General features: G+C 39.9%; 3 protein-coding genes and 1 long non-coding RNA gene across 7 annotated transcripts; 1 reads left to right on the forward strand and 3 right to left on the reverse strand.

Annotated features, from left to right (window-relative positions):
* Window positions 1-2,730: 2,730 nt before the first annotated feature.
* On the reverse strand, window positions 2,731-6,498 carry LOC133452208 (kelch-like protein 10). Its single transcript, XM_061731427.1, has 5 exons — window positions 6,353-6,498; window positions 5,359-5,842; window positions 3,686-4,279; window positions 3,190-3,339; window positions 2,731-3,084 (listed from the first exon to the last, which is right to left on the reverse strand). The coding sequence occupies exons 1-5, from the start codon at window positions 6,496-6,498 to the stop codon at window positions 2,731-2,733; spliced, it is 1,728 nt and encodes a 575-aa protein (XP_061587411.1).
* A 2,818-nt stretch (window positions 6,499-9,316) lies between these two features.
* On the reverse strand, window positions 9,317-11,015 carry LOC133452209 (calsyntenin-2-like). The gene is made up of 5 exons (XM_061731428.1): window positions 10,939-11,015; window positions 10,627-10,794; window positions 10,335-10,416; window positions 9,552-9,606; window positions 9,317-9,370 (listed from the first exon to the last, which is right to left on the reverse strand). The coding sequence occupies exons 1-5, from the start codon at window positions 10,961-10,963 to the stop codon at window positions 9,317-9,319; spliced, it is 384 nt and encodes a 127-aa protein (XP_061587412.1). The 5' UTR covers window positions 10,964-11,015.
* Window positions 11,016-16,796: 5,781 nt separating this feature from the next.
* LOC133451937 (uncharacterized) lies at window positions 16,797-36,445 on the reverse strand. The gene is made up of 3 exons (XR_009783225.1): window positions 36,251-36,445; window positions 32,722-32,816; window positions 16,797-17,442 (listed from the first exon to the last, which is right to left on the reverse strand). It is a non-coding gene; the product is annotated as an uncharacterized LOC133451937 (long non-coding RNA).
* A 27,635-nt stretch (window positions 36,446-64,080) lies between these two features.
* On the forward strand, window positions 64,081-114,737 carry LOC133452645 (neurocan core protein-like). Of its 4 annotated transcripts, none has more exons than XM_061732120.1 (20): window positions 64,081-64,404; window positions 79,274-79,362; window positions 80,192-80,398; window positions 81,596-81,778; window positions 82,341-82,515; window positions 85,368-85,495; window positions 86,437-86,721; window positions 87,203-87,346; window positions 87,501-87,575; window positions 87,654-87,811; window positions 89,126-89,288; window positions 92,776-93,942; window positions 97,620-97,736; window positions 104,463-104,576; window positions 106,249-106,300; window positions 106,806-106,912; window positions 108,577-108,659; window positions 109,006-109,150; window positions 111,029-111,211; window positions 113,558-114,737. In XM_061732120.1, the coding sequence occupies exons 1-20, from the start codon at window positions 64,388-64,390 to the stop codon at window positions 113,674-113,676; spliced, it is 3,711 nt and encodes a 1,236-aa protein (XP_061588104.1). In that variant the 5' UTR covers window positions 64,081-64,387; the 3' UTR covers window positions 113,677-114,737. The 4 variants fall into 4 exon arrangements, with proteins under 4 accessions (XP_061588104.1, XP_061588106.1, XP_061588105.1 ...); XM_061732122.1 differs by having other exon boundaries at window positions 80,198-80,398; XM_061732121.1 differs by having other exon boundaries at window positions 79,277-79,362.
* Window positions 114,738-117,134: the final 2,397 nt, after the last annotated feature.

The raw sequence follows: 117,134 nt of genomic DNA on the forward strand, positions 1-117,134 counted from the left end.
GAACCGTATCGTGAACCCAGATGTGTTATACATCAAAATGTGCGTCTCCATCCTGCGACTACACGCATTACTTTTGTCTTTCAAAAGTGTTACCGTGGCGACGCTAGACGCCAACAAGCGCACCCCCCCTTCATCTGATTGGTCCATATTTGATAGTTCCCCAAAAGGCACCAAATTTGGCATGCAAGCCAGGCCTGGCGATAAATTTGATATTTCATGGTTTGCATTAATGGGCGTGGCAAAATGGCTCAACAGCGCCCCCTAGAAAACTTTGTGCCTCAAGCCCCACAATACGGTTTGACGTACATGCACGAAAATCGCTACACACCTGTATCATGGCACAACTTAAAGAAAAGTCTCTTGGAGCCATGGCCGAAACCGAACAGGATGTCGGCCCATTTGAATACATTGTGTCATTTTGGCGAAATTTATGCCATTCCTTCGGCAGTTAATTCAGCCCGAACCGTAACGTGCCCCCAGGTGTGTTATACATCAAAATGTGCGTCTACATCCTGCGACACCACGCATTACTTTTCTCTTTCAAAAGTGTTACCGTGGCGACGCTAGACGCCAAAAGGCGCGCCCCCCCCCTTCATGTGATTGGTCCATTTTTGATAGTTCTCCAAAAGTCACCAAATTTTGCATGCAAGCCAGACTTGGCGATACATTTGATATTTCATGGTTTGCATTAATGGGCGTGGCCTAACGGCTCAACAGCGCCCCCTAGAATACTTTTCTCTGCCATAACTTTTGAATGGTTTGACATAGAGAGTTGTGGGTGGTGTCATGGGACTCTGTAATGAGTCCTTAAGCTTCGTTGGCCTTAATTAGCCCCGCCCCTTCTTCTGATTGGTTGTCCCTTTTTTCTGCTATAACTTTTGAATGGTTTGACATAGGAAGTCATGGGTGGTATCATGGGACTCTGTAATGAGTTCTTAAGCTTCGTTGGGCTTAATTAGCCCCGCTCCTTCTTCTGATTGGTTGTCCCGATTTTCTGCTATAACTTTGGAATGGTTTGACATAGGAAGTCATGGGTGGTATCATGGGACTCTGTAATGAGTTCTTAAGCTTCGTTGGGCTTAATTAGCCCCGCCCCTTCTTCTGATTGGTTGTCCCGATTTTCTGCTATAACTTTGGAATGGTTTGACATAGAGAGTCCTGGGTGGTGTCATAAGATTCTGTATGGAGTCCTTGACCTTCATTGGCCTGAATTAGCCCCGCCCCTTCTTGTCATTGGTTGTCCCTTTTTTCTGCTATAACATTTTAATTGTTTAACATAGAGAGTCGTGGGTGGTGTCATGGGACTCTGTAATGAGTCCTCAAGCTTCGTTGGCCTTAATTAGCCCCGCCCCTTCTTCTGATTGGTTGTCCCTTTTTTCTGCTATAACTTTGGAATGGTTTGACATAGAGAGTCGTGGGTGGTGTCATCAGATTCTTTATGGAGCTCTTGACCTTCATTGGCTTAAATTAGCCCCGCCCCTTCTTCTGATTGGTTGTCCCTTTTTTCTGCTATAACTTTTGAATGGTTTGACATAGGAAGTCGTGGGTGGTGTCATGGGACTCTGTAATGAGTCCTTAAGCTTCGTTGGCCTTAATTAGCCCCGCCCCTTCTTCTGATTGGTTGTCCCGATTTTCTGGTATAACTTTTCAATGGTTTGACATAGGAAGTCGTGGGTGGTGTCATTTCTGATACTTATGGGGGGCGGTGGCCGTGAGTGCGAGGGCCCGTTCATTGCTGCTTGCAGCTTTAATTATTGTTGTTGTTGTTGTTGTTGTTGTTGTTGTTGTTGTTGTTATTATTATTATCATTATTATCGTTATTATTGATAATACTACTACTACAACTAATCCGAAAACTTTAAAGTCTTGTTTGCGAAACTAAAATTTGTGTTTCGATCCCTCCATGCAAATTCAAACTCACCACAATCACTGACGCTAAGCGCCTTAAATCCTGTGAGTTTCATTCAGATCAGTCAAACGGTACACGTACAGTGACCTTTTTAAATTTTGGACACTAAACATTTTATATTACAAGTTATATTTTAGTCAATGTCTCCAATGTAGAAATATAGCTGTATATCTCAGTATATCTATTCATGTTTTTTTTTCATAATTTTTGATTGAATGCTTGATTTTTGATTAATTGTTTTAACCATAACTGTTTTTTCTTTCTTTGGAGTTCAGCGTTCAGTATTAATCTGCATGGTAATAATAAATGGTAAATGTAAATGTGAAAACCGATCCATCCATCCATTATCTATACCCGCTATAACCTTTGCAGGGTCATGGGGATGTGAAAACCAAATTTTTTAAATTTAGTTACGTGTATTTGTAGACCTTAATTAAACTGTTAATTTCTATCCCTCTTTGTGATATCCAGATTCCATCACACTGCAGGTTGTGAAGTGAACTGGCACCTCCTCCAGTTGTCATGAAATGTACATAAGGCATGTACATAATCTACAGACAGAATTCATGAAAACTTGGTCTGTCAAATGATGTTCTTCATGCATAAAGCTCCACAGAATACATTTATAACCTGTTGAAATTTCAAGAAAAATGTTATTGATGCTAATGAATTGACGCTAATGATGACAATATTTTTTTCATGAATTTATTTTACAGTCAAGACTGTTGGATGATGGTGGATGTTGTTAGTAACGTTCCTAGAGCCAGGTAAAGGCAGCTCAAAGGGATGGTGGCTGTAATGGTTGGGCACATTGGTTTGTTTCAGGAGGAGTTGTCAGTGTCACTCTCAATATCCTCTAAAGGCAGGGAGTTACGAGGGGGAACATAGTCAGCCATATTGGGGAGTCCGAACACAACACAACAGCTCAGGGCGCTCCGGAAGACATCCACTTTGCAAAGAGTGTGCCACTCATCTGTTTCTTTGTTATACTTCGCCACATCATTGGTGGTGGTGAAGCCGTTGAAACCCCCCACAACAAAGAGCAGGTCTTCCATGACTTCGATACCAAAGTTGCAGCGGGGAGTTGTCATGGATGCAATGTTGTTCCAAGTGTTGGTTCCTGGGTTGTAGCTCTCAGCAGAGCAGAGACGGTTGTGACCATCAAACCCCCCAACCTGTTGGAGTAAAAAGTATTATGTTTCAAATCTGGCATATTTTATAAGAGGCAAATTACCAATGGAGAAAACTATTTTGGTGATGTCTACTGGTTTTCAACTTACTGCATAGACTTTATCTCCACACGCAACCACACCAACTCCACTGCGCTGACAAGTCATTGGTGAGATCAATGTCCACTGCATGGTCTCTGGATTGTAATATTCAGCTGTTTCCAGGCAATCTTCCCCATTGAATCCACCACAAATATAGATCTGAAAACAAAAGAAGGAACATTAAGTGATTTTAATGAGTGTTTTATTCCTGTTTTATCATTGTTTTAATGTTATGTGGTTTAATAAAATTAGATTTTTTTCTATTTTATAATTTGGCCATTCCAACAGTCAGATGTAACAAACCTTCTAAGACATAATATTAATAGTTTAGGGTTTTTAACATTTAGCGAAGAACTATGCAATTCAGGTTTTGTTTATTTTTAAATAACGACTTGATTTTTTTAACATCTAGCATTTCTTTAGAGTCTTGTGTTTCAGTGGTTGAGGACTATATTCCATTCACTTCTACTCTAATGACTCCATGTGTCTCTATCAGTTTACCCACCTTGTTGTGTAATGTTGTGCAGCTGGCGTCACTCCTCCGCTCGTGCATCGGTGCAATACAAGTCCACTGGTTGGTCTGGGGTTCGTAGTACTCTGCAGTCCTGAATCGAGTGTGCCCATCATAGCCTCCAATAGCATATATGCACCCGTTGAGTACAGTCACACTTACGTAGCAGCGGCGAAAGTACATCGGTGCCACCTCGTGCCACGTGTGTGTGGTTAGGTCCAACCTGGACACGCTGTTCAAAAAGTCTCGTCCGTCAAAACCCCCAATAAAGTATACATATCCATTGAGGAATGCAGTGCCGTGATAGGAACGAGGACGCCCAGCATAGCTCGGCACATTTCTCCATCGGTCAGTCTGGATATCATAGGCCTCAATGCAGTTGGTTGATTCTCCAGCACTCCATCCCCCAATGGCCAGCAAAATGGATCTTGGTATGCGAGGCTGGGTAAATCTGGGCAGCCCAGAACTGGTGGCCCTAGATATTAGAGCACTACTGATGATGGAGAAGCACTCAGGGTTCCTCTTTACCAGCTCACTGGTGAGCACGTTTACTCTAAAATACTCCATATCCAGCAGAGCCAGTCGGACCTAAACAGACATGAGAGGACAGAATCCATTAATATTAAACTGCATGGACTTTAGCACTTAATGTCAAATAATATATCTGGTTTAACTGATTTAACACGGTTTTCTAAATACAGTACTTCAAGGTTCATATGTCTTTGCCCCATATATCGCACAGTTCTAATTCAGAAGTGACTCAAGGACATTATTTATGTGTACAGGATCACAATCATGTCCCTGAACGAACCGATACCCTTTGTGTCTGCATGATATTGAAATTTATGCTACATAGCAGTATATTGTATATAGTATAGTATAGTATATATATAGTATATTACAAAAATTGCCTTTTGCACTGCCATCTTATCTTAGTACTAGTAAATATTTAGTAGTAAGTATTTATGCGAACTTTTAGGAAATGTCTTGTCTATCTGTTGTGCCTGCGCACTTTATATGTTTCACCGAGGGAAGTGGGAAACGTCCTCTCGATTCCTTGTATGTCTTGACATGTGAAGAATTGACCAAAGTCAAAGCTACTTTGACTTTGACTTTGACTTTGTATGACCACATTCAGATGTAAATACATTTGATCGTGGAACCAAGTTAGGAACCATTGGTCCTGTCCATGCTTCGTATTTAGTGAATACAATAACATTTCTGAATAAATGTAAACTGGAATATGTGTTTATTATTTTGATTATTTGAAAAAAAAAAATATAAATTAAAAAATATCTTGGATTTTGAATTGTACATGGATCGATACGTAATAGAGAGCCTTTGAAGCTGACCAGAAAGAGCCCCAGTCTTTTTTTGAAAATATGCAGGGCCTACCTAGCTTTTATTTTTACAGTAATGTGAAATCAGATTCACAGGACACTTAATTGTAGCTATTATGCCTTTTTTGTAAAGTTTTGTAAAGTATTTTTTGCCTGTCGCCGTGACACCAGAGAAGATCGAAGCTTCATCAAACTTGGTGGATTAGATTGTTTTCAGTTCAATTAATATGACTTTACAGTAGTAATTATACAGCTGTCAGCACAACACCATCAATTAAAGCCCAATGATGCAAAAAGTAAACTAAACATTCATAGAAGCTACTATACCTTTGGTAAGAGAGCAACAATGTGTGTCTTTCGTTCTTCAGGTAAATGGTTAATCCACTTCATGATGGCCTCAAACACAATACTCTCCTGTTTTACATTGAGGTGGTCTTTTTCAATGATATCAGTGAGCTCCTCCACGGGGATCTGCAGGAACTCTTCACAGTTTGCAACCTCCTCAAAGTGCTCAGTGATGTAGTGAAAAGCCTTGGAGCGCAGTTTGGGATAGAAGTAGGTGTTGGTTAAATGCCAAATACCAATACAGTTTCCAGGGTACATTTGCTCCTCAAGGAAATTGCAGCAAATATATATGATATTGTCTATGTTGAATTGATCGGCAGCCCGCAGAAGGTCCAACACGTTGTCCTTTGTGACAGAAACTGAGCCGTTGTAAGCATGGTCAAGGATGAGCTGCATTGTGTCAGGAGACAGGTCGGGAATGCTGAAGATCTGCTCGTCCGTGTCTGACCGGTGCCTGAAGAGAGCTCTGAGATGAAAGCACATTAGAGATATGTATGTTTAATCACTTTAATCACTCTATCAATGTCACTTTTTTTCAACTGGATACATCACACCAAAAGTTAAGTTGCATATGAGGCAAGTGTATATATGTATGTATGAGGCAGGTGTTTATATGTGCAAGTATGTGTGTGTGTGTATATATATATATATATATATATATATATATATATATATATATATATATATATATCCATATATATATCCATATATATATATATATATATATATATATATATATATATATATATATATACACACACACACATACTTGCACATATAAACACCTGCCTCATACATACATATATACACTTGCCTCATATGCAAGGTTTACAATATCACAACCCTGTTTTGGTAATTTAATAAAGTAATGTTAATTTTACTTTCTGACAGGGTTATTTCTCTGATTCTGATCCTTAACTAAATTAAAGCATAGTTACGCCTCAGTAAAAAGCTGATATCAACAATTTAAACTCACCGAAAATATGGGCTACAGTTACAGAGGATGACTTTATGGACTTGAAATTCCACATCGTCAACTTTGATGACGGCATCACAATGTTCCCCCGTCAGACGGAGCTCATTATACACAGAGTTGTGTGAAGGTTTCTCTTCTTTACTCATCTTAAAGTTTGATAACTTTTCAAAGATGTTTATGGTTCGTATCAGCTTGGTACAATGAAGGCAGAACTGTGAACGTGCTGCTACTTCTCAGCTCAGTATTCCGGAATGGCCTTTATTTCATCACAGTGACACAGTGAAGTGACAATGAAGACATTTAGTTTACATTTACTATAGGAAAAGTCAACTTTTTGGTTTTCACAGTAGTGATATCAAATCATTATACATTTTTGTTCCACGTTTTAAAGAAATGTGTTTAGGATTCAGTCATTTTACAAACAGTTCAGTTCAGTAGCAAAACATTTTTAGATGAATTACATGACAAACACAACTATAGGCACCTTGATGTACTTCTGTTTAATTTAAGTTATAAGTTAGCATTTAAACACCTGCTACTTTTATGATATGTTTAAACCGGTGTTACAAGCTCTGGCACATATTTGGCCTTGTTGATGAGATTATTATCTTTAGACCGTTAGACTTTTGGAAGGTCTGATGGTTGGGAGGCCAATGAGATTTATGTGACCCTTCTCATTTGTAATATATCTGAAAAGCAAGTATCTGCTGAGACTTAATTTGCTCCTCAAATTTCCTCAGATTTTAGGGTAAATTGTTGCTTGGTACAATGAAGGCAGAACTGTGAAGGTGCTGCTATTTATCAGCTCGGTATTGCAGAATGGACCTTTACTTCATCGCAGTTAGTGACAATGGACACTTTTAGTTTACATTTACTAGTTAACATTTGCTTTATTTGGTTTTCACAGTAGTGATATGATATCAAATCATTATGCATTTAGCACTCAGTCTTTTACAAACAGTTGAGTTGTAAACTGTTGTGAGCTGTGTGAGTGCTCAGCGCACTGCAGCTAGTTTGCCTTTGACCCGTTTGTAAGATGGGATGTTGGAAGTTAGTAAGTTAATAATTTCTCAGCGTGAGAAATGATGTGGCATGTGAGCCTGTGAAATGCATGTGTCTCAAGCTCAATGTGAAAGACTTGAGAGCCCTGGTGTAGACTGTGTTTTTTGTTGCCGGATTAGGACTTGTTTCAGATTCCAAACCCATGCAGGTTATGTAGCTAGCCAGGAAGGACGAATGATGAGTGACAGAAGGGTGCACGGTCTGGCCAACTGTGGAATCCACTCCGAGGACATTCACACATCATTTTACTACTACTTTTACTTACAGATAAGAACATAACACAAAAAAGTACCCGGGTAGTAACCATATGGACAGAACGGTACATACATAAAACACAGAACAGAGACTGAACTCTGACCTTCTAATAAAGAAGGAGGGGCAATTTCTTTAGAACTTTTTATATTTTTATTTTATTTTATTACTTGTCAACTTTTATTTGAAAGAGCTCTATTTTTTATATTTTCTTTCATTTTCACACACTGCATAATATTATCTACCTGTGATAATAAACTGTCAACTGTTAACTTAATGTTTTCGTGTTGAACTATTCCCATCTCAACAAACATAGAGGGAATGTTTAGGACTTACTTATTCACTTATTAATTACTGGTACAAAAAAGTATCATCACATCTCCTCTGTACTTGCTTCTCTTCACTGGCTTCTTGTTGAATTTAATATTGATTCCAAAATCCTACTCATCACACATTTCAGGGTCTTGCTCCAATTTAAGTCTGACATTTGTTTACCTGGTATGTTTCCTCCGGACCACTGAGCTCCACAGATTTCTAAACAGATCCTTCTGTCCCAAGATATCCCAAGATCAAATGCACAACATCTCGGATATTTTTTTATCTTTCATTTCTTGAAGGGTCTCTGGTATTGTCTGATGAGTATTACATATTCTTTGCTGCTGGTTTCTGCATCTTTGGTCCCTCTAGTTTGGGCGAACAATTTTTAACATGAAGAGACGGGTAATCTATAGACAAGATCTTCGTTGAAAGGAATTTTACCTGGACTATGTTGGCACCTAGGGGACAGTGGCCATGAGTGTGAGGGCCCAGTTTTCTCTGCGAGTGGCTATATTTTCTATATATATTTATTATAAATGTTGTGTCTCATTAAATGTGGTGTGAATAGAAATACAATTTTCCATCAGTGTGGGACTGCAGCTGACTCGGTTATGCTAGATATTGTCCAGCAGGGGGAGCTGTTTGTTTAAAAATAAAAACATGGGTGAATTCAGCAGATAAATTAATTCATGTTAGATTTTATGCTTGCCCCCATGTGTGCTGAATCTGCTCATAGGATTTAGAAATGTCTGAAATATGTGTGTGTTGACTGAGAGAAAGTGAGTATGTGTATGTGTAGATATATATTTATGTTTTGTCAGCATGTTAAAGAACAACAGTCCCACTCATATTTTCCCTTCCGGTTCCTCCATCAACCTTTCCTCTTCCTCTGTCTTCCATCTCTTCTTAATCGCTGTTATCTGACTCAGCAATTGTCACACCTCCCACCAGCTCAACATCCTTTACTTTAGAAGAAGAAGAGGATGTTGAGCTGGTGGGAGAAGAAGAAGTTCTTCCTCCTCCTCATGTGCTTCTCTTCGTGCCTCTCCGAACGCCTGGGGTTCTCTTATGTCCTGGACAACAAACATAATTCCCAAATCCAGTCGTAGATAGATGTGACCAAGACACGTGGAACACTTCTTATCACCATATTGTGGTTCTTTAAGCGTACTGATTTTCTACGGTTCTGATTTACCTCCATGGGGTTGATGGTGATGTTGAGCGAAGAGTTCTCCCAGTCCATCTCAGCATCTTTGACTTCATCTTCATCCTCTCTGGACCCTTCCTGATGGGTGGGGTGGATTTTGTAGATGTCGATCACCACAATAACCACTAGGGCAGCGATGCAAACCACAATAACTGCTGTGGCAGCAGGAGGTGCTGCTCCTGGAGAAGAAGAGAGACGCAACATTTACACATATGTACAAAATATAGAAATAGTGGCATTCCTGACTACTGGTTGGCTAAAGAAAGCTAGCAGGTGACATCTGAACCCTACTGGCATCTCACCTGGCATGTGCGAGTTGAAGGTGCGGATGAGAATATTTAGACAGAATGTAAAACTCACCTCCAAATTGAACTCGTTGCTGGTGTAACGCCCGTTAAGTTCAGAGCAGGTGAATCTAAACCAAGGTTCGGCAACCCAAAATGTTGAAAGAGCCATATTGGACCAAAAACACAAAAAACTAATATGTCTGCAGCCGCAATGAATGAAAAATGAAAAGTCTTGTATCAGCCTTAGAATGAAGACAACACATGCTGCATTTTTCTATATTAGTTATAACTTGGGGAAGATTTTTTTTTCATTATGCACTTCGAGAAAAAAGTCGAAATGTCGAGAAAAAAGGCGAAATGTCAAGATTAATTTTGAAGCAGCCTACAATCTTGAGAAAAAACTCGAAATGTCAAGAAAAAAGTCGAAATGTTGAGAAAAAAGTCAAAAATCTTGGGAAAAAACTTGAAATGTCAAGAAAAAAGTCAAAATGTTGAGAAAAAAGCTGGAATGTCGAGAGAAAAGTCGAAATGTCGAGAAAAAAGTCAAAATGTTGAGAAAAAAGTCAAAATGTTGAGAAAAAAGCTGGAATGTCAAGAAAAAAGTCAAAATGTTGAGAAAAAAGTCAAAATTTCGAGAAAAAGTCGAAATGTCGAGATTAAAAAGAAGAAAGAAAAGAAGAAAGAAAAAAAGAGAAATAAAGGAAAAAAAGAAGAAAAAAGGAAAAAAAGAAAAAAAAAGAAAAAATGAAGAAAAAAAGGGGAAAAAAAAAAGGTCAAACATTTTTGAAAAAGCTCCAGGAGCCACTAGGGCGGCGCTAAAGAGCCGCATGCGGCTCTAGAGCCGCGGGTTGCCGACCCCCGTCTCAGAGTGGCAGGTCGCCAGTTCCTGTAGCGCAACTGTCTCAGTGCCTGCTCATAGTGGGACATGGAGTCCACGCCTGGGAACAGAAAAATCAGGCTCACTCTGGCTATCGACTTTTTTGTTAGTCATAAATAATCTTAAGAGATTCTGTGAATGCATTCAGGCCTCCAAAACCCTCTCCTATTGAGAATAAATCATCTAAATTTATAGCTTAAGTATATTTAAAGGAGCTACAGTGAGGGGAGGGAGCGCCACAAATCTGTGTTCATGTTCAAGCCGTTCCTACCATAAATTGATATTCCAGAGGTAGAGTTGGTGGCATCGAGGTGTTTTCCCAACACAGCGCTGTGATGAATCCCCAGACTCTCTCTCTCAGGATTCAGTTCCTCCCCAATTACAAGCACATCACAGTAATCCAGGTTATGCATCACCTCCATCACACCAGGCCTGCGGGCTGTACACGAAGACCCATAATTGCTTGTTTAAAAAAAAAAGTTTGACTAAAATTGGAAAAGCAAAAATCACAGTCAATTCACTAAAATATGAAGAAGCTGCTACGACAGAAGTGTTTGGACAAAAGCCCATCCTGACCACCCACCTCCACCATAGCTGTCTCCCTTCATCACAGTGCTGGTGATGCGGAGCTCTTTGAACGGTGCCACTGGCAGGCCGGATGATTTGGTTAGATCCTATATGAATGAATGAATTAATTGTTTTTTATTTATGTGTCATACACCTGCCCAGCCTATAAGGGCTTACAAGACACAGATACCCTACGCCAGCAAACAAACATCAAGTGCGTACAAACAAAAACACAAAATTATAATATCCACTTATCCATTACAGATCAGATCCTTTTTCAATTTTTTATATAATTTGTCCTTTCTCTGTTTCCAGGCTCTCTTTATAAAAGTAGCTATAGAGAAAACCTCCTCTTTAAAAAACCATTCCAATTTAACATCATCCTCAGTCCGAAACAACTCAGGTTTACAATCTTGCATTTTCTGAAATAAAAACTTCCTGGCTTCATCATACAATGAACAATAAAACAAAAAATGAAGTTCATCCTCAACAACATTCAGGTCACAAACACTACATAATCTTTCCTCTTCAGGAACAGAGCCATACCTACCTGTTTCTATGGCCAGAGGGAGAATCCCAGTTCGCAACTGAGCACATAATGATCTTTTTGATCTATCCAGGGGTAAGGTCGCATAAGGTTCAGGACAATAAATACTATTCATCAACCGGTAAGTTCTAAGTTTCGGCTTATGCCAGATGTCATTGGCCCATTTTTCTTTATACTCAGAGAATAACATACGCTTAACATACTGAATATTACACCGCTGACCATTTATAAAAATATGTTGTAGATCAGTTTCACTAAAGATAGCATTTATCCCCTGACACCAAGGATAGTTATGTGCTTTGTCCCAATTAAAAACTTTTTTGGCTATTCTAGCCTCTGGCATAGAAGACAGCCAATTCCAAAGTCTAAGCATTTCCCCCTTCTGCTTAATCAAACATGGCTCCCAACCCATATCACCTTGGAAAGCCAGCACAGGAGTAAATTTGTGCACGCCTAAAAAACATTGAATAGCCCGATTTTGAATAGCATTCACTCTGGACAACTCCTTACCCCCCCATACCCTCGCTGCATAAAAAAGAATTGGAGAAACACAGGCCTCATAAAGCTTTGAAAAGCTAGTATAACTAAGATGTTTACAATTCTTAATTTTACTTACAATAGAACCTAACGCTCTGCCTGCCGTATCAGCTAGGATATTAATACCTTTTTTGAACTGTAAGTGTTCATCCAGGGTGAAGCCAAGATATTTGTAAATATTTGTATAACATAAAGGTTCAACTCCAACATTAAAATTAAAAGTGCTTCTACTTACTCCAAGTTTTTTCTAAAATGTATAACTTGGGTTTTTCCTTGATTGATTAACAATCTCCATTTCCGACACCAGTTATCCACAATGTCTAACATGGACTGTAACTCATCCCAATCCTATAATGGTGATTCTGGGTTCACTGGGCGGCAGCACCATCACCACTGCCTTGATGTCTGGGATGAAGAGACACGTCTCCTCTCCGAAACACCTGACACACACACAGAGGGGGCAGAAGAGACGGTGCAGGATGAGACCACAGCAGTAATACTGTCTAACCGTGTATTTGTCTTGATTGAGATAATTCAACTGCATAGTTTGGTCATGAAGATGAAACTCAGGAAGGATAAAACCCAACTTGTGACACCGTTTCCCCTTTCCAGCTCTCCTTGTGCTGGAAGCAAGTGCTGTCTCATACATTATCCATAACTTTAATAGATGGTGCTGAAAACCTACTGAAAACGTTCTTTTTTTTGCTGATATCCTTTCTCACTTTGCCACGTCCACAATAGCCCATAAAGTGGATTGCTTTTTCATCTCAATCCATGTGATGTGAGCATATCATGGCTTGTCAGGGAGTGCACAGTAACCAAAGTGCTGAGGCATTAAAGATACACAGGAGACATTGTGTGGAAGCCAAGGAACATGTCTTTGCTTTGATATATAATTTATGGGGGGTGAGTGGAAGGTGGGGATGAGAAAGAGATATGTTTCAGAATTTTAAAGATTAGATTTCAGTAGAGTGGATGACATCATTTGCTAAAGTGGAGAGGTGTGAGAGAGATTCTTGAAAAATTGTAGAACCTAAATTGCCATTTCTCAAAGACCACAGACTCCATCAATACTTGGCTTTGGTATGTTTGTAGTCCAAAGTGTCACGACTCGTTTAAAGTTTGAACCGTGTCTAGGTGAAAGAAGTCATGCCTCAAAGACCACAAAGTTTTTGAAGAATTCTGAACATTCTGCAACTGAAATATTTCAAAAACATTTTAAAAAGCTGAATTCAATGGTAAAAGTTTAAACGTTGACTCAGCATTCCACCAACAAGAAAAGGCTATGTTATCTTTGAAAAGGCAGGGTTCAATGCTGAGTTGCTGCATAAGAACAGAACACAACTGAAAAAAACAGCTGAACTCCTGAAAATCAAAGAAAATGCTAAAATTAGGTAAAAATTTAAAGAAAATGGTAAAACATAACTGAGACATTTGAAAACTTAAGATGATGGAAGAAGAGCTAGAGGAGTTGAAAACAGGAGGAGGCACTGAAAAGGGGAATATTTGCTGAAGAGAAGAAGATGGGCTAAAGACAGGAAGACGAGATGAAGAGAAGATGATTTCAAGAGATTGTGATAATCTTGGATTACATGGATGCAGCCAACAAATCAATATCTGTTAACGTAAATGTACATTTTTTTAACACAAAATTTTTGGTTCCCACAACCAGCACATGCGTTTATGGCATAGACTCTATATAACAATGGACGAAGCATTCAGTCACGTGATCTATCGGTTTCCAGGACCAGGTTTGAAGTCAGTTTTTCAAAGGGCCACCTGGGGTCTCGTTGATGAACCCGATCCAGCCATTTCTTCCACCTCTTGCTCAGTTTCTTGTGCAGTTGCGTTTGTTCTCCTTTTCCTAGGATTACCTATAATCATATAGCTACATATACATATTCTGTCTGTCTTTTTTCTCAATTTTCTTTTATTTGTGCATTTATTATGTACTTTATTATTATTGTTACTATTATTCTTTAAGTCCAGTCTATCCACAAGATGGTAGCAGAGCTCAACTGCCCCTAGTTCTGGTGTAATTTGAGTTTTCCCCCCAACAGTACAAAAGCTTCCAAACCACCAACCTGAAGGAAAACAAACAGACAAAAAAAAGAAAATTAAAAAACTATACATCCTATAACAAGCAGAAACTTAAAAAAGCTATTAAAGATCCAAAAAGAAGCTATAAGCAGCACAGAGTCCAGTGAGCAACTTTTCTGGTGGATCTCATGACAGTTGTCTTCCCATCACTGAACAGCTAAAGCAAATCACTCAACTACACCAGTATACTGTATGTTCTCATTTCTGCAGCAACATCGACTTCATCCTGAAAACTGTTCAGGTCACCTCATTCACCTGCATTGGTGGCTGGTTCTACATTGGACAGCCTGGACAGGTCGCCAGTCTATTGCAGAGCCATATACAGACAGATAGGCTGGGAGACAACAGTGCTAACAACTTAGCCACCGTGCTGCCCCTATATTGGGTTATCAATAACCTATATAGTGCATTTATTAGATGCCTACGTTCCTCAATATTTGTAATTTTATTTTCAGAGAAAAAAGTTATATACAATTTTATTTATAAATATATATATATAAATAATATAAATATAAATACAATTATATATATTAAATTGATTTAAATTGAAATGTTGCAAGTAACTGTAACTTTACATCTAATGTTTGACCACAGAACTGAACAAATGTACAAGTCCCTTTTGTTACCATAAGCCTAAATAACTAAACTAAACTAAAATAATAAATACAAGATATATGTACAGTTTATTTTTTTTTAAAACAACAGTGGCCATAAAACAGCTCCTGGACATTTGGGATCCATGGGGTTAGAAGTGATGCTGAGAATGACTGCAAGTAAATAAATGTTCCTTTGATGTTTATTGAAACGTCAAAAATGCACGCCATGAATATGTCTCCTTTTATATATAATTGATGTAAGCCTATCAATTGTATATCTTGCTTTGTAGTCTGATATCCTTTAAATGGATCCATAACTTACAAAACAGTAGGTTACCAGTAATTAGTAGATAGACACACACACACACACACACACACACACACACACACACACACACACACACACACACACACACACACACACACACACACACACACACACACACACACACACACACACACTAAAACAGCAAATATGGCCTAAAGTAGGGTAAAGTAAGGTAGGTAAGGTTGAGTGTTTGACACTAGAGGGGGCTACAGCTTCATGCATGTGCGAACGCGCTTGGTGGTAATGCCAGTTACTGCCGGCAGGTGGCGACACAGCACGACTCAGTTTGACTGAAGTTCCTCTGTGCCCGAGGCCGTGCTGGAGCCTGGGATGCAGCCGCGAGTTTAACGCAGCAACATATGGATTCAACCAGAAAAAAACACTCCTGATTGATTAATTGAAATAAATCATATTCGAATATCTAATGTTATAGTTCAGAGTTGAATTTGGGGAGGTTTGCAGAAGTTTATAGGAGAAAATCTTTATTTCATTCATAGTAGAAACGTAAGCCCTGTGCATGCTTGTGTACATTACATATTTAATTTCTGTATGAAGCGGCTCGACAGCTCGGGTTCGGACTCTTGGTGCAGAAGATTTTTGGGAGAGCGTGGGCACAAAAGGTCTAGAAGAAAGGAGCTATAGCAGGAAAGACAGAGGGCTAATTGGAGTGAAAAAGGGAGGGAACGAAGGAGACTGTCAGAAGATGTGGTTGCTATAGATACTTGGCATGATGCCGGATGGAGGCAGACCCAATTTGCATTTATTCAGATGATGGTTGCTCACACAGTCGAAATCTGACATAAACTGGAACAATTTCTTCCAATCTTTTCCATTCAAGGTTCTTCCCTACAAATTTTCCTAAACCATGTTTTTATTTTATTTTTGTTATTAAAAATCTAAAGAAAAAACATATCAACTATTATACTACAATATATTTATAATATCAACTTACTTCTACTTTTGAAAAAAAACCTTGCTGCATTGATCAGCTTTAAAAATAAGATATTTATATCTGATAATTTAGAAATCTGTTTTTTTTTCTCCCAAAATTACTTTTCATTTTCGATTTCTATTATTGTCATTTTATTACCAAGAAAAGTAAAGTCATATTGTTATTTATTCTTCTTATTCAACATGCTAAAAAGTAACCTCCAAAGAATAAAACCTGGACACCATCCTCAAAGCCAGTGTATAATCTGCAGGCCTAAAATTGTTGTCAAAGTCATGCTTCAAGTTTTGAAATTCTGCATTTGTTTCAGAATTTACTTGCTTTTTTTTGCTTTGCTCTTATAGCATTTTCAGTATCAAAACTTGGTTTCAGGTCAGTGGCTTTCACAGGGAACCAGGCTGCAGTGGCCCAGTTGGCTTTTATTCAACCACTAAATTGATGGTAATAATTAATGATAAATAAATAATAATAATAAAAACTAAAAAGTACCTTTTAGCATTTAAGGAATTATGACAGAAGTCAGACATAAAAATTGAGAAACTGACTGACAGGAATGTTTTTCCTCATCTAATGGTAAGAAAATGGTTACGGCTAATGTCTTTATATAAAAGAAAGTACTAGCTTTAAGGTGTCTTTTTAATAGAGAGGCCTAAATTAATTTAATCAAAGCAATTCATAAATGTTTGCTACAAAACAAATTTTAGGTCCTTGAACTACATACACGCACTGTGTCAACATCAGAAGAGCTTTAGGTATTTTCAAACAATGTGCATTTAAAATAAAAACAAATAAATAATACAAAACCATTGGAGAAAAATGATAGAAACAATATTTATTCACTGGCTTTATATTTGTACACACACTTAGCAGGTATTTTGCTGGCAGCACCTGTTAAACACTACAAGAACGCCATAAAGCTGCAGAATCATCCTGCTTCTGACGTCCTCAACCATATAACGTAGAAGCTTTGTGAAAATTGTAATTGTGGTAGAGTCGTCGTGCTTTATTGTTGAGTTCCGGTATACAGTAGAAACACGGACCTGTAATTACTTTGCATTCAATTATAAATGTTTTATCAGAAGATTTTTAAAAAACTGATTAGAGAGACTTAAAATCCTGATAATCAAAAACAGCAGTGTAAAATGGATGTGTGTATCTGACAAATAGCGTGCGCATGTAAAAGGTAAACACAATTAATTCATCCAGAAATAAAATAAAGAGTATATAGAGAATATATTATTTTTTTACATTTCTTTTTACAAATAACACATTTGGTTAAAACATCTCAAGAATATGTCAAGGCCCATGCGGGGCTAAGAATGCACATGTACTTTAAATGTTTGCTTTTGTTACAATCTCAATCTCATATGTTGGAAAAAAAAACAGCAAGAAATTATCAAAGAAATTGGATGAATCTGTTGTTCAAAAGCCGCCGATCAGGGATTTCCCAGCACGTTGTCAGTCTGCAAAACAACACAGAGACAAATTAGTGACAGAATCAAGAGACATGTATACTCATGATCAATGAGATTTCCTAAAACGTGACAGAAAACAACTGTATTTAAAATTTAAAAAGGAGGGGGGGCGTTGCTGGAGATGTGACGTATGCGCCCTCTTCATGGCGTACGGGGTCTGTCTGGGTCTAAATCTACACTCTGACCCCGACAGTCCAGACCGTCAAGAGGAAACAGACTCAGGAGGGAATCCCACAATTATGCCAGAGGGGAAACACAGACACACATGGTTCTGGTGTCTGGTTTTGCACGGTCATGACTGAACAAGATAAGGACTTGACTAGCCAAAAAGGGAGGCAGTCCTGAATTGTTAAAGCTTTATTCATCATGACTACAAATGAGACCCATTGATAAGAAGACAAGCATTTAAATAATTCATCAATACCGTTCATAGTCACTTCTTGTGGACCAGGCACATTTGAAATGACAGTCTCATTTGTTGCAGTGCTGCAACAAGGCATTGTGGGCAGTATAAATTAAGGAGTATGTGGGTTTTGAGGAGGAGGAAAAAGAGATCAGAGCTTGACTATAGTCCCAGAGTAGACGCAGGGTTTTAGATTTTGCTCAATTATGAGGGACCTTCCTGAGCCTGCAGGGCTCACAGGCTCTTAATGTATGCAGAGGAGAGCCCTCCGCCCACAGAAAGACGGTACAGACTGTAATGTTGTTAAATTGGCAAGTTTTGAGAACTTCATTAATAAAAGCTGGCAAGAATGTGGCAATTCTTATTATTTAAATCTTAAAATGCACAAACAACTTTATGCTAAAAGCAAAAAATATAATTGCAATGAAAAAATACAGAAGTTCTTTGTCTTTTTTTTTCTCCCTGTTTGCTTTCATTACACACTTATATATCCTATAAAAAAACCTCCAGAGTTTTAGTATTCTTTGTTAGGACCTAACGCTACACCACAGCGGATAATTGTAATAGTAATCCTTATTGAAAGTAAATGTGAGATGTCTTTGCGGTGTGGCTTGATTTTCAATTTTCTTCAATAAAAGGCAAATCAAACATTCATGAGACTGTGTGCATGTGTGTGTGTGTGTGCGTGTGTGTGTGTGTATGGTTGGCAGCATTGATTAAGAAAGAAGAAAAAAATTTAAGAGACATGAAAAAATAAAACTGATTTTTTGGCGATGAAGGAGTGTTTTTTCTCTTTCTGTATGAAACTCTAACACACACACACACACACACACACACACACACACACACACACACACACACACACACACACACACACACACACACACACACACACATACACACAGTCACACACCCTTATGGTGACATTGTGTCCATCCAGAAAAGGCGTCCCCACAGTCCCCTCATTATAAATACATGTCATTGGATCACAGCTCGTCTGAATCCCTGAGTCCGCTGCGCTCTAAGTGGCCGTGACTGAGCCCTGAATGGGTGGCCGAGCAACAACTCTACCAAAAGAGCCAACAGAGTTTGTGTGTGTTCGTGTTTGTGTGTGCGTGTAGTTTCAGCCTATGGGAATGAATGCTTCTCAGTAGGACAAGGTCAGAGGTCTGGATGTCTGTTATATGCAAGTACATGCATAAACACACATGCACTTCAGAGAATTTTGTGTCTGTTGCTTACAAGTAAAGAAATGATGCAGAAGAAAAGGAAATACATTTCTTCAACAGTCAACCTGCTCCGTGTGCTACGCAGGTCTACATTAAATCTGGGCCAATAAGTTTCCTGCAGCCTCAACAACAAAGCTGAAGGAATGACGTCCTAGTTCTGTTAGAAAGCGGGAACAAGGTGTGTGCGCGTATGTGTGTTCCTGTGTACTGTAGATTATGTGTGAGTGTTGAAAGAGCTCTTCCCATCTTGTTATGCAAGAGAAATGCGAAAATGTCTGCATCCCTCCGGAACCACAAACCAGGCCATGGCGTTGTACCCTCATTGCTCCACTTTTTCACCATCTAGGTTTCTATTTGTGAGTAAAAGCTTGAACTTCTGGGATTAACAAAGTTTTGCTTACTCCATGTACTCTTTGTGCTTGAACCTCCGGAGAAAAGGTTGCTTACTCAATACTTACTTGACCTCCTAAGACCTGGCACATATGTGGACACCACTTGTTTTGTTGTCTAATAACAGTGGCCCAAAGCAACAATATAAAAATAAAAAAAATTGCACAAGGTCTTAGGAGGTTAATGTTTTATTTAATGTTTTACAGAGGTAGAAATTGAAGCACTAACCTGCTTAAAGTATGTGATCCACAACAAACAAGCATCGGGTCAGTTTTTTAGTCCATTGTAAATATATGTGTTATCACTTAAGAATGAAACTGAAGAGTTGTGAGCTCAATTTCTCAATGTCTGCCTGGGTTGTTATGGTGTTTTTTATTGCATATATATATATTGCACATATATATATATATATATATATATATATATATATATATATATATATATATATATATATGGTTTGATGTTTGTGTTTATGTGTTAAAAGTTTATCCCTCAGAGAACAGTCTAAATACCATCTTATCTGAATATATAGGTGAAATTATTTACCAGATTTTGCTTTTTTGCTGTAAAACCTTTATACAACATTAGTTAAACTGAGAAAAGTTGGCACAGGAGAAGTCTCAAATATCTAATGAGGCAGTCTGATGGTTCTGAGGCAACGAGGAATAAAAAGAACTTGAAGAAAAAGAAAATCATTGTCAAATCCAGAATAATGAATGATGTGAGCATGACATCCATGTGAGGGAAAACAATAGAGTAAGGGACAAAGACGGTGTGAGAGAGATGTGAGTCTTAAAAAAAGTGTCAATGCCAGCCTTCCTTGAGGCATGAGCGAGGAACTATGAGGCCTGTTGGCGTGTCAGTGGTTTAGGAACACACTTGCACGAATACTGCAGGCTCATCACACACACTTTCACACACCCTCCCTGCTGAGCCAGAGTCTGTGCCAGAGGCAGGTCTATGGGTCTATTGAGGGGACTGTGAGGGAGCTGTTCTTTTCTGTAGAGCTAATGAAGCCTGGACCCAAAAGCATAAAGGAGCGGAGAGAGTTAGTACTGCACTCCTTCACCCATTCACTCACTTCCTTCCTTTACACAGCTCCTGATGAGGTAATGTGGTCTCCCTTAAAGTGATACCATGACAAATGCATATTTATACATATTTACACCCACATTGCTTTGCAAAAGGGTGAATATATTTAGCATAGATGTTTCTAATCAGGACCAACCGAAAAAAGGTTTCCTACTGGATAAAACATATTTTTAAACTGTACATGTTTAGGCTCAACTATTTCTTGATTAGACATTTGTGTTTTTGTACAAAGAAAATGTTATGAATTGACCAAATCCAAATTTTCTTTATTCAATAATCTTTTAAAATGATGCATTTTAGTCTTTTATGAGCAGTTCTATGCCGTCGTTGTTGCGAGCAGCTGTTGTGGACATCTTTTTTGAGATGCTGATTAATACGAGTGTGTTGCTGTAGGGAAAAAAAGTGTTTATGTAAAAAAAAAAAGAATTCTTGTTATGGACAAGAATGGCACCCTGTGGTACAGAGGAACGGCTATTTAATGGGAAACAAAAATCAGAATGATGTGATTGTAAGACATCACATGAATCAATTATCAACTGAATTAAGAGAATAAAGATAATTTTTTTGCTCAGACCAAAGGACATAAAATCAGGATCTGATGAAACAATTACTTTTCTTTGGTTAAAGCTTTAATGGTTGGCTGAACCACAGATAGAAATATTCCTTCCTTCGTGGTTTTCATCTGAAGTTCTGAAATGTTTAAATTAAATACTGCTCCTTTAACAAAAAAAAAATCCAAAACCATCCAGTGGATTCATTAATTGATAAACAAAAACATTTTTTTTTTTAAATGACTGGAACATTTTTATGGTACTGACTGTTTCATTAATTTTAATCCAGTATTGACAGCCATACGATTTGATGAAAGGGTGATAACAAAGACTGTGTTAGTCTTCAGACATGGTCTAAACTGGCGCGTTCTTGGTCGGCTCTTCCATCGTGGAAGCGTGGAGTCTTACTGCGAAGCTGCCGTCAATCAGTGAGAAACAAAGACAGGCACCACACTGGAGAGCCCGAAACCAACATGCCACTCAGAGAAGAAATGTCACAGAAAGCAGGGATGTGGGGAGAAAAGGCTTCCAGGAAACACAATCACACTTCCAGCAGGGGAGGTCTGGCTTGAGGCGGCCTGTCTATCTGCCCGTCTGCAACTCTGCTGTGAGTAGAACATGATGAAGGAGCTCTTGTCCACATCTACACCCAGACTAGTCCTCTCTGAACAAACAGACGAGCTAATAATAGACAGCAGTGCTTATCAAACAGCCTGGAGACTTCATTTGCATCCCAGACGACAGCTAACAGGCTGAAGAACCCCCCCCCCCCCACACATGAACCAGACAACCTCTTCACTGCCCTTGACCCATGAACTCTAGGGTCCTCTTTCACCTGCTGCAACACTATTCATGCTAGCGGGGCCGTCTAGCCAGTGCCTGGCTGCTCTGCATACGTCCTCGGATGATTCCCACGCTTCAAGCGCAGGGCTCCAACGTGGTGCACGACCACAGAACACGTATTCATAAGTACCATTATCAACATCACCATTGTATAAGTGTCTGGCGCTCTGACTTTGGGGCCTCATGATGACTTTTTGATGTCGTGGCTCAGAGCAGGAGAGGCTTGCATTTCCCCATTTTTCTCTTCTTTTAATCAACTGTATTCTATAATCACAAATCTGACTGCCACACACACATACACAAAAGAAAAAAATGGACGTAATACATTTTTTTTTTCTCTTTAAACCGCTAGTTTTTGCATTGTCCACACAAAAAACCAAGACAGCCGTGTTGCAACATAACGCTCTTGTTGCCTGCCCACCAGTACTCTTTGCTCCCGTCTCCTTGTTCCCATCTTGTACTTGTTTTGTTGTCTCTCCCTTCTCCAGCACATCAAGGGTAAACTCATGACTCGCCTCACCTTCCCTTCCTTTTCCTCATCCCTAACCGTTCGTCATTGGCTGAGTGCAGCCTCACAGATTTTCATTGGCCGGTGTAACGTACAGAAACAGTGATGCGGCCGACGCGAGCCTCCTGTATAGTAGGGGTGTGTGAGTGTTATTGTGAGAAATGGCTGAGAGCATCTCCTGCAGATAATGTGACCGTCAGATGGAGGGGAGCACATCGGCTGAGGTGATGCAGACCCACAGAGGTGAAGACTGGATTTGTCTGGCAGCGAAGCATATGGGCACCTTCCACGCTTGATGCGAACGCCTGAACCATAGACACATGTTCCAAAACGCTGACAAACTAACCCCCCTTCTGACACCCCCAACCCTCCAGTCCCTCATTAATAGTTCCTCCAAAAACCAGACGCCCCCCTCCTTAAATAATAACCTCTCCTCTCACGACTCCATATCCCCCCACCCCACAGTCTAGACCCACAAACCATGTCTCTCCTTAACCAGACACCCCAAAATCCCCCCATCCCCCACCTCCCACTCCCCGCTCCTCGGCTCCCACGACCAGCCGACAGAGCCCATGAGTCGCGTGGCCACCATTTTGCTGCCCACGCTACACCTAACTGAACTGCACAACAGCTGCTTTGATGGCAAATAGGAACACTACATTGTTGCTTATTGCCGACGCCCCCTCCCCTCAAAAGAAAGGAAAAAAAGACATGCTCATTCAATCGTAAAATACTAAAAATGTCACATACAAGCTATATGAGTATAGCAGAAAAAGAGCTGTCTTATTATGCAAAGAGCTTCGTCGAGGCACTTGAGTATTTTTTTCCTTTTCATCGTACACGAGGTGATATTGTCAATTCTGGACAGATGCAAAGCAGATGAATCGCCTCACGTTTACTCTCAAAACATTGGTGATGCTTCATAGCTACAATTCCGTCGTCTTCAGGGAGAAATTTTAGTGCCACCGCCTATTCATATGTTTCATGAGGTGCTCATTCCTAGCAAAATCAGTCACCCCGCAGTTTGTTCAATGCCATGGCAACCAGACACCCATGTGCATGAAAATGACACTATTATGGTCTGTGTGTCTGGACTTTGTTGGGCCTATGGATCCCTCCTTAATTAGAAAGTGTCTGAGCTTCTATGTTTGCCTAATGCCTTCTTCTGTGTATTAGGTAGTAAAAGAAAAAAAGAGATTAAACAAAGCCTGTGCTTAAGCTTCTGTACAGTCTCACATTTACATACAAGGGAATCACACGCAAACATGCACACCATATGGCGCAGTGTGTCTAGACACTTGATCTCATCCTCTGAACACCTATCAAACGTATCTTGGGGTGCAAATACGTGTACCCTAAGAGAAAAACAAACAGTGTAGGATATGCTTTGAAGAGTTCGCTCCCGTCCCGTTACCTTGCCCCCACGTCGCCCTCGCACTATCAACAATCAACACACGCTAACGGCATCACGGTTGAAGGTTGTGCAAATGCAATTAGCCCCCCGATTTGCGTTTGACGGCAGTTAACGGATGTACAGATGGCAGACGTCAGCGAGGTGCTCGCCATCTTTGGCAGAGGGGGAAGACTGGCGGCCATTTTGTCTGAAGCTGTGCCCATCTGGATGGAAACAACCACGCTGCATTACTGTGACAACGACAGCAGTTGTGGGTGTACGGCTGCTGCTGCTGCTGCTCGCGCTCAAACACACTCCAGGCCCAGCATATACAATCCATTCATGCACACTGTGAGCTCTCTGATGTAGATAACGCTGTCGACGGAGTAGCCGCCTCATAGGATACAAAATGTGAAGAAAGGATTTATAAAAGAAAAAAATGAACTTCCAAACATTTCTAGAGTTGAAAAAGCACCTTTTACAGTTGATACAGCTGCACTCAGTCACTCCCTCCCTCACACTCCCTCTCACTATCACACACACACACACACACACACACACACACACACACACACACACACACACACACACACACACACACACACACACACACACACACACACACACACACACACACACACACACACACACACGGACAGGCTATTTCAGGCAATATATGAGGTAATGAGAGCACATTCAGAGTTGTTCATAATGTGGAGCGCTACAGAGATACTTGCCAGTCTCTCTGTTGTGTGATCTTCAGCATATCAATCATCTTCTGTTTTTGGTTTCTTTATTCTCTCTCTTTCTTTTCTTTTGCACATTTTGAAATTGAATATTATATGTTAAAGAGGTAGAAAAAAAGGACTTTCATACTTTTCGTACCTCTTCCGGCATTATCTCTGGTTTTCGTAGCTCACCAAAATAACTGCAAGCCAAGAGTGAGAGGAGAAAATAAAGATCGCAGTGTCTGTTTGTCAAATGTTAAAACTAGTTGGGGAATAAAGTAGCAGATGAGTTGATGATGGAGAGTGAGTCAAAAGCAGAACTCCCATGCTGGTTTTTAAACAGCCAGAGGCAGAAGATGGGGGGGGGGGGGTGGGGGTATGCCAATCTCATGATGAAAAAAAAGAGAAAAAAAATCCCTCTCAGCAGACTTTTGACATTGTGGGTATCTTTTGGTGTGAGATCCCCTTCAGCTGAACCACACACAGCCAGTGGAGCGCTAGATTAAGGTCCAGTAAGGAGCCGGGGCTGCAGCTGAGAGAGCCACGCAGGGCCTGTCCTTTGGAGGTTTGCCGGCCCCCTAAGCCACATACTGAAAAATATAGGAGACCCCACTCAGAGCAGTGAAGACTCTGTGTTTCATATTGATTTCCCCTGCATGCCGGTAGCTCCAGAGGTAATTCTAGCCTTTAGGGACCTTCTCCATCCTTCCCAGCCCACTCACTAGCTGCCCGCCTGGGCTTCACTGGCTCTGCTGGACCCCTGGATGGAGGTACGAGCCACGGGAGGAGAGGAAAAAGACAAGAGCCCCTGGCAATGATGATGAGCTGTGCCGGGTCTCTGAGTTCAGTCATCTACCAGCCTTTATCCAGCCTTCCAACCACCCACCCTTGTTTCCATCTGAAAAAGGGAAAATAGAGAGTGTTTTTCAAAATCTCACCTTTGGCATTCAGCATCCCTCTGCTCAATGCAAATGCAAATGTAAACACTAACACTTTGATTAAAAATATGTGGGAAGAAAACACCAACTTGCTCTTTTGTAACCCGCCCTAAGGCTTTCACTGCTATACAGAAACAAATAAAAAGCTCAACATACTGAGTGCCACGAAAAAAACACTAATTCTAAATGTTGTCCAGAAATATATAACCTACAGGTTTAAATCATCACACCTAACCTCTACTGCAAGGAAATATTATCAATATTAATCATTTTTCATGCACACACATGCCTTTGTTGCAAAGCATCTTGAAATATTCTAAAAGTATTCTGAATGCTGTTATCATGCTAATACAATCAGGTCCTTTGTGCCTTTCTTTGTTCTTTTCCCCAAGAAAAAAATGAATTGCAGGGGCCTCTTTCAGCAACTGTCCACTCACCAGCCCCAAATTTCTGTCAAAATCCCAGCTACAAAGACATATTCAGCTCAGTGCGCTCACCGTTGGAAAATTAATGAGAAAGTGTCGGGTTTAATCGGCCAAAGTCAGTTATGGGGCGGGTTGTTGGTGAATTTCAGTTTACTGATGTGTGTTTTCATCATATAATAGAGGAGCAACCCGAGTAGCCCCAAACTTGCTCTGCACGGGGTGGAGGGTGACGTGGGGTGAGATTGGGTGAGCTGGAGGAAGATTCAGACACAATGCCCCTATTGAGGGGGTTCAGACATGGGTGTTAACTTGCCATTCCTTCACACACAATAGGGCCCCCCACTAGAACCAGCACGAGAGACAATGTTGGTTCAGGGCAGCCCTCCACTCAGTGAGAAAGAAAGGAGCTGCATTATCACGATGGGAGGAGAGGGAAGGTTGGGCAGGGGGCTGGGGGAGCAGGAGGAGAGAGACGAAAGCAGATAGAGGGATATGTTTGGGTAGAGGAGGACTGAGGGGGAGAGGAGCCCCATGACCCATGGCTTTGGACTTGGGGAAACAAAGCAGATATGTCACAAATGCAGCACCACTACCATCCCTCAAAACCCTAAAATTTAAGAGTCTCACTAAAATACTTAAAGCCATATTGAATTTTATTACTGTGATAAAAGAGTCATCATCATCCTGGTAGTGATTAATCTAGATATTCATTTACTCTTAGTGTAGTTTTATGTTTTATGCTTATTATCAAGGGACATAATTAAATACTAATTATTATATGCATTAATATATGTGTGTATATATATTTATACATCTCATATGATATAAAAACAAATGGTAAATCGATAATCTTTCTAAAAGTAAGCAGTGAAGCATCACATGCTATCAATGCCACATTATGTCACCTATTTGGACACAAATTTGTAAAGAATAGATATTTCATTGATATTTCATTGACATCAATGCACTAAGATAGATGATTTTCAACAAACTTCCATAATTTGAGAATAAATGATGCAAATAACAGCTTGTTTTGGCTTTGGGTTATTAAATGTGAGTAGAAGACACTATCTGTCTCTGTTAATAGGAAATCTAAAGAGCACATTGGTCGACTAATCATTTGTATACATGTATTCTTTGCATTTTTGACTTGAACTCATCCAATCATTATTTTCCAAACTTACAGTAAATGTATCATCAAGTCAATATATTACGGTTTTGTATGAAAATTGATTATCAGATTGATATTCCTTTAATGAATGACTCACATCCAGTCATTTTCACACTGGTGCAGATAAAAGATTAATAACTTTGAGAGTCAAACGAAGTCTACAATCCTGCCTTTCAGATTCTGCATGCTCACCTTTCAGCAGTTACAAGTTACATTGATGCTGCAGGATGGTTTTATGAAATGGCACAAACTGACTACCATTAAAACAGCGTATTCCTCTTACAGTATAACTTCAGTGTCCATTAGTGGCATTTTATTTTTTTTAACATGTCATTTTATCTATTCCTTATCTGTCTTTGGAAATAAATGAAGTGGGTGTCATGATAGAAACAGCTACTAAAAGCAGGAGCCTCTTCTTGTTGAAGTTGCTCTAATTGCGCACTAGTTCTTATTCTAGGAGAAACAGTGGGTGAAATACCAAGCTGCTTGTCAACTTTTGTTTGTCTCAGGGAAATATGGCGCTCAGTTGTGAATTTGACATGCAGTGGATACACAACATAAAGGATAGGGGAGTTTATCTGCTGATTTTAATGGCATCATGTTTGCAACATAGAACAGGAAGCTCATCCTTCAATGACTTCAGCATTTTTTGAAACATCTTCAGCGTTCTCCCAACGACCACTTAACAAGTATTGCTTGTCGCTGTTGCTTGTTATATCCTCTGTGTTTGCAAAGGAGCAGTGTTTTGAGGGTGTGTTTAGGAGAGAAGCTGACAGCGTTAACAAGTCACTGTAAGTGCATCTGCTTTTATCCTACATTCCTTTTCCAGACAGGTAAAGCTCCTCAGGCAAAAACAAAAGGGAGGCTTCTGTTTAAAATGTATAAAGGAAACTATCAGTTTGGCTGTTTAAGGACATGAGTCTGGGTAGATAGTATTTGGTGGGGGGGGGGGCAAGACCAGCTGGAAAATATTTATGGAGATCCTGTGTCTCTCTGGGAGCCTAATAGATCCCTGTGGCTGGAGTAAAAGCTCATTGTGCCAGTGTAAAGGATTACACTGGTAAACTGGTAAAAACAGGGGAAGGAGTCCAAACACTCTCTACCTCCTATGGAGAAGCAACGAACCATTGAACAATGATGGGGAGACTATGCTGCAAGCTGACTCGTTTCATCAAGAGAGGAAAGGAAACTATCAGAGGGACTGTGACTGAAGAAAGATAGAGAAAATAGATTACAGAGTTCATATACATGCATGCGCACGAGCAAAAGCAACAAAACAAATAAAAAAAACAAGAAAAAACAAAACAGCTGCCTATGGCGTGAAAGAAAGACCAGAAAAAAGGGGAAGAAAAGCAGGATGCATGGAAGGCGGTTTCAGTATTAGAGGGTAATATGGGCGGATGATGTCTGTCTTGCTTGTCTGTCTGCATCCTGAGTGACAGTTTACAATCTCTGAGGCAGCAGGCAGGCCCAGCAGGTTGGCTCTTTGGCTACACACAATCCCTCATTTCCTAAACCGATTTTTTCTCTCTCTCTCTCTTTAAGTCTGCCTTCCACTTTCATCTGTTTCCAGCCATCTATAATCTCCTATGTTCCTCCACCACAACCCCCACCTGTACCTATGAATTTCGGCTAAGTAAACGCTATCTTACCTGAAAATGTAACTCATTAATTTTTTCAACTTCAAACACTGCGACAACCCTGCACAATGGTTTCTAATGGAGAGCCTCGTCCAAGCAGTGAACATGGACTTCCTTAGAGCTGGTCACAGATTTTCAACCATTTGTAAGCAAATATTTCTACATAGGAAAAAAGAAAATCTGTAAAAAGTGAGCACCTCAAATATTCAATGACCTATCCATATTTTCCACCGATTTTACGGACAGGGTGCGAGTAAAGCGTTATATTCATCTCATTTGCGGTTTAACTGTAAACCATGCTGTGCATAATGCATCATCTGCATTCAGCAATCTGCCACACTGAAAGACTCCTCTCCTTTCCTTCACTCTCTTCATCTCTGTGCCTTCAAAGGATGCCGAGAGTGCATTCAAACAGCAGGATACACCCTGAGCTAACAAACCTCATTAAGGGCCCATACACACTTTCTGAATGCTAACACTAGCTGTCACACATTCTCTGTCAATGCACACACTGGTGGCCACACTGTCCCCACCAAAGCATCTTTACAGAGCTAATTAGAAGGGTTCCCCCTTTCCATTTGAAACTCATCTGAATAGACGGGAACATGATAATGAGGAGGGGAGAACGAGACAGACGAGCAGTAGAATCAGAAACAGGGAGCAAAAAGGGAGTCGCTGGCAGAGAGGGATAAAGAAGAGGATGCTTGTTAATGTATTCACAGAGAGGGTGCGATTTTCATAGTGTGGAATTAAAGCCGGGGGTTCATGTAGGCAGGGGGAACTGAATTAGTGTGACACCGCTCCGTAAAGCTCCGATGCAGCGATGGAGGCGAGCGGGGAGGGAAGTGAATGCTGCACCATTTTGTTTGGTGTGCCACACCGTATGTAGAGAGGGACAGAAGGAAGGACTGGGAGGGACCCGGCTTCACAGGGAAGGCGCTAAAAGAACAGCTGCTGTCGTAGGCAACGTTTCAGAGAAATCTTCAGATATTGAGCCAGACGTAAAAAATATAAAAAAAATTATAAAATGTAAGTGTTAATATTTTGTTGAACAAAAATCCTATCATATAAAACATATTTAATGGGTCAGATTATTACATTTGTATTTATGGGAAGACAGGAGGTCACATTGGGAGCTCATCTCCAAAGAGGCAAATGTTTCAGTTTTCAATTCATGTTACAAAAAGTAAAGATAAAAACATTTTTGTTTAATCTTGAATCAAACTGTATGTGAGTATGTGTGTGGGCTCCTGTTACAGACTTTATTGGGATGCTAATCTGTTCACACAATCACATTGTGGACAGGATGTAGTCCAAATAATATTAATCATTCAATCTTAACATGAGGATCAGCTTATGCCTGGGCTTTTACACTTGACATCCCCAGGAAATGTGAGAACATGAGTGTATTCTCCTCTGAAGTGACTACAACTACATGTTATATGTTTATTTGTTTCTGCATCTGTGTTTGTGTGATATGTGTGTTGATGTGTGCAGACAAGCCCATGTTCACAGTCAGGATTTCATATCAAGGCCAAGTTTGTCACACTTAAATTGACATAATCAGCAGAAGTAAACTTTGTTTCATGATTTTTTTAAACGGAAATTATTGTGTTTGATTTTTTTTTAAATAACTAAATATTTATTTAAAAATATTGCATTTTTCATTTTTAAATGTGAAAATAAGATAATGTGATATCCTTAATATTTTAAATGCACACACACACACACACACACACACACACACACACACACACACACACACACACACACACACACACACACACACACACACACACACACACACACACGCACAAAAACACAATTCACCCTCTTTTCAATCCTCGGCAGAAATTTAAGTTCAAGTTGAAGTTATGACCTAACTGTTGTCTCACGAAGCCCACTGGCCCCTGATGGGAGTGCAAAGCATTCTGGGAGAATGGCAGGTGTCCCCCTGTCACAGAGCTTCCCAGACAGCTTGTTAATTTGCACAACATTTACACATGGTCTCTGCATCTATGTGTGTGCATGTGTGTGTATATATTAGCGACGGGACTTGACCCTAGCGAGTTGCGGCAGTGTTCCGCGTCTTGCTGGGCGTGGGAAAAAGACGGGATCCTTTTTCACAGCTGCCTGGCTGAAGCCTGGACTGCTTGGGGGCCCCTGTACCCCCTCCACACGCACCCCTTTTCTCCCTTGTCCAACTGCCCCCCCTCCTCCTCCTTCAATCCCATTCAAACTCCAGCATACTGGCTTTCAAAAGCAGGACCCCCTTCCCAGCCCTTCATAAATACATCTCATTATTCAAGCCCTAGTTTGCATAGGGATTCCAAAGAGATCTCTTCTCGGCTCATGAGGCCTGAAACCCCTCAGCCTTTTAGACCGCACAAGTGCAAATTTCGACTTAGTAATCTCCCTGTGTTAATATTTGTTTTAAAACAATGTACACCCACACTTTCAAATCTGCTCCACCAATGGTGCTACTGCAAAACCAATTTTCAAATTTGAGGCGAGCTGCACTAAAATGGCTACATTTTCTCAGAAATGAGGCAGAAAATGTTCAGAAACCAAAAGCAGTGAAAGGAGAGTTTAGCATGACTATTAGCGAGCGCTTTGCCAGTCTGTATTCCATCTGCCACATGCTATTGTACAGTACCGCTCTCTCTCTCACACACAAACACACACACACACACACACACACACTTGAAACCCTCGACAACACCCCCTCACCCCCACCCCCAGTCACCATTCCCTGCAATGCATTACTGCAGAGATTTATCTTCTATCAGCCTGTATAATACTGAGGTTATAATTTACACCCACTTTAGAAAACAGCAGCACAGGCTGGTCCTTGCATATGCTAATATACAGCTTGGGAAAATCTGGGCGACTCAAAGAACTCTGTAGTAAATTTGAATAACGGTGCGTTCTATTGAGCTCCAAGGTTGTGGAACCATGAAGATGTGACCTTGCTAACAATACGTACATATTGTTTAAACCTTAATTCTCAGCCATGTATGGAAGATTTGGAGGGAAGATTCTGACAACCTTGAATCTGGGAATGTTTGTTTCCATCTTGGAAAAATAACCACCTCCTCAGCAACCATGAAATTTGGATTTATTTATTTTTTATATAAAGCCAAGATTAAATATATTTTGACCAGCCAATAATCTCAAACGACATAATACTACTGTTGCTGAACTCTACATGTGCAATACGCTCGTGTAGATTTGCACATGGTGATCGGGAGACTATGAATGAGTGGGAGGACGTCTCGTCAAGGTGTAAGAGTTGAAAAGGACAGAGCCACCCAAACACTATTTCCACATGAGCACGTCCAAACCTTTGGCGAGCCCTGCACCTCCCAGCTCCTAACAGGATAAAGAACCGCCGAAAAGATTACACGGTAACCTCCCCTGCACCTACCACACACTCTACCTGACAAATAGGATCATAGTGTTTAAAGGGATAAAACGCTGAATGTATCAGAATGAAAAAGAGAGATGCGTGTTTGACTGTGAGGAAGATGGGGGGGCAGGGGAGAAAATGCTAGTACTTCAAAGGAGAAAAGCAATGATGGAATTCAACATGGAGCCCTTACTTCACTCAGTCAAATCAGGCCATTTACCCTCTCTCTATGGCTGCAGGCTCCAGTCTAATGCAGTCACACACTGTATGCATATTGTGGGATGTACATGAAAGGCATAAAACTGACATTGATGCTGTGTGAAAGTAAAAATGGCAGAAAAATACCTCTCTAAATGCCCTATGTTGTTTCCTTGAGATGCTGAAGAGTTACAGCAGTATAACAACATAAAATTAACAATAATAATAATGTTCATCATCATTATTATTATAATTATAATAATAAACTATTTTTGCCTGTCATTTTGACAGCATCAGACAACACCCAGCACATAGAAGCCAGCAGATACACATATATTTTAGTATTTACCTGCAGGCTGACAGGTGCTCCTCATTATGTCTGCTGGCGGTTTGCCGTCACCACGTGTTAGTGTAAAGCTTCAGGGCTGACGTGGCAGACACTTCCTTCAAAGAGAAAAGAAAAGAAAATTAGTATATGTGAAATCATTCGAGTAACACTCTTGCACTGTTCCATTATCTTCTTTAAAAAAGAAATGAAAGACTTGTATGAATAAATAAATGTATCTGAGTCGCCCTTTGCAGCAACATCTACTTAATTTTCTTCTCCCCTGTTCTGTACCTCACATTTGTTTTGCCCAGTTGCAAGATTAAATAAATTTAGCATTGCATATACAGAAAATTTGGATTCCTCATATATATGATATGAAATTATCTATAGAGGAAAGAACTAAACCAAAAAGGAATGGCAGATCTGGAAATATACTAAAAGGAGAAGGCATGAATAATATTTAAGATAAAATTGACAAAAAAAGACAAAACATTTCTCTGATCTCTGAAACTGAACAGAGACATACATATTACACAATCTTTGAGGCCTTTACATCAGTTCAAGATGGAGGACATGAGGTTGAGTTTGGTAGCACTAGCTCAAACTGTGAACTAGCAGATATCAACAGCATAGCAGAGAAAACACCATCTGAGCTCTCTTGTTTAATGGTGCACATCAAATATTGTCAGTCATGGTCTAAATAGAGCATGCTGGGACTTCAGGGGTACTCAGTTATCTCTAAGGCTTGCTGATTCTGCTCTATGAATAGACCAAACTTTGAACTGATGTCCTATTTTATTCTTATCTCACAGGCAAACACAAAAATAACCCAGGGAACAGGGAAAAAAAGGATAATTAAACATGTCCACCATTGCTAACTTGGATTCAGCTGGAGAGCAAGTTTGAAAGAGGGTGAAGGTATCCTTCTCTTTAAGAAAAAGACAAATGGTATGTGATGCTGATGTGATGATGTAGCCTGCAGTTAGTAGCAAAGAATCAAACAAAGTGCAGTAACAACGTGACATCAAGATGATAGAGTTAAAACACAATAGTTGAGTCCAGTGCTTTCAGTCAGTGCTCCTGTGAGACTTCATCTTTCCCCAAGTGATGTTCAGGTGATGTGCAATTACAAAACACACTCCTAATGTCAAGATAAGTACAACAGGGAGACATCATTTACACAACACGCTCATAAAGGAAGTACATTGAGAGTATTGGAGGAGTCAGGGAGTCTGCACTCTCAGTGAATGGGGCTCTGGATGTAGTCATAATGTGTCATCATTACCAGTGGTGGACAGTAACGGAGTAAATTTACTTGAGTACTGTACTTAAGTACATATCCAGAGGATTTGTACTTTACTTGAGTATTAGATTTCTTTGGTACTTATTACTCTTACTTGAATACATTTCCAAGACAAATATTTTTACTTTTACTTGAGTATATTTCTAGGAAGGCTGAAAAGTACTCGTTACTTTCAGGTCTGCTCTTTTTTCTTCTTCCCTAAAATCCTATTGGACACAAGCTGTTTTTGTCAAAGGAGGAGACCTATCACAGTGCACGCTCTCCACTGGGATGTACGTAAAGCAGAAATACGTCAAGCCTCCTCAAAACGATACCGCCAAAGTAGCCTGCGTTTGTCAAGACAGAGCCGCAACAATGGCTACAACATTGAGTTATTGAAAGCAGAGATGTAGTTTTTTGTAAAGCAGTGGTCTTTGAGGGGGATCCAGACTTAGTTGGATGGTGCAGGTTCATTTGGTTTCAGTTCATGATTGTTAATAAACTCTGCATCATCTGCTGTCCTCTTATGATCCCATTCATTTGATTTGTTTTTGGTGTTTCTGCAGGTTTTATATAACATTGTGGTTCTAAAAGCAGCACATCAGTGCAGCTGGTTTCAAAGAGTCCATTCTCAGAAACAATAGTTAAAAGATCCTTAAATTAATTTAGAAAAAATATAGTAATTTACTGATGTGGAAAATCAGAAATTTACTCTTACTCTTACTCTTACTCTTACTTTTACTTAAAGTAAATTTAAAAGCATTTACTTTTGGATACTAAAGTACCTTTAAAAGCAAGTACTTTTCTACTCTTACTCGAGTAATATTTTGACTGAGCTACTTTTACTTGTAACGGAGTAAATTTTGACCAGTAGTATTTGTACTCTTACTCAAGTACTGGGGTCGAGTACTCTGTGTCCACCTCTGATCATTACAGACTTGAATCGAGGCTATACCAACTTCTAGGACCACCAGATATCGCATTAACAGCCACGAGAGATCGGAGAGAGCGATGTGATGCTGCGGATGCGGATGCATGTGACTCCTGGACGGACCAATCACATGGACGCGTTAACTATTTCTGCCGCGCCACTCCATCTATGACTGCTATTACACCCACACAGTTATGACAACTACACGATAGCTGTCAATGTGCTTTAAGAACCATTCCCCGCATGCAGCACTCCCTTCTTGTGCCCGAAAGTTGGACTGGTTTAGGGGTTTTCTCAGCAGGCCCCGGCATCACTGCGAGCCCGGAAAGTAATAGCAACATTCACGCCCTCATGCACTCGCAGGTGGCTCCTCCGTGCATGCATGTGCAGCAGGGAGCCTTTCCGGAGAGGAGGGCGGCTGTTGGCTGCGATCACGCCGGTGTCGGTGTCTCCATCCCTCCGGCTCTCCTCCTGTGCACGGCGCCGCTCAGCCTCCCTCAGCATCCGCCTCTGCTGCTCCATCCTCCGGGCTGCGCGTCCTCCGCCCGCGGGAAGCGGCCTCCGGCTCCGAAGTGCGCGGCGTCAGTTTGTACTTTCGGTTCTCTAGCTTTATGAAATTAAAACTCATACAGCTAGATAACCAAAGACACAAACTAAGCCTCTGTCTCTTAAAGGAGCCGCTCCCGCCAAGGAAAAAAACAGAGGATAGAAAGAGAGAGATAGACAGAGAGAGAGGGAGAGAGAGCCTGCCTGCGGTCACATTGCACGAAGAGCCCCTCACACACACTTGCTCTCTCACACACACACATGCACACACACTCACACACATAGGAGAAGTGGGATGCTCAGCATAATAAAAATGAATTCACGTTCATGTGTGCTTTTATAGTTGTAAATGCAGAAAAAAACCCAACTGCCTTTCATAGTTTGAAACAAACGCACACTCACACCTCTCTCACACACTTCGATTGTCATACTAGCCTACCAATATGCCAACCAATTCACATCGTTATGGTTAATTGTTCAGGGGTGGGGGGTGGGGGTTAAAAAAAACTAAGACGCACATCTCATCTCTGTGAAATCAGCATGCACGTATAGGCTCCATCAACACCCCCCGGATCCGAGCCTTTATTTTGCAGCATCAACTTGAGCAAAGTTGTCATCAAGAAGGATTCAATTGCAGCCTGTTATGTTGCAACGCTACAGCTTCAGAATTTCTGGAAAACTACAACACAGTGCAGACCGAGATAAATCAGGCAAAGAAGCGTGCTATCCCATTTCCTTGGAATACGGACGATATTTCCACCAGACACACACAGCCAGCATCCTATACTTACACGCAAGGATGAATCCACTCCACAACAGTCAACATTCTCCAACAATTTCAACTCCGACGTGGGCTTTCTCTAGGTTGAACCCGTGTTTGGTTTGATCCGTTTACACGAAAAAGTGCAAAAGAGAAGAGTATTAGTGCTACAAAGAGTCCCATATGGGCGGACTTGCAAAGTAGCGACATCCTCTCCCTCACACACTCAGGCTGCGACTGACAAGTGCGGAGAGTCCTCACGGTTTGCAGAGGGGATAAACTCCGCCTCAGAGAGAGAGAGAGAGGGAGGAAGAGAGAGGCGGGAAAGAGAGACCATCAAAGCTGGTTTGAAAATGAATGCAGGTGTGTGTCGCTCAGAGAGCTGATTTCCCAAATTATCATCATTAGTCTGTGCGTAATAGCAGTGCGTAAAGCATTGCCAAGGGCAAATTAGGATGCAGATCGAGCTGCAGGGACCCTGATGTTGTAATTACACATTTGTTCAAACGTTTTATTTTTGAATGAGCTCGAAAATGATAAAATACTATAAAACCGTAACCATTCTTACTGTTTTCAAACTATAGGCTACTAAAGAAACATGGGTCTTCAAATAGAACAGGCTTCAGATTTTGGGACAATAAATGGTTGCTCGTTTTTATATGTCAAATAACCCCCCTGCCCCTCCCAAAAAAATAACAAACCAACACAAGATCCAGAATAAGAGTAGGCCTACTTAAAAAGATCACCCGATTAGTCCTCTTCCTGCGCGGTTCACTTACATAGCCCACATTTAATTGAAACTACTGAGAGATAACGCCAAGCCTCGTTGCCCTACATTCCAAATACTACAGGATGTGACCCGATTTTGCAGCTATACGTGCATTTCTTATTATCATAAAATGTAGTCAATATAACCTAACATGATTTTCAATATGACGGTCTTGATCATACTGAATATTAGTGTTTTCTACACGTAGCCTACATGGGCCTAAGGAGAGGAAATGCTGCAATAGCATCACTTTCCACTTAACCGTGAAAATCCACATTTTAGTCACCGACAAATATATTCAGGCTTTCTGTGTCCTTGTTGCAGGACAGGCCAAGCATTCGTGGCGAACGCATCCTTATCGAGTAGGATTTTATGATGAGAACGATACCCGGGTATAGGAGATGAGATAGTGGGAATGATTACAATCAGCTTTGATGGAAGAAGGCGGTGGCACAGACAACACCCAGAGAGCAACTTGCAATATCTCTCAAACTTTGAAAGGATATTTAAAAAGGTGCTGGAATCTGCCTGCGCGTCCATGTGTGTCTGTGTGTGCATAACCAATAAAAGAGCAGAAACCTACAGGCTTTCAAAAGAAGCTTGGATCAGATAGTCGTCTCATATCTGATTATTGCGCATGAGCAATCTGTTAGTATCGCGGAGGTGCAGCGCTCCTGTCAGGCTGCAGCACAGGTCGGACTTTCCTGTATGAATCCTCGTCGTTACTAAGCAGATCTAATCAGCCGCGGCCTCTGCTGCTGTCACCCTGTAATTGAACCTACAGCACTCCGCGTGTTGGCGCGCTTAAAAAGCAAGAAGGTTCACACGCACCCTCTTTATTTTCTACCCAACAATAGTGCTTGGCTGCAACATTAGCATGGGAAAGGTGTATTTGCAAGGCCCTCTACTGCTGAGCATGCGCGCCGCGTCATGGACTACACGTGCATCAATGCATGTGCTTTCAAAATATACCTGATATATTATACATTGAAAAACTGAAAGCAGAGAGTGAATTTAACCTTTTTTGCAGTGCAAGACAGACATAAAATGTATTTTTCAGATCGAGTCAAGGCCAAGATAATAATGAAATATTTGTACTTGAAAGATTTTGAGTTCTCAATAGCAGATGGTAAAACTTTTTAAAATAAAATGTTTATACATTTTGGTTTATAGGCTATATTTTTTTAAATCACAGAAAATCACTAATTGATTTCAATATATAAAAGTGTGCGTGCGTGTGTGTGTCTTCAGAGCTGGATTTTCCCACAAACAGATTAAATTCGCCCCCTCCTCAAACAGCCCCATCAAAATGTAAAAGAAAAAAAAAGAAAGAAAAGAAATCTCATAGAAAGAAAGGAAGAAGTCAACATCAAGTTCAACAACGTGGCGGGGAGAAATTAACATGACAATCCGGTCTGGGATCCTCCAGGTCCCCCCACCCCGCGCAACGGAGTCTGGCGTCAGCCCCGCTACACTTTCCCAGGCTCATAACAATATCTCCCTGCTGAACTCTGCACTGCAGCGCTGCCTGGGGCCTCCTCCTCCTCCTCTCCTCCTCCACCTCCTGCACCTCCTGCACCTCCTCCTCCTCCTAACACACATGCATGCTTCATACATTAGAACACGGTAACGCCGGTTCTCATTAACTATTCCAGGGTTTCATGATCTCTCTAATTGGCACTACATGCTGGAAAAAAAGCTCTTTAAAATTTCCTTTAAAGAATGAGATAAAAAGGCTTTATGATATAATTTCTTATAAAATAATGATATTGGTAAAATACGTAATTTACATTTTGCCCACAAGTCTACCAAATGACCATAAACAAGCAAACTTATATTAAACAGTGGAAAACGACAATGCTGTTGAACGATTGGTCTTGCCGCGATATTTTGTCAATTCATGAAACACCAACATTTGTCCTCAAATAAATAAAAACATAAATAAATAAAAAGAAATTTCTGAAACTCAAAATAGCACGTTGCACCCTATGACGACAAATATATACTTACAATTTATTGCAGAATAATCCAAAATTGACATCCATCACCTGGATTATTTCTTAAATAAAATAAATAAATAAAATAAAAATGCATCGCTTAAAAAGTGAGTTTGCTCCACCTTCTTCTTCTCTCTGCTCTCGATCCCTATGAATTGCGTTTCATAATAAGAGCATGAAATGTCTTGCCACATAACTCCTCCTTATCTTGATTTACTGTATCTGCTCTGCATATCTCTTACCGGGTAAAGCTGGTCAGGCAGGAGGGTGAAAGCTGTCGCTTCAGAGAGAGATGGGAAGAGCTGCTGAGGGTGATGATGATTATGAGGATGAGGAGGAGGAGGAGGAGAAGGTGGGAATACAAGCAACTCAGGGCCTATCAAATGTGTCAAGCAGGCCGTTTTGTTTTAGAGCAACAGGGAATGTATAAGCTGCTGAATGTCTTTTGAAATACAAATCAGAATCCATCGATGAAATGAGCAGAGCCGACAATGTGATGCTGTGGTGGATATGGTGGGTGATGTACAGCCACACATCAGAAAAGCAAAGATAATTTCAACAGTTAATTAAATTTGTGTTGCAAAACGTGTGTTTTAGCGGTATTAATTTTCCCCTTCATACATTTTTTCTGTTACCCAATTATCTGCAATTAACACAAAGCTGTATGCTTTGGTTGCTCTATATGCCATGTATTATATGCATGAAGATGAGAAGACCCTGTTTAGAAGGACTGTTTCAGCGACCATTTCAGGATCAGTTGTAGCCTACTCTTTTCTTCCAACGCTTAGAAATTCAAGAATCTATTCATATAGGCTACATATAAATATAGTTTAATTAAATTCTTTAAAAAAATATTAAATGTACAATATAATCAATGCACCCAAATTCTTGGCATTAGTGCACTATAGCCAGTGTAAAATCTACTCTGTGACATTTATTGCGAAATTATAAATCCTAATTGGCCGTTACACTTGAACACCATCAGCCTGGGTCTGTTACAAGGGGGAACATTATTATCTAGGATATATAGACCAAACGAAACGCTACAAAACCAAAGCATTTTTGTTCCCTGTCTGTCCCCTTTTAAAGGAAAAGATTTGTGTATTAAAGAAATACAGCGTACAGTACAAGTGGAAACGCTAACAGCGGAAAGAGCGACACCCCTCGGTGAGAATGAGTAATAACGTCTCGCAAAAGACGTGTACAGAGAGACAGTCTGCTTCGTCTCTAATCAATATTAAGGTCTTGTGCGAAGTTTGCGTGTCTCAAAGGTCAAAATATTGAGAATTTAAAAGAAAGGGTGACAAGTGTGAGAAACCGTACACCTTTCCTGCCGTGGGCAAAATCAAAACAAGTAGATGAAAACAGGAAAACTTCTGCTATATAAATATTAATTAATATAACAGCCAAATCACTTCTACTGTAAGATAAATGTAACATTTTAATTGTAAGAGATATTACACATTATGATTTTTAGGAAGCCAACAATGTTATTAATACATGTCTCGACCAAAATCGTTACACTAGTATTTGTGTTGATAATTTGAGGTGTTGTATACATTTATATATTCTATAACATTTATTTAGCTATTTTGTAATCACAAACAGCTATCCTGTTGAAACTAAAACTTAAATACGAGTTAGCACGTTTCCAAAGGTGGAAATAATCTATTATTATTATTATGATTAGGCTTTTTACTTCAGACATAGCATTTTTACTTCCATGTGAAATTGTGGTATTTGCAGGAAAGATCATAATATCCTCTGTGAGTTAGTGCAAGTGACATTAGACCACAACAAGACTAAAGCCATTCAGGTCTAATTAAAGCCTCTGTGAAATTTTAAAACATTTTTAAAACAAAGCTACTCCCTACTGACCTTCTGTAAAATAATAATTGATTTTGTTGTTGCACCACTTACTTTTCAACATTTTTGAATGATTTAGACATTTTAGAGACTTTTGAGACTATTTATCTTAGCTTTTTGGGGATCACACACACACACACACACACACACACACACACACACACACACACACACACACACACACACACACACACATATATATATATATATATATATATATATAGCGAAATTATTGAGATATATATATTTCTATGTACCATTTTGTAGGAAATCACAGTGAGCAACCTACCCCTAAGTAATTTAAAAGTCTATAGACAAGTTTATAGACCTGTAAGTTTTTTCCCTTTTAAACAAAGACAGATAGACTGTGTGTATTCTTTGTACAATCAGCTTTTTTTTAACAATCTATATCGTTGGTTTGTTTTATTTTCAGACTTCATACACTTACACTCTGACATCTGATTAATCACACACACATACAGCTCGTGGTTACAGCATTAAGTCATAAATCACTTCCATATCTTCATGGTGAAAAAACTTAACTTAAACTTAAGGTTTTCTTTGACCTTCTGAATCATAAAGAATTGTTGAAATTATTTTAAACTCATAGGAGAAAAATGATGTATTTTATTTTTGAATTAGATTTTTATTATCTTTTGATCATATATATCAAACTGATTTTTATTCTAATCAGTATTGTTAAAAGATGCATCAGTAAAAATGTTTTAGCTCTGTACCACTATGTCCTCATCTAGATTTGTTTTTTGTTTTGTTTTTAAAAACATGATAAAAAATCTTTCTCATTTATCTAAAAAGATAAATGATCTGTGGCATAAATGTAGACATTTTTCACTTTTGAAATCATTGCTATGGACTGTGTTGAGTTGCTGAAACATCTGTAATGGTTTAATGTTGTTTGTCATCACTTGCAGGCCTCAGATGAGACCAACACTTACCAAGGACTGTAAGACAGATGCAGTATCAGGCTACAGAAGAAGAAAAAGACAAACAGGGACTACATCTTTACACTCAATAAAAGTCATGAAATGTTTTTCTATTGATTTTTGTGATACATTTTTTATCTGATATTATTGTTATTTATTGAAGTAAGATGTATCCTTTTACTTCCTTTTCTGTTATGTTGACATTTAAATGCAGTGTTAGCAAGAAAAAACCTTTGGTTGGTTTGCAGATTAATTTCAAAGATTGGATTTTTGTGGATGGCATATTGTACACAAGTTTTAAGCTGACATTTTTTTTTTTAAATGTTTAAATATTTTCATAAAAAAAATCTTCATGAAGCAATTAGCATAACAACAAAGCTGCAACTTTTTGTGCAAGACAACCTTTTGGAGGAGAGTTCTTTTAAAGAAAATAAAAGGCTGGGAACAAAAGAAAGTGTAAATAACCCCAAATAAGGTTTTTTCACTTGACACTTGCTTTAAAAAAAGTGTTAGATGAACAAAAATAACCATTAAATACATATTAAAATGATATTATATATTATGATATTATATAATGATGTGAAAACATATATAACATTAGTTATATTATTATTACCATATGATAATCAAAAGTTGGCTTAAGCTAGTAATGAGTAACTTAAAAAACAAAAACAAAAAACAGTAAAAAGAACCAACAAACTAACAAACAAGTACAATAGTTAAGGAGTAGTTTCAACACTTTGAATCTGTTGTGGACAGAAGAGTACAGTGTATAGTAACTTGTGGAAATATGTTCAACAACAGTTTCAACAAGCTTAGAAAGTCTAAAGTAAAAACAAAACAAAACACAAAAAACCCAACTATACTTTAGCATCGTCTGAAATATTTAAACATGTTTCAGTAGCACAGCAGCCCCATCCTCTCACCGTGACGCTCAGCCTATGAGTGTAAATGTGAGTGATAAAGTTCTTACCGCAGCAGGCTCGCGCAGAGAGCTGTTAATTCCTCCTCTGCCTGGTGTGAAAGAGGGACCGCGAGCCTGAGCCCTCGTGCCTTAATTTGAAGCAGGCTGGGTTTTATGATAATCAGAGCTGACACCGGCCTGTGCGCCATGAATAGAGAGGGGGGGTGGGAGGGCGAGCCCGCGTTCCCACGAGCCGCATTCCTGCGGTCAAGTTCAAGCTCAAAGCACGAGCGGACATTAACTATGCGAGGCGTGCCGCGTGGCTAATTCCAGAAAGGCGCGCGCTCCCCGTCGTGGGAGAGTTCGTCACCCCGTTTTCAGACTGACGGGCACACAGGCCCACTGTGGGGCTGTCAGCAGCTCTGCGGATAACAAAAGAGAAAAGAGGCTTCTGTAGAGCTTTCACTTTTATTACTGAGTAAATAAATACATAAATAAAGTTCAGACTTATTTTCGACATTTCAAATGAAAATAATCTCTTTTACTCTCTCATTGTCTCTAGGACATATCTGATAAATATTTTGTTATTATTATTATGATGATTATTATTATTAATAATAATAATTTGTTTGAATTTTCTTAAAGTATAAGCCTGTTGACAGTGGGCTAAACTTTTAAACATAGAACATAGCATAAAACATATATATATATATATATATATATATATATATATATATATATATATATATATATATATATATATATATATATATATATATATATATATATATATATATATATATAAAACATGGGTCTATGTTTTACATCATCATCATGATCAGAACTTTGTCTAAGTCTATAAAGCCAAACTTTATTTGACCCCTTGGCCAGCATGTTTTCCCTTTTTCCACTGCCTACACAGCATGGTTCAAGTTAATGGCTACTTAACTAACTTGTACAAAGCTGAAGAAGTGATCCATTCATTTGAAAGAATTGCACTGGAGCAGGGAATCGTCTAAAACATACAGGGAAGTGAGTCCTGAATAGCAGGATTGGGAAATACTGTTTTACACCAACATAATGCTGTAAAGGGGTTCTCACCGATCTCCCTAAAAATCCATCAAACAGCTGCAGTTAGTTCAGGATGCTGCTGCCCGAGTCCTAAGACCAGGGGAGTCGACCATGTAACTCCAGTTTTTAGATCTTTACACTGGCTTCCTGTCTGTCCCAGAATAGATTTTAAAATCCTGCTGTTGGTTTATAAATCTCTGAATGGTCTAGAGCCAAAACACATCTCTGATCTCCTGGTCCATTATTAACCAACCAGAACCCTCAGGTCGTCAGGGCCACGGCTACTTTCTGTACCAAGAATTAGAATGAAACACGGTGAGGCCGTTCAGCTTTAATGCTCCTCATCAGTGGAACAAACTCCCAGAATGCATCAGGGCTGTTGAAACTTTCATTTGCTTTAAGTCAAGACTGAAAATGTCTTAATTTACTGCTGCATTTCAGTAATCCACCATAATGCACTACAACCCTTATTTCCTGCATCTCAATTGTTTAATTCTTTTTTAACGTATGTCTGTTTGTCTTTCATTTCTGCTTTTAAACTCTTTTACTTTTAAATGGATTTTTAGAACATTTTTATGTAAAGCACTTTGAATTGTCTTGTACATGAAACTTTGCCTTGCCTTGCCTTGCCTTGCACGGTATCTTCCTACAAAATGTTAGCAATGTCTTCAATGTCATTTGGATCACCACATTTTTAGAAATAAAATACATCTAGGGTAATGCAAAATATTTCAATTCAGAAAAAGGCATTTAAAGGCATCATTATGCATTATGCTTACTACAGACTGTATATTTGTTCACAGTATATCTTAGATACTCCAATATTCAAAGTATAATTTAATGTTTCACTTGTGAGATAACTGGTAAAATACAAATTGAACAGAAAATATTCCTACATCTAAAGAACATTTGATTTCCAGGATGACAAAGAAGCTTAAAAACATACAAACTTTTAAGAAGGAAATATTAATGATGATTACAGGAGAATTGTACACACACGCACACACACACACACACACACACACACACACACACACACACACACACACACACACACACGCACACACACACACACACACACACGCATGTATGAATGTATGTACTGTATATATATATATATATATATATATATATATATATATATATATATATATATATATATATATATATATATATATATATATACATGTATGCTGTTGGTTACTAAGATATATATTCTATATTCTTGGTTGTTATGTCGTGATTTAGTATTTTGTCTCTGTCTCATTCTGTTGTGCAATCTATAAATATCCTGATTCCTGGCAAAAAACCCCAAATATCCTTCAGTCATATCGTATTTTTAAAAAATCTATTAGAAAATCAAGCTTACAATATTTTGTGAATTTGCTGTCTTCTACAAAATATGATACAGGCACAACCATATCAAGGCAGGTTTTATTCAGGATAGCAGTTTTGGGTTTGATGAGTCATTTCAACAGTAGGACCAGGTGTCCCGTTACATGAGCAGGAGTTCAGATAAGTTGATTTTAGAGGATTCCTGCATGTGCAGCGCGTAAGAGTGATGTGTCTCGCCAGATTATAATTGGCTGGCTCAGTCCCAGACAGCCCTGTCCCACCTCCCCGTGTTCCTGCATTTGAGGTCCCATATAACAGTGTCTGCTTCGCTGATCCCATGACCCCTGAGGGAATAAATCTTTCACTCATGATTTGGATTCTCCACCCCGTCTGTGATGGTGAAAAGAAAAGTTTTACATATCAAGAAGTCGTTCACCCCCTATCCTTGAATCATGTAGCTTTATTTTTACATGTCTTCAAATGCAAATTCCTTCTTTTTTTGTAAGTAAGACTACAATGTTTTATTCCAGTGACATGCGGCCTGTAAAAGTAATATTACATTTACAGTTTAAAACGGACATTGATAGGGCATGGAATTATATGTATCCTATATATGGTGGACCAAAAAATAGACTGAATCACACAACCAGTATGTAACTCTGCTATTGTGCTCTGTTTACAAGCCTACACCATTTCCATTTTACAGACCCCTTAAGTTGGCGTTTAAAGGCTAGACAACCTCATAAAGGCATTCTAAATTCAACTCTCTGAGGTCCTACAAAAAGAAACAGATTGATCAGTGCAGAGGGAACCACGTTATCGTGTAATGACAACAAGGAGGGCTGGCCAGGTCAGAGGTGAGACGAACCCTGACCCTCCCTGAGACGCAACGTGTGCCGCTGACCACGAGCCTCTTGATGAAGTCAGAAGCAGCGGACGCTGCCTTTGGTGTCACTTGCCGGACAGCAGACGGAAGTTGACTCGGTCAGCACTGATCAGATGACCTGTGGAGGTCAAAAAGGCCACTGACTGTGACGATGTTATCTCAGGGGATTGTTGCATATGAAAGAAAGAAAAGAAAGAGAAAAAAGTACTTAAAAACTGATAGTTTGTCTTAATTATTCAATTGGACCTTGAATCTGATGAAGTCTATCTATCTATCTATCTATCTATCTATCTATCTATCTATCTATCTATCTATCTATCTATCTATCTATCTATCTATCTATCTATATATATAATATATATATATTTTATATATATATGATATATTTAATATAACATAGCTGTAATTCGATCGAAGGATACATGATTACATGAATAAAAAATGTGCTTCGCCAACTATGATTTTCTAATGATCTGATGTCCACGACCAGTTTGTGCAGTTTCAGTACACAAGAAAAAGAGACACACTGATCTCCAACCAGATTGTGACAACAGGCCATCAGACACAAATCACAAGACTCAAGACTTTACATATAAACAAAGAAGCACACCAAGGTAGCTTCACACTAGATTTGAATGAGCAGTAAATGATTTAAACCTTCGTTTTTTCTTTTAAGATGCTTTCAAGCTTGGCACCTTTGATATACGTTTGGGAAGTTGGTCCCCATCAGTAAAATCCTCTCAATGTTCACAAATGCTTGATGGCCAGTCTCAAACTGGTTGGCATGGGCAGACATTTCCCCTGGTTCCTCTCACACACACAGAGTTTCAAACACACACACACACACACACACACCACCACAGGGCAGTCATTTTTCACTCAGCCCTGTGGGATTCTGACAAGTCTGGGAGAGGGTCTGCATCCGTGTAAGGCAGACTGGTAGGACGGACACCTCTGTATGGCAACGTTAATTATGGGCATCTGTTTGCATGTCCCAGTCTAGGGGCCTTCCAGGGTCCTTGGCTGTTGCCATAGGGACAGAGGAGAACCGTTGGTGGTTCGCAGGGCAGACAGAGACCCTGTTATTCTCCTGAGAGGTGGCCAGACATGACCCCCCACGAATCACTCCTTTTGATTTGGGTGGGAAACATGGGAGCAGCCAGCCAGAGGACAGACAGATCGTTTTGAGTCCGTTTTGCAGACTGGGTGAAAATGCAGTGAGATGGACCGAACAAATAAATAAATAAACAATTTGAGATCAGCAAAGGAATACTGTATGCCATAATGGTTGCTGCTTTAAAAACAATTTCTACATAAGAAATATTTGTGTATAAAAATATTTAAAATTTACACTGTAGTTAACTTTGCTAAATTGAGTAGGTAAATTGTAATATAGTTCCAAAAAAGTAAAGGGCAAACCCCTCAGTAATATTTAACAATTCATTTGTCACACACACACACACACACACACACACACACACACACACACACACACACACACACACACACACACACACACACCACACACACACACACACACACACACACACACACACACACACACACATGCAGACTGCATGAACACCCTTTATTCCCACTTTGCATATATTAGCCAGTGTCTGTGCTCTCAAATGTATTGTTGTGTTTTCCCACACCTCCCTATTTGACGTCTCTTTTGTCGCCGTGAATAAAAGCAGACTGATGAATGGAGGTGGACTGCAGGCCCGAGTGAGGGGGAAGCGCGCACTGAGACGGCTACAGGGACAGCGGGCGACCCCTGCTGGACAAGATGTGAACAGCAGCGGGAATCCAACACCGTCAGCTGAACCGGAATCTTTTCGTTTTTATTTTTTGCTTTAAGATACAGTGTGAAACTTTAGATATCCAGTTTTGAAACGTTGCTATTGTTTTGTAATAGTGGAGAATGAACCCAGAACATCTACTAAAACTGATATGCAATATCAAACGCTGACTCAGACACACAATTTCAAGCATTCTTGATCCTGCTGTTTGCTCTCGATTATATAATTTGATACAATCCTCAAATTCAAGCAGTTTAAAATAAACTTGTGGAGAATGTATTATTAAATTATCATTACAGACTTATAATGTTAACTGCATAAATACTGCTGACAAAATAAACCAATATATTGCACCATTAAGTGGTTCAAAACATTTTTTCTTTAGTCTATAAAGTAAAAGTAGTAATACCACTGAAAATACATTGCATCACTAGTGGAATGATTAAAAGCTAAAAACTAATGCAATGATTTGCACATAATTTAAACCATATATATGACAGCAAATACTACAAAGATGACAAATGTCATGTGAAGTCTTTCTATATGGTGTTTGTATGTTGTCCTTATGCTTTTGTTTTCTATAGAAAGGTTGTTCCAGTTGTTCACACAGTCCAAAACCTTCCTGTCAGGGTAACTGGTTGCAAACTGGTGAGTGTGAGCAACCAGTTATTTGGTTCATTTGTCTCATTTGACCCCGTGATGGACGTGGTCTGAATGTAGATTGGCATTGTAAAGAGTACTATCTTAATGAAAGAAATGAGGCCTCACCTGAAAAGACAATCTTGGTGGCTGCCTGTTTCTGCAAAATCATATTGCACGAACGTACTCTTAGTGTTGTTTTAAAGTCTTAATGACGTCTATATTTATTTGTCTGTCTATCTAATATCACAACAGAAAATACAAGAACCTGCATCTTTCAAATATAAATAGAATTAAATCCTAATTAATACTGAAGTATTACAAACACCTGTGTGGGACAGTATTCTTAAAAAAGAGTTTTTAGGTGCTTGGGTCTGATGGGAGTCACTTTATGTTGACATTTGTGAATGTAGTCATTTTGATCTTGAGGTCAACCGATATGGGTTTTTCTGTTCATTATCTACTGCTAATATCATTATTGCATTTTTTTGTTTGTAGCTTAATAAAGAGACAGAAAATAAATGCACTTTGACAAAAGAGGTAAAACTAGGGTGTTTTTTTTGCACAATGGCATTGAAGGTATTTTCAGAAATATGCAGGTTACCCATGCCATGTGAACTAATCAGCCTTCAACATCACAGATATCTGCTAGTGAGCTGTGTGCTCGTCTCCTCTGGAGCATGGAAGATGTGCTGTCTATGATTTCTAAAAAGAATGCTGAATATTGATCTGTCAGGCAAGTTTTAATTGACATCGTGTCATGGTTTTGGTGTTTAGCTCCTATTTTATTTTGAAACCTGTGTCTTTGTGTTTCAGTTATGTCTTGACTGACCTTGTTCCCATCTGCCCTGATCATCTCGTCAAACCTTCTCTGTATATCTTCTCTTGTCTTTCCCTTGCTCATTTCTGGTCCATACTGTTTTGTTCCTCTATATGTCAGGTCAGGTTATTTTGGATTTTGTCATGTTCATGTTCATGTTCATATTCATGTTCATTTTTTGTATCCTGCTCAGCAGTACTTTTGGTTTTTATTAAATAAATAAAAAGTTTTTGGGAACGTCTGCCTCCTGGTCTCCTGCATCTGGGTCCTATCTGCCACATCCTTGACACATTGTGGATGTATGAACTTTTAATTCGTGTTTTTATATGTACAGCTGACTGAGGGTCCAAAGATGATGTCATGTACTATACCATCATTAAAAACTATTTGCAATTTTAAGTAGTTCCTAAAGTAAAAGGTGATTCATTAATTGGCCACTTTATTAGGTACAACTGGAATACCTTACAAAGTGGTGTGTGTTTTATAACAAAGCTGGCCAGTGTTCAGTTTGTACGAAAGGTCTTTCTTTTCTTTTTATACAATAATCTTACTATGTATAATATGTAATATGTTTATGGTATATTTTTGCAACACAGTACAACATTTTATGAGAACAATATAATCCGAGAGTTGAATAGTTGGTAAAACAATAGTTCAGCTAAAAAAATACTATAAAAAAAATACTGTTCTCCAATACATCAGAATATCAAACAAAAGTATAATTTACATTGTGTTTAATAGAAAAATATATAAAAACCGATACGAAGTGATTTAAAAACACTGGAATCTATTGTTGTTTGAAGTTTAAATCACCTTTCTTTACTAAGATGCACAGAGAAATTAAAGCGATATTACAGGAAGAAGAAGAAATTAATAAACTGGCCAATTTGCATCCATAAAAAAAATGTATTGACTATAGAAAAAACTGTTTACTTTGACGTCTATTCAATTCAATTCAATTCAATTTATATGTATAACGTCAAATCATAACAAAGGTCATCTAATAACGCTTCACAATATGAAAAACAGAGATAAAAGTGATCAGATATAACACATCATAAAATAATGTATAAAACATAAGCATCAGAAAAAGATCAGCATCAGTGATAAAAGTGAGAGCAGTGATCTACAGCAGCAGGATAGTAGGAAACTATGACTTCTTTGAGGTATGATGGAGCCTGACCATTCAGGACCTATAGGTGAGGAGGAGGACTTTAAACTCTATTCGGGCTTTTACAGGGAGCCAGTGTAAGGAGGCTAATATTGGGGTGATATGGTCTCTTTTCCAAGAGCAGCGGCATTCTGAACCAGCTGGAGAGACTTAAGCATTTTGCTAGTATAGCCTGATAACAAGGAGTTACAATAATCTTGACCTTGAGGTGACAAATGCATGTACTATTTTTTGAGCATCTTTTTGTGATAGGATGTCTCTGATTCTACATTACGTAGAGGAAAATAGGCAGTTCTTGAAATTTGCTTGATGTAGGATTTAAAGGACATATCCTGATCGAATATGACCCCCAGATTCTTTACAGTGGTGCTAGAGGCCATGAGTAAAGCCTTCCAGAGTAGGCGTATTACCCAAAAATTCCTTTCTATGGTGTTCTGTTCTGACCACAATGATTTCAGTCTTGTCTGAGTTTAGTGATAAAAAATTACAGGTCATCCAAGTCTTTATGTCTAAATGTGTGTGAAAAAACCTCTGAACTAAATAATTCTATAAGTCAGTATTTTGTGGGTTTCCTCAGAGCCAAGCACAGATTTAACCGTGTTTAAAGATGTTTTCTCTGACATTGATCAGGATTCCTGTATATTTACGTTTAATAAAGCCAGATTTCTGGATTTCTATGGTTGGTGCGACAGAGGAAGATGCAGATGAAAGGGTAAGATGTGATCAGGTATGGGGACCACTTACAGGAAAACAAACAAAAAGTAGATTATCTTAAAACCTGGAAAGTACATATGAATATCACTGTAAAAACAACAAAACCAAGGGTGTTTAAAACTCCTATAACACACCTACAAACCAAGAGAAGCAGGTCCTGTAATCTTTGCCTATTTTATTACTTCAATGACCAAAAGTGAACACAATAAAAATCCTCCCCCCCCTCCCCAGAAAGAGAAAGTATGCATTTTCTCTCCTTCCTTTGTTTCTTCCTTTAGCAGAGACAATGCACAATGTTCTACATCAGGACCAGTCCTCCCTTTGCAGACCAAAGCGCCCGCATGTACCTGCAGTTATACCCACTAGATGGCGCTAAATACCAGCATGAACCCACTGCATTATTACGTTACCGACGTTTCCTTTTTCTTTTCTGAAGTAACATCGAATGTGTCGTAAAATAAATAATTAAATAAATAAACAAATAAATTAAATACAATGGGGGAAAACAGTTTTGTTCTGTTAAAGTTTTCGAATTCAAAAATTCCACCAATTTGTTTCAGTCTCCCTGCTGTCACTGTGAAGACATCCTTGACAAGACTGTAAAACCCTGGGAGGCCTCGCTCATCCCTTTCTGTCTTTCAGCTTAATCAAAGGGAGTCCTACGTGAGTTACTGAAGACAAGCATCTGCAGCTTGGTGTTCTTCAAGAGACTTCTTTCTGATATTTATCCACAGCAGCGGGGCAAGGGAGATAACAATGGGACATCACAGTGGAGAGATGATTAGTGTCACGGTGCTGCAGAAGGAAGGAATTAGGGCAAATGGAGAGAACCAGGTATTCACTGAGCCCTCCTAAGACCACTGAAGTTTCATTCAGACCCTCTTTTTCTTACCCAAGCGTTCAAGACCATCCCTTTACACTCATCAGGTGAGCTGGCTTTGAGTATGAGAGTGTATTATATGATATGTGCATTTAGTTACACAAACCTTAAATCTAAAAATGAACTAATTCTCGGGAATAATACATCTGCATGTTCAGCCACTAGTCAGCCAGTCAAGGATGACGCTGTGGAGCTGTGATTTTATTTTTTTTGCCTCAGACAGATTTAGAGGCCTGTCTGCATATAATCCCCACACAGCACGCCCCCTTTCACCATCACCGACTCTCAGCTACAACTCAGCAAACACAGCAGAGACAGATTCTGAGACTGCTGTGTAGGCTGACAACCAACGTTTTTACAATCATACTGATTTCATATTTCACAGTAAATGGACATTAAAGCAACATTATGAGAAATATAGCTTTATGGTAAAAATGTAATCAAGAAGAATGATTCTGATGATCATGTACTGTATGTACATATGAAGATATACAGGAAAATGGGGGGGGGGGGGTCTGGGAAATCTGTCTAATGTCCTGAATCTTGCTGAATAGGTGGAGCATAGGCAACAGAAAAAGCCCTCACATTTTGATCACTTTCTTTAAAATGTTTGAATTACCAACCAATGCAACATGTTTTTGAAACAGTAACATTTTAAAAATCTTAAGAAAAATCTTTAACTGTTAAATTGCTAGTTAATAAAAAAAAGAAGAGTTATGAGTGAAACAAACAACACATGCAAGATATTTACGTGTGTATTAACATCCTAGTAGTCCGAAGTTTTCTACATATCTATATACCAATGATAATAATAATAACAATAATACACTTAGCGATTAGCACTGTCGCCTCACAGCAAGGTTTTGGGTTTGACTGCCGGGCCGGGTCTGGCGTGCGTGGAGTTTGCACGTTTTCCACGTGGTTGCAGGTTTTCTCCAGGTACTCTGGCTTCCTCCCACAAAACATGTATGTTACATTGATTGATGTGTGAGTTTGGATGTGTATGGTTGTTTGTGTACATGGTTTAGGCCTGCCTTTCATCTGTAGTGAGCTGGGATGGGCTCCAGCAGACCCCCGTGACCCTGCATAGGATTGTGGGTATGAATTAATGAGTTGTAACCCCGTCTATAGTCTCTTCAATAGTTATCTATAAAGTCATTGATTGGCTCACCACATCTGCCCAGCAGTGATTAATAACTGCAGAGGTCCAGCACAAATTGTCATTGCTAACAGCACAAAGTATCGGTAATACTGTAAAACATAAAAGTTCAAAACATAGCTAATCTATCAGAGAAAAGTTCTTCTCCAGAGCGTTCTGGTGTTATTGGAGTAATTATTATCTGGAACAGAAATAGCCCTTTTTGGCTTGACTCCATCTTTTTATCAGTTATAATTGAGATTTTAAAGAATACATTGCATGAAATATCCTGACATTCAACATCAAGTCTCCCAATTTTGTTCATTCTCTGTAAAATGTCTGTAGCTGCAGCTTGCAGCTGTTACCAGGACAAGAGATGCTGCATCTTTTCTGCACATAAACACAGAACTTCAAACATTATTGACAACTACTTGGCGAACAGTTGTGGAGCATTTGATGAAAGGAGTTGGTTGAATACAAAGACACATCTGCTGGTAAAATATTGAAGTGATGTCTGTCAAACGTTCAGAAACAAGATTCCAAATGCGAGCAAATAATGCTTTCTGTCTGTTATAAGAATATTATGGTTTTCCCACTAGATTCCCACAACAGCTGTCAGGTAGGTGATGTGTGTCAGTATATCAGTCTTGCGTTCCTGACATGTCTCCTGTGCCAAGTGAAACTGGAGCAAAATAATTAGCTGTCACTTCAACCTTTTCATAATCACGTGCCTTGAAAATGCATAATGTCTCCATTGGAGTTATGGGATTTTAAAAAATATGTTGGATTTGTGCGGCGTTAATACTCTCACAAATTAAATGTGTTGTAATTAGGAGAAGGCACCAGATGGACATTTCCATGCGTGTTGTTCACTGTGGGAGTGTGTTACAGGGAAAGAGTGATAGAGAGAAATGGCGGGATGTGAAAAAGTAAGATCCCATCAAAATCGTTCATTTTTACATGTATATTTGAAAAAGAAAACACTCCTTAATGAGAAGACCCGAGTGGAGGAACGTTTTCTAGTTCTCAAATGTATTCAATGAAAAGATGTTGCAGTTTAAACCTCAGATTGCAAAGAATTAATAGCGCCTTCATGCACAAACATGAAATAAAAGAGTGCAAAAACAGAGTAGTTCCAAAAAGACTGAGTACCCACTAATTGAATATATAACAAGCACTAAACTTATTCATTCACTTCATCAAGCTTTAAACACAAGACATAACAATCAAAACATCTCAGCAGCAGCCATTTTTATCACTCAGCTGGAAAATATATGACATTTTTTTTTTTTTTATTTAACTTTTATTTAACCAGGTAAGTCAATTGAGAACAGTTTCTCATTTACAATGACGACCTGGGCAAGAGGCAGCACAAAGAGTCAAACACATACAATCACAGTGAAACAAACAATCAAACACGATATATAAAAAACACACATAAAAAATATGAATAAAAAGTGGTAGCACTGGTCCGGAAGAGTTACAAACATGTGCAATGATCACAGATGAATGTTGGGAGTGTATTTTTGAAGGAGGAGAATGGGATGAATGTGTGAAGTTTAAGTGTTTGTTGCAGATGATTCCAATCACTAGCAGCAGCGAACTGAAATTAATTATGGCCAAAGGTGAGGAGGTGCAGGCTTTTGGAATGACCAGGTTAATGTAACTGCTTGAACGTAGGTTCCGTTTACTGATTTTGATATTAAGTCGTGAGCCAAGATATGAAGGGGAGCTTCCAGTGATGGTTTTGTAGATGAAGTGATACCAGTGGATCAGTCAGAATAAAGTGAAGGCCAGTTGACAAGTGAGTAGAGGTTACAGGGATGGGTATTAAAAGGAGCACCTGTAACAAAGCGGATGGTAAATGTGTGATAGTGTGGTAGATGACGTCAAGTTTGTTGAGAAGGGTTTTGGAGGCAGACTTATATACTATATCACCGTAATCTAGACTAAAAAATATACAAGAAACTAAAAAATGCAACAACTGAGAAGCCGTTATAAAGACAAATGTGTAGCTTTATCTGAGAGCGAAACCTTTACCTGAGGAAAAGGCTTGCGATTCATTGAAAATGGGCCCACATCCCACTTTTGAGTCTCGGCCCAGGTTGGTCCAAATCCCACTGTAACATTTCAATATGATTCAAATCCACATTTTGATTTACCCTTTCCAATCATCGCCCCTTTCCTCTTTTGAGGCTTCAAGGGGGGTTTACCAGTGAAACGTCTTGTTCAGATGTCCTCAAATTATTTTCAAGTTCCTTTCTCATGTGGCACGAGTGTTTCTCTTTTTGAGTCAACGACTGAATATACGTAAGCTGCCCCATTCCTGTGTCAGTGAAAAAACTAAACAAAAACAAAAAAAAAGAGCATTATATTCCCACCACATTGCCCGACAGTTGATTTTAGGTCCTCCTCTTAAATGTCTTTATTTCTTTCTTGCTCCGCAGCAAACATGTCTATTTCTATAATCGCTGGACAAAACAATCTGGTAGGTCACGTCACATTATTCAAACTGGTCTTCCTTTATTCCAATTAATAAATCCCCATTCTGGTATCACAGTCTGTTTGGAAAGTAAAGCAGTTTTCATCAGACAAAGGTCTGATTTGAAACTTGGGCTGCTTGCAGACTTTCTGCATCTAACACTTTTTCAAGCGTCTTGTGCTAAAATTTACAGAAATCTTTAAATCTCTGTATAATGATGCTGCACATTTTGTTAACAACAGCAGATCATTGACATACAAGATTAAATAAAGTACCTATTCTGTGCCAATGTACATGTCAATAACACTGAATCTGGAAGATCTGATCAAAATGTATGAATAAAAAAGTCCATAATATGTATCACATACTTAAAGTCACCATCTTTATCTAACTACACAGAGACAATTAAGCCTCCATGTCCTCATTTCATGCCATTTTATATAGTGGATAACTGTTTTTTTTTACTGTCCATTCTTATATAATAACAGGATCAGGTTTTGCTTTCTTCACTTGTGGGCTGATTCCACCTCCCCCAACCTGGAGGATGAACGACGTGCCTTTGTGTAGAAAGACTCATGTTTGCAGGGATGGGAAATGGCTAAGATTCACGTTTTCTGTTTTCTAACAGCAGCCACTGAAGAGGGGGCCGATAACAGACAGAGGCATGATGAAAGGCTTCCTGAGAGGTGTTTATTCTCTCATGAAATGTAGTCCTTGAACATTGTTAGACGTGTTCAGCGAAAAAGCAGAGAAAGAACAAGCATACACTTCGTCAAAATAGAGGGAGGCCAAACATAATACCAACTTGTGTGAAGTAACAGGGTTTACGCTGGAGTTATGAGAGGTGAGACTGCAGCTTTGACTAATGATGGATTTTTATCAGTGCCAAGAAGGCAGAGTGAAGCAATAACTATGAAATACCCGTCATTTTATCACTAACTGAGGCAAATGTTACCTGCCGCAACATTACTTGTGGCAAGGTGAAAGTAAACCAGGAGCTCCAAGGATGCAACTTTCACAGTTCAAAATGAGATGAAAGCATATATATATATAGGGATCTCATTAGAGAGACAGACATTTCAGTCACATCTACTTGTACACATGGCAATCATGATAATGTACAGGATCTCAAACCCTGGCTCATATGTGCATGAACACATTCTCCCATACACAGCTTCTCCTCCACACGTGACCTGAATTTTAAATTGGGGAGGTGGATTCAATTTAGCATGTTTATTTCCTCTGTTTTAAATGCATTATCTCTCTCTCCCTCTCTCTCTGCATGTTTGAGAGTCAGGCTGTGCATGTGTGGATGAGAGTGTAGTTCCAGACAGGGGAGCTAAAAACCATCTTTCAATCTGACTCAAAATCTCCCACACACCAGCCAAACCATGAGGCGAGCTAGGACACATACACACCAACACATGCACAGACAAACCAATGCTGAAACTGAACAATATGCTTCAAAGATTAAAAAAAAGAAAGACAAGTGCAACCAAAAATAGTATCAGACTGTCTCTGAAGTCTGGAGCTCAAACATTTGTTTTATCACTGCAAGTCTATTTTTGATTTGAGAATTAGTGTCTTACATTTTCTCCTCCTACATCTCTCTGATCTGTTTTTAGCTTAAAAGATTTGTTTCCCCTTTTTAAGCGAGCCAATGAATAATCAGTTTTTTTTCTTAAATATATCATATTAAATTTAGGTCTTAATACTGATAATGTATTTCATCTTAAAACAAAATATCTATATGACCCCAAGAAGAAAAAAAAAGTTTCTGAAAGATAAACTGAAGAGACAACTTCTGAAGGATTATCTAAAAAATTAAGTCAAAGTTGAATGCAGCTTTATCGCTGAAAAGCTGAAGTTTTGGTGACATGGTTTTGTTGAGCAGAGACAAGGCCAGAGGTTATATTTTAGATCAAATATTTAATGGGATGGCACAGGAATGTCTTCCTTGATCTTTTTCCAGTTCTCCAAACTTAGGTCAATGCTTTGATCATGTGATCATAGCATCTCCATGACTTCTATGAAAACTTTATCTTTTGATGAAGACCATGGAATGGAGTTATGATCTCTGTGAAAATTATATTAAAAACTGGGGACAGCTGAAATGGTGGTTAGAAATCTTTAGCAGTTCATCCTCAGAATGAAATGTACACAGCAACATGGCTCAAGGTGTGAAGGCGAGGAAGTAAAGAGGAGAGCAAGAGACTCCAGTCTGAATATAAACTTTGTGAAACAGGTAACCCCATGTTGGATTCTGAAGTCAGGGGAAATTAGGTTTCTCCCACTTTCCATGTTGGAATTCCAGCTTTAGACACATTCCAGTTGAAACTTCCGACTTGGAAATTCTGACTTGAGTACAAATGGAAAACACTTGCCTACCTAGCTTCATCCATCATGGCTGCTCTCTTATCAACAAAGTGAACATTTGGCTTATTTTACTGTTCATAACCATTTCGTCTTATTTTATTCACATAAAGTCAGACACACATTGAACTTCTAATTATTTTGTGTTGCTATGCTGTTTAAGTGTTTTATCATTTCTAATTATGGCTAGCGGTGGTAATAGGCAGTCCAGCATATTCTGACTTTGCAACTGGAATGTGGTCAGCGCAGGTGTGACGTCATTCCAACTTGCATCCTTACTCAGACTCAGACTACTACTGTCATTTAGCAGACGCTTTTATCCAAAGCGACTTATATCTGAGAGAACAAACACACCATTTCACCTGGGGAGCAATTAGGGTTAAGGACCTTGCTCAAGGGGCCCAACGTGGTTCATCTTGGTTGCCCTTCCGGGGCTTGATCCTGGACTACCACCCCCAGACCAGCGTCAATGAGCCACATTAGTGCAGGTTTTGTTTGACCCAAAACAAAATGCTGAGACGTGAGTGAGACCACTGACTCAAAGCTGCAGGCACCACGGCTTCCCCGCTGTGGTGTGGACTCCTCTATCTGTCCGGGCCGGGATGGTCTCTGTGGAGGAAACCCTTGTAGCTGCGGGCTATGAGACCTCCTGGCGTGGACGGCTCCCTGTTACCATTTCCTCACCTGGATCCTCTGTGCTCAGCCATGTCTACACCGTGTGTCTGTGTGTGTGTCTGTGTGTGTAACTTGGGTGAATTGTGGTGTGCTTGTGTCTGTGTGTGTGTGGGGAGGGGGGCAGGGCATTAATACGTTTTATGTTTATTTGTTTTATGTAAAGCACTTTGTGTTGCATTTTATGTATGAAAGGTGCTTTATAAATAAAGTTTGATTTGATTTGATTTGATTATTATATGTTTTGGCAAACTTCCAGCTTCAACTAAATGAACAGCACTGTTGACTTGTGCAGCTTACCATTCACATGGCAGTCATCTCCTGCCAATGATGCAGCTGATATATTGGCAGACATGAAGACACTTGTAAGGAAGGAGAATCAATTCAGCGATGATTAAGTGCAGCAGCAGTACATCTGTTAATCTTCTGTCCTCTCCTTATGCACCTCAACATCCCTTATCACCACGATTCTGCAAAAGAAAAAGAGGCAATCCTCAAAACCAGCAGCACACACACAAAAAAGAAAATAAATCAAGAGATTTATTATGATTCAATATTGTGTAGTAGCCCAAAGTAAACATTACATAAGATCCTGCAGCTGGACAGCATGAAGGTACAACATGTGGTTGATGTTAACACCGTCTCCCTGGTTTCCTCCGTGGCTGCGCTGCTGCCACATGGAGCCACTTGTCTTGGAAACACTTAAAAACATGATGACCCGACCAAGTCTGCCTGATCAGCAGCATTGAGACTAGAGTTCATAAAATCCAGCTTAGCAGACCTGTCTGCTGATCTCCTGCTTCCTCTCGTCTCGTATGTGGCTTCTTTGATCTCTTTACATTAACAAGCATCCCCTCCAAAGAACAAGTAAACACATGACTTTAAATACACAATCACAGCGAGTGAGGAGAAACACTGCAAAGGCATCATTAAGTTTCTTCACAAGGCCCCATGTGTCACAAATGCTATTATATTCTCCTTAAGATGTAGTTTATAGCTTCCCAGAATGTGTTTTTACGGCATTTTCCACATCCTGCCCTCAATGTATGGTGTGTTTTCTGCATTGTGCATGGACGACTGCTCCCAGTGAGTGACTGACACAGTTTGTCTTTTTCGCAAGATAGATGTTGAGGCTGCACGAAGCCACCTCGCATGTGTTTGAGAGTGTGTTTATATGCATTACAGTATCAAGCTGTGTAATCCAGTAATCATATATATAAATAATGTATATTGAATGAATATAAATCAGAGTATTGTGAGCCTCTCCTGATCTGCAGCAGAGTAGCTACAAGCAAATAAAAAGCTGCATTGAGAAAAAAATTCTCATCCTGCAACGTTCGATCTTGTAGTATTTCACATCTTCAGAGCTTCAGAACCACTGGAATAGCCAGGACTTTGCAGGGATGAGTTGTCGAGCAGGTTGCTTGCAGCTGGGGCCCGGGCCTCTGCTGGGCCTGCTGACCAGCTCCAAGCAGTGACCTCTAAAAAACTGACCTCTCACTGTCTGTTCGTTGATTGGATGCTCCTCAAAAGGTAAGAAAATGTAACAATTATTAAACATAAATGTCATTCGCACACATCTAAAGATTATGTCTGGAATATTTTGTAAAAAACTAAATAAACAGAAAAAAACCCCACCTAAGAACCAAAATATCCATCAGACTACATCTATTTAACAAAAAAAAATAAAATTGACATGAGGCAATACCCAGCACCCCCATGAGTCAGTAGGTTGTAGATCCATCTTTAGCAGCAAAGACTTCAAGTAATTGTTTCCTGTATTAGTCTCACACTCTCTTTGGAGGAATTTGGCTCCTTCTTCTTTTAAACACTGTTTAAGTCGTTTGGGCATTTGTTTAGGCCCAGGTATCTTAAGGTGCCTCCATAACGCTTCAGTTTGGTTGAGGTCTGCAGTTACATTCTTCAGTCTTTCAGACGTTTGCTGGTGAGCTTCGGATCATTGTCTTATTGCCTGACCCAATTTCAGCCAAGCTTTAGCCGTCGGACAGATGGCCTTGCATTTGCCTCCAGAATACTCTGGTATACAGACCAGTTCATTGCTGACTCAGTGATTGCAAGGTGCTCAGGTCCTGAGGCTGCAAAACAACACCATGTCATTACGTCTGCGGCTCCATGTTTGACAGTGAGTGAGAGGTTTTTTCTCTGCTGATATGTCATGTTTGGATTCGGCCAAACATGAGCCTGGCATAAGAACTAAACAACTCCATGCTGGTCCATAACACATCTTTCCAGAATCTTGTGATTTGTGATTTGGACCTCAGTCGTTAATTTTAGAAAGAGGAGGCTTTGTCTTGACAACCCTTCCTAATAAACTGTACTAGTTTAGTCTTCTTCTAATTGTGCTGACATTTAACAAGCTCAATGAGTCATTTTGGGTCCAAGACGTTGGAATTTTGTGTCTTTCTTTGAGCATTACACGTCATGACCTTGTGATAAATTTGCTGGCATGCCCTGGAAAGGTAGACAGTGGTCTTTGCTTGATATTTCTGAATAACTTTTCTTACAGTAGAACATTGAGCTCTAAATTGTCTGGAATTCATTCATTATTATTTTTTCAACCCTTAAATTATTATTTTTTTCACAATTTCCAGACAAATGTGCTTCTCTCAGCCAATCACTAATGTGCTTCCTCTTGTGTTAAACACCTGACTGCTTCAGACAACCAAATGGCCAAAATGTGTCCTTTTACAAAGGTCAGCACATCTTTTGATGACCATCAGGGGCTGATAGTTAGCTGACCCCGGGCTGTAACTTAAATGGTAAAGTAAATGGGTACGTAATGCTGCTCACATGAATCTTATTGTTCTTTTTGGCTTAATTTTGTCACATGAACACAGGCATGTTGAAAAAGTTATATTGTTGTTTTGTCCAAAGTTATATTTGCTCAGTATGACGACCCACCATGACAAGATTACTTTTTTTTGTTTTTACAAAAATGTGGTTTCTTGCATGTGACTGTCTCTACATTAAATTTGTAATGGGATCATTGTCAATACTCCACATAGAATGACCTCATCTCTGGTAGAAAAGCAAGTAACAAACACTTTTATATAAATTGTCATATTTATCAAGGTATTTTCATTTGTTCTAAAGACTCCACTTTCTAGGTCATTGTAAAAATGCTGCATCATAGTTCAATCAGCTTCAACAGCTATGTGGGGTGTTTCAGTCCACTCTATCCCTGAGGATGCTGAGGATGCTGCCGGGGGAAACAGCCTTCAACTGTTATTATTAGACCGTCATTATCTCATCACGTCCAACTTTACTCTAATAACTACTCTTATAAAGCACATGGAGATGTTTCAGCCATGATCACATTTATTTGTCTCTTCACAAAGTCATTACATTCTAATGTTGCCTCATCTGTATTTGGAATATGTAAATGTGAATTTATGTTTAGGGCTCTATAAATTGACCGGAGGTTCGTAATGCTTGTTGCTATCCTAAGAAAAAGAATATAATAAACATGCGTAAAACAAATTGTTCATTTGAAAATGTAAAGAGGAAGTACATTTTAGTGCGGCGGATTTTGCTACAATTTGATCAGAATGTGAATAAAAAAAAGACAAGGAATATGGATAGGTAGGAGATACAGAAGGCAGGGGAAGTCAAATTGTGGAATGGTGCGTTGTGTTTCTCCTTTCTACTCTGTGTGAATCCATTTGTCACAGTGACATCGGCCTATTCTTTGCTCTCTGATTGGCGGAAGCTTGAATGAGTACTCACCTGACGGCTCCGGATATATAGTACTCAAAGATATCCATTGGCAATCAGACATGATTCATGATAACTGTTGTTCACACATAACGACTGCTGCTGACTTGTGAGTAGAAAACACGACAGTCAGTGTTATTAAAAAGGTATTTAGGTTACCATGATTTATATCACGTAGAATGGGGAAGCGTAGTTCATGGCCGGACCATTTCCACTCATCAGCACAGCATTTTCACTGGCCCTTTCATCAACGCATGCGTTTAATATGGCACTAAACTGGGTTGTTCTTTTTGGTCATTTTGAATTATATCTCCCACACTGGAGTTATACCCATTATATAACCAGTGTTGTGTGGTGTATCTGTATGATGAAGCTGCATGATGTATTGAATCAATAAAATATTTAAACCAAGGAATCCATATTTATACTACACAACTGACATAAAATGCTAAACGTACTTCTAAATTCAATGGCAACTCTTAAAACCTTTAAAAACTGAAACTTGAATGAATGCTGTGCAGAGGGATTGACCAAATGGTGAGTCACCTGGGTTTAAATGAGCTTGAACTGAACATTTACGCTTCACTGATACTTTAGAGAGGGATAAAATTCCTAGCTCAATAAAATTCTTTTATTCTCCAAAACCTGGATGATTAAAATTAACTCTGAAAGTCAATGATTGTGATTATTACCATGATTAGGGTCTAGATTATGATTAAAAAGCCAATGCCCGTCTCACTTACACAATGCATGCATGCATAATTCAAAATGATCTTCACCACCAGAGACTGCAGACCTGATGAATATCAAAGAGTGCAGACTGTCCTTCTCACTTTGTCACTGACAGAAATCAGTGTTAGACCTATGGCTGGGCAGCCTTACACAATTAACAAAAAATAAAATATTTTAGATTTTTATATTGAATTAAATCCATCAATTTGTCTTGCCAACTTGCTGCAATACTAACAATGCCATGGGCGGATTTGGTGATGCTGTGGCAGCTGTTTTCACTGATCACTGGTTACGCAGAGATTTGCACATCACTGGCCAAATGTTACTCCTGCACATATTAACTGGATATACACAACAGATTTCATGTGTTTGATTAGAACAGTCATCAGAGGGGTTACAGACTTTATGCTTGCTTAAACTGTGTCATTTATAGGATCTATAGATTACAAGAGGACATGGCATATGGATCTATGGAGGTTCAACTTATGGTCACCAGATCAGGATTTGAGGTTTATGAAGAAATCGGATTATGGTCTCATAAAGAACAGATCACCCCCCCCCCCCCCCCCTTATTTTATTTTTTACCTTCCCCCCACCCCCTCCCATCCTCTCTCTGACTGGGGGCGCTGCGTCTGCCTGTCACCTCTGCCTCTTTGTTCAAACCGATGTTGCCTCTCTCCCTCAAGGCTGATTTATGGTTCCGCGTTACACGAACGCAGAGCCTACGGCGTAGGGTACGCGTCGCCGCGCACTGTACCATTCGCGTCTCCGCGTACCCTACGACGTAAGGCTCTGCGTCGATTTAACGCGGGACCATAAATCAGGCTTTAGTGGTGTTGCCGCTGGTGAGAGGAGGGGCGCACAGGGACCACTTTGCCGTCTGCGTGCATGAGTCTCTCTCCCTCTCTCCATCTCTCCCTCTCTCTGTCTGACTATGTGTGGTGTGAGTGTGCATCTATTCCGATCTGGTAAGATATCACTGTCTGGCGGGATGACCAGCGCATAGAGCTGCTGCTCAGCGAGGAGAGGAGAGGATAATGTTGAGGAAGGACTGAAAAGTCAAGAGACAAACCCCCTGAAGCACTCGTGCACACACTCGCCTCCGCAAAGTGCCGTTTCGCCCTGTAGTCTCGTCGTTGGCCGTCTCTCTGCATCCAGCGGGAGCTTTGGGGAGCACCTTCACTGAGGCGCCAAGCTTTCACTGGCATTCCTGCAGGATTGCACCAGTAACACGACTCATGGTCTGTCAGATACGGTAAGAGCGAGAAAGAAAGGATATTTGATTTATTTTTATTTGATTTGATCTTTGCGTGCATGCTTGAGAATGACAGTCATTTGGCCAGCGTGCCATTGCTTGCACACCAGTGGGTGGCCGGAGGCGCCCGTGACACCGAGCATTTATGTGACTGAACGTCCAGGCTTCAGTAGAGAAAATACACTTTGGAGCAACTTGAGCTAAAACAACATTTTTTTTAGGTTGTTCACATATCACGCATCGTCAGTTGCAACGGACGTAAAACAAGTGATGTTACTGCTGAACATTTTATGCCCTCCTCTTTGCACAACTACGGTGCCAGCTTCTGACACGCACACAAATTGCACTTATTTGGGACATCATTAATAATTTATGGGTGAAAAGCTTTTAAAAATGGTTTATATTTATGACTCGTGTAGGTTCATGGATAAATCATCAACTCAGCTTGTAATCTTGTTAGTGCCTTGTTCACCTGGTTTCATCCCCAGAATTCATGTCTTGTGACACTCTGGTTCACCCAACCATCTAAATGTTTCTTAAAGATTACAAATATATATATAAAAAAAAGTCAAAGTGGGGATACTTTCTGTTGATGCAATGCAACTGTGGACGTATATCTGAACTCTGAACAGGCATCTGTGGAATATGTACTGTAAATCAGAGATGTCAGTGGAACAGACAGTATGCCTTGAATAACTACCAAAATAACATCTGCTATCAGTCCACCTTCAGAGCTATCGCCTGGCACGATATCAAAGCTACTCTATCAGAACTGGATTATTAGTCATGACTAGGTCTCCAGGCTGTTTCACCGGTGCATTGTGTCTGTGCAAAAGTTTGCTGTGGTCTTTAAAATGATGCAAAAACAAATATTCCCCCAAAAGTGAGCGAATGATCACAGAGAGAATGATAGCCTGGTGATGAGACTGAGGGGGGCATATGTTCATGAGTGCTTGAACTGTAAACAAATACTGGCATGAACAAATTACAGTGAGGTATGAGAACAACTTGGGTCACCTTGACGAATGAGCTGCATTGTTTGAGAATATGAGAGGCTCTGTTACCCAATAAAGCCTGGTATGTTTCCTTTCACCACTTCAGTCCAAAGGAGCCCAAGTCTTTTCTTTCTTGGCCTTGTTAGAACGCCCACCAACAGCTGCACGTCAGTGTGGCATAAAGAAGGATGCGTCTAACTAGGCAATGCCTCATTATAGAGGAGCTGAAGCTCAGGATAAGCATGTTTCTGAAAGGTAAAACAAAAGGAGAGTGATGAGGGGAGAAAATGAAAAAACGAGGTAAAGAGAGCGGGTTTAAAAGTTTAAAATGCATTTTTCATTCGGTCTGGATGCGGGTTGGCATTTGTATGTTTGTGTGTCAGTGAGCGAGTAAAAATGTGAGTGGACTTTCATGAGACCCAGTACACAAATAGTAGTTAAGTGTGTGTTAAGAGCACTCATACAAGCAGAGGGACCAGATAGTATTGTGGGGTGGTAAACAGTTGGGTAAAATGCTTTGAGATGGGACAAAGCTATATACATCATATCTGATGATAATTATTCAACAAAAGACATTTCAAAACGATTTTAAATGACTGAAATACCTAAACAACAAAACAAAACAAAACAAAACAAACAAACGAACTAAAAGCCTATTCTGATTTGAATGGACACAAAATGAAAACAGAACAATAACACAATGTTTTTCAGTGTTTTTTGTCCATTTATAGAGACAGAGCTACTGTACAACACTAGTGAATGATTAACTCTTGATAATAATTTCACCAGACTAAAAATTGGGTAAATAGTAGTGGACATTTTCATTATTTTATGACAAAATTTATGATTTGTTCAAGAATTAAATAAAGACAGTTCAACCTGAGATGTGTAGATCTACACATGTAAATTTTTCCAATTGGCTTTTATGGATGCAGTTCTAAAGCCTTGCTGACGGTGTTTTTTCTGTGGAAGCCAAAAGTAATTTTGAGTTAGGGTTTGATATTATGCTCTACGGTTAAAAGGACCCACTCTAATATGTCACTTAGGTGATTATGGGTTCTATTCCTCCCTTAATACAGTGTTAATAGCTAACAGAATGGGGCAATATAAATGCAAATGAGTACAGACACTCACTCATAGCAGCCAAGTTATGATCAAAATAAGATCCACCGTTGAGAAAGCCACAAGCTTGTTGCTTTATGAGCATTCTGCCTTTAAAATGGAAGGATTTCAGTTTCTTTGACATGTGATGAGTGGGGTTGTACAGTTCAGCATTTTTTAAGAACGGAGTTCCAGTTTTGAACCAGGTTGTGGGTTACATTGGGGTTTTAAGGAGCTCTTCTTTTTAAACTTTGTGCACGGTTTACAGCCTGGAAAGTATCAGGTTTTAGACAATCAATACATTATCAGTTACAGGAGTAGAAATTGTTCTGATTTCAGCACTGGACAGCTCCCAAATCTCACAGTGAATACCGAAACACAAACCACAGCGCAGTGAATGGCTTGTGTTTCAAGGTGCTGGACTGGACTTCTTCATGGGATTTTGAAGCCCTCTTGCAGAGTGAGTGCTGTACAACCACGGCCTAGAGGGGATTGGACACACCAATCCATCAGTCAGCTGCAGTGTTTAGCTGGGGAGGGACTAAAGCAGCCCACCAGGCCAATCATTAGAAGCATAGATGAGACCATGGCAGAACAGCTCACCCACACAAAGACAGAGGTCCCTCTCTTTGTCTTTGGTATGGAGCTCTCCTTCAAGATAATGTGTAAAACAAATGTTTTGCCACCCGGAAAATTAATAAGTTCTTTAAGGCTGCACCAAAGTTTTATCAGCCCCTGTAACACAAAAATTGTGGATGCTCAGTGGTTATTGCACTTAGATTATTTATTTATTCAGTTTTAGCTGTGTAATGTCATCCTGTTTTATATACATTAATTCCGATATTCTCAGCTATTAGATGCTTATGTTAGGCAAGCTCCCGGCTCTCAGAGCATTTTGCACTGGTGATAAACGCTTGGACAACAGCATTACTTTTTTTTCCCCCTCCTTTCCTTGCCTCATTGGTATTCCACAGGCTCAGCACATCATTAAAGACAAGGAATTCTTGGATGAAGTCCCACCAGCATGTTCATGGTTGTGTTCATTATTCCATTTCATTTCACCGCTGTTCTCTTTTCTGAACATCTTTCTCCTTGGATTGAAATGTGGTTATGCTGTGGTCTGTGTGTTGTAAATCTGACAGTTCAAAGAGAACAAGAGTATAACTGAAACCATAACTTTGATGCACTAAAAAAGATTGCAGAGTCTCATGCACCTGATCCGTTATTGATTTTTCTTCCGCCGCCATGTTCTGACCTCAGGACCTTAACCTTTAACCTCTGCTGAAACAGCTGCTGACTGGCCACATAGACTGCATGCTAACTGCCACTAGCCACTAGCATCTGACTTCTGACCCCCAATTAATTAATTAAACATTTCCTACAAAACATTTCGTCCTCATAATTTCAAACTAATATCTAAAGTTGTTTTAACAATCTCTTCTTGACAAGAATTGATCAAATTATGCATGAGCGATGTGGATACCAGAATGGAGATTTTCAACCTTTTTTTATTTTCAGTAGGGGTTGCAGCGTTAGTGTATTGGTTAACTCTCACTGCTCTCATTGTGTCATTTTCTCCAACATATTTGACAACAAACAGCAGACAGACAACATTAGCTGCTTACATCAGTCAGTGACAATGTTAAAGCCACTGAGAGGTGTAGTAGTAACTCTGATCACTTTGTTGTACAGTAGCTTTTGGCTTGTTTCTCTTGGGGGGAGATTTGATTTTTCTTGACCCTTCACAAGAGACCAATGTATCCGTTTGACAGCATCATCAGTGCCTTCCATGATTTTGATTAGCTAATCATGTTTCCTCTCAATATGCATGCATTGACACGGATTTAGTGTCACGGCCAGATCAGTAACATGATGGCTAGATCTATGTGGTTAGACCTGGACAGTAAGTTCTCTAGAATCTCAGGACAAAGTATTGACCATTATCTACAAATCATAATTTGGACACACAAAAAGAAAAATAAATGCTTATTTTCAATCAGTTGGATAGATGTAAAATGTTTCTTCTCCTGTGAACAGGTCACTGGTGAGAAATCAATTGATGTTGGTGTAATTTGATTTTGTCTAATGCGTCACAAGTCCTGAATATTCCCACTGAGGCTGCTTTCTGTTTCCTCTGAATGTGACACTGTGTGACAATATTCTCGGTCTCACACATATATGGGCACATGGAATTAATGCGTCTCCCTCATATGTTAATGAAATGCATTTAAATAGATTTTTCTTCTCCTATTCACAGTTGGCTAACTCACAGACTCAAATTTCCAAACCCGCATATGCAACAAAAGCACATGTGTGACAGTGCTAGATGGAAGCTGGGAATGAAGAGTTAGAGAAAATAAGAGCATGCAAGACCATTTAATGCAGAGTTTTTTCAGTGTAGCTCCAGAACAGCTTCGGGGCACTGCAGGAAGGTTAGAAACAGATGTAAGCGTCACTCTTTCTGTCTCTGGTGTTGATGATACATACATTTAGTTTTGTTACCTCTCAGCTACCTAGTGCAGCAATTTGAACCAAATAATGGACAAATTAAGAGTTGTTTTTGTTAATTACCAACTGAAAATGACAGTTACTACAAACCAAGTGACAACCGAAAGAGATTCTCCTCTCTTTCTCTTAATATCTGGACATTTCTAGCAAATATGAATCTAAATTGTTTCTTTTACCCCCTCTATTGCACATGGCTCTTTGGCTCTCCCCTGCATTTTTTCAAGCTGGATTGAAAAAAACCCTGTCCCTTTGCCCAGTAACATCAATGGTGTCACTGTGAAAGGACAGAAAGGGTGTAATCTTGAACTGGAGGAACCAACAGCTTTCCAGAGTCCTCTCTCCATCTGGATCCTGGGCCAGAGCTGCATGAGTCATTAGTTTCTTTAAGTGTGATTAGTCACCACACGGGCACGGTAAACACAAAGAGTGTTTCTGTGTTTGTGTGCACGAAGTGAATGCCAAATTCAGCTCAGCTCAGCTTTCCTCTACAATGTCTGGTTCCTGAGCAGCAGATGCTCATACACTTTGGTTTTACGGTTTCTTTTTTGGCACCAAATAATTACAGTGACCAATTCTCGCTGAATTTTTACCTTGTCCAAAGAGTTCAATGATGAAATTAGTTTTTGTACAAGCGCCAACAAACTCAGAATCCAGCCATACTTCCTTTCAGCACGGACTTCCTGCTGCTTTTTCCTTTAACAAAAGCAAATAAAGAAGATGCACTGTTATGGACTGGCTCACCGGCCAGGGTGCACCCCTCATCTCCATGATGACAACCAGCATAGGCTCCCCATGCCCCTGAACAAGAGGAAATGGCTGTAGAAAAATTATGGATGGAAATAAAGAAGAGTTATAGAACTCCTGCAGGTGCCTTTTTAGAAGAGCTTTTATTAAGGCAGCCTGTAATTGTCGAAATGTTGATAAGATGACCTTTGTTTCACTTCTCTTCCTTCCACTTCCACTTCCTCCCAACATCACTTTATCTGTCACTTATCTGTAGCTGTTCTGATGTTCATGCAACTTTTCTCTGCAGGTAATAGTTATGTTAGCTATGATTAAAGAGACAGGAAAGGAGAGGGTGACCTTTTCCTGTCAGGTCACAGTAGGAGGAAGAAAACAGATATTCAAAGACTAATTTTTGCAAAACTGAATTTGTAAAATGTAGGCGCCTCACATGATGAAAGATTCTTAAAAAAAGATAAGTAAATATAGGTAAAATAAAGCTGCATTTAAGGAAAAGGTTGGTATGCAAAAACTTCCTTTACTCCGACTATTTTCACATTTTTCACATGACAGTTCATGTGGTCCAGGATTGACAGATACCGGTAACTAACAGGCAACCACAGAAACAGCTTCTTCCTTCCAACTACTTTTTCTATAATGACAAAGAAAAAGGTTTCCAGTGAAAAAGGTAACTAATACAAGTATTAGTTAAGAAAAATGTTATCACCAAAGAGTAAATTACAATACTAAGTATTGTCCCGCTCACATTTCTTAGCTTCCGAGTCATTTGTTTTAGAGTATAGGCCACTAAGGAGTTCTGATACTTGGCAATCCTCAAAGAAGAAGAAGAAGAAAAATCTAAATCGCAAACATTGAAGCTGATGTAGTGATGCATCTTGTTGTCCAATTTAAAATATTCATAAATTGCAGACATTTCTGAAATGCTGAGTTTGATTCAGGTTTGCTCTATGTTTACGTCAGTCAGTGTTGCCAATGGTGAGAAGTTTTAGCTTTACAATTTATATATAATTATAATGTATTCTGTAGGAGAGCAGAATAAAGTCATGGGAAAGATAAAAAGGGAGAAAGACTCTAAAGTTGTTTAGGACTACAAATTACTTTTGTTGATTCTTTTTTTTTAAATGAGTGAATAGCATATGATAAAACCATCGATTTACACATTTTAGTCTTAATTCAAAAGGCAGCAACATGACAACTGTGATCTGAAGGGACAGTGCAACTTATAACATAAGTTTGATTTTGAACATGGGAGCAACGACTTGAAGATGAAGATTATTTGTTACCTTGCGGGGTAAAAATAAAACTCAACAGTCATGAATTAATAACCAACGTGGATGTCAGTTGCCAGTTTGCGTGTGTTTTGTAAAAAGGTTTCAGGCACACAAATGCACGAAGATACCGTGCATTTTCTGGGACTTGGAGTGTTTGCTTGTGTCATGAATCAAAGATGTGACCTGGCCTCATTACATAAAGTTTTTCCATCAGTTACTCCACTTATACGTGTGCAGCATGATGGGGACACTGGAAGCTTTTTGTGCTCACGACACTGATCTATCAGCAGCGGATAAGATTTCTTCCACAATTTTCATAATTTTTCCTCCAGCATTTGTTCCATCAATGGCAGAACCTGACGGAGATGTGGGCCAGAGACCATCACGCCTGTGTCATGACGACCATTAGACCACTTGCTTTGACAAAGTGACAGCTCAGTGTTGAGCCATAATGTAGGTCTGCCAGCCTCGTCTCTTAGCTCGCTTTACTTCTCCATCAATCTTTTCGCCAGCTCTTACTATGAGCCAAGAATGCATCCCATTCAGGCGTCACGAAAATGTGTCAGATGGACATCTACATTGAAGTCCACTGAAGCATTTTAGAGACTTCTGGCTCTTTCCTCTTCAGTACACAACTGTGCCTGAGAGACTGAAGAGGGGCCATTTAAAGGAGGCGTTCACAACATCTGATGTCTCGTCCTTAACAAAGGCCGGCACTGGTTAGTATGCTACGGGTGTGATTGCATGACCAGTGCACTTCGTGGCATAAATCCCCTCCGGTTAAACGTTGAATGGTGGCTGTCTACAGTGTTGTGTGCTGTATAGCATCCATAATAAATGCCCCCAGGCTAAAGTCTGTATACTGTAGGTGTGGTTAGTGGCTGGTGGGTCCCTGCCAGTCTCAGGTCCTCAGATAGAACACTAATGCTTTTTGTTGGCAAGACTGGGCAAACTCCTCAGTGTCATGACCCTCTGCAGGACTTTAGAAATCTTTTGTCACCCGTCCAACAAGCTCAATTAATAGTGCAGTGCTTCAAGATGCAAAGAGTCCAACAGTTCGACCCCAATCTGTCACAGCCCATCACAAGGTCCTAACCCACCTTTAGAGATGAGAGGCCTCAAAGTGTGGGGCACAGCGGTGTCTTAACCAAACCCAAATCGCCTTCCTGAGACTCTTTTCTGAAACCGAAATGGCAGCACACTCTTAAAAGCTGAAAAAACTAATTCTTGTTTAGTGACGGTATTGTTTCACAGAGGAAGGCTTTCCTTTAACACACAGAGTCTAGTTTTATACAGTTGATGGTTTTATTGAGTTTTCACATGATCAGGAAAGAGGAGTGCCCTTATTTCTGTAATTTATAAAGACCTGGAGCTGCTGTTGCATAATCTTTTCAAGCATCAGGGATACTGTTGGCATGAGTTACTGTTACCTTGGTGAATGCAGAAAGGTCTTTCTTGGATGAATTATTTAGTTTATGTAACTCAAATCGAGACAGTTGAATGTATCCTCCAAATTTCTTTTCTAACTATTTTCAAATCTTTCAAATATTACTCTAGCGACATTTGTTCACATGGCATTTACAATCTAGGCTTATTGGTGCTTAACCTTCCCTTCAATCAAAAGTCCATACTCTCTTCTTCATACATGCTCAGACTCCTCATTGAGCTGTGAAGCTTTGGGCCTCAAGCCAAATCCTCTGGCAAAGTCAGCAGCTAATTTTGATGTGTTGGTAGGATTTCTCGATGTTGTGCAGTAGCAGTGCAGCAGAGTTACTGTTTACTGCAGTAAAGTAGAAGTTAATATAACCTTATAGGTACTCCAAGAATAGAAGGATGTCGGGATGCACTCCCAGAAACACCAGAAAGTGCATAAAAGAAATTGTCTACGACTTCAAAATGGGTTAGATTGTAATTCTGTGGGTGTAAATTGTGAGATCACAAAACATCCTATGTTGTTTTGTGTATGTCACAGTCCAGGTTAGATGATGAAAATCATGACCCATGAACAATTATATGTATAAGAAGTAACCATGCAGGTTTTCTGTTTTCACCTAACCAGGTATTTTTATTAAATCTTCTAACTATGTCTTTTCCCCTGATCATGTACTTTCAACTCCAAACTATTAACAGTTGCATGTGATAGTGAAGTAGAAACATTGGGCAGGATGGGTCTGAAATTTGGTATTTTATATGAAAGTCAGCAGAAAAAACCTTAGACCATCCCCTCCTCCCTTCTTATAAACATTTGTGTCAAAAATGATAAAACAGCATCAATCATGTGAGTGTTGGATTGTGTAAATGAAAACGTACAGAGTGAAATATGGAGTTTTGTCTTATTTGGAAACTGAATAAGAAAATGTCATTGTAAAGGTTTTGAGCTTTTATTATGCAACGTTGTTTTGGGTGATGGATCAGTGTGGTTATTTTAGGTTCAGTAAAAGATAATGTTGATGATCCTTCCTTTATGAATGATGTTTTTGTTTGCAGTGCCTGGCACAAAATCAAATCCAACTTTAAAATGTGTGGGGTTGACTTGTCTTGCGTTACAACATTCTTTTGGACAAAAGTGTGTACGAAAAGAATCTATCCAACAGTGACTTCTCTCACCTACATGAGTGTATGGGTTCAAAATTCACTTTAAATCATTGAGAGGCATCGGTTTATAACTTCTCTTACGTGAGCAATAATCTGTATTATAACTCATTTTAGCTCGTAGTCATTTCAACTGCTTCCACTGGAATTAGGAATTTAAGAAGCAACAGAAGTGAAATACACTTGAGTTCTTGATCAATAGCCTCCAAGCATCCCAATAAAAGAACACGTTTTAGCGGTTTGTTGGTCTGGAGATTCAGGTGTAAGATAACATAATGCCAAGGAGGACAGACATCAGCTTTAATCTTATAGAAGCAGTTGATGTTACAGATATATAACCATTGCCAAACAATTTGGAGTTCATTGTTTTATAGTGACAAAGATTATCCGCAAGGGAATAGCATTCAACACAGTCACGTATGTTCCCAGAAGTGGATATCCCAGTCGGTTTATCCCAAGTTCAGACTGTAAAATGCAAACAATACAAAGAGCTACATCTTAAAGCCTACAGGCGTTAATCAATTTTTAAAAAGGCAGAAAAGGTATGCATTATTTGTAAAGGTTGAAATGGGAAAGCTTTCCCCCTTAAGTCATAATTTGTATAGTTGCATCTGAATAAACTGTATTTTTTCTGGAATAACATCACTTGGACAGTTAGGAACAAACTGTAGATGTTTGGCCATAACACGGTGCTGTGTTTTTACAAAACCGAGCACAGTTAATCAGCACAAAGACGCATCACGCATGGCGGTGATGACACAGGTTTGTTTACAGCTCCAGAACCTGGCCAGCTTGCATCTTTTCATGGACCATGAATGCCTCTATCAAATGTGAGGCCATCTGTCCAACAGCTAAAATAAGGTCACACAACAGGTCAGTGATCCTACGCACCAGCAAATCTACAACAGAATGGATGAAAATTAAAAATATCATGGAACTGCAGTGAAGGTTTATTCTTTAGTGGTTAAGGGACTTTTTATAAGGAACTGAGTGAAATATTTTTCACAACATTTCAAGCCCTGCAAAAATTATTGGAAAATATTATACAATGTTTTTTACCTTTTTAATGTGTTTTTAATGTATTTATTTTTTCTTTATCTTATAAACTCAGAGGTACCAGCAACAGCAGGCAAGAAGCCTATAGAGCCACTTTTCTCACCATTGTATGAAACTCTTTTTATTTATTTATCTATTTTTTAAATTTAGTTATTTTTTGTAGCGAATAAAGAAAATGAGGGGGATATGAATGTGGGGAGGGGGCATCAACTGCAACTCTGCAAGACAAGAAAACACACAACAGGAACACAAACATTTGGGATCTGAAAGAGGAATAAAAACATGTAAAAAAAACAAAAAAAAAATTAAACAGGCAGAAACAAAAACAGCAACCATCCCAGGTCTCTAAAACGGCCTCAAGACAGTGCAGTTATCTGTCTTCAAAACTGTGGGGTGACTGAGCAGGTGTGTCTGTCTGTGTATACGTGTGTGTGCAAGGTGAGAACAAGGCTTTACCTGAACTACACTAGGAGTGGCGGAGGGGGAAACAACTATGCCACACGAGAGACCAGAAGAATTCTCCATTGTATGCATACTGCTGAAGTTACCTGGTAAAAACTGTTAACTTCAGTAGTACCTGTTTTTGTCTTACAATCAAAGGTCCAAATTTAACTCAAGGCTTAGGCTATTTACACCCGGGTGCAAGTACTGATGTGTAGTCTATATACACCCTGCTACCAATATCAATGTATACTATTTGCACCTATGTATTATTAGAAAAAAATGTAAAAAAATTATTTATAAAAAAAAAAAATCCATCAGCGCAACAGTGATTGATAGGTATTCACACCACTTTTGATAAACTTAATTGAATCTCTTCAAAATATCTTACAATGACATAAGAGCAAAAATTGTTCATACAAAAGTGTGAGAGCAGACGTTTGCCTGGCTCTATTGTTTGGCATGGTTCCAGTTTTAGTGGTGCACATGCGCATGGGCAAGTGAAAAAGCACCTTCTGTTGCAGACACGTTGGTGCACATGCGCATGGACAACGCATTTGTTTTCATACAGGTATGTCAACAGGGTGTGAATAGCTCAGCTGGTGGGGGCTTGCTATTTGTACCCTGGTGCAAATAGTCACTCCGTCAACTTAAACTGTAATGTACCTGTAATGATTGCAAACCAACGGCCTGTGACTCTAAGCAGTGCATGATCGATTAAATAAAGGTTTTGAAGAAGTAGTTATACCAAGAGCTTCCAGAGATAAAAAGATACAATTTCAGCTTTTTCGAGCAGCATGTGCAGATTATTTCTCTAAATGCAAGTTCAGATCAACCCAACTGACGCATCTATCCACACAGGGTCAGCCTGCCCCCCTTACATGCGATTCAGTTCAAAAACAAAGTATGTGATTGGTTAGGAAAAGTAACCAATTACAGCAGGGAGAAAGGGAGGCCAATCAAGTAGCTCACAGCAGCACAAAGAAAATAGATGACTGAGGTGTTTATAACAGGCCAAGAATTCGTGATTAAAGTAAATCATCTCCATTATGGAGCTACATCAATATGACTAGGGACCAAACTGCATTATGCCTTTCAAGGTTTTAAACAGTTTTTGCTGTTATTTTTGTATTTTTCTTTTGTCAGAAACATGTAAGCACCAGTACACGTACAAGTGATTTGGACCGGAGCAAATGCACAAAGGGTTAGATTGTGTTCTTAGTTTTTCACGCATTGTTTCTGCATTTTGGCTTAGTTTTTGTAAAATATATAATGACAGTGTCACGTGTACATGGTTTTGAGACTTTAACTTGATGTCTCAATAATTTTCAACATTTAAAATTATTATATATTTTTTATTCTACTGAAAAACAGATTCATTTTTGTCGCTTTTGCCGTTTCTTTCAGTTGGCCTTATTAGCACTGAAAAGGTTTGAGCATGCAAAAACACGAAGTTATTCTGGCGTGCAAAGTAACTTATACAGAAATTGTATTTGCTAAAAGGGTCAACATATGGCTTCCACCTAATAAGAGAAAATTGACTTTTATACGTCGTCACTGATGTCCAACATTTTTATCACAGACACAAAGATACAGATGGCAGCGAGTGACCAGACAAGGCCCCTTTGCTCCATGAGCACTTTGGATTTAAATGAAAATGTACAGCATGAGAGTTTCAGCTTCATAGGGAACATCTGTAGGAGTGCTTTAGAACAATATCTGCTATGATGTTTCACACAGATTACATTTTTATCCACCTGTTTTCTTTAAAATTTGTATTTTTTTACATCAGTCACAGTAAGGAATGGTAATATGATATGGTCTAAAATTTGACCAAATAACTCCTTGAAAGAAGAGGATAAAAACACATTCTTATGAGAGATATGGTTTTTTTTTTTATAAAAAGCACAATACATGTTAAATGTCTGGATCAAACCTTAAAGTCCTAAAATGAATATACAAATAGATAGTCAAACAATTCCGCAAATAAAAACTGTGAAGCTTCTTGGACTTTAGCTGGATTGTACATTGTCCTGGTCTGATCACATCAACAAAGTTGTTGCCAAAATGGGCAGAGCTCTTGCCGTAACGCGTAAATGTGCACCATTTCTCAACACACTGTTGTTTCGTCAAGTTGTTAGTTAATTGGTTTTGTGTCATTTGGATTACTGTTCAGTTGTTTGGTCTGCTGCATTGAACAGAAAAACTACAAGTGGCTCAAAACAAGGCTACAACACTTGTTCTTGGTTGTTCTCCAAGAACAAGTGTTTCAGAAACGCATGAACGTCTCTCCTGGTTGAGGGTTGAGGACAGGATATCTACTAATGTACTTACTGTACATATTTCCATAGAATTATTAACACTCACACAATTTCTCTATAACTTATTGTTCAAATATTCATTCATATATCACTCGAGGGGCAAATAGTGGTCGGATTATGTTAAACTTACCTATGTCTGACTCTATGAAAAGGACAGTACTTAGTTAGTGTTTAAAATAGATAACTCAGTCTCTCTTCCGATTTCAAAGTGGGAAGCGGATCTCTCTCTTAACACCGACCAGATCTCTTGGTCACAAATATGTTTAAATACTTTCACTATGACTAAGAACCCAAACTTACAACTTATACAGTACAAAGTTATTCATAGAATACATTATACAGGACAAAGGATGTTCCAGATGTGCTTTGTCACCTCTAACATCTGCTCACAGTGCACAGAGAACACCCCTGATAATTATATGCATGCATTATGGTCTTGTACACACATTTGTGATCGTCACCGTGGGGCCCTGTCACTGGCCGGGGGGGGGGGTCTTGGGGATCTATGGGAGGGGTTACCTCATGGTGGTGGGAGGGTGGCTGGGGGGGGCTCGGGTGGGGGTCTGTGGCTAGGGCGTCTCAGTTTTTTTCCGGGGGGAGCCGGGCTGTGGACGTGGGGGTCCCGCTCGGAGGGCCCGGCTCTGCCTGGGTGGGGGGTTGCTGTCTGCGCTGGGGGGGCATTGCTGCCTTGGTCCTCCGTCGCTCGGTGGGGGCCACATGCCCCTGCGTCTGTGGGGACTCCGTGACCTTTGGGGTGTCCGCGGGAGGGCGCGGCGGTGGGGTGGAGTCATTCTCAGGTGTCTATGTCTTATGTCGTCAGTATGAATGGAGGGATGTTGGGCCTTTTCCCCCTCCGCCTGGGGGCTCCGACGGCCCCCATGGAGGTACGGTGGGGCCCTGGCCCGGCTTGGAGGGCCGGCCCCCATCGACTTGGATGGCCGGCGGGGGAGCGTGGGCGCCTTTCCAGGGCCGGCTCTACTGGCCCTGCCTCCTGGCTTCGGCCTTCCCCTCCTGCCCCCCCTGCACGATTCATACGCACACAGGCGAAGGGGCGGGGGGGACATTGTCCTGCGTGTCACGGTACTCCCCGCCTCACGGTTTTAATAACACTGTAGACACTGCACATTCAACATTTAATAAATACAGTTAAGAAGGATACTTAGTTCTGGAGGGGGGGGGATCATTGTCAGCATGATACCCTGACCTCCCCCTTCCTGTTTTTATGGCATTAATCACATGCACTCAACACTAGGGGCGGGAGAGGGGCCCACACCGCCCGCGTTCCCTCGCCGGCCTGGGATAGGTGGGTCGGGATACCCGGGCCTGGCGGGGCTCGCCTCACAGCCTGGGGTGCCTTCTGGCGGTGCTGGACCCCCCCCCCCCCCCCCCGGGGAGGGGGAAATGATGCGTGAATGTGCGTCTTTGTCGGTGAGAATGCGGTATGGAAGAGTTCTGCCATGGAGGATTTGGGCCTCCATTGGCAGGACAACAAAATTGTATTGTTTTATTGTTTATAATTTATTGATATTATTACTATACAAAGATGGTTATTTATATTAGGGTGCGCCTGCCCGCGTCGGCAGCCGGGGTGGCTCCTTCTCTCCGGACAGACTGGCTTCTCGCTGGGTGGGGGTCGTTGGCCTGGGGGGTGAGGGCCTCCTGGCCGCATGTCCGAATGCGAATAAAATTTTGTATTTTATTGTCTGGACCCCAGGAAGACTAGCTTTCGTTTTGGCGTCAGCTGATGGGGATCCTTTTAAATAAAAAAATAAACAAATAAATCAGTGATTCATCTTAACATTGTCAACCCTGTCTCACTGTTTTCCTACGGCTCTGTCAGCAGGTTGAGGATGGTGCCCGCTCAGAGCGCAGCTGGACGACAGATCCCGTCTGCTGTCATGCTGCTCTTGCTGCTCTCTTCAGGTTTGGGTAAGTCCTCTTCTTTTATTCTTTATTTCCTTTAGATGGTTCATTGCCTGTGACCATAGAAATTAATCTGCAGGTTTAGATGTACATTTTAAAAAAGCAACAAAAGCAAAAACAGGCAGTAGAAGTAAGCTGATGTCTGCACACAGGTGAGTGTGTGGGAGAGAGGGGGTACAGATGTAAAGAGGGGGTCAGAAAGTATGTGGAAGGAGGGCTGGTAGAAAATAGGATGAAACAAAGCAACTGCTTTGTGCATTAATCTTTCCACAGACCATAAATAAATAATACAGGTGTGTACTATGTAACTGTTGTGAGAGCTGACCTGGTGAAGATGTTTATGGACATGCTCAGAGGGTCTAAGCTGGAAACCCTTCAAAGGCAAGTTCCTGTTTCCATCACAAATGTGTGAAGTTCACAATTATGGAACAAAAGATCTCAGAGTTGCCGGCTACGGTTTGTTTCCTGAGTTTCCTCATGCAGCCCACTGACTGTCGCTGACAATTTCTATTGTAAAAGATGGTGCTGGGGTGATTCTTCTTTGTCGTAATAAGTCTCTTATTCCTGTGTGGAAACACGGAGCTGCTGAGGAGTCTCAATGGTCTTGTTAGAAGACATCCTGATTGGAAACAATTCCTCTCCTCTGCTTTGTTCAGAATAGCATTATACTATAACTACCAGCCTAAAGTGTATCATATTGAAATATTCTCAATAGGGTGACGTATGTGATGTATGTACAGTGAATCATAATTACGGGAAATTGCGTTTTATGCATTTAAAAAAAATGTTGTCAGGCATGTTTTCAGTCATGATCCATTTATTGTCTTTGCTTTAGGTGCAGGTGCAGACTCCAACATAGCAAACGTGCGTCGGGTCACCCACCCTATAGTACAACAAATGCTTGCAGGCAAAGCTGTCCTCCCCTGCGTCTTCACCCTTCAGACCAGCTCCTCCATCCAGCCTCCACACCTCCTGTGGACTCGCACTAGGCCACCAGCTGGGCAAAGTGCTGCTCAGGAACAAACTGTGCTTTCTGCTAAAGGTAAAATAAAACATGTAATTTTCATTATTGGATGTGGGTTTGAATTATATTCTCTCAAAGAACATTTATAGTACTTTGATCCTCAACTTTAACACCCTGCTGTTTTCACACTAAATGCCTGAACCCACCTGAGTGGAATAATTTCAAGGCTGAGCACAGATTAGAGTCAGAGCAACTTTAAAGCTTTAGTGTCTTTTAGCTGGTTTATAGCCCCCACTTGGTGAGTTTGGTTTTCAGCAGCACGGTTGGCAGATGTTTTTTTGTGATTAAAAAAAAGAAAAGAAAAGAATAGTGGGACATCATGGAAAACTGCGTAGCTAAAGTGCAACGATTCTCAGAAATGAGAGTAGAGCACAATTACAAGTAAAAGAAGTGGAGATATCAGATTTACATTTGCTTAATGGAAAGAGGCGCAATGAAAAATTAATGCAAAAGTGGCTTTGTATGTCTTTGATGCGTAAATATTTCAGTGTTGTGTTTATAGTTTTTTTCCGCTGCTCCTAAGTAGACAAAAAGACTGTTGCTGCGGTTTGCAAATTGACTCAAAGCTCACTGAGGGATGATAATAATGCTTTATCCAAAAATGGAGTTCATTCACATTACTTAACGGGGGGAAATATTGCTTTTGGAAACTATCTGGTTCAGGAAAGACAAACTACTTTGGACTTTAATTGCATTCCTCTCTTTGTGAAAATCTGAAGATGCTGCATAATTTACCAAAACTCCAAACTTATGTAACTAAATGGATTTGGGCAAAAGCCAAGACCCAGTCCATGACCAAGTATGAATTATATATATTGCAATTTCAAAGTCCTGTAAACTTGGTTTCAATCCATTTTATTGAATACATTTTTTGTTACCAAAACAGCAGGACTTAGAATACATGAAGATCTCACAAAACAGTCATACATGTGTTACTTAAGCCTGCTTCGTCAAGAAAAGTAAGTGACATCCCTGTTTTATAACCTCTAAACAGCATGAAAAAAAAGACAAGCACAAATATTAATATCCTTAGGGGGAAGTAAGCAGCTATTTCTGAACAATTGTATGTCAAGGGACCCTGTAACATGTCTAACATAAGTTTTCATGGCCTTTAAATCTACATGCATCTTGGACTCTTAAGATCTATGTTGTGCTTCCAAAACCTGAAGGAAGCCAGACATTTGTAAAGAAGGAACCTTTCTTTGTGTGCCAAAGGTGACGTAATCAAGGTGAATGAGGCTTTCAGTGGCCGCGTCATGCTGCCAGGATACACTGCCAATCCACTGAATGCTACCATGGAGATCACCGATCTCCAAATCAACGACTCAGGCACTTACCGCTGTCAGGTTGTCATGGGCAACGACTATGAGAGAGACACTGTCCCACTGGTGGTCTCTGGTAAGTGCAGCAGGCAGTAATGAGTTTCATTTATGAGAAAAAGTGCCACAACTCCAGAAGGACACATTTTAACAAAATGCAAAAGCTGCACACCAACAGAGCTGCAGCTATACAAGAGGCTGTAAAGCTGTTGTTCTGACTTAATTGATTTTTTTTCTTTTAATGCAATCCAGGGTTAATGTATTAATGCAAGACAGTTAATGGCAGCTTTCAAAATAGGAGCATAGCCAACCACTTTAAGCTTTGCTATTTAATTGAACTTTATTGCCTCAACATTGTAATTATTGACATAGTTAGTATGACTTAATGCACTCCGAGCTTGTGTTTTCTTATCTTGTTTTCCACTTGGATAATTGTGTCATTCTTTAAATGAAAGTATCTGGACAGAATACAAATGATAACTTTTCCATGTTCATCTGTGAAATTTCAGCTCAAACTCAGCGTTTACTTGATCTGTTTTGTGGCTACGACAGCATGTTCACATATTCCTCTGATTTGATACGTTTTGAAATCTGCCTGTGCTGGTAAATCTGTAACGCGAGACCACCTGTCTCCTGTGTAGGTGTGGTGTTTCACTATCAGTCTCCTAACACTCCTAACGCCCTCTCATTCACCGATGCCCAGCGAGCCTGTCAGGAAAACTCGGCTCGGATCGCCACGCCGGCGCAGCTGTGGGCAGCATACCGTGACGGCTTTGCCAGCTGCTCAGCAGGCTGGTTGGATGATCAGACTGTACGGTGAGGAAGCAAACCAATACCACCTTTCTACAGATCTAATGAAGTTGTTTGTTGACATTTTAAGAACTCATCAACAAAGTTATCACCAATATTACTAATACATGTTTTGTAATTTTCTGTTTATTAAGTCGTAACATTACTTGGAGTGCAGACTTTCTATTTTAGTTGGTATCAGTCATTATCATCAAAAGGAGATTTGGAAAATTAGCCTGGTGATCACACAAATCCTATATTACAACATGGCATGTTTTGCAATCTAAAAACCTTGAAGACAACAAATGAACAACACACTCCAGAAGACTCCTGGTACGCAGGTCTCGTTCACATTAGTGTAGGTTGTTCACATTCATATGCAGATCTGCTTACAAAGATCTTGTGTTGTTGGGTGGTTGCATTGCAGCTCTATGACATCACTTGCAGATTCATTTTAATCTTTGTATAGTGATTTCCATTGGAAATAAAAACTGGACTCATAAGTCTCTGGCATTTGTGATTCTCTCTGGTGGTAGACCAGATTGTATAAAGACAAACTATGAAGGGTACTCTTATTCTCTTTTTTCAAAATATATAAATAAATAAATAATAATAAATAAATACGTATATGCCTGAGTTCCAGCTTGTTAGCTTAGCTAAGCAAACATACAATAAAATGAGATGCACCAATGAAACAATAAAGCCTCAAATAAACAGATGCAGGGACACCATACTCTTTGATTCACAGCCAGCCTTCATGTCAGTATGAAGGAGAGGATTCAGAACGTTAACACTGATTGTTGTGTTGTGAGGACGTGTTGTGGTGTCCAGTATGTGTTTTATTAATCGCCTGCGTTACATGTTCAATAAAAAGTTTCCCTGTTGGGGTAATTTACTCACTTTGGCAGTGTCATCTATCCTCGTGAGTACTGCTCTACACAGAGCATATTTATCAAGTGCAGTGAAGAGCAGATTTTCTCACTTTTGAACAGTACTAGTTCAGTTATTTCCTAGCTGGTTTTGCTTTGTACCAGAGGTCCTCCCTGCTTTAACATACAGTACCTGATTCTAATTAATGGTCGTCATCAGCATGTCATTAAGGTCTGCTCAACTCTGTTAATGACCGTTGTTAGGTTTAAATCAACATCAAACCCAGTTCGTAACGAAGAAAAACACCAAAGACTGTTGGAAATGATTTTTAAGGCGCTTTTGCAGAAGGGGAAGCAAAGTCGGAGCTTTGCAGAGCAACACGGCTCTCTATGGATGCTCCTGACGAAATGCTTCGGTAGTTCCTCTTTTGCATCAGCTTTTTATTGAGGATTTTTAGACAGATACTTGATCGTTTGTATACGGTGTGTGGGGAGGAAACAGACATCGGGGTTAAAAGGTAAATCATGACATTTTTAGTTAAAGAGGAACTGAGAATTTTCATGTCTGGTGGACAGAAGTTTAAAGTTTTAAAAAGGACAATGGGGCCCCCCCAGACGAAACGGGAAGTCTTGACAATGGGGCCCCCCAGACGAAACGGGAAGTCTGCAACAGATGCACCAGGCTAACCTTTAGTTAACTTTACACAGTCATTTGTATCAGGGGGTGTGGAAGCAGGGAAATATCTAAAACATGCTGGATTGGGGCTCTCGAGGGCCGGGGTTGGTGACCCCTGGTATAAAGCAATACCAGCTTTATACAGACAATGCTCAACCTTGTTCTTGTTTCAGTTTTCTCAGCACTCGTTTCAGATGTAACTGGTTAGTTGTTCAGTTAGTGAACTTGTATGGGTCCTGAAATAATCCAAAAAGAAAGTTGCCCGACTGGACGATCCAACTGCTGCAAGAGGTAGAAGCCAATGTGCTAGAGGCCGTCCAGCTGGGTCCTCTGGTCAGCTGAGGAGCCTCAAACTAGAACAAAACTAGCTCTCAGAGACAGGTTCACAGGACAGCAACTTATATCCACTGCACCTTATATGGATTGCTAGGATGGCCCTCCCTACACCAAAGGAGAAAAAAAAAAGATAACATGTTGACATTTACTTTGAAAACATGAATTGCTAAATTGTCATTTTACATCTCCGGACTTCTGTCTTTTTATACAAACACCTATAGCACGAGACGAGCAGCAAATGAGATTGCTTTTAAAAGTCCCCCCGGATGCAGTCAGATTTTGGTCAAACCTCATTTTCCTTTTATGCCACTTCATTATGGAATGAGTTACAATATAAAAAAAACAATTCCTAGATACAATAGGGCCTTCGCACTGTCAGTGCTCGGGCCCTAATTAACTTACAGGCCCTCCCTACTGTAAATGTGTTTAAAGCTATTTAAAAATCAAACATTCAGGAAACATGTAGCTGTTTTTATGTTCATTTAAGATTGTCCTTTACTGTTGATTTTATGTATTTTATGTCTCCATCGTAGATGTATGTTTTATTGTCTTATATATGAAACTTATGTGTGCTGTCTTGACCAGGATTCCCTGGAAAAAGAGAGCTTGTATTTCAATGGCACATTTCCTGGATAAATAAAGGCTAAATAAAATGAAATAAAAACAACTTTTCTGTTTAGTTTAATAGTTCTCAGATATACGTAGTCATATTTTGCTTATTCCCTCTTTTAGTCAATCAGATATTTTCTCGAATATTCTTCTTTTGTACCACTTTATTAGCTTGAAGGTATTTTTTTATTTATTCATAGGTTAATTTACTGTTAACTGTATTCATATTCTTCCTAACCCTGACCTCTGTAAAAGTCAATACAAAGAAAGAGATTTCTAAAATTCATGAAAATACCTTTTGACATGATATATATGAAATGTATGCAATTTATTTCATACTATTTACTATTTGCAGTCCCTTCATGGCTCTCATCTGTTTCCATACACAGTTACTCTGTCCAGCTGCCAGAGCTTGGTTGCTATGGACACAAGGAATACTCTGCTGGAGTGAGGAATTATGGGAAGCGGGACCCAAAGGAGTTGTTTGATGTGTACTGTTTCGCTAAAGAACTAGACGGTACACACACACACACACACACACACACACACACACACACACACACACACACACACACACACACACACACACACTTACAAGTTTGTTTCAAATCCATCTGTGTCTCAGAATTGTCTCTTGTGGAGAATGTATTAGGGGAAAAAACAAAACAAACAAAAAATTAAAGCTGCAACCAGCGATGAACGGGCCCTCGCGTGTGCAATTTTCACCAATAAAGGTCAAGGACTCAAAACGAAGTCCGATGACACCACCCATGACTCTTTATGTGAAACCATTCAAAAGTTATGGCAGAAAATAGGAACTATCAAATATCGACCAATCAGCTACTAGTATCACTTCCTGTTTAACGTTGAAGTTTGACGCGGCGCCACGGCCACGCCATTTCACGAAAACTCACAATTTTGATACCTTTTCATCGTTAACGTCTTTTGTGTCTCCTGAGTGAGTTTTATGTGGAACGGATGATCCTGCTAGGAGGAGTTTGTTAAAGTACGACACGTGAAAATGGCATAAATTGCGCCAAAATTACACAATTAATTCAAAATGGCCGACTGCTTGTTAGGTTTCGGCCATGGCGCCAAGAGACTTTGTTAACTTGCGACATGATACAGGTGTGTACCGATTTTCGTGCATGTACGTCAAACCGTATTGTGGGGCTTGAGGCACGAAGTTTTCTAGGGGGCGCTGTTGAGCCATTAGGCCACCCCCATTAATGCAAACCATTAAATATCAAATGTTTCGCCAGGCCTGGCTTGCGTGCAAAATTTGGTGACTTTTGGGGGAAAATAAAAATAAAAACGAGGATAAAAATTCCTACAGATACAATAGGGCCTTCGCACTGTCAGTGCTCGGGCCCTAAAAAACATGTTCACGTTGAAAATAAATTGATCCAGTGTAATTTTCTTGTTTACAAGCCCCAGTTTGGTGTCTTCCTCCCCCAGGTGAAGTGTTTCACTCCTCAGTCCCAGGCAGTCTGTCACTGTCTTCAGCCTCGGACCGCTGTGTGTCCCTGGGGGGGCAGCTGGCATCAGTGGGGCAGCTGTATCTGGCCTGGAGGGACGGCCTGGACAGCTGCGCCCCCGGCTGGTTGTCTGATGGCAGCGTCCGCTATGCAGTGGCCCGGCATCACCCAGACTGTGAAGGGAACAAGCCAGGAGTCCACACCATAACAATCAATACCACCTCTGACAACACTACAGCATTATACGATGCCTACTGCTACAGAGGTACCACCTGATAAGAGGAAAACCACTGAAGTGCTCCTGACGATTTTGTTAAATCTTTTTATTACAGATAAAATGATCAAAACCCAACTGATGGTTTTGACAGTACAAAACAGTAACGCAGTATTTGTAAAAGGATGTTTACTTAATATGTTGTCAATCAAATTAAGCATCCAGAACAAGAATGTTTTAATTGGTAGTTATGCGTAAGTATCATAGTTTTGACTTCACTTTTGCCAGTGCAGTAAAAATTACATTAAACATCATTGCTGCTGTTGTAGCTATGGCAACACTGATTTCTCCATCATGTATCTGACAGATGATGTTGGAGAAAGAGAGAAAGGACAAGATATTTTTAAATATCAAGATGCTCGGCTGCCGGCTGAAGATGTTGTGTTGATGTTTTCAGCTAAATTAAATCACAGCTAGCTTTATGACCCTGCAGTGATTTCTGTGAGCGAAAGATCTTTGACTTGTCTTTTAGGTAGTGTGAAGGATACAGGCTCTATCTCAGAGATTTACACCTCCCTTTGGAAGCCCCGGAGCTATCTCGCAGGCCCCAGTGATGCTGAGTCTGCAGCGGCAGACAGCTCTAACCTGACGACACATCAAACAACCACCCTGCAAGGTTTTACATTCACCTATAACAGACACAGCATTCGTGTCATAAACCAGAAGATTAATTAGTGTGTCAATCAATCAGAATCACTCAGACATAATAGTAATGTATGTTGACAGGTTTCAAGAGAGATTTTAATTGTGCATTTATGCATGATCCTCAGATGGCAGTGAGTTTTCGCCTTCCAACTGGACAGGATTGGTTGACCTCGAAGAAGAGGTTTCCCTTTACAGTGTCTGTAAGTTTGATTACTAATTTTGGTAACGGTTTTGGCATCAAATAATAAGGTGAATAACTGTTTATTATTCACCTAAAGTGACAGACCCCTGGTCCTCAGAGTCCCCAGAGTCATTTGTGACGCTCCAGTTGATTCCTGGACACAGCTCCTTTGACTGGGGCGAGTCACTGGAGCCTGGCCCTGACTCTGAGGAGTTTCTCCGACCCCCAGTTACCCCAACTCCTGCTGACAAAAAGGTTGGTTTTCTGCCCTTTTATGAGATTTTAATTTCTGGAGCAGCACTCCACAATACACTAAGGGCCCGATTTACTAAGATCGTAAATAAAGAGTACTAAATTGCGTGTGCACTGAAAAAGTTTGCACGTGCTGTTGTTGTGTGTTTTGCGTGCGCAATTGATAACAGGTGCAAACCTCAGTATTTAAATGAGGTGTTGCGCGTCTTACGGTTTGCGGTGCAAACTTTGCGCCATGGAGAGTGGATGGAAAGCAGGATATAGTCGCAAGCGCAAAATGAAATTTGACGAGTTGGAGTTAGAGATATTAGTGGAAGAGGCAAATTGTTGTATTCAGCACCCCTGCCGTGAAAAGCACCCCCTCGTATATTCAATGATAAGTAAACCAAGAAAAAAAAACAACACACTGACACTTCAATATATTTATATATACACACTCACACAAACACATACTTAGGAGTTTATATTATATATATTTACAAATATTATGGAAGACAACACAGTAAGCAGGCTATTAATTAATGACATTAATAACCATTTACCCGATTTTTGTTATCTGTGACTGTGATTGTGGGAAAGGATGACTATTGTGGAATCCATGAGCGCATTTAAACATGAATCATTAACACAAAACTGGACGCTAAACAGAACGTGACACGGAATGAGAATATCATTTTTGTCAGACGAGGGGGTGCTTTTCACGGCAGGGGTGCTGAATACGGCACGACACCGGGGTATGACAACTGCAGAACGGGCGCACAATAAGAAACACTTTTTTCTCCATGAAAACACGTGATTTATTTATTATCACAAATAAAAAAATGAATGTGCCTCCTGTGGCAACCTTTTGCTGAATAATACTCGATTTAACATTCAAATAAAATATTTCTCCTTTTGCATGTGGAGAATCCCCACCCCAGTCCTCAAATCAGGCACCAACAAGCATCGGTGCGTAATGCTGGGCAGATTAGCACCTTCCTTTCGAACGTATTAAATACAGACGCAATCACAATCCCCGCAAAAACTTTCAGGCTTGGTAAATCTCATTGCGTGTGGTAAATGGACATATTTGCATCTTCCCCTCCCAGTATTTAGCGATTTCTGGCGGGTACGCCCCATATTGATTATTCATCAGGGCAAAAGTACTAAATGAATTGCGTGTGCTATTTTGCTCATTTGAGAGGCGCAGTCCTCTTTGCACGCTGTTAGTAGATCAGCTGGCACTTTGGTTTGTGGGTGCTGTCAAGTTTGCACATGTTTTTACACACGCAAACCTTTAGTAAATCAGGCCCTAAGTCTGCTAACTTGTCACTTCAGGTGATCTCAAAGATCGTCAGCTCCATTTGGAAGCCTTGGAACTACCTGGTGGGTAACGGAGATGAGGAAGGAACCCAAGCTCCGAGTGGAAATGCACAGGAAGAGCCCGCAGCAACAAAAGAGACTGATGTTGAGCCAAATCCTTCCAGTGCTGCCTCACCAGGTAAAAGGTCTTGCACTGTTTTAAATACTTGATGTATGCGCGTTAGGTGGAATCTACCACTTGTTAGGGTTTTTGATGCCTAATTAAATCAATGTAACTATATCACATTCATAGTAATACTTTGAGCTGCATAAAGGAACTTGTGTCTCCCGTACTGGTGTAGATTAAGTAACCTTTATTACACTGTCTGAGATTTATATTTGCTGTTTATCTTGCTTGGTCACTTCTTGATTTTTTTTCCTCCAACATTACTGTCTTGAGTCTTTTAGTTGCCTCTGTGAGGTCGTTTCGTTGTTGTTGATGTGTGACATAGCGACAAAGTGATGCGCAGTTGTCGCAAGAGAGGACTGGTATGGGAGTCCAAAGTTATTTTGGATTATTTAAACTAAAAATAGGGATGGGAGAACGTGAGAGCTAGGGGGAGTGTGTCTGTACTTCTGGCTCTCGTGTCTTATGTAAACAAATCTGTCGGGTCTATGAGAATGAAGGGAAGCTATCCATTTGGCAGTAAGAAACGAAAGGGAAAAAAAACAAAAAAACAAGAGGGACAAAAAAAAAAAACGCATGAAGAAAGTTGTAAGTAGTGCAGATAATACAGGTGTGGCGCAAATTTTCTTATAACCCACAAGGGGATCCACCAGAAAAAGTTTGCGAACACGGGGTTAACATCTTTTGGTGGAGGCAGGGTGAAGGTGTGGGACGCCATCTCCATAATTGGAGGTAAGCTCAATGCAGAGAGATATGGAGATGAGATTCTGCACCCAGTGGTAATCTTATTACAGTGTGGCACTGAACTCTATCCTCCAAGATTAGACCTCCTTGCAACAAATGCTGGTTGAAGAATGGGATGCCGTCCCCCAGCAGTGTGAGCAGGCTGTTGTGGCTGTGTATGATTCTTCCACACACTACTGAGGCTCCTGTTTGTTAAACCTATAACTTAAGCTGCCAATAAGGTTAGGGTCTTGTTTCTTCAGACTTTAATCATCCAACTACTATGTATACTGTATACTGTACATAAATATATACACACACATATAGAGCAGTAGTCTGCAACAAAGATAGATGATGTAGCTATGACAAGAGGGGTTGTGTCTTTAATCTTTAAGCATGAAATCTGCAGACAGACTAAAGTCACACTGACCTGTCCCTGTAGCTCCCCCTGCCTCTCCTACTAATGAACTATGATTGATACCAGGTGTGACAACTGACGACGTCCAGCTGTGAGCATCAAAATGTGCATGATCTCCACTGAAGATGTGTGTCCATTTTTTATTCATATCCATGAAACATTTAGGGGGAATATAAAATATTACTATTATTCCTTGAAGAATAGTCTATCATTGGAAGCACTGCAGATATTTTATAAAATAAATTCTCGCACTCTAAATTCAGAGAAAGCTTAATATTAAAATGCTGAGAGGAATAAAATACTGAAGATCCTGCCTGTGACTTTGACATGTCGTATGCCCCATTCGCACGGGATTAAAATGATCTGGGGACCTGTGGGGATTTGTAATAATCACAGATGTCTGCGAATTTAATCTCCTCCGAACACGCCATGTCTGTGATTTGTAAAGTCAAAATTCCACCCCAAATTACCTACTGTACCCTATTTCAGCAAACACCGAGGTCATGAGATAATTTAAATCCCATCCGGATACACGTGTCAGTAATTCAATGATGTGCAGGCTGGATTCTTCAAACAGAAATTCCTCACGTTGCCTTTCTGCCTCTTTCCTGGTCTAATTTTGGCTAATCTTTTTATTTTTAATCAAACTTAAAGCTTCTCTGATGGCACAAAACCTTAAGGCTTCCATTAAGTTTACTGTTACCATAGAAACCTAAAACCTAGAACTGATATGCCATTTTCCAATGTTGTCACTAGTCAAAATTTTACGTGTAGTCACTGAAATCTAACTCATTAGTGTTTGATCAGATGGAATTAACTTAATATTCAAATGTAATCTTAAATAAAAGGTAATTGTTTAATAAAATGCCACTTCATGGATTAATATCTGTAAATCACAGACTTCATTTATCCAGCATGAATGTATAGCACTAAATAAAGATGTCGGGGTGTAATTTCAGAATTACTGCAAGTCCAGGGGTCATTTTAGTCCAGTGCATTCTCAAACTTTCAGCAGAGTATACGCTATTCTTCGAAGTGCAGCTCAAGCTACTTGCAAGGGATGTTTTTAAAATGTTTTGATTAATTGAACCATTTCTGCCTGTTCAAACCTCGGTTGACTCTTGTCAGGCCATTGATGACGGAGGCCGCCAGTCAGGCTTGAGATATTGCATGAAGAAAATGGAGTTTCCTTTAAAGAGGTAGTAGATGATTAAAAACAATTGAAATTCTTCTCATCAGCCCCTTTTCTCAATGTTATCTGAGATCCAGCTACATCACAGTGCATCTCACTGCTCTATGCTGGCAGCAGATGGGAGTGGTTTTCAAACAGCAGGTTCAGTGTTTAATGGAGCTGTTTCAGAGCTGCTGATTTAATTGTGGAGCAATTTAGCTGACTCTAAGCGTGTTCACAAATATCTCTGTCTTTATATGTAGTGTTCTTTTTTCTGTAAAGATTTTCTGCTTTTACATATTTTATCATGGATTATGGATTTTCTTTCTAGCTTTTGTGAAGAATTGTTGCTTTTGAACTGATTGCAGCCTCTTTGCACGATTGCCAGTTATCTAATGTTGCGTGCAATGAATGGTGAGAGAAGAACAGCACACTTCTGTCACTTTTTTTGGGGGGACAGCCTGAGTTGAAAAAGGTTGCATCACAGACCAAGTTGTGATAGGAATTATCCAGCTTCTCCATCTTTTCTTTGAACCACAACCTAAGAATCCACTCTCTTTGAAGCAAGTATCAAAGCCGTCGTACCAGTCTTAAAATATGCACGCCCAGGGGAGAAAAAGGTGTGGATTTAAACCTAAAACCAGCAGCTATGAATGCAGCTTTAAAAACAGATTGAAAAGAAAGCTGTTGTAGTGTATTTCTGTGGTATCTTGGCCAAAATATGTTACAGACGGTCCATTATTTTAGATCCCACAATACTGCTATTTCAGAGAGTCGCCAATATGCTGCTCTTGTTCGGTTCATATAAATTTAACCAAAAGTGGCATAATCTTAAGCAGTCGTGGGCTTACGGACAGAAATCTGCTATTCTTCACTCCAGTTTCCCTCTGTTGCTGCCTTTTAAGGTGATGAAACGAGGTAATGAAAGTTTAAATGTTTTTATTTACGTTGTCTATAGAGATTTGCTAGCAGGCGTCACTAATAGTTAAGTGTACTCAGGGCTGGTACAATATAGTTAAGCACAGCAAAAGGAAATCTCTGATGACTTATTAAGTGTTTATTTTGTTGCCTTTGGCAAAGTGAAGGAAATCCACAGGGTGGTTTTCACTTTGTTTGTGTCTGTTTACTTAGTCTGTTTATATTTCTCTCTCCATCTGCAGTAACTGCTTGCTTTGTGCCCTACACAGATGTGTTTTCCTCGGGGAGTTCATGGCTCACCAGTCCCACGAGGGAAAATACTCCACCAGCCAGTGAAGATGCACCTACTCATCAAGCGCCTACGTTGGCTTCCTCCAGCAGCTCTGTGACGTCAGAGAGCACCAAGAGCGTGGAGCTCTCAGAGACAACCACCTTTTCTGCCTCCAGTCCTGCACCTGAAATCTCCACTTCCAGCCGAGAAGCCTGGGTCCGTGTTGAAGAGGAGACCACGACACAACCGGCTGACAAGAAGAAAGAAACTGCGACCTCCAGAGCCAGTGGCAGGGGAGGAAGAGGAAGGGGGAAGAAGAACAGAGGGGAGGACAAGAACAGAGGGGAGGACAAGAGCAAAGGAGATGAGAAGGTGAGAGGAGAGGAAAGGGGGAGAGCAGAGGAAGAGGGGAGCGGAGAAGTTACCGGAGCAGAAGCTAAAGGGGAGATTCAAGTCTCCCGTCGACCAGTTGGAACGAGTAAACCCAGAGAACGGTCCAGAGAAAGATCCCGAGAGAGGGGTCACAGGAAAGGACACTCCACCACCACCACTACGACAATCGCCCCCACCAGTACTCTGGAGACCACTGTAATGAGCACAACTGGGACAGAAAGGGACTTTTCAACCCTTAATTACCAGCCCACTTCATCCCTGATGACTTCACAGGAACCGTACCCAGCCCTGCCCTCCTCTCCATCCCCATCACCACTCACTTCACCATCTGTGTCCTCTTCGCACTCGTCCCAACCCGAATCCCTTTTAGATTCAACATCCCCATCTGCATCCCTTCCCTCCTCCGCCTCATCATCTCCAGACCCTTCCTTGCCCCCACCCCATTCCCCGACTCCTTCCTTCTCTCCACCACCATCACCATCACCATCCCATCCCCCATCGCAAAATCAAACCACTGGATTGGCTCCATCTCCTCAGGCAGACATCCAGGTCAACTCCACTGACTCTCTAATGCCAGATCAATTGGTCCCAGAGGAGACGGTGGCCTTGAACAGCTCTCTGGATGATCAGACATCACTGCTGGGACCACCAGATGACAAGGAGCCCGTTTGGTCTCATGCTGTGGGCTCAGGGGCCCTCTTGCTTAACAATATGGAGGAGGAGAACAAAAGTGGAGGACTCAACATCAGTGCCACAACTGTCAGTTCAACAGGTGAGCATGGCATGTAAGTTTTAAATATTATAAGTTGACATTTTTGAGTCTTTTCTGATTCTTAGAATGACAATTCATTTGAAAAAAAAATACTATTACAAGAAAGCAAGCACTTCGTGTCAAAACAATGACAAATTGAAATACAATCATGACAAAACAAGTCTGAATGTGATCTCAAAATAACAGCGCCAAAGAATCATTTTCATTACCATTCTTACGGTAATTTCTGTGAACAATGAATGTCATTGACTAAAATAAACACAACAACAATTTGAACCAAACTCCACACCAGTGCCAGGTTCCAAAGGTAACTCTGGCTTAAACTCTGAGATATTGCCTTTTTCCCTTCCAATATTCTATACTATTGATAAGCAATGAATCAGCAAGGAAACCAAGTGTTAAGTTGACACTTGGTGGGGATAATCAGCCGCTGAAAGCCACAAGGCCATATTAAAATACCCTCTAAAGCCACAAGATTGAGAATTGTATTATTCAATTGCTTTTTGAATTTGAAATAAAGAAATGATCTGCATCTACAGTAATCAAAAAAAAAAAAAGACAATTCATCTTGATGCAATTACCATTTTGTTGCATGATGCATATTCTGTTCTCACACAAAACTGCTTTGATTTACATCGTTTTGGTCCCTGATGAAAGTTCACACTCCATGCCAGACCAAGGGTTGTGTTAACTCCAGAATGTTCTTATACAATGCATGTTTAAAAGAAAACCTGTGAGTAAATCATAACTTTTTTATATGTATTAGTGTCTTTGGAGTTGTGTTGTTGATGACCTGATGAGGTCCAATTTCCATTAGTTCTGTTTTTTGTCTCAAAAAGTCCATTTTATCTTGGACTGAAGCACCTTCATTTCTTGTTGCTATTCTGCGTTTATGAGGCAGAACTGGGGATCAAAGTTGATGCACCACTGATACACCTCTCATCATATATCTGCGTGGTTTAGAACAAAGATTTAAAACAATTAAAGTAAATATTATAGTTTTATATAAAGTAATGGATAGCAGCACAGAATAAGATCGCTCACTAGCTTCTGCTCCATGAGAAATGCTACATGCTACATTACCAACAGTGATTTTGTTACGAGGCTAATTCTGCAGTGCTGGCCTGTAAGCACATGCTAATGCTACCCTGAAATTCCTCGTTTTATTCATGTGAATTATCAAGGAGTAACCCCAGCAGGGTGTTTTACTTCATGGATGGCTATGTGGAAAATCTATTATTGCTTTTAAAGGTGTGTGTAAAGAAAAACACATTTTAAGTGTCTCAGCTTGAGTGAAAACATTTCTATTTAATTTATAGTCACGATTTAGTCTAAGCCTGAGTTGCTAAAAGATGAAAAAATGGTAAATATCCTATTTTTCTTTGACTCTGACCTTGCCAATGGCTGATTTATTCTAACAGTTTCCCCAGGTACATACTTTTTATTTCCACCACAAGCAGCGGCTACATCTCTGCCAAAATACACAATCTGATGATTAAGTCTGCAGCACAGTACATCTCAGTGATGCTCCTGGCCTGCCACCTGCTTTGCTATTTATTTCTTGTTTGATAATGAGAGCACACGCAGGAAACATCCTATCACTGCGTTTAAAAGCCCCACGGGAATCATGCTATCAGACATTTCTATGCTCATTTATTTTTGTTGCCTCTGAAAGCAGCTCATGTGTGCAGTAGACATGGTGAGCTGCCTGCAAGGGAGTGAGGAGCCTTGCAGATGGAAAACAGCTGTAAACTTCTTCGACATGAAGCCAAGGGCAACCATCTGGGCTGCTGGTGCTCAGTGTGAGTGCTGATTGATTGACTGAGAGACCCCGGAGCCATGCAAGCACAGGACTGTAAACAGACAAACACACACTGATATGTTTGCTATACAAACAGTAAAAGTGGATGGATGCACTTGCAGGAGATTGGACTTGAATAATGACTATCAGCTTCCATGTGTCTTTTGTGTACACTTCCAGTTGTAGTTCTGTCCTCTGGTTGGAGTTTCATGGTGTTAGAGGTTGTTATTGGCTGTCCTGACTCAATCACATCATGCCTCTTGAATCAGTTCGATGAACGAGAATGAAAAGTTAAGACAGAAGCCTACGGTTGGCTTTAAAGACCTTGTCACACGTGGATTTACAGATTTCTCTCCACTGTCACGTTTTTCTTAGACAGAACATCTTACCATGACTTTTGAATAGCTGTAGGTTTCTTTGTTCTGTTTTTCATTTCATGCCCTCCTGCCTCACCCGCAGACAGGAGGGCCCAAAACTACAGCATTTTGGAACTTCCAGGTTTTTTCCTGTTTGTGTTGGTGGTGTGCAGAGCAGACGACCGTCCTCTCTGTCAGCTCCTTCTAGAGGGTATTGATTTTTCTGCACCACTCGCTGTAATGTATGGCCAATTGCACAGGGTTTATTTAACACACACACACACACACACACACACATGCACAAACTCTTTAGTAAATCCTCTTGTCATAGCAGTTGATATTTTTCATGACACGCCGCGACCTTGACTGATGCAGAGGGTGCAAATGAATGCTGGCCCAGGTTCATGTGTGTTTAATGAAACGGATGGCTGGTTTTAACACCTGACTTCAGCAGAATTCAGAGCACAAGCAAGGAGCAGTAGCATGTAGCATTTCTCATGGAGCAGAAGCTAGTGAGCGATCTTATTCTGTGCTGCTATCCATTACTTTATATAAAACTATAATATTTATTTTAATTGTTTTAAATCTTTGTTCTAAACCATGCAGATATATGATGATAATTCTGAGGATGTGTGGTTGGGATATCTATTATTGGCTAGTTATTGGAGAAGCCCAGTCTCAGGGTTAATCATAGCCAACATATTGATTTTAGCTCATTGCACCATGTTTACACAAATGCACGAACCTGCACACACAACGGCATCCTCTCCAGGGCAACCTTCGGTGTCAGAGCGCTAGATCGCGCAACAAAAGGCTCCCACAGCTGAGCTGTCTCGGCCAGACTGAACAAATGGCGGTTTTTAAAAACCTGAAGTTGAAGTAATGAGCGGCTCGAGGGGGAAACACGTGGTAGTGTGTCAATTGACATGGAAATTTGTGTTTGTGGACGGAGACCACACACACGCAAGCATATGAGGGGGTGAAGCGCTTAGCGGGAGGTCTGCTCATTTCTGTTGAGGTGGTCTAATGTCTGAAGTTCTCACGCTGCCCACTACAACCAACGGAGAAAGCTGAGGCTTGCTTTCCATATGGTAACCATGACAACTGGGGCTGTGAGTGGATGGAAGGATTGGAGCTTTGGCTTCAGATCCTTTTGAAAACAGACAGAGGGTGAACTGGGTATGCATATGTTGTAAGTGCCGGTTTTGGCAAAGCTGCACAGATGGAGAAGTCAATCTTCTTTGACTCGTTTTAATTTTACCCAACATCAGAACTACTGTGAGGAAATTAAACGTAAACTACCTGTCTTTAAAGGATCAACATGAAAATACATATGTTGATTGCAGGAATTACATCTGATTCAGCATAATGATTAATTCACAGAATCACTAATCAGCGTTCTTGTTTTTCCAAATACACTCCCCTCCACTCTCCCCCAACCACCTACACACACACACACACACACACATACACCACTCTGTCCCCCTCCCCCTCCATGAATACCCGTCTGTCTGTCTCAGCTGAAGTGGAGCCCTGTGTGACAAACCCATGTCTGCACGGAGGAAAGTGCCTTCCTCAAAGGACGGGCTACAGCTGCTACTGCCCACAAGGATACGCTGGGGAGAACTGTGAGATTGGTGGGTGATGACTACACGTACACACTCTCACATGGCAAACAAACACACACCAGCACACTGATTCAATGGAGTCAGCCCGGCATCAGCCTGTGCATAATGAAGCGAGGCTCTCTGCTCCAGTCGACAGGTCAAAGGCCAAACGGTCCCTCACCGCGTGAGAGGAGGGGGAATGTAGGATGGGCTCTAAGGTTATTTTCAGGCTCTCAGAGCACGACCACGGTTATGGTCCGTCTAGGTCAACCTTCTGGCTTTCCTTTGAAGGATTTTTATTTTGCATAAATAAAAATCAACCAAAGCCAAGAAAACAAACAAACGAAAAAATAAGATGAAAAACCTTAATGACAGAACAGCACAAATCTCACAACACTTGTTTAACTCGCTATTTATATTCGGTATGATTTCTTGAATATTAAAGGTGGTTTTCAAATTAAGTTCACACCTTTCTTGATTTCAGCATACTTATGGCGGAAAGAATTTAATGGCAGTAATAAAAGATTTCAATTTGTTCCAGGTAATGCGCTCATCAGTCATTCCTCTACAGAAGGAGCCTCTGTGCTGTGAACTTCATAAAAATCCACACTGGGATATTATTATGTGGTGCAGGTAGACACCAACTAATAAAGGTTGTTTTTTTTTACCCCAGAGGCTCATACATTTTTTTTTTTTTTTTAGATTTTATGGCTTAAGTTCATGCAGTTATAACGAAACTATAACATAACCTGACAGCATCTATTCTCTTACACAGTGATGGTCAAGTTTAAGATCATGTTTTTCCACCATGTATATCAACAACACTGTCAGAGTGGTGCAATAATTCCTTACAAGGAGATGTCTATCAGTTCTTTTGAATAAAAATGCAATGAGTTCAAAGCATGGAGCGTTATAGGTCACTTGATTTCTTGTGCAGTATGTGTGAATGCCTGAATAAAGCCCTTATCTAACACAGATGTTTGTGACCAATGCCGAAATTACTCAATGATACACATTTGACACATTGATGAAGCTTTTTTTGTTTTTGGACATATTTTGCACAGGTCATTAGAAGAAAGAAGCAGCAAGCATAATGATTATACATGCTTGTGAATTCCTTGGGAAACTCCCTGCAGTATCACATTTGATCTCTATCAGAATTTTTTGGGGACTTTATTTGTGGAGAGTAGAAAAGTACATTTGTGTAGTGTGAACCACTCATTTGCATTCTCGGATACAAATTTGGTAGTGCCCTTCCGTAAAGGAAAAAAAAAAACAAAAAAACCCAAAGTTATCACTGAAATAAATTTAAACTGACAAAGTAATAATAAATAATTAGCTGAAACTCACCACTTTGCGCCCCACTAATTGTGGTTCAAAGGAATCATTAAAAAAATAAATCACTAACAAAATTAATCTGGGTTGGACAAATATGATGGGATGATGTTGCACAACATCGCTGCAATGAAGCATTGATTGCCTTTCTGTAACTCTTAATAAGACTTCTGCACCTATAGACGGGTATTTTGCTTCACTCCTCATGATTAAGCTGCTCCAGCCGCCTCAAACTTCAAGGGTTTTCTCTCCCAAACTGCATTATTCAGCTTATTTCACAGATGTTCAATAGGATTCAGATCAGGACTCATAAAAGGCCACTTCAGAGTAGTTTTTCACTGTGCTTTGGGTCATTATCCTGTTGGAGGGCACATGACCTGTAGCTAAGACCAGGCTTTCACACACTGGGAAGCACATTTTTCTCCAGAATGTCCTGATGGTCTTGAGATTTCACTGTACCTGCACAAATTCAGGACACTCTGTACCAGATGCAGCAAAGCAGCTGCAGAAGAAAACCGAGCATCCTCCTTATTTCACAGTAGCTACGGTCTTATTATCTGGGAACCCTTCATTTTTGTATCCGTGAACAAAGAGCTGATTGGACTTGCCAGAAAGCTCCAGTTTGGTCTGATCTCCCCAAAGGACATTCTCTCAGAAGCTTTGTGACTTGTCGATATGCATTTTCACAAATTTCAGTCTGGCTTTCTATTATTTTTTTATGATTTACATTTGACAGTGGAGTATAAAGTGATCTGACACTGATGAACGTTGACCCTGGAGCTCACCTTGAATCTCTTAGAAAGTTGTCCTGGCTCTTTGGTTACTATTCATATTATCCATCGTTCTGATTTTCATTAATTTTCCCTCTTGCAGACACATCCAGAGAGGTTGGCCACAGTCCTGTGGATCCTAAACCTCTGAATGAAATGTATAACTTTATAACTAATTTATAACAAAGGAACATCAATATGCTTAGTCACGGTCTTATAGTCTTTACCTTTAACATGTTTGCCGATCCTTTTCTTTCTGATCTCCTCAGACAACTCTCTCCTTACTTTTTCTGCTCCATGTTCATTGTGGTGAACACCAAAGAGCAGGGTGACGACTGTTACCTCTTTAGACAGTCAGACTGAATGAAGATTGAAGACACCTGTGATGATAATTACATGCAGTACTCGAGTTTAGGGGGGATGATGGGGATGGCATCCCCCCTGAAAGAAAAACGGTCAAAATCATCCCCCCAGTAAAACTGCCATCCCCCCTTTCCATCCCTTATGTCATTTCATCAATGAGTGTGGTTTTACTGCTCTTTCAACATTTAGAGTCATCACCAGAAAAATAACACCAGAAAAATAACTTATTTGACAATTTTCACCTGTTTCAAGTAAACTTTCACTTGAAATAAGTAGGAAAATCTGCCAGTGGGACAAGATTTATCTTCTTATTACAAGCAAAAAAATCTTGTTCCACTGGCAGATTTTTCTACTTATTTCAAGTGAAAATCTACTTGAAACAGGTGAAAATTGTTGTTTTTTCCAGTGATGAGTCTTTTTTTAAGTGTAATGAGATTTTTTTTTACTAAAATAAGACATTTTAACTAGAAATAAGACAAATATTCCTGTTAAGATTTTGAGTTTTTGCAGTGATCCATTTTACTTATCCTGTGAAGGACAGAGGCATATTGATAAGTTCAGAAAACTGTTTTTTATTTTTGTGTTTTGATGTATTTGATGTAAGCCCAGTGGATATTTAAAGCTTATACAATGCTGCATTTAACTGCTGCTATGTCATTCCTGCAGTATTTCTGCAGGTGTTTTGGTCAGTGCTATTATTTGTAATATATTATATTATTTGTAATCAGCACAAATGATCTGTCACCGTATGATAAAATCCACCATCCCCCCCCCCTGATTTTTGTTTTACAACTCGAGTACTGATTACATGACACACTTTAGTTTAACATGGTAAGATAGTAAAATCATTTTCCATCTTTTCTAGGTGTGCCAACTCATTTGTCGATTCACTTCAATTTATTATTATTTATATAGCGCCAATTATAATTTAAAAAAAAGTTGTCTCAAGGTGCTTTCCAGTGACTCAAAACATGACCCCCTAGCAATTATTTCATAAACATAACATAAACGATGGCAGGTAAAAACCCCTGCTGCAGGGCAGCATGCAGCTCCTGAAGCTCTGGCCGGTAAACATGTACGGAAGAGAAAAGGCGGTGGGGGCAGACCAGTACGACAAACTACAGCTGTCCAATGTCTGATTTTCTTTGGTCAGTGTTCAATTAATTACCATTTATTACTATTATGAGTTTCAACTCGTTTTAGTGACCATTGTGAGTTTTTCTTTCTTTAATGGAGGAGTACCAACAAATCTGTCCATTCCTCCTAATTCCTCTGTATGAAAGGCTAAAAAAGGTCAGGACTGCCTTTCATGCATTAAAAAAGAGTCACCATTAATTTCAATTGAATTCAATTTTATTTATATAGCATCTATTACAATACAAATTGTCTCTATAGGCGCTTTCATGCTGGTGCCCCCCCTGCAGCGTAGGCCTATAGCAAGCAGTGTATCTATGATGAGGCTATGTTTAAGACGAGCTGCTCTAGTCTTGTCCTGTAGCTGCAGCTATTACTACTGGGCCTAACATACTAGAGTTTACACTAACTATAGGCTTTACTAAGTTTAAGTTTGGTTTTAAAGGTGGAGGTGGTGTCAGCCTCCTTAACCCAGATTGGAAGTTGGTTCCATAGTAACGGTTCCTGATAGCAGAGGCTTGTCCTCCAAATCTACATTTGGATACTCTAGGAACTACAGTAAACCTGCACTCTGAGAACGGAGAGCTCTGTTAGGAACACATGGTACTATCAGGTCTTGCGAATGTCGTGGAGCTAGGCTGTTTTGGGCTTTATATGCAAGTGATAAAATTTTGAATTTTACGGGGACCAGTGGAGCGAAGCTAACACTGGAGAGACGTGGTCTCTCCTGTTGATTCCTGTTCCTCGCGCTGCTGCATTTTGGATCATCTGGAGCCTATTCAGCAAATTACTTGGACATTCTGCTAATAACAGATTACAGTAATCTAGTCTAGAAGATACAAATGCATGAATTAGTTTGTCAGGATCACTCTGGGAGAGGGGGTTCCTAATCTTTGTGATATTACGGAGATGGAAAAATGCTGTCTCACAAACCTGATTAATATGTAAAATGACAAATCCTGATCTAAAATAACACCAAGCTTCCGCAGAGTAGAACTGGAGGCCATTGCAACACCATCTAACCCTGTCCGAAGGTGTTTGAGACCAAAAATAATAACCTCTGTTATATCAGAATTTAGAGGTAAAACTTTAGTGGACATTTAGGCCTTAATGTCCTTAATACGTGGCTGAAGTTTAGCTAACGATTCTGTTTTATCTGGCTTCATAGACAAGTACAGCTACGTATCATGTGCATAGCAATGAAAATGCATGCTGTGGTTCTGGATTATACTTCCGAAGGGCTGCATGTATAAACTGAACAAGATTGGCCCTAGCACTGAACCCTGCGGGATGCCATAGCAGACCTACGTCTTGGCAGGAAAAAAAACGAGTAAACATGAACGAACTGGAATTTGACAGAATAATATGATATAAACCAACTTAAAGCTGTCCCTGTAATCCCAACAACGTGCTCTAACCTGTGCAGTAAAATGCTGTGATCTACAGTGTCAAAAGCAGCGCTGAGGTCCAGAACCAGTATGGACACTAATCCATTATCAGAGGCTATAAGCTATTAATTGCACACACATGTGCAATAGACTGGAGCAAACGCAAATATCTAAGAGGTTTTAAGAAATTGAGGGTATAAAGTCATTCCATAATGCATGTTGATCTTATTAAGTCATTTTGCAAGGGAGCGAACATTTTATTATTAAATTCGTGCTTACCTTACAGTCTAATTGCTCTGCAGGCGTTGTGTATTCAGGTTCTCACAAACGAGGATAGACAGAAGAAGACTGCTAGCAGATGATGCATGAGTAGGTCGGGAGGCTTTACGGTGAATTGGCAGAATTTGCAATATTATCTCTTTGAGGAGCAGTTTCCCTTCTGCATAATGGATGAGAGGGACAATGTGTTTAAAGTTTTGGTATTGAACAGCAGACTTGAAGAGGAGCAGAGAAACGGCATTGTGCGTTAAACTGTGAAGTCAGTCGTCTTCAGGTCATTCAGCACCATAATCATCATTCTCCCAGGAATCTATTTATATGACAATAACTTCAACTTTGACTGTGGTGCCGCAACAAAATATTTTAATCACAGTTTAACTGCTGATTAGCAATGGTTTAAGATCTTAAAACACACACACAGAAGCTTAACGCTTCTATTCATGTCTGTCCTCAACATACAGCCGCTCTACTTTTCATTCATCTTAGAAGAGCTGCAGTTTTCATAAACAGGAAAACAACTCCTTTTGTGAGACAGAACTTTTTATATTTTGAAGCCTCAGCAGAAACAATTGAAAATGATGAAATGTGGATGCATTGGACAAAACCAGAGGTCATTGTAGTTTGATCTGTTTTTAACTCCTGATACCTGCTAACATTTTTCATCTCAGTTTTAATACTTGGAACTATGTAAGCGTCAAGTTTGGAGGAGAAACTCAAATGTTTACACTTGGAAGTAGCTTTCTTGTTTCACTCTTGCTGAGGGTTTTAATAGATTTCCGCAGTCCTGGGGTGTTTTTCCGGTTCCTGAAAATCTTTCAGTGGTAGTACAGATTACACGCTGTCCATTTACCATGATAAAGTGATGCTTTATTGATCCCTGCAGACATAGCTTCCCCTTGGCTGCCCTTTTTCACAGAGTGGTGAGAAAGCGCAGACCTCTGCAGAGCAGCAGCCCTCGAGCAGGTTGGGGTTCTGTTTCTGCTGGGGCCCAAGTCTGCCAGAGCTGGAAACTGAACCCAAACCCTGCGGGCAGCTTCCAATTAATGTATATCCCTCCATAAATGCACTAAATAAACCAATACAGTGTGGACATGTATGTTTATTTCTCATGAAGGTATTTTTAAATGAAACCAAAGGATAGAGACTAAAAAGTGCATAAAAACTCATAACGAAAAAGATCATGTAATAATGCTTGAAAGCCTTGTCTCTTATTTTTCAAAAGAATGAGTATAAACAATAAAACTGAGGTCAATCAGAGTAATCGCACTCTCCTCACACCCTCAGCTATGATAATGTCCTCTCTAGGCTATTGGGGAAATGTTTTACTTAAAGCAAGACCAATGGCAAGCTCATTTTCTGTCAAAATTTGAATTGTCATGCTGTGCTTTTGTCTTTGTGAACATCAGCAGAATACACCCTTTTTACTGTGACCCTTAATGAGATCAGCAGCTGGTGTGCTCTGGCTGCTTTTGTTTCTCGTACCACAGACGTAGATGACTGCCAGTCTGAGCCTTGTGAAAATGGAGGGACGTGCATCGACAAGATTGATTCATTCCTCTGCCTTTGCCTGCCAAGTTACGGAGGAGACACATGTGAGAAAGGTGAGGTAGAGCACAGCATGAGAAGACTCCAAGGCATGAGACAAATGTATTATTTGCATTGCTTTAATGTAACTGGACTATACAACACCAGATGATTCGGTCCCTCTTTTTTCCTTTTAGCAAGGTGGTGATATTTTTAAAGATTCCTGGTGGAAACAATCTTGTATGTTTAAATCTAATGTCTCATGGCCATATTTCTGTTCAGTGTATTTACGTGTCACATCCCTCCAGGGTGGCTGATTGGTGAAGCTCAAAATTACGCACACAGTTTTCCAAATATTAGTAACTGCTTGACGTTTTCTCAAACAAACAAACGTTTCTCCAAATACGTATTTGAAATGTGAAAATAGAGGCATGAGTTCATATTTAATTTTCCCTGCATATGTAACTTAGAAAATAACCCAGTGAGGAGCAATTTACGACTGTCCTTCAGACTCATATTTTCCAGAGGGCGTGTAGAGGATAACACATCTGCCTGTAAATTTACTCTCCAATCCCCCACATTAACAGCAGCAAGCTTGACAATTAAGTTCTGCTTCAAGTTGAAGTTTTGGCCAAATTAAAGGCCAACTTTTGTTGATTGTTGAAAATTGTGACTGCAGCATCACCATCCTCCTCCTCCTGACGGGCCTTGGCGCCACTAAATGTCTGCTGGTGTTTGTCCACATTTGAGGGAAAGTCTTTGTGAGGCTAAAAATGTTTCTAAATTCATAGTAGTGTGAATACGTCTGTAAAGTAAAAGCTGTAATATCATTACTTATTTATACAGGTGCAGAGGAACAGGTTGCACTTCATAGATAAAGTTTTTTGTTTTTGTTTAAATACGACTTAAATGTATGTACAAGGAACAAAATAATGGATGCCCCTCAAAACAAAGATGTTGCATCCCTTGAGAGGAAAATGTCATATGAATATTATAGCAAGTAATTTAATGGCAGTTTACTCTCAATTCTCCTCTTGGGCATGTAAAACTGAAAACCCTTAGCCGTATAGATGTACAACAAGACTAAATCAAAAATCCTGAGGCAGAGAAACAAACTAGAGGCTGCAGTCGGATTTGAAGCACTTGTCTAAATATAAACTGGACTAAGCCTGTGCTGAACCAAAAATACTTTACAGCCTGTCTTTGAAAAGAGAGAAAATCTTGAAACTATTTTAGGTAATCAAAGGGCTATGTGGCAGCAATCTGGCAGACAACAATTCATCAGAATGGAGGAAATCTGGTCTCTTAAGCATGTTTTATGAGTGATGGTGCTTGTTCATGTACACAAACATTAACATGCTAATTCAACATCCGCACAAGTTAAGTCCAGCCCCAAGTCTCACACTCGTATGTGTGTGTTTTGTGTTAGCATTAATGAGGATTAATGAATACCCAACTTTTGCGGTTACAAATGAATGCACAGGGTTTGGTGTTATTAATGAATATCAATAGTGCAGAAAGAGGGCCACATGTGCCATGAATGGAAAATAGGTGCATATAATTACAGTTCATGTATTCAGCTTCTCAAGATGACACAATCATATATTTTAGGCTTTATTTGCCAAGTGGAATAGAGCACTTCTGCTTCCTCACGTCATCCACAGACTTTTTAATCTAATTATTATCTGGCCACCCCCTTGAAACTATAATTTAATCTTATTTAACTCCCATTTCCTCTCCTCTTCACAGACATTGAAGGTTGCGAGCATGGCTGGAAGAAGTTTCACGGTCACTGCTACAGGTAGGAATCATCGTAAAAGGAGTCGTAATATGTCTGCCTGCAGCCACAGTTGCCTGATCCATCCGAATATGTCTTTTTACACTCACATTATCCAGGATGTACTTAAAGAAGCCTGCGACCCATCCAACCATTTTCTATACTCTATCCCTCATTACAGGCGATAGGTGTGGTTACACCCTGAAGAGTTCACCAGTCCATCGCAGGGCCAAATATATAGACAAACAACCGAACATACTCGTACACACATCTACAGGCAATTTAGAATCATCAATCAACTTAACATACATATTTTGGTTTACTTATTGCATACATTGACTCCCAGGCCTGGAACTCAAACCACAAACCTTCTCACTGTGAGGCAATAGTACTAACCACCAATAGTACTAACCACCAATAGTACTAACCACCAATAGTACTAACCACTAAGCTACCATGCTGCACCATGTGGTTGCACATAATAAGAAAGATGCATTTTCATATGGACTTTTACTGTGTCATTGTGCAGATACTTCACCCACAGACACACATGGGAGGATGCAGAGAAAGACTGCAGGGAGCACAGTGCCCACCTCAGCAGTGCCATCTCCAGCACTGAGCAGGAGTTTATCAACGGTACGCATGGCTGTTCGGTTACTGTGGATTGATGTCATTCTATCATAAATTGCTTACCACAAAACATTTCTGTGTAAAGAGAAAGCAATCTTCCAAAGTCACATGATTCCATCCTATAAAACCAAAACATCACAAGGCAAGGCAAGTTTATTTAAATAGCACAATTTAACACAAGGTAATTCAAAGTGCTTTACATTGACATTAAAAGCGGCAGGACATAATTAGACAGTAAATAACAAATAAGATTGAATAAAATTATGAATAAGATGATAAAAAAAGTAAAATAATAAAAAGCACAAGTTGTTAAAAATAAAGGCAGTAGAGTACAGCATGTAAGTATTTAATTTAGGAGTACGCTTCAGTAAACAGTAATGTTTTTAGGCCTGATTTGAAGGAGCTGACAGTTGGAGCAGACCTCAGGTCTACAGGAAGTTTGTTCCACCGGTGAGGAGCAGAATAACTGAACGCTGCCTCATCTTGCTTGGTTCTGGTTCTTGGGACACACAACAAACCAGATCCAGATGAACCTCAGGGGTCTGGGAGCTTCATAGGAACTAACAGATCAACCATGTATTTTGGTCCAAGACTATTCAGGTCTTTGTAGACCAGCAGGAAGATTTTAAACTCTATCCTTTGACTCACTGGAAGCCAGTGTAGTGATTTCATGACCGGTGTAATGTGGTCCAGTTTCCTGGTGTTTGTAAGGACTCTGGACGTTCTGGATCAGCTGCAGCTACCTGATTGATTTCTTGTTAAGGCCTGTAAAGATGCCATTGCAATAATCCAACCTACTGAAATCACAGTCTCAGATACAAAGAATACAGAATGAAATCAAATCAAATCAACACCAGCCACCAGCTAGGTTCATAACTTTGAAATATATAAAAATATAACTTATTATAAGTTTCAAGTTTAGTTTATTCATACATAGCCATTAAGATAAATGTATACAATTGAGACCAATTAGACATCTATAATGGTCCTTTGGCATGTATGAATGGGCCCCCCAAAGTGAAAGCTTTTGGGAGGAGGCCCAAAGTTCTCTCACTCACTCACTCATCTTCTTCCGCTTATCCGTTCCCGGGTCGCGGGGGCAGCAGCCTCAGCAGGGATGCCCAGACTTCCTTCACCCCAGACACTTCCTCCAGCTCTTCCGGGGGGAGTCCGAGGCGTTCCCAGGCCAGCCGAGAGACATAGTCTCTCCAGCGTGTCCTGGCCCAAAGTTCATGAAGGAAAAATGAAATGTACAATGCAGTGTGGTACCGTGACGAATATGAAAACAGTAGACATTACAATACAGATAATCAAACATATAAATACATACAATCATTCATACAGCCATCCCAATAACTCCGTCATGTAGCAAGGGTATTTTATAAATAGGTAGACAGTAGATTTACTTTTAGATTTCATTTAAAAACGGAGAGAGAGCACAGCATCTTCAGATCAAGTCTGTTCCAGATCTGAGGCTCCTGCAGACAACACTCATACCAGTGCAATGTAAATGCCGTTGTTTAGCTGTTATGAAGTGTTTGTTCCTGGTTTGGTGTTGGTGCTGGCGGTGGTAGATAGGGAGTGGTAGTGGTAGTGGCATAGTTGTTTTTTTTGATTTTTTAAAAACACATAAGTGTCAAAAACAATGAAACAAACTTATATTATTGCAGGTCTTGGTCATGACAATGCCTGGATCGGACTGAACGACCGCACCGTGGAGGAGGATTTCCAGTGGACTGATGGAAACGATCTGGTCAGTGATCCACTTTCAGTTATGTTGACACATTACATTTTTAACATTAAAAAAGGTTGTGTCTGATAACATTTCCAGTTTAAAATAGGGGTCAGGTGGTTTGATAAAGTCAAACAGCTTCATAACTCATAATCCCCCCCTGAAAGATTTTCTTTTTTGTCTGTCAGACATCTTTTTGATTTAAATCTCCTTGTTTATGGGCAAAAGCTTATGTGTTATATCCAAGGCTTCATTTATATGAAACAATAATCTTTACTTTTGATAAAGAAAGATGAGGAGAGTGAAAGCCTCCAGTCTTACAGTACTGTTGAGAAAGAAAACGTGTCTAACATTTGCTGTTGCGCAGGTATATGAGAACTGGAGGGAGAGCCAGCCAGATAACTTCTTTGCAGGTGGCGAAGACTGCGTGGTTACCATTGCACATGAGGATGGCAAGTGGAATGACGTGCCATGCAACTACAACCTACCCTACATCTGCAAAAAAGGCACAGGTAATGTAATACTGCTTAAACCATAGAGCTGGCAACAAAAGGTACAACAGCTTCTCTCTCTCAATTTCAATTCAATTCAATTTATTTATATAGCGTCTATTACAAACGAAGTTGTCTCTTCAGGAACTTCAGGAATGCATGGCTCAACAGAGTTGTGACTCTTTGTCAGCCTGGCTACAGTGCTGAACAGAAAACATGGCTTTTGTTATCCTCTATCAACGATGAATAATAAGCTGTTCTGGCTTTGTGAATGGCCTTTTCATATACTATTAGACTATATTTCCATTCACGGTAGGAGTCTACAAACTTACAAGAGTACCACTTCCTTTCCATTTTACGCACGTCTTGTTTCAACATGCAGATATCTGAATTATACCAGGGAGTTAAGCTCCTATGGTTGGAAATCCTTCTTCTCAAAGGAGCAACTGCATTTAAAGCGAAGCGCAGCAAATCAGCAGTGTTACTAGCCGGGAAATCAACATCTGCAGAGGTAGAACCCAGATCACTGATTCACTATTTTCCACTATTGTAAGATGAGCAATGGCCTCCCTAAATTTAGCAATAGCTTCATCGGACAAACATCTGCTAAAATAATACCTCCTATTTTGCGCTTCAACATCGACAATATTAAATTCAAACGTTATTAAATAGTGATCGGATAAGAGGTAGTTTACAGGCGACACCAACAGATTATCGTATTTAACACCGTGGGTGAGGACGAGATCGAGGGTATGATTAAAATAGTGCGTTGGTTTGTTTACTTTTTGTGAGATACCCATCGATTCTAGAGGAGAAGCTAATTTAAGATTATCGCTTTCAACATCCATTCTCTGCTGTCTGAATTTGAACGAAACGTGACTTTTTTTCAATCCCTATTCGACAAATGATGATGTTTTCTCAGCACATAAAGACTTGCATGAGAGAGACCAGCTGGCCACTTAGTCATTCGTGTTCATCACCACCTGATGTTCTCTGTACGCAGAAAATAGCTCTGTACCATCAAGTGTCTTCTGAAGGTTTCGCAACACTTACCGTAATTTTTTTATTTCCTTCCACAAAAGGTCACTGCAACAGCTGCTGCAAAAACTGACAGCAAACACAAACTTAAGTGTGTCTAAAGCCTGTATTGATTTTTATGAGAAGAATATCAATCTCAATGCTTCTTTCATTGTCGCCTCCGGCCCCATTTACACCCTTTCCAGGCAGTGTCAAGGTTAGAGCGAATACTGGAGGATTACCAATACCATCAAAAATTCCTCCAAGGATTTACACGTTTTCTCTGGCATTCAGTCAGCTTCGTAAGAAATGCAGCGACGAGGTGCAGGATGCACAGAAAGCACAGATCATGGTCAGGAGGCATTAGAGGAGGAGAGAGAAAGATGAAAATGGGACAATGAGAAGTGGATTGAGTTTTTTTTTCTTCTTTTGATCCATCTTGTGGTCTTTGGGGAGATATTAGTTCACTATGGACTCAGTTTTGCTTTCCGAGTCATAAGTTAGACCAGGAGTAGGGAATCTTGGTCCTCAAGGGCTACAGTCCTGCATGTTTTAGATGTTTCCTTACATCAACACACCTGATTCTAATGAATGGTCATCATCAGCTTGTAATCGAGGTCTGCACAAGTCTGTTAATGACAGTCATTTGTTTAAACATGCAGGACAGTGGCACCAGGATTGCCTTCCCCTGAGTCAGACCGACAAGCCTGCCATCTACAGGCAGCACACAAATCTACACATTTTTATTGCACTTGTATTTCATAAATGTCTAATACGCTCACTGGCACACCTGGTTTACTTAATAAAATGGACAGTGAGTGTATATGACCTCAGACTCAGTCATACCACCTAACCATAATTTAATTTAATTGTATCTGGTAGTGCTGTGTGGGACGCCGCCTGCAGTGGAAAATGCCCATTTGATCGGTCGGCGGAGATCACATTACGACATCCATTCAGTGGTGCGTTACCAGTGCTCCGAGGGCTTCTACCAGCGCCACATCCCCACTGCACGCTGCCGGGCTGACGGAGGCTGGGAGAGGCCCAGGATCATCTGCACAAAGTGTGAGTGGGAAATTGTGCATTATGTCCAACTATTTGTTTCCAGTTTGCCTTGTTTGATTTAATATAATCCAATTCTGATCTGTAGGGCCTCCAGTGTTCAGTCCAACAACAAAGTTGGTGAGGCATTAAAATATGATTCATATATTTTAATCATTGAAAGTAAAATCAAATTAGTGTGGAGTGCAGACGTATTAAAGAACTTTATTAAATTAACAATAATGCATGATTTCTTGTATAATTTTCTGAAAGCTTTCCATTGCTGAAAGGATTAAAAGTAAAAGTGCAAACTCCACAATCTAATGTGCCTGTTCAGCAGCTCACTTTTTATTGTAGGTTTGTTTTGAATGGCAACATTACAGTAGTTATCAGCTGGCTCACCAGAAGAATTTGTGATTCATGCAGTATGTATTACAAAGTGCAAATGTTTAGCTGTAACAGAATCATTTTGTTTTACTTCATGATCCCCTGGAGATATCATTGTACCTGCACAGATTCAAGGCACCCATCCCAGATGCAGCAAAGCAGCCCCAGAACAAAACCAAGCCTTGTCCATGTCCAGTAGCTAAAGTCTTTTTTTTTCAAATGCTCAATGGTTTTTTTTTTGTCTGTGAACACAGAGCTGATGTGATTTTCCAAAAAGCTCCAGTTTTGTCTCCTCCGTCTTAAGGACAGTCTCCCAGAAGCTTTGTGGATTGTCAATCAGTTTGGCAAATTCCAGTTTGGCTTTTGTGATTTTCTTTCAACAGGAGTCTTCCTCTGTCGTCTTCAATTAAGTCTACTTCTATTTCACCAGTGTCATATCGCACCATCTCTCACTGATGTACCTGACACTGAAGTTCACCTTGAATCTCTTTGGAAGTTGTCCTTGGTTCTTTGGTTACCAGTCCTATCATCCATCTCTTCAATTTATCATCAATTCTCGTGGCCACATCCAGGGATGTTGAATACAGTCCTGCTGACCCTAAGCATCTGAATGACATTTGTAACCGTAGTAACAGGAACATCTCGTTTCTCTGGTTTTTTAACCTTTACCTTTAAATTGCTTGTCTACAATCTTCGTTCTGCCTTCGTCAGACAACTTTTTTCATTTCATTCATACATTTTTTTGTCCACTGATTAATTCAGAAAGTCAAAAGAAGCTTCAAGAGATCACATCACAAATGTAGAATGATGTATTGTCCCTCCATCAGCAAGATTTATACACCGTCAGACAAGTGTAATTTTCAAAACAAGGATGGATGAACATCTGGATGAGCATTTTTTAGCTGAGTGTTGCTTCTTGCAAAGACCCAGTTTGTCATTTTAGCGGCCACTTGTTCAAACAATGGACCATCCTTTGTTATAAACACACGCCGGTTTATGGCGGCTCCAAGGCTGAGTGCTCGCAGATTTCCTCGTCTCCCCAGTTACTCATCTTGCAAATAGAGGCCCTACCTGTGACTTCCTGCTGCTGTTGTTACTCTCATCAGCCGTTTCCTTATTTTATAAAATAAAAATAATAATAAAGTGGGTTGTACTCAGGTTACGTGATCAACAAACCCCTCCCACGACCCGCCACCTCGCGTCAGTTCTGTTTACATTAGACCTGACCGCGGTTAAGACGGCCCTCGGAGGAGAGTTATTTGCTCGAATGCAAAAAATAGACACTTACCTGGCATGAATTAACACATGAACTTGTGACTGCTCAGTTTATATGTACGGTAAAAGTGACTTACTCCACCTTTAAAATCTGAATATTTCCAAGTTGTGTTGTTATTGATAGTCTGAATGTTTATGCTGACGGTTATGCATATACATTATCCAGATCCTTCACAGAACATTTTCTTGCAGAGAATATAAAGTATTATTTATATTTTTTCAGTCACTATTGACCGTATTTTCAGATGGTTTTGAAATGAGATTGAAACTAAATCCAAATGCAGAGGCAATGTGGGAAAAATTCAAGTATAACACCTAAAATAGTATTCATTCATGCACAGTTCTGTTAATGACGCTGTACAAAAAAAATACTCGAGGTTAAGACTTTGTGACTATTGCAGTACCTCGATTCTTTTCTTTTTCCGCCATTCTGGAAAAGATTTCCAGATGTGCTTGGGATCATTCTCTCATTGCACCCGGCTTTGTTTTACCATGTACAATAACAATAAATATTCTTTAGTTTCAACTAAACTTTAGTTAGAGGCCTTACGTATGGGTGAGGTTACTATGGCTATGGAAATGTTCATTGTGGACTCAGTGACTAGAAGGTGCCCAGATCCTGTCGTAGGTTTTTAAAATCTAACACATCCAGTTGTGAAAGTTGTGTTATACATGTCCCCAGCAAAAGATGTCTTCTTTCTTCTGCAGCTCGGCGTTCTCACCGGTACCGGCGTCATCACCACAATCAGCACCATGAACGTCGCAGGAACAGGAGACACGGTGGAGATGGGCACAAAACCAGAGAGGAAGCCCACAGCTACTACTGAACCAAATAATACATCTGCAACGCCTAGGTGCTAACCATGGCCCATGAAGACAGACAGTAGTTCACATCACTCCTCATCTCTTTTCCTGCTTCCCATCAAGCTTTCTGCTTAGCTTTATTCGTCCTGATAAATGAAATCGTCCTTTTCTTCTAACATACAGCTGTTCTCCTTATTCCGATCCTTGAATTGGATTGTTTTGATAATTCCTTTAACAGAGGTCCATGTGAACACTTACTATAAGACTTACCCTCATTACACTCCCTAATATTTCAGAAGAGTAATTTCTCTGCCTTTCTAACAAACTATAACCCTCTCTTAGTGTGTCAGACTCACCGCCGTGTGCAAGTGTGTGTGACTGATTCATGTACGATGCAAACTTAGGGAAGAGTCACTTCTTTGTAAAGTTTGCTTGTTTGACATGAAAAATAACTCCTCTCAGTAATATGTTTTTACAAGCAGCAGTGATGCGAAATAACATTTGATCTTTGGCAACCCTGAGGAGTTTGTGTGTTTACTGTGACTGTTATTTTATCCTTATTGAGTAGCTGGTCTTTTTTATTCTACTGACATGCTTTGTTTCTAATATTTGCTGTTTGTGTGATTTTACTATTTATTATGGATCATTCGCTAGTGGAGAATATGCTTTCTCTTTTACTCCAGAAAGTCAATGTAATGTCATTTTTTTCTATACCAGTATGTAAGTCCGACAGTCCTACAGTCAGTAACAAAAGGAATCATTTGATTGCCTCTAATCTCTGTTTTGTAAATATTGTGTTGTGTGTTATTGGCTGATCCCTAATCAATAGATAGACCTCCAGTAAAATAGACATCCCAAATCCCATGACAAGTCTTTAATAGAAGATTATTGAGTGGGTGGGATTATCAAAAACTCCTTGGCGGTTAGAACTTGATTGTATTGGATTACCTACAAACCTTCAATCCTTGCACGGCTATATTTACGTTTAAGGTAGAATGTCACATTTTTTTTGTTTTTTTTTGTCTTTGGTCCTTTTGATATGTGATTAGTCATCCCCTTTTTGGTGTTCTTATGACTTTTTGTCCTGCTGTTGTATTCCATTCTTAATAAAGTGAATAAAACAAAAAATATATTTGAATTTTTTTGGCATGTACAGTTGTCTAACCTCCCCAGTGCAGCATAGGCTCTTCACAAAAGTAATCTACATCTACAACTCACACAACTCACAAGAAACATACTGTTGCCTTAAAAAAAACATGCTTTGAAATTGTAAAATTGGTTCCTTAATCCTACATGTATACTGTAAATCTAATTCTTAAAAGATAATGGGAAATCACAATTTAAAATTACCTTTGTGCACTTAACAAGAAATGAAGATAGCAAACTTTCTTCTTCAGCTGTTTCATCTGAATTATCAGCATGTTGCCACCAATTTTCTTGATTGTAAATTCAAAACAATACGAACCCAATTTTATTGTATAATCTCTCTCCATTTTCTGACATTTACGTTGAGCCATCGTTGGTGGATTTCAGACCTTGATAAAGTTCTTGTTTGCCTCAGGTTTATTAGTTGTCTACTTGTACAATACGATCCAGCACACTTCTCAGTTTTATAATACATGTCAGCTGTTTTATAACATGTTTGCTATTGTGTTTCCATGCAAACGTCAGCACTTTTTTTCCAGCTAACTTCTACCTCGGTAAAGATATTATGATAGAGTTTGTGAATATTGGAGAGTACCTGCTTGAGCATTGCTTGGTGTCCCCCAGGGGTCAGTTTTGGATCCACACTCATTTAGTCTTCATATCAAGATTTACAAGCTAGCTAAAATATATAGAAAATTGGTACTATTTGCAGATAACACTAATCATTTTTGATTTTGGAAAGGATTTAAGTGAGCTACTGGAGATACTCAGTTCCGAAATGTGTAATATTGTGAAATAAGATTTGACAAAAATAAATTCTCGTTAAACTAAACTAAAACTAAAACTAAATTAATGATTTGATCATTCTAAAATGAGGACTCGTAGTAGATGGACAAGACATTGAAAGAGTCCATGAAAATAAGTTTCTTGGTGTGATAATGAAAAACATAAACTGAAAATCTCATGTCAAACATGCGCACATTAAACTTTCACGAAGCATTACAGTACTGAATAAAGCAAGTATACCGTATATATATTATGATGGTAGGTTAGCACAAAAAGTTAGCACAAAAAGTAAGAAAACTTGTGTCTGGTAGATTATTTCTTTGTTGTAACAATGCTTCTTGGCAACAAATCTTATCCTGTTGGAAAGCATCTTGATTTCCCTTTTAAATGGGGCCACATTTGTAAGGAATATGCATTTGTGGGGTGAGCAGCAGGGCAGAGTATGTGGGTTGCGCCCATGAAAATGTTGCTAAATCTCTGCCAATGCCAAACAACTTGACTCTTGTTAGGTGTTTGGTGGATTGGATGATTGAAGTTTCAAGAAACAACACATATTAACAATTTAATAATTTATCCAACAGGAGCCTCAGTAGCATGTGGAAGAACCATACACAACTGCAACAGCCTGGCACATCCTCCTCATGCTGGTCACACACTGCGGTGGGATGACGTCCCATTCTTTAACCAACATTTGTCGCAAGTTAGCCGACGTGGTTGTGTTAGTCACTCTGGCACAAATAGCACGTCCATTGAGGTCAGGACTGCTGGCAGGCAACTCCATCCTCTCCCCTCCCAAACTCTGGAGGAAGTCTCTGATAAGCCTGCTCTGTGGGGGCGAGCGTTGTCATCTTGGAGGATAGAGTTTGGTCCCAGACTGCAGATATGGGAATGCCACTCGTTGGGGAATCTCATCTCTATATCTCTCTACATTGAGTTTGCCTCCGATGATGACGACCTTCTGCAATGAGGGAGATGCCATCCCATCCCACGGCCTTCGCCAAAAGATGTTACTCTATTGGTGCAGCAATCAGTATAGCGTTCTCCGCGTCTTCTCCACACTTTGAATCTATGATCCAACTGCCGTAGGCAGAATGTGGACTTGTCGCTGAAAATAACGTTCCTCCATATGTTCAGGTTCCACTGTACGTGCAGCCAACACCAGCACAAATGGGCCTGGCAGTGAAGGACAGTCATGACAGGCCTCTTGGTAGTCTCTATGAGAAGATTTGGAAATGTTTTAATGGGCACAACCCACATACTCAGCTCTGCTGCTCATCCCACAAATGCACATTCCTTACAAATGTGGCCCATTTAAAAGGGAAATCAAGATGCTTTCCAACGGTATAAGATTTGTTGACAAGAAGCATTGTTGCAGCAAAGAAATAATCTACGAAACACAAATGTCCTTACTTTTTGTGCTAAGTTTAGATATGTGTATAGAATATTAATGCATGTACACAAATACTTGTTTGAAAGAAAGCCTTAACTCATTCATTCTTGCACTTACTTTAACTTATTTATTTGCAGACAGTGTGAGCTCAAGATAGTT

This window comes from Cololabis saira, chromosome 10 (genome assembly GCF_033807715.1).
Source record: "Cololabis saira isolate AMF1-May2022 chromosome 10, fColSai1.1, whole genome shotgun sequence".
NCBI classification, from domain to species: Eukaryota; Metazoa; Chordata; class Actinopteri; order Beloniformes; family Belonidae; genus Cololabis; species Cololabis saira.

Excerpts from the sequence above, each read along its gene's own strand:
- LOC133452208 (XM_061731427.1), bottom strand. The coding sequence starts at position 6,498 with ATGAGTAAAGAAGAGAAACCTTCACACAACTCTGTGTATAATGAGCTC. Across the intron at positions 4,280-5,358 it reads TTGTTGCTCTCTTACCAAAG|GTCCGACTGGCTCTGCTGGA; the intron begins GTATAGTAGCTT and ends ATGTCTGTTTAG. Across the intron at positions 3,340-3,685 it reads GCACAACATTACACAACAAG|ATCTATATTTGTGGTGGATT; the intron begins GTGGGTAAACTG and ends TTTTGTTTTCAG.
- LOC133452209 (XM_061731428.1), bottom strand. The coding sequence starts at position 10,963 with ATGAAGGGAGACAGCTATGGTGGAG. Across the intron at positions 10,417-10,626 it reads CTCTGGAATATCAATTTATG|GCGTGGACTCCATGTCCCAC; the intron begins GTAGGAACGGCT and ends TTCTGTTCCCAG. Across the intron at positions 9,607-10,334 it reads CCTGCCACTCTGAGACGGGG|ATTCACCTGCTCTGAACTTA; the intron begins GTCGGCAACCCG and ends ACCTTGGTTTAG.
- LOC133452645 (XM_061732120.1), top strand. Across the intron at positions 87,576-87,653 it reads GGTTTCCCTTTACAGTGTCT|TGACAGACCCCTGGTCCTCA; the intron begins GTAAGTTTGATT and ends ATTCACCTAAAG. Across the intron at positions 97,737-104,462 it reads TGGGGAGAACTGTGAGATTG|ACGTAGATGACTGCCAGTCT; the intron begins GTGGGTGATGAC and ends CTCGTACCACAG.